This window comes from Rattus norvegicus, chromosome 8 (genome assembly GCF_036323735.1).
Source record: "Rattus norvegicus strain BN/NHsdMcwi chromosome 8, GRCr8, whole genome shotgun sequence".
Lineage (NCBI taxonomy): Eukaryota > Metazoa > Chordata > Mammalia > Rodentia > Muridae > Rattus > Rattus norvegicus.
Genome location: NC_086026.1, coordinates 109109513 through 109233358, shown reverse-complemented (window position 1 = coordinate 109233358; position 123846 = coordinate 109109513). Strand labels below are relative to the sequence as shown.

General features: G+C 44.2%; 1 protein-coding gene, 1 long non-coding RNA gene and 1 other non-coding gene across 10 annotated transcripts; 2 read left to right on the top strand and 1 right to left on the bottom strand.

The window, feature by feature from the left end:
* Nucleotides 1-25061: 25061 nt before the first annotated feature.
* LOC134480090 (uncharacterized) lies at nt 25062-88746 on the bottom strand. 7 transcript variants are annotated; one of them, XR_010054254.1, is made up of 6 exons: nt 88071-88746; nt 78774-78895; nt 76441-76547; nt 50205-50274; nt 44330-44695; nt 33125-33667 (listed from the first exon to the last, which is right to left on the bottom strand). It is a non-coding gene; the product is annotated as an uncharacterized LOC134480090 (long non-coding RNA). The 7 variants fall into 7 exon arrangements; XR_010054253.1 differs by lacking the exons at nt 76441-76547; nt 78774-78895 and adding an exon at nt 25062-26710 and having other exon boundaries at nt 33520-33667; XR_010054257.1 differs by lacking the exon at nt 44330-44695.
* Nucleotides 55357-55488, top strand: LOC120094486 (small nucleolar RNA SNORA17). The gene has a single exon (XR_005488792.1). It is a non-coding gene; the product is annotated as a small nucleolar RNA SNORA17 (small nucleolar RNA).
* Nucleotides 88249-107540, top strand: Cldn18 (claudin 18). 2 transcript variants are annotated; one of them, XM_039081548.2, is made up of 5 exons: nt 88249-88387; nt 99860-100024; nt 100745-100862; nt 102794-102904; nt 105520-107540. In XM_039081548.2, exons 1-5 carry the CDS (start codon nt 88357-88359, stop codon nt 105689-105691), a joined length of 597 nt encoding a protein of 198 aa, XP_038937476.1. In that variant the 5' UTR covers nt 88249-88356; the 3' UTR covers nt 105692-107540.
* The last annotated feature ends 16306 nt before the right edge of the window (nt 107541-123846 follow it).

Sequence of the window (123846 nt, the reverse complement as noted above, 5' to 3'; positions counted from 1 at the left end):
GGGGGGAAACTAGACCTGAATATTCATTTTATCCCGCTCTCTTGATAGCTGGAGACAGACCGATACGGAGTGAAGAAACTTGAGAACTGAAAGGAGCTGGAGAATGCTGGAGGAATGGCTCAGTGGTTAAGAGCAGCAGCTGCTCTTGCAAAGCACCTGAGTCCAGTTCCCAGCACCCATGTGGTGGCTTATAAATCCTATGACTTTGGGTTCACGGAATGCTCTCTAATGACCTCTGAGGTACCACGTAGTGCACAAACATACCACCCAGGCATGCATAAAATAAAATTGAGAGAGAGAGAGAGAGAGAGAGAGAGAGAGAGAGAGAGAAAGAGAGAGAGACAGAGAGAGAGACAGAGAAAGACAGAGAGAGAGACAGAGAGAGAGACAGAGAGAGAGAGGTGGAGTGGTCATTGGGCAGTCTCATCCAACACACACTTCTTAAATACATGGAAAACAATGGACTTACTGTCTTATATTTGAGCCCACAGCTTTGTTAAACACTGTCTTCCCTTGTAGAGTCTGTACCTGTGTGATTTTACTTGGTGTGTGTGTGTGTGTGTGTGTGTGTGTGTGTGTGTGAGAGAGAGAGAGAGAGAGAGAGAGAGAGAGAGAGAGAGAGAGAGAGAGATCTCATATGTTTCCCTTCTGTCAATATTAGAACTCCAGCTGACATGACTATTTTCTTCAGTGATTTTTTTTCCTTGGTACTTCTTGATGGGGTTAATTGTCCAGAGTTTAAACAATGAAGTCTTACCTGTCAGTACCTCAGAATACAACTGTCTTTGGAGGTAAGCCCTTGAAAGGGGTGATCAAGTTAAAATGCAGCCTTTATGGTGGGTATTAATAAAATCTGGCCAGTCTTTTAAATAGGAGAAAATCTGAACACATAAAAAAAGGCAATATGGAGAAAAAGAGATACTGAGGAACCAAGTGAGGACAGGGCAGGGAAGGGAACAACAGCGATAAAGGAGAGGGGCTTCAAAGGGAGCAGCCCCACCAGTGGCGTGGCTGGGTGTCTAGGTCCCAGCACTGTGACAAAGGGGTTCCTGCAGTGTCTTTTCATGAGCTTCATGGAGCCCAGCAAGCGAATACAACTCCATTCAAAAGTCCAGACCAGAAGTTCCACGGCTTTCTTTATTCTTACAGGAGAAATCATTATCACAATTAAATCAGTCAGCCTCCCAATGCAATGAGTTTTTCCATATGAATGCAATTTCTGATAGCCATATGGATGCATTCACGTATTCAACAAATGCACTTCTGTATTTGCTGTAAACAAGGGCCTTCCCTAGACACCAAGGAGACCTCAGTAAGCTGCCATCACACCCCTCTTCCTCTAGGATTAACTATGAATGGGATATTTTTTTACAAATTCTATGTTGAAAAACTATACAGGCAAGTTCTATCTGGAAATGAGTGGTTAACTCCTCAGGGCTGAAGAGAACAAGAAAGTAAATGCACTGAATAACCCACGTGCAGAGTTATGAATGAAAGCTGCCCTCTGAGCCAGAGGCAGAAGAGCGCCTCAGGTGTGTGTGGTGGCAAACGGACCCAAGAAAACCTGATCAGGCTGGGTCATCTGGGACCCTGTGAACTTGCTGAAGACATGAATTTTTCTTCCCAGATGCTAGAAAGCTGGAAAAGGACTTTAAGTTCAGATTACGTGGTCACCAGTTGACACGATTCTCATTTATCCCCCACCCCCACAGGAAGCTGGTACTAGCTCTCAAAACAATATTGTTTCCATTTCCGTCTTTTAACACAATGCCGCCATCATTACAAAAGGGGGCGGGCGGGTAGCGGTTTATAAGATAAAAGTGTCCTCCTGCTGACTCTCGTCACCTGCTACCTGCTTCCTCCCCAGAAGCTTTGAGAGAGAATCCCCCCAATTCCCTTTGTGTACATCTGCGTGCAAATGTGTCAACCCAAACAAGATACACACACACACACACACACACACACACACACACACACACACACACACTTCAATAGAATACTGTGTTCTGGTGTGCTTCTTCATGTAGCTATTCCTGGAGAGTTCTCTTACCAATTCTTAGAAGCATCGCTGTCCTTTGTGGACAGTACAGTGCTGGGCTCTACATCTGTCCCGTAATTAGCCTCTCCATGCCTTAAAGGTGAATATTTAAATTGCCACCAACATCTGCATACCAAGAAGCACGACACAATGAGTAGTTTTGTACAATCTTTATCTTTACCTTGCAGGTGAGGGAATTGAAGCTTAGAGAGCTGAAGTGAACCATGTAAGTCACGTGGGCTTGAAAACTGAAAACTGGAGTTTAAGCCTGAGTTTTCCAAAGCCCAAGGTCTCCCTTGTTGTAGGACTATAGTGACATTTGTAAACAACCCGAGCTGGATTCTTTTTTTGTAGATTCTTTCATATTTAAAAAATTCAGGTGTTATTTGTGTGTGTGTGTGTGTGTGTGTGTGTGTGTGTGTGTGTGTGTAGTAGAGTATTTGTGCGTGTATTACTGTGGTCACCTATGTGTGTATTAGTGTGAGCACCTGTGTACATACTAGTGTGAGTACCTGTGTGTGTATACTGGTGTGAGTACCTGTGAATGTATTAGTGTGGGTACTTGTGTATATATTATTGTGGTCACCTATGTGTGTATTAGTGTGAGCACCTGTGTGTATACTAGTGTGAGTACCTGTGTGTGTATTAGTGTGGGTATTCTGTGTGTGTATTAGTGTGAACACCTGTGTGTGTATTAGTGTGGTCACCTGTGTGTGTATTAGTGTGGGCACCTGTGTATATACTAGTATGAGCACCTGTGAATGTATTAGTGTGGGTACCTGTGTATATACTAGTGTGAGTACCTGTGTGTGTATTAGTGTGGGTATTCTGTGTGTGTATTAGTGTGAACACCTGTGTGTGTATACTAGTGTGAGTACCTGTGTGTGTGTTAGTGTGGGTATTCTGTGTGTGTATTAGTGTGAACACCTATGTGTGTATACTAGTGTAAGCACCTGTGTGTGTGTTAGGGTGGGTACCTGTGTGTGTATTAGTGTGAATACCTATGTGTCTGTGTGTCTCTGTGTATGTGTGTGTGTGTATGTGTGTACTAATGTATTTGTGTGTGTATTAGTGTGGTCACCTGTGTGTGTATTAGTGTGGACACCTGTATATATACTACTATGAGCACCTGTGAATGTATTAGTGTGGGTACCTGTATATATATTACTGTGGTCACCTATGTGTGTATTAGTGTGGGCACCTGTGAATGTATTAGTGTGGTTACCCATGTGTGTATTATGAGCACCTGTGTGTATACTATTGTGAGTACCTGTGTGTGCATTAGTGTGGGTACCTATGTATGTATTAGTGTGAATACCTGTGCGTCTGTGGGTCTTTTTGTGTGTGTGTGTCTGTGTGTCTGTGTGTCTGTGTGTCTGTGTGTGTTAGTGTGAGCACCTGTGTGTCCACTCTTAACAGCGGGCCATGTTCACAGAGGTCAGAGGACAACCTCAGGGGTCAGTCCTCACCAGCCACCTTGTTTGAGCAGGATTTTGTTTGTTCGTTGCTGTGTATGCCAGGCCAGCTGGCCCAAGGGTTTCTGGTGATTCTCCTGTCTCTGTCTCCATCCTGTCTCTGTTACTGCATCTGGATTTTATGTGGGTTCTGGCTATCAAAGCTCAGTTTGTCAGGCTTGCTCAGCAAGTCCTCTGCCCGCTGAGCCATCCCCTCCCATCCAGTTATCCTTAGACCCTCACCACTCATCTTTGCCCCTGAAAAACTATAGATAGATAGATAGATAGATAGATAGATAGATAGATAGATAGATAGATAGATAGATAGATATGGATATGGATATGGATAGAGATAGAGATAGAGATCGTACCACTTGAGTTTTGCCCTAAAAGTCAGTATTCTGTGTCTGAATTTTTTGTGTGTCTGGTGTTTTCACTCTACATGTTGCTATACTTCCTACCGCTATGTCTTCAAGTTCATTAACTTTTTTCCTGTGCCGTCTTGTCTGCTTAGAACCCCATCTCTAGACTTGAGCGGGGCTCTTTATCATGCTCATGGCTGCTGCTGCCTTCTTGGACAAGGGTCGAATCTTAACAACCTCCTTGTCTTTCTGCTGACTCTGTTACCTGTGTAACCCCTGGCTGGTCTCTCTTCCCCTGCAGCTTGTAGATTTCTGCTGCTTCCCGTCCATGCCTACTGCCATTCTAATACGTGACACACCCTGGCGTCTGTGTTGTTAGAGGCAGGAGTTTTAGAAACATGTTTGGTTCTTACTCTTGGCCACAACTGCATTACTCAGAAACTATGTAAGTTGTCCCAGGCTTTTTTGTAAGCTTCATTCGGTGGGCCCTCTCTGTCCCAGGGATAAATTGCTGAAAGGACTCCATACATGAACGCCCACTGTGTTAGGAGGGAAGGCTTGCTCTCCTGTGTGAAGTCAACCACACACGAAGCCCAGGCTGCATGAGCTGAATGTGCTCTGCCCACTCCTTCTCTAAGGCTCTTTCCAGGGCCCTGCTGCTCCTTGGGCAGGTCTGTGGGATCCTGTTCAGCCCCCTGTTGTTCACCCTGCCCTGCTATTTTTCTTTCATCCTCCATCTCCCTGAACTCTTAGCTGTTTTCTGGACTCCTGTAACTACCAGACTCAGGGCTCATCTTCACGCACTCAGAAAGGCTAACCAACAGGCTGGGGCAATTATGGCCATTTGCTGACTAGGGAAAAGACAGCAAAAATACCCAGGATGCTTGCGTTATGCCAAAGTTGCCCATGTCTGTCTTTCTTTGTGTGCACATCTGATGTGACTGTATATACGCCTGGCTGACTGCCTTGGAATGTCTACAGTGCTCACGTCCTGCTGCCCTTCCTGTCCACCCTAGGCTTTTTATTTCATTTTGGCTTGGTTTGCCTTTGGTTTGTTTTTGGGTTTGGTTGTTTTAAAGCATGGTCTCACTGTATATCCCAAGCTTTGCTTAGAACTTTCCACATAGCCCAGGTTAGCCCTGAATTCATGAGCCATCATCCTGCCTCTGCTTCCTACGTGCTGAGATACAGGACTGTGCCGCCGTGCCCTGCCTTCTTGACTTTTTATTAAAAATGTCTGCCCCCTTAGTGCTGTCCCAAGACTTGCTAAACAGAAAGTGGGTGGGAAGTAGCCATTAGATGTGATACCAAAATCCAAACACGGATCCATATATGATATTGGATATAGAGCCCTTCTGTGGGAACAGACTGGGTTAAGCTAGTATATATTTGGGTAGAAAGTTTTACTCAGTATCCAACAAATGACTTTCAACCCCCAAATCACCCCTTGTGCCATCCCCCCTCTCTTCTTTCTCTCCTTCTCCTCCTCTCCCACTTCTTACTCAGATCTGGTTCTCATCCATAAACCTCACACCCACAGGGGTTGGGCATCAAGTGTGGCTTCTCCCCGGGCCCTGGGTATATTAGGCTTCATCCATGGTCACATTCACCCTGATGCTGGTCTAGGAGCAGAAAGCCTAGGCCCCCAAAGAGGCAATTACCCAGTGCCCACAATGGAGAGGATGAGGTTCAAGACAACGCCTCAGAATTACATGTTCAATCCGGAGCTGTCTGATTCAAAGAGTCACCTAAAATAAGCCAAGTCATGGTGATAGCAGCTTGAAGGGCGCCTCCTGCCTCTCAGGTGTCGAATGATCTTGTTCAGCTCTCTCAAAGCCTGTGGGATTAGCTCAGCCACAAACCCGTCACTTCTACCCCTCCTCCATTCCATGGCTTTGTTTGTCTAAATAGTTGTTTTAATGAGTGGGAAGAAAGAATGGGAGGTAATTAGTGCTTCTTGTACTGTTCCATGTTTAGTTTTGTAATCCTTCTGTCAGGTTTATTTTTGTACGAAGCAAAGGGACTCCCGCTGGAATACTATAATCTCTTAGTGTTAGCAGAAAGCTCCGGTATTTAAATTAATAAAGTTTTTTTTTCCCAAGGAGTGTGGAGCTTTTCTTGAGAATGTCATTGAAACAGCATTCCATTTTCCTGAGCTCGTCTTGTTTCCACAAGGTTTGGAGTCATATAGATAAGACCCTTTTTATGAAGTCAGATAGGTAGGTGTTTGAAGTATGAACTGTAAAATCTATACAACATGGCTCGATCTACCCTGGGCCTTCTGCGTCCATGAGGTCTCATACTGCTATACGCTGTGTGCAGCCCCTAGGCCGTCTCGCTGGCCGCTGCTCGCCCTTTTTACCTAGGATCGCTTTCTGAGATCCATGGATCCGCATGCACACAGATTCAGAGACTCGCTTTCAGTGTTCTGTTCGTGTGCCATCATATGACAGCACGTTTCCGTGAGTCATTCTTTATTCTGTTATCTATGTGGAAGGTTTTCTGCCAGTTGGCCTCAGCTAATAAATGCCTAACTGTTCCCTCTACTCTGAAGTCTTTTCTGACCCCATCTCTGACTTTTCTGTCACCAGCCCTTCATTTAACACCACTATGAAGATTTGCGTTCTAGTCTTACCCACTGACACACTGAGGAATGGCTCCTTCCTCAACACCCTCACAGCCAGTGAGCAAGGTCCTGGAAGCTCAGTTTCTACTCCAAGTCTCTCTGTTTCTCTTTGTGTCTCCCTCTGTCTTTCTCTCTGTGTATCTGTCTCTTTTTCTTTCTCTCCTCTCACTTGATGTGTGTCACTCCCTCTCTTCCTCCTTTTCTACTCCCTCTCCTCTGCACTCCAATTCCATAACCATGGAGCTAACTGTTAAAAAAAATAACACACACACACACACACACACACACACACACACACACTCCCTTGCCACCTATGGAAGGCAGAAGAGCTGGCCCAGCCCATCACAGACTTTAGCACTCAGGGGAAAAGCAGGCCTAAACCTCACCTGGGCAGCATGATAGAGCTGGCCCTGCTGGAGTGGGTGCAGGCAACCAGTCCCAAGGGTGTGAGAGCAGGAGAACCAGTACTGCCACTTACTGGTGTGACTGTGGCGTTGTGACAGCCAGCCAGGCAGTGCTACAGAGCCTAACCTTGCTGTGTGAGTGCAGATGAGCTGGTCAGTTGACCACCTTAGTAACTGCCCAGGCCCAAATCAAAGACTTTGAGTTGGCCCACTCCGATATCTACCCCATCTAAGAACTGCTGGAGCACATGAAGGAGCTGGTCCTACAGAACCAGAGCCGCAGGATCTCCATGACACAGGGCAGCAACAGAGAATCAAAGAGAAAGCCTAGTGAGGATCCAGTACTGATAGAATAGCAGGAATCCGAGGCCTCACACCAGACCAAGATCTCATTGCAGTGAACATTTGCAAGTAAAGAAGTGTGGACAAAAGGGTACACCCTGGGACACAGTGTGACACATTACAGCTTCCATGAGATTTTTTTTTTTTTGGATGGAGGTTGCAAGGGTAGAAAGTGGGTACAAAGAGATCCCACGATGTCAAATTCAGAGAACTGATAAAAAGTTAAACTTAAAAAAAAATCACACTCAGCAATTGATATGACCCTTTATTTTCATGCCGGTTTCCTGAAGTTGACCATTCATTAGTGCGTCTTGGGAAGCCAGCATGGCTCCAGACATACTTACATGCATATATACATACATACATGCTGAATCAACCTGTCCGGCATCTCCTACACAATGGATTGCAAGAGTCTAGATTTACATCTGATTCACCTTCTGTGCCCTCAAAGTTCCTCCTTGGGTCATTACCCGTATGTGTTAAATGAATAATGAGACAGTTCAATCCGACCATGTCAGAGAGAGAAAAAAAAAAAAAAAAAAAACAAACACTTCCTTTGGAGAAATGGATAGGAACCGGATTGGAAAATCATTCAATCAGTCTTTGATACAACCAAGCAATTAGTAATATTTCAGAAAGAAGGCAATTCTGAGAGCCCATACTAAGCTTTTAGATGGTGCCAGAAGCCCAAGCCTGTCTTTGGCTCCAAATCCACACACTGTCCCAGGCCTGGCACTGTAGTATTGTGCACCTCTGTCCCTGAGTGGGACCATTTGATCAAGGCCAGTAACGCAGCTTGCAAAGACACTTAAAGGGATTGTTCCTCAACTGCATTTCTGTCTGTCTGTCTGCATGCAGAACCCTCATGGTTGCTATAAAGTGTTCCTTAAACCCTTCTGTCAGCACCCAGGTCTCCCATCCAGGATTCCCAGCAGCCTGCCCTGATCTCCAGGAAGCCTCTTCTAGACTTCAAAGAGGCAAGCATGAACCCCGAGAACATCTGAAGAGGCTCAACTTGGTTTTTAGGAGTCTTGTTATCTCATGATGGTGCATACCTGCTCTCCTAATACTTCCCCTTGTGTCCACCCTCATTCAGAGCCCCCAGTGACTCCCGATGGTAAAGCTCTGGAGAAATCCTTGCCTTTACTCATCTTCCTTCCTGGCTGTCTCTGCTTTGGTAACCCGAGACTCACAAAGTTCCCAGAATGTGTGTTCTTTCTGCCTCTGGGCCTTTGTGCACACAGTTCTTTGAACACATTTCCTCTTCTCTTTTCATAGGCCTCCCCTTGTGCATCTCTTTCAGCCTTGAACGATGCTCCCTCTGCTCTATGAGGTTACCTCGCTATAGGATTCTATGCATTCATCCATCCCCCACTGTAGCCCAGTGAGTGGTTTTACTAGTTTAACTGCACATCATATCCATCTGGATCGCCTCGGTGTCCTGCACCCACCGCATACACTTTAAGTAGAGGAAATGCTTAGCAAGCAAACACTAAGAAACGTAAACAAAAGAGTATCTTGTCCCACGCTATATCCCAGGCCTTCTGTGCCTCTGGCTGGAGTCCTTCCTGAATCCTTTTGTTGGAGTAGAATCCCTGAGAGGGAGATGATTTAGAGTCTTTTCCTCGAGGATGGCATGATGCTTTAAGAAAATACCTATTCCCGGCTGCACAGGTTAAGTACATAAAATTTGCATATTGCAATAAATACTTGGCCCCATGAATTTCCAGCCTGTTAAATAACAGGACTTAAAATGCTAGGTAAGCATGTAAAAGAAGACAGCATCATAGATACCAGAGAATTACAGGTTGGTGATTTTTTTTTCCCTCTCCCTTTGATCTTGCAACTTCCCCCACGTGAAAGGCTGGTGGACTCTAAGAGACTTGGGTTAAGTTTTTCCTGCCTTGATTACTGACGGGCGGTTTGGAACTTGGTGGACACCAACTTGGGTATCTGCCCATGTCACAACTAATCTCCCACCCCTGTGAAGGTCTCCGGGTAACAGGGAAGGCAGTTGGGGACTCTCTTGGCTATGTGTGGGTGATCTGTTGAAAGGTAGAACCTGAATTTTGTTTAAAGTTCTGAAATTTGTCCTTAAACAATCTCTCACAAGCTGGAGGAGGTGAGGGGCATTCGCAGTCTGAAGGCCCTGGGGAAACTTAATCCCTGCTCCCTGCCACTGTTGAGGTCTCTAAAGGACTTTCACTGAATCCTACTCCATCTAAGCTCTGAATTGCCCTTTGTCACTCCTGTGAGCCACCACCCCCTCAGGACATTTTCAGTATATTACCCACTCAGATACACTCATAAACACATCCCTTCTAATTTACCTACTTAGTCCAGGCTAAGGGGATTCATTGCTGAACAACCTCTCATCTTCTGGAGAGAGCAGAGTCTCAGAACGACCTGTATATTTAGGGTGACTGAGCAGGATTGACTGGGCTCTCTAACACCAAGCTTTTCATACCTGAGAGTGGGAAACAGCCATCCACAGCCCCGTGAAAGGACCTGTCCTCCAAAGGAGAGGACACATGACTTACCTCTCTTACAATTATTTTGTTCCCAAAGTAATGAAAACAATGCATAGAAACCGCACTCCTGGTTTGCTAATCAATAGGAGAGACACAGTCACCAGAGATGAGCAAACGTCCCATCCCATCGACCACGGCAACAGAGCAACACCCTGGACCTTAGGAAATTCAAAGCCTGAAGGTTCTAAGGAAATACAGTGGTGGCTCCAGGGCTGTGCCTTGAAAGGAAATATGGCTCAAGAGGCTTTCAAAAATGAAGTTCTGTCAAATCACAAATAACCCCAAAGAGAAAGGAAAAGAAAAGATAACCAGAGAGGCAGCGTGGTTTCACAGGGAACTCCCTGATAAGGCTAGATTTTAAATATGAAAGAACACGGTCCCCACACTCAAGGACATCACCATCTGGTGTAGAAGATAAAACTCAACCTAATGCTTGATATCCAAAGGAGAATGTATTCAGAACCTTGTGAGAAGGACAAACCACCGGCTACTGGGATAGCAAGGGACAGCAGACACATCCAACTAGGAAGATAATATCTTATCCTGGTCACTATTCATTTCATGTAGGCTAGACCGGGCTCCTCGTCACATGATCAGAGCCAATGGGGCTCTTTTTTTTTTTTGTTTCATTCTTTCCTGTCTTTCAGCACATAGTAAGTGCTCAGTTAATAAGCTACTAAGCAGACAGGCCATCCTGGAAGTTGCTGGCGTTAGTGGAGCCAGTAACTCCCGTTAGCTATTGCCTGATAATCGCCAGGCATTTTGTAGCCATTGGCTTGTCCACTTAGATTCTGTCTTTTCTTACATAATGTAAGATATGTTGTAGTCTCACCATTTAAAAAAAATCTTTGGGGTAGGGATTACTATCCAGGATTAGGGTGCAAAGTGGGACTCTGAAGACTTCCCATTCTCTTCTTCCTCTTCTGAGACATTATAGAGTGTCAATCCCAAGATCTCACTTTGCATGCAGACAAGGAAAGGTCCACTAGGAGCATAGACATCCCCAGATGAACACCTATAGTGACCTCCCATAAGAAAAGATGTGTTGCTGAAATAACGGTTTGAAGCCCAGGCTGTGGCTTTGGTGAAATAGGAGCAAGCTAATGCCCACCCCAGCTTCCGGCACCCAGCTAATCTATGCCTCTGGTTCTCTGACTGCTCACTTGACTGACCATTTTTTAATGTCCTCCTCTATTGTCTCTACAACATTTGTCACTTGATTCGTGGTTCATCTACGACTGCTAGTTGTTTTTTCCTTAGGTTTTTTTAAGTCCCTGAGGTCAGTTGATCTAACAGAATAAACACTTAGCTTGTGTTTGTTGAACAGAATTCTTTTTTGTTTCAAAAAGAGTGGTTCAGATACAAAATGCTTTTAAAATCCGGTGCTTTGAAAGGGGGCTAATTTTGTAAAGCTCCCTCTGAACACTGTAAGAAATTTATTAAGGCTTCACTATTTGCTATGATCCCCACCTTGGAATAACCTAGAACCCATTTCTTTCTTAGAGTTTTATTATGCAACCTTCAAGTAGCCCAGGGCATTCTCAAAAAATTTGCCTGCCAACTTGATGTAAGATTCTTCCTACAGAGACAGAAAACGTAAAAACACAGAACAAAACAAAACAAAACAAAATCATCAAGCCGCTGCCACTGAATTCAGACAACGGAAATTTATTTACTCCTCTATGAAAATAGAATGAAGTACAGCTTCATGCTGGATTATGATGAAACCTGAAAACCTCGTTCTAAGTAGTGGAAGCCGGCACGAAAGCCCTCCGCTGTTTTAGTTACATGCAGCACCAGAATTAGAGAATATACACAGACAGAAAGCTGGTGGGTGCCTTGGATGGGGAGGGAGGTGCAGCGCTCCGGGACCATAGCTAAAGAGTACAAGGTTTCCTTCACTGAGATGATCAAAAGATTCTAAAACTTTATCATAAATTGTTAAAACTTTATACATGCATTAAATCACTAAATTGTATGCTTATAAATGAGAGGACGCCGTGGTACAATCGGAAATACAGCTGTTTCCCCAAAAAAGTCTTTATTTATGTTAGATACCACTCTTAATCCATTGATTGTCTCTGTCTCTTTTATTAATTTTGTTCCTCATCCCAAGTTCTGCCAGAAAAAGCAAAACTTGGGCCCCACTCTGCAGTTGTTTTGGGTTTGAGACAGGATTTCGCTATTCTCCGCCCCCTCCCCCTCCCAGTTCTCCAAGGCCAACCTTCTGCAAGAAATACTGCCTTTCATTTACTCCAAGAGTCTTCTCATGCCAATCTGGAAAGTGGGACAGCAAGGTCATTTAAGACACAGCGGCCTCACGGAAGGGTCAGATTTTCAGAGGACAGTGAGAAAAGCCTCTGGGTACATAGACACTTGACGGGACCACAGAAAGCAGCTGGGAGATCAAACCTGCCAACAACCCGCGGGCCCTAGACAGCCAGCCATTCTCCCCGCTGTGGCGTTCCTGTTGCTTGTACACTTAACAGACTTTCTTTCTTGTGGCGTCGGTTAAAACACAGCTAACATAGTAATTGCTGCTACTGTGTTTACCTTTATTTGGTCTTAGACTACAAAAGGACATCGGAGTTTCCCATCATAGTACAGCTCTTGGGCTTGTTTCTGATAAACCACCCTCGGCCTGGGCTTGTTTGTTTTTATTAACACAGCTCACATTTCTGTAATCCTATAGACTTCCCTGGAGCACTCTGTTAAATGGTCTTAACGATCGAGCCAAAGGCTTCCCTGGTCCTCGTTGGACAAGAGCTTTCAAGGCGCCCGGGCGAGCGGGAGAGCGGGCGGGCCGGCAGGCGGGCGAGGTGGCTGGATTCAAGCAATGCGAATGATAAAGGTTCAGAGCTGGGAGGGCGGCATGCGGAAGTGATGCATAATTCATCAGGCAAATTAATCTAGTCTTCTTTCCTATGCCCATTGCAATTATGGGGAACGCGCAGCCAGCGGCTTCCTCTCCCTCCCTCTTTTTCTCCCTCCTCCCCTTCCCTGACATTGTTAACTCCCTGAGAAGCTCTGGGACAGATTCTAGTCACAGGCTGCTCCTGCACCACATGCTGAACAGAGCAGTGGTCCGTCGGTCCCTGGGAGCATGGCCCTCTGCTCCTCAGCTTAGAGGAGGTTTTCTGTGATGGGTGGGGAGCCGACGGGAAGCACTTGCAGTGGGGTTGGTGTGCAGCAGAGCAGGGAGAGGGGGACAATTAGTTTTCTTCATGCTTGGCCGAGCCTTAGTGTAGGGATGGACCAGCTTAGGGGGGAGGCAGATCACAGATAATAAAAGCTTCATTTCCAACTGACCCTCCAAGCGTTCTGTCAGGCCCAAGAAGGAAGAACAATGCCGACCTCCTCAAGAAATGCCTGGTGAAGGCACCAACTGAACGAGGGAAAACAAAGGCGATAGACAAGGCTTTCCCTTGAAATGGTTTCTTTAGTCCCTACTGAAAGGAAAGGAGAAAGCTCCATTGAGGACGGAAAATGAAGTTTGGTAGTGAAACATGTATCTCTCACAATAAGGGTGCGTGTGTGTGTGTGTGTGTGTGTGTGTGTGTGTGTGTGTGTGTGCGCGCGCGCGCGCACGCGCACGCACGAAAGATTACGTGGACAACTCCTTTCTGACCCAAGGATGTACCTCTGAAAGGGAAAAAAAAATCTTTCTTTTTGCGTTACGTAGAAGGCGTTACGTAGAAGAGTCTTCACTCCATGGCTCTCTGGCTACATCAGAGTTACCAAAATGGTCTTGTGCTGTGAATGAAATCAGGTGAACGCTGGCCTAAGTAGAGGGAACAAATGAAAGGTGGAACTGGAGAGGGATCCGCACCACTGACATCTGTGCTCTTGGCACCTATTTCTGCTGAGTGATAAACCTACCTCAGAACTTAGGAGGCGAGAGCATTTGATTGTAATTTGTGGATTTCTTTTTTATTCCGATTTCCTGCAGGGGTCGCTTGGGTGACCTACGGGCTTTGTATGGTAAACCAAAATCAGTGTTTTTAGTATTCGGCTGTCATTGGATGTTGTGGAGAACCCGAGATGGTTCTGTCTGTTTCTCTCGTACCTAGTAAAGGACAGCTAGAAAACTGGGCTCAACCAGGACTGGCTACCTGGTTACCTACATACAGCTTTATCAGTACGGAGCACAGCCTCCAAGGAATGGACATTCAAGTAGATAGAACGTGGTGGCTTGGGATTCATATCTGCTATATTGAATTAGTAAAAGCAGCCATGCAGCCTTCCAGGGGACGCAGATTTCTTCTGTCAGTGGGCAGACTGCTAAGAAAACGTAGTGTGTAATCCACCATGCATTTCTTTATTATGGGAACAGAAAGAGAAAAATCAGGTTACAACGGCTCCTTGTACTGTGGTACCTAGGAATGTTAAATGAAGCAAAGAGAACCATCCTTACGTTTACTGCTTAACAATCCAAGTGAAGTTCCTAGAAAAGGGGCTTCTGAGACTTCAGAGGATACACAGAAGGTATACAAATGTCAAACTTGGAAAATGCCCCCCCCTTTTCTACACATGCCTTAAACTCACAGATATTTCTTCTGTTTTGTATCTTAAGACTTTCAGCACCTTTCAATGGCTGCAGTCCAAATGCATGTATTTCTTTGGGGAATGGATAAATGAACTGATCAAACTAGACATTGCCAAGGGCAGAAATGTATTCCAACCTCCAGTCATCAAGAACTAAGTAGTATATAGAATCTAGACATCTGTCATATTGTTTGTGTTTTTCTTTGGTTAATTTTTTAGTGCTGGGTACAAGCTATATCCATGGTAAACAAGCGTGGGGTCACTGAGCTGCCTCCCCAGCCTTCCTTGGTTGGTCTTGACTTCTCCATTCCAGTATCATTCACTGGAAGGAATTTCATCCCAGGATGCTTTGCCCTTTACTGCATTGTTAATCTGCCCATTCATTCTTGTCTGGGTGTTTTCCTTTGGGCTTCCTGGGATGGTACTCTCTCTCTCTCCTCTCTCTGTTTCGTGCTTTGAGGACGGCATTCAATATCCCCATGTTTACAGACGACTTGGTGTCATGGGAACCCTGGGTGTTTCTAGTGTTCCACTCTGAGGACACAGCGACAAGGGAGCAACTAACAGCAGAGCTGGGAATTCACCTCTTTTGTTAGCGCCTCGCATCTGCCAAATGCCAATTCAGACTTCCATCAGCAGGCATATTTAAAAGGATGCATGTTAGGGAAATTTGTTATCCATGCAATTTCAATGAGAGCCGATTCTATTAACTCCCCGAAGCCCACGCATTCTGACTCGGCTTTCAGGAGCAAGCCTTGAATAAGCTTTTCAGTGATTTCACAACACTTCCACTGTAGCTGTTTCATTATGAAGCAGATGAACATTTCTTGAACAATTAGACGGGGTTGTATAGAATAAAGAGTGAGGTTTGCCCGAGATCATGGAAACCTATCTGCCTAGGTGATTCATTTTCTTCCAACAAGGCAGCCCATAATAAGCTTTTCTTCTGGAGCGCTGTCTTGTTTCCCATTTCAATTAGTGACAATGACTGGAGAAAGGGAAGAACGTCTTCTTTACGTCCTTGTGCCACAAACAAGGCTGGCCAATAAGAATAGCGAAGGAGAGAAGGAGGAAGCGCTGTGGGACACAGGAGCAACTGGAAGCAAAGCCAGCTTTCTCAGAGGCTGTGGCAGTGTGGGCTGGAGTCTGGAGGAATGGGATGCCAGAGCTAAAACCAGGAAGAAAGACTTTCCACCAAATTTAGCAGGGGACCAATGTCCCTGACATTGAGAGTCACAAGCCTCTGGTCTGCTCCTTGTTCCTCGGCCCCTGGTGTTTGCAGTAGAATGAACTCACGGCTTCTATGAATATTTTGCACATCATTGACCATGTTCCTGTTTTATACAGTCAAGAGATTTCATTATTTTTTTCTGTGGAGTAAGGACAGGCTGAGATCATCCTGTGGACCCAAATGCTGGTGTCCTCTGTGTTGAGAATGTGCTTCTGTTCGGCAATCTGTGAGCTTTAATCACACCTTCGGTCCAAACAACAACAACAACAACAAAACAAAACAAAAAAACAAACAAAAAAAACAAAACAAAACAAACAAGCAAAAAAAACCTAGAGACCCAAGAGGGCTTCAGTCTTATCTGAAAAGCAAATTAGGAGAGCACAGAATGGTTCAATCCCCACCAAGGACCTAGATTATGACCCCCCCACCAAGTATGCTTCTTTAAGACTTAGAAATTAGAGACTGACTTTAAGCAAAATTTAAAAAGAAAAAGAAAAACAATCTTTCTATTATCATCAAGTCTCCAAGAATCTCCTTTGATTGAAATGGACTTACTTGATTAGATAAAATTTTCTCCCAATAAGTATGAAATATTGGGGAATTTCTCATTCCTAGTAGGATTCATGACTGGTGATTTGCTACCATAAAACCGAAAGTTTTAACGTGTACTGATTGCTGTCTTTCACTGGTCTCTTTCTTCCCTCTCCCTCTCTCCTGTCTCTTGCCCTCCCTCCCTCCTTCTTTCCTGTCCCTCCTCTCTCCCTCCTCCTCCTCCTTTTCCTCCTCATCTCATCCTCCTTCTCCTCCTGTAGGCTTTTACTGCTCATGTAGTGGGAAAAGGGCTTCCATGTTCCATGGGCCACAGGAAAGGATCCATACTCAATCATAGCCACAACTTCTTCCTCCATGGCGAGATTACCATGCCGTACTCAGCGGGACTGGGGGGCAGGATACTTTGGGCCATTGCCTTTTTTTACAAAACTGAGCCCCTGCAATTTTTTGCTTGGGCAGGAACATGAAGGCAGGAAGCATAGCCCGCAGTCATTTATGAAGTTCTTATCTACGTGAACACAATGCATTCTCTGTCATCGTCATTTAGGTGCTTTCTGTGGCAACACTGACTACCCTGATTGGTTTGTGTCTCCCTCAAATTCAAATTCTGTGTCCAAACTAAGTCTCCAATGTGACAGCATAGGATAGTGGGCAGGCTTTAAGGGTGGGGTGGTCATGCATCAAGTTAGTACCCTTGTAAGAGGTCAAAGAAACCAAAATCCTTCCCTTCTGTCACCTGAACAGTTCACAATGTGTTGTAGCCTGTACACAATGCACACTGTACAGAAGATGTCTGACTACAGAGGACGTGTGTGCACACCCCTCATACTGAATCTTCTTGGCTTCTATAAGAAACAACTTCCCGTTGCTTGACTTACACAGTTTAATGTATATTTTATTATAGCAGTCCCAACAGACTAAGATACTTAGACACTGAAGAACCCTTGTTTTGCAGAAGCCCCCTGCCTTTTCCCTTCTATGTCTTTCAACCTTGTGAGAGAGGTGATTCACCATTGAACTGGCTTGCTTTTTCTTTTTAAATTTTATTGAATATATTATATGTGTGTGGGCACGTGTGTGAGCTAAGGCTTGGGTGAGGTCAAAAGACAACTCATGGGAGCTGGGCCTCAGGGATCAAACTCAGCTCCTCAGGCTTAGTGACAAGAGCCGTTCACTGCCACATCTCAATGGCCCACCACTGAGTTTTCCCGAGTGCTTCTACCCGTCATGGACCCCAGGCCAGTATTTTTTTTTACGGACACTGTGGGAGCATCCCTGCAAGTAGAGAAGTACATTGACCAGTCCCATTTCCTAGCCAATCATCAGACGCTTAAGTTGTCCAAATGTCCCTGCCTCTCTGCAGCTAAGCCCTCACTTACTTACTGAGAGAGAACGTGGAAATCGCTGTCCACTAGACCTCCCATCCAGTTCTGCCCTGAAGCATGCAATTTACTGCTGATAAGTGAGGCACTGTTATCAGTCCACACTCAAAATGCTACTCCATGCTTACTTCTTAAACGTATTCTCAATAGCCCACTTCAGCTCTAAAAACTGCAGATATAAGTGGGTTATCAGACCTCCCTGTCAGAGAGAATGCAGGTTCTCTATGCGGTTTTGCTAGTAGCGTATTCTACCCACAACCACCCACCATCCTTCCGCAACAGAGCGTATGTGACAAGAAAGGCAATTGGGTTCAAGCAAAGCCATGACCGTAGTTGAACAGCCATTCAGCTCTTGTCACCGTGCTGCCCACTTGTCGCACAGGTTAGGGCCCGTCTCCTCTCCTTTAGAGCCCAGGTGTGCCCAAATTCAACTCTGGGTGAGGAATTTGACAAATCTCTCGTCATGCCTACTTAGTTTTCTGGGACAAAATGTAAGGTAAAGGTGCTTGATGAGCTATAGCTCAGGGAATAAGTTAAATAACCAAAGGGTGCCGTTCTTACACCCTGAAGTCTTTACAGCACACCATGTCCTCCAGGGACATAGAGGCTTCCAATGGTTCCTAGCCATCTCCAACCCCAGTGCACTGACCTACTCTGCCTGTATTGCTCCCCTCCACCCCTTCCTGCCCCCCAACACACTCCTGTTTGATCTCTATCTTCACACTTGCCGTTCTCTGCCTGAACTGTTTCCGGTTCTCTCCCATTGCAGCTCCTTCCTTAACCTTCGGGTACCAGACTTCTCAGAGAGTGCTTTATGGCTCTCCTTGCCTACCATAGCCCTTCACCCCCCCACCCCACCCCAACCCAGCTTTGAACTCTTTACCTAGCATTGCCTTCCTATAATCCCTTCCACCTCCTACAACTAAACTTTCCAGAATGTTCTCTGAGCTTTGAGTTCTCCATTGGGTTTCCTTGGCTTTTCGACTTCGGTGGAGCTGTCTAGTGTCTGATAGGCTGACACTGTCCGTTCTTGTTTTCTAGACTGCCCCTGTGATTTTGAGGTAATTTTCTGTCACTCTTTAAAGTTTTAAACAGAGGAAAGAAGATTGCCATGTTTAGTGCGCCACATAGACCCAGTTTTCCTCCATTTTACAAACGCAGAAAATGAGGCTCACAACAGCTAGGTGCCTCTGGAGGTTCCCACAGCTAGAAGCATTGTAGCACAGACGTGTGTCATGATGGTGAGACCCATCCCCCAGGCTTGGCATGAGGGTGATGATCGCACAGAAAGGGCTTAAGATGAGGCACCTCCCCGTCTTCAACTGATAGCCTCTCAGCTTACCATTGGTATATCCTGACAAACGCGCTGGAAGCCAAAAAGATCACAAGTCCTAACTGGACTCAACATACCCAACTTTCACTGCACCTGCTTCCAGCCACCAGACACACCATGAGTATAGAGGGTTGAGGTTTTCTTCCCCTGTGATAACCTGACTGGATGATAGCTCGCTGCTCCTGCCTGTAACCGCAGAAAAAGAAAAAGTCAAAAGTCAAGTAAAGCTAGAAGTAATGACAAATACCTTTAATCCCAGCACTTGAGAGGCAGAGACAGGCTCATGTCTGTGGGCTTGGGGTTAGCCTGGTCTACATAGTGAGTTCCAGAACAGCCAGACACAGTGAGGTCCTGTCTCAAAGCAAAAACAAACAAATAGGTAATTCGAAGTATTGTATCTGTTGAGTGCATATCTCTTTTTATAATCATTCTAAAGTCAAAATAACTATAAGCCTATGCCAAGTTGGCCATTGCATATTGTACACATATTTCAAATGATTGCACTATACTCCCTCAAACATGTATAATTAAAATAGCAAGTCAATAAAACCAAAAAGAAGTCATAAGCAAAACCATTGCAAGTTTGAGACCCTCTGCAGGAGGCCTGCGGCTTTCCTGCGTGGCTCTCACAGCAGGTGCACATTCCAGCACTCCCGTTACGAGCACGATTCTGCATATTTCATTAAAATAGTTCCTCTTACGGTGAGTGCTCAGACAGAAGGGCCAGCTTGGCACATACGTCAGAGCCGAGTGCTGCGTTATGAGGGAGCAGGGTCTAGAGAGATGAGTGACTTGGGATTAAATAGATCCATTCTTTACCAGCTGTCTGGTCGTGGCTTTTGTAAAATGGGGATTTTAATTACCGTTTCCCCTGGTTAGAGGCAATGTGTGGTAGACTGCCATTAATTGGTACTTAATGTAAACAGCGATGGGAGGATCGGGTAATAAAATGACACAGGTGCCTTTGATTTAAGTGTGACTTCAGAGCATCTTGAATTTTGCTTTGGAGCGAGCGATGATCCTTTTGCTTTCAGAATTTTTCCCACAAAACTCCAGTTTCATTTCATCTTGTTGTTGGACCACTCCATGTTTCTGTTATAACCCTTCTCATCTCTCGCCTCTTGGAAACTTAGAATTCCAGTCTCCTGTGCTAGACAAGAGACAAGAGCAGCCAGTTCTCCAATACCCAGTTAATAAACTTTCATTGTTACCGAGCCTAAGGAAGCAGTAGGCAAAATCCTTTCCTCCCCACCCCAAAACAAAACCCACCATAAAAGAAGGCCTGCCTGCATTCCACACAACCATGCATGAGGAGGAATTGAATGCACGGAAGCCAGTAAAGAAAGAGACGCAATGGAGAATGTTTTCCTGAGAAGAAATGGCGAGACTCATAGAGCGTATTGAGAATGCAAGTCCTTGAACTGAGGCAGATTGGAAAGGAAGTATGAAAAGATTGTGTGCAGGAATAATAGAGTAACTAGCGACCTTGAACACAGAAGGAGTGGAGAACAGAAGTGAAACAATGACATCTTTTTAGAACAGAGAATAATACGCATAAGAGGCAATTTTTAAATGAAAGACAGAATGCTCTACAATGGGAATATTGGAGGCCCCAACCACCCTGTAATTCATAGAGAGGGCAGCACCAGTGGCCTTGCCTAGAAACCCCCAGCTAAGAGAAAGGAAAGCAGAAGATTATTAATTTCCTTGGAATGAGGCCAGTATGACATCGCTTTGCTACGTCTGGCCAGAAATCTTACATGATCACTCTGAACAATGAGATCCAATGAATGTGTAAAAACAAAAAACCAAGGCACATCTGGTTACATCGACAAGACACTTGCTCTTTAAAACAAAAACACCCTGTTGTTTTGTCTTCCCTAGACTTTGTGAGCTCTCCCTCCATTAATAAAGAAGTTCCGTCCTGTTGTAGGCAAAAGGAATTGATCATGGTATATTCTGAACTTGTAAGGGAGTGTTGGGAGATGGTTCAGGCAGCCAAAGGTCTTGCCATACAAGAGTAAGGACCTGAGTTCCAATTCACAAGCCACATAGAGCCTGCGTATCTGTAATTATGGTGATCCTACAGAGAGGAGCAAAGTGGAGACAGGAGAATGCCCAGAAGCTCCTGGGCCAGCCAGCTAAGTAAGAGAATTAAGGAGACCCTGCGTCCAAAAGTTAGAAGGTGATGAACGCAGGCACATAGAGACACTAGAGAACAAACAGCGGCTTGTAGCCCTCTCCTTGAAGGAAGTTTAGAAAGCTATGGTACACTTTTATTAGCTCAATCCACCAGCATCCTTGCCTTTCTGTCCCCTGCCCCATCCTGCCTCATCTTTGAGGAACTGTATCTGCTGGAATAGGCAAGCAAAATGGGCACCCACTTGCCTCTCCCACCTCTTAAAAATGATGCCATTTTGGTGTTGCAGACTGGGGACTTAGAGGTGCTTTAGCGAAAATACATAGCAAGACTGCACTCAAGGGAGCTAGACACTAGAGGGAGGCTGACCAGGCAGCCTGTGAGGGATGCCATCTGGCTCCTACTCTGGACCCTGTTGTTCAACTTCACAGTGACCAACACATTAAAAGTAGATATGGTGTAACACGGGAGCCTCTCCTCCTTCTCTTTCTCCTCCTCTTTCTGCTTTGTCAAAGCCTAATTGACATCTATTCATGGTATATGATGAATGTTCTAATATATGTAACGCTGTAATTTGCTTGAATCAAGCGAATTACCATATCGAGCACCTAACGTAACATTTTTTTTGCAGTGAAAACACCTACGATCTGCTCTCTTAGCAGTTTTCAAGCTTGTAATCCATTAGTTTTAATTATAGCCACCATGCTGTGCACTAGACCTCCAGACCTTCTCCACACCTTGTCAAAGTGGACCTTTGCATTCTCTGATCAATATCTCCCCAATGTCACCCCCAATTCTGCAACCACTGTCCTGGTTTTTAGTTCTAAGAGTTTTAACTTCTTAGTAGCCCACATCTAACTTGTCGCCCTGTTCTTGGTTCTATAGGCTCGACAGGATTCCCTCCCTTTGAGTTTACATAGTTCACCCTGGTGTGTACACAGACAGATGCACACACCCCCTTCGTGAGGTCCATCCATTAGTATTTTGTTAAGGTGCCTGTGTTCATAAAGAATGCTGGCCTGTACTTTCCTGTGGAGGGTTCTGTTTTTTTCTGAGATTGGCATAAGAGCATTATTACCTTCCTTAAAACATGCTGAAGAAGTCCTTATATCAGTTTCATCTGAATTGAAATGTTCCCTGCAGGAGGGAGGGGAGGCTTGTGAGACTCCTCTGACATCCAAACATACTTCACATGTCTGGTAAGACTGAAACTTGTAACATTCTGGAGCCTCTTGCCCCGGACTGTAGAGACAGAAAGGTGCAGCTGGAAGGGAACAGGTCCACCAGCCAAGTCCCCTAGAGATCTGCCCACCTGCAGAACTTCGTGCAAGCAAAGGGTTGCATGGCTACAGCTTTGGGGAGGTGCAACCCATGTTGCCAGCTGCAACCTTTTTTGAGCCACTCCTGATGGTAGAAGTAACCCTTCCCCCATACCGCTGTTAGTAACCCCAAGAAACACGAATTGGTTCACTAAGTTAAACTCTGGTGCAATCACTAATTTGATCTTTCACGGGTTCCCATTCTGGAATGAGTAGGGGCGTGTGTGTGTGTGTGTGTGTGTGTGTGTGTGTGTGTGTGTGTGTGTGTGTGTGTGTCTGTGTCTGTGTCTGTGTCTGTGTCTGTGTCTGTGTCTGTGTCTGTGTCTGTGTCTGTGTCTGTGTCCTCAGGAAAAGTCTCTCATACAAGGGATTCCCCCTTAGTTTCTGGATGGTTTTTACGGATTTCGTATTAATTTCCCTTTAGATGTTTGGCAGGAATTTCCAGTAAAAACAACCTGGCTCAGGCAGTTTACTACTTTTGAAAAATTTTAAATTTATATTCCAGAAGAGTTGTCCTACAAGCCACATTGTTTCACTGGGTAAGCAAGCCTGTGACCTTTTGTGATCAAAGTACTGACTCATGTTTATCAAAGTCCTGCGGTTTCAGTGCGTGGAGTCAAGCAAGCATGGCCATCCCACAGGTTCCCTTGATGTCAGGAGACACACGACTATATATTTGTCAGTTCCGGGCGTTGAGAATGATCTCCTTGCTTCATGTTAGGTCCGTCTGCTCTATTATCCTTATGAGAAGTTGGCTTTTGGCTTTGTTGATGATTTCCTGTTTCCTTGATTTCCGAGATTTATTCCTTTCTTCTTGTTTTCAACTCATTCTTCTCTCTCTTTTCTATGACCTTGAGACAGGACCTTAGACCGCTGATTTAAAACATTTGCCATTTGCATATGTTGAACCATCAAGCTGACTCTCAGTTCTGAGATCCCCAAATTTTAATGTTTTATCCAATTCAGGGTAGCTTAAATCTTCTCCTAAGAATCATTCCTTTTCTCCAGGGAATTTTTGGATGTTCAGGAATCTGTATTTTTGGAAAGTTTTCCTATTATCTTCCTGTTACTATGTTCTAGTTTGAGGCCCTAAGAACCCTCTGTGTAAATTCAGTGTATTTTTGACTTGTTGGACTCATTTTATAAGACTGGCTATCTTGGTCAATGTTAGAAAATCAGGTTGCAGGGGTTGGGGATTTAGCTCAGTGGTAGAGCGCTTGCCTGGGTTCGGTCCCCAGCTCCGAAAAAAAGACAAAAAAAAAAAAAAATCAGGTTGCAGAGGCTCAACCTTCTGCTGTTACTGAGTGGGCAGCTCACGGGTATAGGGTAGTCACTGAGATCATAGCACTATTTAGCTCTTCTGTATTTTGCCGATTTTCTGTTCAATTGTTCTGTCAATTACTGAGAGACAGATGCTGAAAGTGGTACTTTGTACATTTGTCTCCCCTGCCCCCGTTCCAGTGGGTTTTGTCTCACAGATTCTAATGCTTGGTTTGATGCGTAAATGTGTAGGACGGCGGCATCTTGGTGAGCTGAATCTTCAGTCATCATATAGTGCTCCATTGTCCCTCCTAAGTTTCTCACTTCTATTTTATTTGATATAAATATAGCTACTTCAGCTTTCTTATGGTTAATGTTGGCTGGTATATCTTGTCCCATACTTTTATTGTTGACTTCTTTGTAGCGTTGTGTTGGAAACGAGATTTACGCGGGTAGCACGTGTAAGTCTTGACTGGCAACTTTATCGGCTTGAGAGTGTGTGTCAGGGGGCTGGAGACGGGGCACAACTGTGTAGAACACTCGTTGGCCTTGGAGAGGACCTGGAGTCAGTTCCCAGCACCCACGAGAGTAACTCAATCACCTATAAAACTAGTTCCAGGAGATCCAGCACTCTCTTCTGGCCTCTGCAGGTACCTTCACACATGTGGCAGGCAAGCAGGCAGGCAGGCAGACGGACGGACGGACGGACGGACGGACAGAGCCCAGGCTAGTAAGGAAACCTACCTCTGTACCTCTGGGGTATCTTTTCCCGAAGGAGGTCAGTTAAGGAAGCAGCCCGAGCCTGAATACGTGTGGTAGCATCCATTATGCTAGGAACCCAATGGAACAGCACACAGGAATCAGCGAGTGCAGGCTCATGTGTTTCCTGAGTACCATGATGTGACTGCTCTGCTCTGTCACGATGCCTTGCCAAGACAGACTAAACCCATGAACCAGAATATGTATTTCCTCTCCTAAGTGATCAGTTAGGTGTTTTATTACAGCCACAGAAGTCTGACTAATCAGTCATACCATCTGTGGCTCCTGACTCAGCCTCCCAATCTCTGAATTTTAATTGACGAATCCATTTATTTACATTTATTATGGTCGTAGATACTTTTAGGTTTTACATCTGTTAGATTTGTTTGCCGTGTGTGTGCGTGCGTGTGTGTGTGTGTGTGTGTGTGTGTGTGTGTGTGTGTGTGTGTGCATTCGCACATGTAGAAGTCAGAGGATAGCTTGCAGGACCCAATTCTCTCTTCATCATGTGAGTTTGGAGAATAAAATTTGTCGTCCAAATGACTTATTTTTGTTCTTCCCAGAATCTAGGGATATTAATTACTCTGAGATCACTGTTAAATCTGTTCTGAGATGGACATATTTTGAACCACTTGGGTCATTTGAATGGAAACCAAATTTGTGGCTACAAATTCTCAAAGAGACATTTTCATTCACTCCATCACATGCCGTGTGATGCTTCAGTCAACAATGGACTGTGCTCCCAAGTAGTATAATGGGGATGAAATTTTTCTATTTCCTGGATTTTTTATTGTTTCATATTGAGAGAAGAGTAATAAATCTACATAAGTATGTTAAAAAATAAAATACAGTAAAATGTCAAAACCAGAAATGCCCCTAGATGACCAACTCCATGTGTAGAGGTGTTCTTACAGGTATATTTATCCAAATACAGGAATATTTCTTTCACAAAACATCTAATTAAAAATTGTATTTGGGGGCTGAAGTGGTGACTCAGTGCTTCAGAAACACTGGCTGTTCTTCCTGAGAACCTGGATTCATTTCCCAGCACCCATGTGGTAGCTTACAGCATCTGGAACTCCAGTTTCAAAGGATTCAGCATAATCTTCTGGCCTCTGTGGCACCAGATACGCACATGGTAAACAGACATTCAGGCAAAGCATCCATTTATATAACATAATAATAATAATAATGATAATGATGGTGATGACGACGATAATAATGGGTTTGGATAGCAAGACGGCTCACACATAAACTTGTCACCCTGTGATGTCACCCTGATTTCTGGAATTCACTTTCTGGAAAGAAATTGGCTCTACAACGTCATTCTCTGACCTCAACACATACACTGTAGAACATATGCTGACACAGGTATCATACACAAGCACACACACTTTAATAATAAAATTAACAATAAATTAAATAAAGACTGTATGAGCCAGGAAAAGGTTCTGGGAAGAAAACTCCCAGCATACTCAGGAAATAGCGATTGTGGCTCTAAGATGCAGGCTCTTAGACAATCCTTTTAAAGTGATGCCATTTTATACAGCTTGGTGTCCTTTGACTTCAGGGACCTGTGGTTAGGTGAAAGCAGGAAGTTGCAAGACTGAATACTCAGAAAACCACAGATCGCATTAATAAGACGAAGAAGGCTTGCTTTTCCCTAACTCTTTCGTGTTCTTAGAATTTGTAATAATGGCCAAATATTATATTTTAATGTGTTTCAAATTATTTTAGAAGTCATAATTACATCATTTCTCCCGTCCCTTCCCTTCCTCCAAACCCTCACATATGCCCCTCCTTGTTCTCTTCCAAACTCATGGCCTCTTTTCTCATTAATTGTCATTACATACATACATGTATAACTACATGGTATACATATATGTGTATGTGCCTATGTATATGTATATGTGTATGGTGTATGTATAATTCCTGAATTGATGTATGTATAATAACCTGTCTGGTCTATATAATGTTACTTTTATGTGTGTGTTCAGGGCTGACAGTTTGGTATTGAATAACCAGTCGGTGTGCTCTTCCCTGGGGAAGGCTATTTCTTCTGCTCTCGGCATTCCTTGGTTGTCTATAGATCTTTATGTAAGATTGAAGCTTCCTGGACTTTCCCCGTCAACACTTTTATGCCTATTGGTGTTGCCTTTGTTCAACCCATGTTTAGGCAGTCATGTTGGTAAGACTTTTGGGTGTAGTTTCTGACATTGCTAGGTGACATGATCTCACAGCAAACCCCCTCATACTCTAACTCTTACAATCCTTTCTGGCCCCTCTTCTGCAATATTCCATGAGCCTTGGGTGTGCCGATGTAGTCATCGGAACTGGGACCACCTCTTCATTTTGATTGGTTGCAGTTTTCTGTAATAGTCTCCTTCTGTTGCAAATGAAGATTTCTTTGATGAAGGGTGAGGACCACTTATCTGCAGGTTTAAAAACAAATATTTAGATTATAGTTAGGGATTATCCTGGTTAGTAGAGTGGTGGTTATAGGTTCTTCTTCAAGGTCAATGACTTTACTAGCCCTGAGTAGTTGGTTAGATTTCTAGTGCTAGGCATGGTTTCTCTCTTTGAGTAAGTCTAAAGTCCAATCACTGCACAACTGGCCACCTTTAAGGCATGCATGCCACTATACCACCCTTGGGTTATTGTGCCAGTTATATCATTGTTGTAGTTTACAGGCATCATAGCTGGGTGGGCCTGGTGATTACTTCTCTCCTTTGGAAGCCTGAATGGCTCCTTCTGGTACTAGGAAATCTAGTCCTAGGGGAGGGAACATTCAGATCAGTTCTACCTCAGGGACCTCTGGGTTTTGCACCTGAAGAACATTGTATCCTCATCAATACATAGTTTCCTTCCTCTGGGGAAGCAAATACTGATCTTAAAGAAAGAAAACAATATAAAAAAAATAGAGTTTTTTTTCTATTCCGTGTGTGCATTTGCATGGGTGTGTGTGTGTGTGTGTGTGTGTGTGTGTGTGTGTGTGTGTGTGTGTGCTTGAGACATTTCTAACTTTGTAACTTTCTTTGGAACTCATTATATAGACCAATCAGACTTGAACTCACAGAGATTCTCCTGCCTCTGTCTCCCAAGTACCAGGATTAAATGTGTGGGCTACCACATTCAGCTTTAAAAAAAAAAAAACTCAGGAATGGACATTGTCTTCTTAAAATTGCTTTATAATACTAAATTATGTTAGTATCCTAAAATTTTACCTGGCCCTTCTTAGGATTTTTATATCTATATACGGAAAAATAAAAATTTAAAGTTAATGTTTGTAGTTCAAAATTATGAACTCATTTTTGTGGTATTTTTAATTTAAATTCTACTTGGAAAAAGAGATTGAAAAAAATTCTAAGTTTTTCCCTGTAGTACAAGATTTTGTTTTAACTTTTTATTGATTATTTGTGAATTTCACATCATGCACCCTAATCCCACTCATCTCCCTGTCCCTTCGTACGAGAAGGGAAAGGGTTTTCCTCTGCCTTTGTAACCTTGCCCCAAAAGAAAAAACACTCACTGTGAAAGTTGCAGTGTGTCCCACAGCACACCCTTTTGTCCACACTTCTTTACTTGCAAATGTGCATTGTAATGAGTCATTGGTCTGATTCTAGGACTCTGACCACTGTTACCCCAACGATACTGGATCCTCACGGGGATGCCTCTTGGCTATCCTGTTGTTGCCCAGTGTTGGAGATCCTGCAACTTTGGATCTATAGGACCAGACCCATCGTGCACTCCAGTAGTTCATAGATGGGATACATGTTGGCGTGGGCCATCTCAACGCCCTGGTTCTGGGCCTGTGTGGTAATTGAGCTGGTCAGCCTGCCAGCTCTCCTGCAATCACAGAATCAGGGTCAGCTAGCACTATCCCAGCTAGCTCACCTAGCAAGAGGCAGGATTAGCTCTCCCACTCTTATGTCTTCCGGGCCAGCTCATCTGCAACCCCTTCCACCAGGGTCAGCCCTACTGGGCTGCCCAGGTGAGATACAGGGCCCAATCTCCTGAATGTTACAGTCGGTGAGGGTCGAGGTCAGCTCTCCCACTCTCATGAACTTGAGCCACCTCTCCTGACTGCCATGGGTGGGAAGGGGAGAGATGAGAGACCTGCTGAGGAGGTGGGGGTGTTAAGAATTTTGAATGTAGGAACTGCCTAAATTTTGAAGATTCTATTCAAACCTAGATAAGAAACAATTATCACTAGATATACGCTTGTAAATCTTGTGTGTATGTGTGTATACATAATAATGTGTGTAATATTTGTGTGTGTGTGTGTGTATGTGTGTATACATAATAACCTTAGCTTATTTTGGCAAATCTTTTTATTTTTCTTTAATTTATATTGTTTGTGTCCTTTCCATATATACTATATTTTCTTAGGCAAATTTTGGCAATTTATATTGTTCTGAAAAACTTTCAGAAATATCCCACAATATTTGTAGTTTTTAGGTGTGCGTATGTATGCATTTTAAGTGTATGGTCCCGTAGCTATTTCTGTAGACACGCGATCATGCAATCTAAACCCATGTGACACATGATGTTTCAATTTTCACTCCAAGACAACTGACAACCTTCCAGCCGGTGCACGGCTCAACCAGTCCCTGATGTACCATGAGGCTCTGGAATTTGTATCGCCACAGGTGCGTTTGAGGGACCCGGCTGTAGCTGTGAGTAGAAGACAAGCAAGCATCCAGCCAGTTGTCACATTTGATTCTCGTCCTTGGAGTAGATGATGAGCCTTCAATGCTTCCCTCCATGTCACCACTGACTCTGGAGAACCACCCATTGAGAAAAGAGCTGCTACCCCCTGCCACCACGACCCCAGGAAGACTGAGTTCTGATGGAAAGCAACCACCCTGTATTCAGGTTTCGGTGCAGTTCTCAAAGATGTCTATCATGGTTCTCTTCCTGAACGTTCTTCTACCTTCTACTAGAGACATCTAAAACACTCCTGGTTCTTAATTAAAGTCACGGAAAGCACAAACAAACAAACAAACAACAAAAAAGGCTGCCCAAGAGTTAAATGGACTCAGGGCCTCTCGCTGCTATGTCGGATACGGTTTGAGGGAATCGTTTTATTGCTATTTGAGCACTTACACCATAGTCCTGTGCCATCATTTTTAGACCAATTTCCAGTGTTCAAATGATTGTTTTGAGGATGTGAGTATTTCATTCTAATTAGCAAGGCTCCTACCAACTGACCCAGGTTTAAAATGTCCAGCCAGCCTGCCTGTCTTTTTGTCTGTGTGTATGAATTTATGATTTCAGCTTGAAGTACAATGAGTTTTCTTAGCAACTTCCTCCAAACCACCACGTCCTGATCTATCTTAAGCTAAATCTATTTTTTTCTTGTATTCCACTGGGAAAAATCTACTGGTCGAGTCCTCCATGGCCAGTGATGATGACAGGTGGACTTTTAAAGCACACAACTGACTTTTCTATAAGTTTCTGTCCAGATTCCTTTAATGCCTCACAAGTTCTTCAGAGTTTGAAGTCTCTTCGTCATGCTCCACACCGGTTCCTAAATCTGTCACAGGCCTTTTTGTCTCCATTGGGTTTAGAATTTCCACACACCTTTAGAATTTTGGTAGAGAAGAGAGGTCACTCAGTTGATTTAGTTTACCAACTCCAGCTGGAAATTTGACATGAATGCATTTGAAGCAACTGAAAGGCTCCCAGAAGAAAATGCCTCATTAGGAGCAATTAGTTTGATGTATTCAAACCATTTCGGAAAGTGCTTAGCTCCTGGTCCTTTTGAATTTAGGACAGAGAATCTAATTGGCTCTCATCTGATCAAAGCAGTTAGACAATTTGTAGAAAAAAAGTATTACCAAATAAGTTTATATTTATCTTACTTTTGAAGCCTTTGAGAACATTCTAGAGGAAGTAGACCTGACTCAGGTATTCATTTTTATCACCTAAAACTTATACCAAATTTTTACTTTGTATCAAGGTTCACGTTGTCCTTGATTTTCACACCACAAAAGATTAAAGATAATACCACCAATTATAATATTTACAAAAAAGCCCTTCCTGAGAATGACCTGCCACCGGTATTGTGTTAGATAAAGACTGGGAAATGGCTTTGCTAATTTACACTCATTAACAGGAGAATGTGGGAGATTAAAGGTAGCAAGGGTGAATAGCCCCTCATTTTTTGTAGAACATGTACAACCTTTTATGCACCTACCAAGGCCATTATTATGTAGTAATAGGAACGGAGGTGTGCTGCCTACAGGATAAAGACACAGGGGCTATTTTCCCTCAAGAGAAATGCAGTGTTGTAGATTAAAGGTGGAAAGGCAGGCATCACTTAAAGCAGCTCACATCTCCAAAGGATATTTATTCACAAATTGATTAGAGTTGGAAATGAAAATGATTTAGTTGGTGGGAACATTACGGCAGCCCTTTAAAGTGTGGTGGAAAAGATGAAAAGAAGCCTCACTTACCCTTCCCTTAGCACGCAGGCAGAGATCAAAAAGACCAGCGTCCCACTGATAGGCCTAATGAGACTTGCTCTTCCATGGGCTTCCGTTATTTCCAGTACTTGGGAGGCATGTTCAGTCTGAAACCCCTGGCTACCACATTGCTTGAGGCAGCGCTCCATCTTATGAATCTTTTGGTGGGGGTGGGTGGGGGGTGCAGCGGGCAGGGGCATACTGAGTTGAGCTTTCCAAAAGTGTAATAGGAACTGGCCATACTTCCCCAGACAAAACCCCCCAACCTAAAGACTCGGTTGTCTTCACTGGTACACATCCTCACACCCTTAGTAGTATCTTCCACTTCTCGCTCTTTCTCTCTTCCCACAGACACTACCAGGAAAGCAGGCTGACTCTGTCATGAGTCTCACCCCCCCCATCCCCCCTCCACTGCTGTCATTAAAGTTGCCATCTCTATCAGAAATGGAGGGCTCTGCACAATACATCCAAGTCAGGCCCACAAAACCATTTGTGGGCCAATGATTGATAGTCAATGAGACTATTGGTTTCTGTATATAACTCTGAAATGGTCAATCCTGGGGGCCGAGGGAAGGAAACATCTTTGAAGACTGAAAACACAACCATATAACATTGGCTTCCTTTTTAGAGCTCGTCCAATGACTCATTTCACCTCAGGTGCCAGCTCACAGTTCAATTACCATGTGACAAGAGCCCCATACACCAGGTGGTTCACTGGAACCCCTCTCTATTCATAAACTTACTCCATGGAAGGAATACAGCGTTAGTTGACTCACTTTTGTGAAATTCTCGAATCCGTGTGTGTGCCCTCTGAGAGCTCCACAATTTCACACACACACACACACACACACACACACACACACACACGAGAGAGAGAGAGAGAGAGAGAGAGAGAGCGAGCGCTCTTCATGACTTTAAAGTATATACCCTCTCCCTTTCTGACTCTTTTTAATCTACCTTTATGGAAGTGGTTGTTGTAATGGCTACTTAGGCAATTGCTTTTCCTTCTTCTTAGGGGGTAATCTAGCTACTTCTATGCAGAAGCTTTCTAGATAAATTTTGGCTGGGATCTTGTTGGCCTCCTATTGGATATTTATATTACATGAGGACAATTGAGGTTTCTGGATTCTTACTGCTTCATGCGCTGAGGTACAGAGAAGATCAGTCATAGCATCTCAGACTTGGAAGAGCTTCCAGTACACTTCCTCTTTTGGACAATAGCATTCTGCATCAGTGCTGTGTCCAAGACCAAGCCTGGTTACTATGTCATTTGTGAACAACTATAACCACACTTTATCTCTACCAATGCAGTGACAGACTATCTACTCTCTACACAGTGAGCTTCTGCATGGCGTAGATGATGGATACTGTGAGGTACAGACTTTTAAAACCAAATTGTTATGTAGTTGTCACAACACCAAGCTCTTTCACTCGTTTTGAGAAGTTGCTTTTTATATCGAATTCTGTACAGTTAAGGTCAACTTCTATATTTCACTGTCTGTTGTCATTTGTCATTTGTCTGGCTGTTTTCATTATCAGTGTTTGGTCCTATGTTCTGAAGTCATTTCCCTTCCTGTTCAGAGGTTTTCTGCCATTTATATAACCATTACAGACAGTGTGGTAGGGTGGGTATTAGTGTCTAGGAGAGGTTCAAATATAAGACTCACTATATGCTGCTGAAGATTGCTGAAGATTGACTGTTAGAAAGACCATAAACATAGACACACACACACACACACACACACACACACACACACACACACACCCTACCCAGACACCATTTACTGTAACTTTTGTGTACACGTGTTTAGGACTGACCACTCAGGACTGGATAACCTATCACAGAACTTGTCTGTGGAGAAAACTGATCCCCTCTCTCTCAGCAGCCATTCCTTAGCCGTAGCTCTTCATCTAGGGGAAGGTCTTGGGAAATTTGCCCCATCCAAACTGCCGTGCCAGCTGGTGATATCATCATGCAGTTCTGCTTAGGTAGCCTTACTGTTGAGATTTCCTGGGTATAGCTTCCCTGTCCCATCCAGAAAAGAGACACTACTAAGTAGACATTTTAGTCTTCTGGGCTCTGACATCTCATTTTAAAACTCACATGTTCTAATTAAACATGTAAAGCGCTGAGTCTCCATAAGACTTCCCAACATCCTTAGTTTTGGTTAGTCCTCCGTCTGCTTCTTCTTCCTCCCTATTCCTTTCCTCACCCATGTCCACTCAGAGCTTTTCATTCCCAAATATCCCTCCTTCTATCTCCTCTTCCTCACCCCTTTGCTTCTCTCCCACCGTATTGTTCACCAGCCTATTTGAACTAATAGTTTAAATTAAAGAAGTTTCCGAGTTTTAAAAACTCAATTGTCTATATGCATGTAATAAGTTGATCCAGTTACCTTTTATTGCTAAATGGTATTCTATGAATAAAATACAGTATATTGGGAGGCTATTTACAAATAAACATAACAGGTAAGAAAGTTCTATCATGGCTGAAGAGATGGCTCAGTGGCTAAGAGGATATGAGGGCCGGCAGAGGGCGCAAGTCCAGTTTCCCACGCTCACATCTAGTAGCTCACAACTCCAGCTTTAGGAGAACCAGAGCCTCCACGGATACCTGTATATTTGTGCACATTTGTACATATAGACACACACATACACTCACACGCAAAATTAAGAATAAAAATAAAAACAAAAGAGGACCAACATGAGAGGCTATGACTACTGCGAGTGTAGGGGTCCGGGGATGTTCACCTCCTCCTACACAGAATACTGACATCCTGAATCTGCCTCCAGCTGCAAATGCCATCAAGCGAAGTAAGTGTCCATGAAATTTCTGTGCTTTCATCAAATGGTCCAGAAAACATCCTCATGCCGCTCGAGCTTTCCCAATATTTAGTCAAATCTTCAGCCATGTTTCTGTGTCTGCGTAAAGTTGACAAAGGGGAGGGAAAAGCATCAATCAGTCACTGCGTGTGATTGCTACTACAAAGTTCGGTTTCACCACAGCAAGGACCCTGCCTTCCCAATCCCCTTCTTCTCTCCGTACCACTCCCAAATAAGGAGTTCACAGAGATTTCTCTGTTATTTCTATTACTAAGTTTAATTTGAAATTTCTAAGCAGTGTACCAAATATCACAAACTCTGAGTGCTTCTGAAATATCACTTTGAACATTTTTTGGAAAAAGTCATAAAGATGCTATCTCTCACTCGTCAATTGTCTGCGTTTTATGAGTCACTAGCTTTTTAAAATTCTGGTTAACATCTCAAGGTCAATGTACAACACGGGTAAAGGGCTTTTCTTTAAGGGCAGCGGGTATGATTCATATCTCTAATAGTCTATAATTTGGAACTTGTGTTTGCTCCTCTTCCCTTCATACTTGATTAGATCTTCATTCTTTTTGCCTCACATGATGACTGATGAAGCACTCATCCAAGAGCGATGGAGAAGGGTGGGCTTGGTGAACTCCACGTTCACTTACACTGCTATTGTTAGCCGCATCTCCAACCATCATTTCCCACTTAATTAAAGTCACGTAACATTTCCTTTACATTTACTTAACTGGGCGCTCATACAATGCAGTGCTCTGTAATGAGTGACAATCCGACATCTCACTTGCTTCCTTCGGGTCAGCTTCCAAATGACACGTGGCAAAAGGCAGATCAAGGAAGGTACCCAGGCCAATAATCGCCCCTTCTGTCGTGCCCACGTCACTACTGGACACAAGTTTAGAGAAGAAGATGGAGCTCGAAGGTAGGAAGAGCTGGCGTGACTCTACCAGAGACACTGGTGTGTGTGTGTAGAGCAGAAGAATAGCACTTGCCTAGCATTCTAAAGGTCTGGTCTCCAACACTGCCACAATTACATAAACGAATGAGCAAAACCACAAAACACAAGACAGCAGTGACTTGAGACTATTAGTGGTTTTGTGGTGGTTAGTTTAAACTGTCCACTTAACTCGGTTGGACTCACCTAGGAAGGGGGTCTCAGAGAGGAACTGTCTAGAATAGCCTGTGGGCACGTTTATAGGGCGTTACCTTGATTGCTTTGGTTGACAAAGGAAGACCTATGCCTAGAGCAAGCCCTAGGAAGGAGCTCTAAGCTGCATCAGAGTGGAGAGAGCAAACTGAGCACACGTTGTTATTGGCCCCTTTTCTCTGACTGCAGACCAAGTGCCTCCATTTCCTGCCTAAAGAGCTTAACCTGCAGCAATGAGCCAAACAAACTCTTTCTCCCATAAGTTTCTCGGTCGGGGAATTCTACCAAAGCCACAGGAACGGGACTAAAATATACACACACACACACACACACACACACACACACACACACACACACACACATTTTGTGTGTATATAGAAGGGAGTGAGAGAATTACTCAGTCTTATAAAGAAATGGAATACATGGAATACATGCTACCACATGAATAAAATGTTAGGATGTTGTGATAAGTGAAATGAACCAGGCACAAAAGAACCAATAGCATTCAGTCCCACTTACACAAGGCACCAACCAGAGTCCACACTGAAAGAAAAACAGAAAGTATAATGGTGAAGGGGGTGTGGGCTTCAGTTAGAGAAATTGTAAACATTCTGGGGATGGACAGTTTTGATTACACAAAAGTATGAATGTACTTAACGCCACTCACTAAAGTGTGTGCTTCTTAAAAGGTGAGTCTTATGCTATGTACAGCGTGTAATAAAAAGCTACTTTACTATTTTAATTACATTTAGTGTGGTGTGTGTGTGTGTGTGTGTGTGTGTGTGTGTGTGTGTGTGTGTGTATGAGAGCCTGTGTTTCTGTGTGTATATACACAAACCATGGTACAACTTTGAAGATCAAAGGACAACTTGTGGCAGCCAGTTCTCTTCTATCTGGGTCAGAAGATGAACTCCAGTCCGCTGGTTGGCTGCAGGAATCTTTACCCGCCGAGCCATCTTGCCCGTTCTAAAAGGTTCTTTTAAGAGAAGCGTGGGAATCCTTGAAAGAGCAGCAAATTAGGGTCACCAAAAAGCTCAAAACACTGACAAGGCTTAATTGCCAGATGTTTAAAGCTACGACATTCTCTCAGAGTTGATGGGCTAAAAGCTGCCTCCGTTTCACCTGGAGGTGACAAAATAAGAAAGAAAGAAGGAGAAACTGGCTCTGCTTCAAAGAGAGAAAGGAAGGAAGAGCTTTAGGATTTCAAGAAAGAAGTAAAAATGAGCCTGGAAATGTGGAGAAAAAGCCAAGTGGCACAGCAGAAAACAAGAACAAGCCAGGCTGAGCACAGCTTCCGCTGTGTCTCTCTGACGCAGGGAGGGAGAGCAGAAGCTGCCCTCCAAAAGGAAGCCAAGTGGAGGCTGGCAGTCCTTCCACCAGGACCAGCCCATAGCTGTCCCAGGCTTCAAATCCAGTTGTAGGTTTTGGTTAGGGAGCGAGTCCATGAGCAGACAGATTCTGTCCTGTTACTGTGATACTTCTTACGGGTTGCCAACTTGACAATCCCCAGAATCCTCCGGTAAAGTCCTCTAAGCCCTCTGAGGGATCTCCTTCATCAGGTTAATCGGGATAGGACCACTCAATAAACCAAAATATTAGGATATGCTTAGAAACTTTTTCAAAACCTGAAAAATCTAGAAGGAAATGGATACTATATTAGCTACTTAATTAAATCAAGAGGGCATAATCTGCCTACTATAAATAGACAGATGGACAGATGAAATTCCAAGAAAGGTCATGCATATGAAATCCCATAATAAAACCCATTCCTTTTTATCTCACCTTTAAAAATTAATAACAATTGGTATCTGCAAAATGTTTCTTCTGAGAGGAAAATCAACTATGGCTTTCGGGTGTCAAGTCCCACAGAGCACAGCATGCATTTGAGGTCAACCTCAGTCAAGCCGAGGCTCTGGATGGGTGAGCTAGACTGACAGAGGGGAGAATTAAGGGTGGGAGAGAGATTCTAGGCCATGGCTTTTGGGAATGGTGCCAGCTAGTGCATCTTGCTGCAGTCATTCTACAGCAGGGAGTGTCTCTGCCATCCTCTGACTCCGATGCTTCTCCTGTGATGGTTACGGGAAGGAGCCCAACATTTGTTCCTGTGGCACCCCCTTTTCTCCATCTTGGTAGCTTAACGCCTGATACATTTTTTTCATCATCCATTTAGTGGAGACAGGAAGTCCAGTCACAGCTAACTCCACTCCTCTCCAGGCTGTCGCCCCTGTGTTAGACTCTGGGCTGAACTCCCCATGGCTAGTATTATTTCCCTTGCTTTTGAAGGCTTTGTGGGGTTTTGTTTGTTTTGCTTGACTTTTTTTTCTTTGTTTTTGAGGGAGAAACCAACCTCAAACCCCAAGCCCACATTCACTTGTTCAAGAAAGTGTCACCAAAGCATGAGTAACCGGAAAAATATCCTCAGAAAAAAGCAGTAGATACGTGATTCATGTTGTCTCCTGAAGACAAAACAGATGAGCAGAAGGAGAAGAAGACAGACGACTCAACCGAGTAACTGATAACCCAAATGGTTGCTAGGATCCTCACTTGCGAGAAATGATCGACAGAGACAGAAACGGGGTCCACGCTCAAATCAGAGGCAGAGATGAAGATGGGCATGGAGAAGTAGAGGTCAGAGAGAGTAGGCACTGCTGTGTTTGGTTTCTTCACGGTACCTGGACCACCACAGCTAGACCCCATAACGGAGGTACTTGCCAATCTAGATCTAAGTTAAAAAGCCACCGAAACCCTACCCTGCCCTGGTTTTCCACATTGTATCAGAACCAACAGACCTGTAACTTTTTTGTTCAAGTGAAAGAAGGAAGGTATTTTTGCCTCCTTGTCAGAGAATTAAACTGTAGCTAAAAGTATTTAATGCTGCTGCAGCCTAAAATGGGGAGAAAAAGAAAAACTACTTTGTCTATATACAAATAGGCAAGACAGAGAGAGACTTCAAGATTTCAGGGCATTAAAAGTGATGCAAAGCCCATTTAATGGACACCACCAGAGCTTTTTTTCCCCCCCAAGCACCGCAATTGATTGCCATGAGATTATGATGCCATTAAAATTCACTCTGCCCATAAACTAATGCTGCGGAAAATGCTGACGTTTATAGCGGCTCCTACAAGGGACATATTTCAGTGTGAAAGTAAGTCCTAATGTGAGAACTTTATCTCAGTAAAGCAACATCTAAGATGGGGGAAAGAGGAGGAGGAAGAGAGGCCGTGCAGGAGTGCTGTGAGGTTTATTTCTCTCAATAATGGGTGTATGGATGCTAAATTCCAAAGACTTTTTAAAATAAATCTATTGGCCTTTGACAAAATCAATCCAAACCCCATAAACCAAGAAGTCATCCACTTGATATTAATGAGCCCACATTTGCATTTATTTGTCTCTTACACTAGACAAACCATTAATTTCATGTTTATGCTTCCTTTGAAGTCTGAATGCTCATAGATAGATGGCCTCATCGAATCTCCTGCTGCTACATTAATATTTCGCTATAAATGATAAATTTTATCATTTTCCACAACACCCCTTTTTACTTTAAGAAAGCTGTGAAAATACAAGCAATAAGTCTTAAGGTCTGAAAGCACAGCACTCCTTTTTTTTTTTTAATGCTCTTCAGCTGAGATCATTAAAATGGTGATATCTTTAGCATCAAGGATACCCTTGATGGCCTCTGGGCTTGAAATCAACATGATGCATAATCAACCTCTCAAGTAAAAAAATGGTTCATGTGGCTGAAGCTGACAGTCAAGCACATTCTTGACCAGCACTCGGTGCCTACATTTATCTGATAATGTTTTAATTTCAAACACGAGCCTAGTCCATTGACTCTAAAGGGGAAATCTTTGAAGTAGAAGTGTTTAGCTCCAGTAAGGTGTTGTCCCTGGATCGTTTGGTAGGGTATTAGAAATGGCAAACTACCAAGCAGGAGGTCCATGAGTTCTAGATGGAATGGGCCACCATTAATCAGTCCACAAGAATATACCAAAGGTGGTCCCCGATGGTACTGCTTCTCTGTTTGATGGTGGTGCTGATGACAGTGATGGTGGTGATTGGTGAGTCCTGCTTGAACCTTTCTACATGTCCAACACTGAGCTTGCCATCCTTCCAACTATCCAGGAGGCAACTGCTGCTATCGTTCTCAGATTACAGATAATGGAACTGAAACCCAAAAGCATAAATCATTTGTCAACTAAGCAACTGATACAGAACGTGAGAGGTCCGTTTGCCTCTTTACATAAATATTGCATGTAGCGCCCCCCAGGAACTCCTAGTGATGCTTTGACCTCCAATTGTGACCCATGCCAACACTTAATTCCATTTCCACAGTAAATGTAAGGAAGAGAACCAAGCTAGGAGTTTCCATGTAATCAACTTTGATGACAGTTACTCCAATTCACCCTGAGTCAGGCACACACAAGTAGGATGTTTTTAATCTAGAACATTCTAGTAACACATTCTTTGCCTTCTCTTATCCTTCAAGTACTCTTGCTTCTGTTACTGACAAATCCATCAATCCAGTCTCCTCCAGAGATGTGCACACAGCTCTCCAGGACCATAGCTATTGCCCTGTCTCAATCCTACCAGCTAAAAGAACTTCATTTTGCTTACCCAAATACAACACTTCAGCCACAATTCATGTTTTATGTTCATGTGTCATTAAAATTAATGTGTAGCTTCTTTATATGCTTATAAATATACATCCATATCTAGTAATTTTTTTAGATTACATTCCTTTTGGAGGATGAGCAGAAAGTCTCTCCTACTGGAGTTCCACATTCAAATTTGATTCTGTCAAAAATACTATTCACATGAAGTAAAAAGAAGCACTACAAGTAAAAAAAATCATTTATAAATTGTTAAAATATCAGATGTTTGACTGTTTGGCTTAGTTTTGCTCTACTTCTAAGACAAAATTGTGATTTAAGACTGAAGGGAAATGTTTTAAATGAAAACAAAAATAAAAATATTTCACTGGCAAGAAATGAGAAAGACAGCTTGGTAGAAAACATCCGAGAAGCCCTCCATTTGGTCAAAAGCATTAATGTCTCAGGTATCTAGACCAGACCTGTCCCGCTTACTTTATCAAAGGGATAGAGAGTGTGAATGAAACAGTAGAGATCAACTTCCTGACCACAGGGCAGGCTACAGACAGAGGCTAGGCCTCCTTTAGTTCAGCTAGCAGTTTGGGTGGAGGAAAATCGGCAGCAGCTCTAGTCTAGAAGAACAAAGCAGCCCTTCATGGGTTTGTTTGGTGGCTGGTTTTTTCGCATGTCTGGGTGTTTTGCCTTCAGGTAAGAATGTGCACCATGTATGTGCCTGGTGCACATGGAGGTAAAAGAGAGCGTTGATTGGACCTGGAGTTACAGCTGCCTGTGAGTTATTGCATGTGTGCTGAAAACCAAACATGAGTCCACTGCAAGAGAAGCCAGGTCTCTTAACCAACATCCATATCTCCAGCCCTTCTTTCATGGACTTTGGATGTTTCCCATTTAATTACGCAACTGCCCTTAAATAAACACTACTATTACCCCTATTTTACACTTGGGAAAAACAAGACCTTGGATGGACACCTAAGTTACATAGAGATAGTCTCACAGGTACTAAGTGATAAAGCTGGAATTAAGATCCAGAATACTCTGCTCCAGACCAAGGCTGTCTGGCTTCTTTAGTTAACCACATGTGAAGCCTGCTTCAGTGCACCCCACACAGTAGCTGTGGTCATCTGCTTCAGTCAATGATCCCCTCTTTAAACTGGAGTGGGCAGTAATTGAAAAGAAAATCATTATAACCTCCCAAGTGATCATGACTATGGACAGAGCCAATCTTTCTAGACTTGGAGTTAGAATAAAGGACCTATCACCCAATGTCCCTGTTTCACAGAAAATAAGAGGCTCTTGAGTGCAAGCATGTTGTCTTAAAAGCGAGCTGTGCCCACAGTGACCAGACACCTTGAAAGGAATTTAACCAACTCAGTCATTGAAAACCTCACCTACATCCCCCTAGGTCACTAGCAGTGGGATCCAGGGATCCAGGACGTCTTTCATTTTCCCCCTCTATCTCTCTCTTATTTTTCATTTTAAGTTTTCTACGGGGTTTCCTGGATCTGAATCCAAGGCTGAAATTTCCTTTAGTCTGTTCACTTCAGAGAGAGAAAGAGGAATAGAATGAGGAAAACAAAATTCTATTTTTTCTGAACCAGTAATGTTTACACACAAGGCTCAGCGGAGACACAGGAGAAAAAGTTCTTTTTGTCTGTATAACAATAACCCCCGAGGATCTGGTGCCATCCTGCTGGGCAAGGTTGCAGCGCTGGCCCCATTGTGTAAGACGTGAGTGAGTGTGTCTATGCTTCTGTCGCCAGAGACTGTTGTGTGCTCAGAACAGCGCCCGTTGTGCCCACGTTGTTAGAAGGACTCGGGCTCACTGAAGGAAAACACTCACTGTCACTGTCCCCTAACCTTCGCTTTGCCATCCAAATCTCATGTTATGGATATAATCCAGACCTCTGTCATTTGAGGTCCTCTTGCCCTGTACTTCTGAAACAAAAGCTATTATACTGCACCATGAAAACATGGACGTAGAGACATAAAGGGGCCTGGAACACCAGCCTCCAAGGGGAAGTGTGAGCTCCATTTAAAGTTTAAAAATCAAGGGAAACAAAACACTTGCGATTAAAAACAAGCTTTCATGCCTTTGTGCACACACACACACACACACACAGGTATATTCATGAGAACATTTCATCAAAATGCTCAGGACAGGAGCGAATGACCTGTCCTTGCTTTAAGAAGCCGAGAGGTGTAGCTGGAGAAGAGGGCCAGACAAGAAGGAAGCCTGAGCTTGCTGAACAAAGCTCATTCCAATTAATGAGTTCCGACATCCAACACAGGCGGAAAGGGCAGAATTTAACTAAGACACGCGGCGGACGGAGAATATAGCCTCTGAACAAATGAAGGAAGCAATCACACTTTTTTAAAAAACAGCTTCTTACACTTTTAAGACAAATGCATCCAAAAGCAGGCTGTGTTTTCTTCCCATTAAGGGAGTCTCAGTGCTCTCCACAAACACCCAGGACACCACCCCTGACCAAGTGCTAGATATACTGGGTTTGTCATTTAGCTCTCTAAGAAGCTCAAGGTATTTTGAAAAGTTAAGGTGTGGGAACTAGGTGCAAGAAGTAATCAGCATGTTCCTCAAGTCCAAAATGACTTTGAGAAGTCATCTGAGGCTCACCCCAGGTTTTAGCACCACATTCTCTGCCTGCAGGATCCAGGTAGAAAAGATGCAGCATTTTCTTAGAGCCACCCAGTGCCAAGCATCACATGTCTTCCCAGCCACCCATTCTTAGACCAAAATATATTTCTGTTGCTTTTCTCTTGCCATCCTACCTAGCTAACCTTCTTGCTTGCATCTTGCTTGCTGCCTTCTTCTCTTGGCCTATCCAGTTTCTATTCCACAGTTGATCTTTAACACACACCCTTCCTTCAAACTCCAACAGTGCATGAGTGAGGAAAGCCCTTTCCTACAGGCATCTGCCTCGGTCTTATTGCACATATTATCAGACGGTATTGAAACCTTTCTCTGTGGCATTGGGAGTTGCCAACAGTATGCCCTTTGGTTAATGAGAGTTCATGCTAATTCTGTGACCTACAACAGGCACAGAAGGGTGGCTCTGCATCTTGGAAATGAAAAACTGGTTTGTGCCGTTCAGTATTGGAATGTGGCTGTTGGGGGTGTTGGTGGTAGTGGTGGTTGTGTGTATGGGGTGTGTGTGTGTGTGTGTGTGTGTGTGTGTGTGTGTGTGTGTGTATGTGTGTGTTCCTGAGGATGAAGTCCAGAGCCTTGCACATTCTGGGCCATATCGCCAAGCCAGCAGTGCCTCGTGAATACTATTCTTATCACAACAATTTCCTAAATAAGAATTTGTCATTCTCTCTGCTGTCTTTGGGGACAAACTATCTCATTCTCCCTTCAGTCTGCCTCCTGCTAGACCAGATGTTGTCCTGGCCTCTGATGGCAGAAAGCCATCTCCGTGTGCCATTGTCAAACCGAATCCTCACTTCAACTTTTTGAATCAGTCAAGCCTGTTGCATAAACAACTTCTCACCCGAGTCTCCTTATTTCTTCTGCTTGGATTGAACCCACAGCTTTTACAAGAAAATGGGGAAATAGTAGGAGAGGCAAGGAAGGAGAGGAAAAAGGGATGGAGAAAGAAGATAGAGCTGCAACGGGGAAAAAAATAGAAATGTGGAAGAGAGAGAATGGGTTGTACCAAGCCACCTAGTCACCTGACTTCCCAGCATGCATTGTGGTCTGGTAAGTTCTGCTTTGGAATTTCTTTGTTTTTTTCAAGATTTATTTATTTATTATATATAAGTACACGGTAGCCGTCCTCAGACACACCAGAAGAGGGCATCAGATCTCATTACAGATGGTTGTGAGCCACCATGTGGTTGTTGGGAATTGAACTCAGGACCTCTGGAAGGACAGTCAGAGCTCTTTACCACTGAGCCATCTCTCCAGCCCCCTGCCTTGGAATTTCTAACATCAGCTGTCCCTTGCTGACAATGGTACTGAGCGAAGACAGAGCCATTTGCAGACACAGACTGCACTGTGCACTGGTGTTTCATTGTTCATCCTTAGTCCTCATGATGATGTCATTTATACACAGAGAGACAGAGACAAGAGACAAACAGAGATGCAGAGGGCTGTGTGTGTGTGTGTGTGTGTGCGCGCGCGCGCGCGCGTAGAAGAGAAAGAGAAGCGAGGAGCATGGTATTGGTGTGATAGAAGCCAGTTCATTCATTTCTTTATCCCTATGCATCTATGTATCCCAAGCTGGCTTTGAACTTACAATCCTCCAAGCTCTGCCCTCAAGGGCTGGGATTACAAATGCAAATTGCCACATGTATTTAAGATGTCTAATAATAAGTCCTATAACCTGAAACAGAAAGGCAATGTGTTGAATTTCAGCAGAGTTATTTTCAAGGCAATTATTTTTAAGGGAACTCACCCTGTATTTATAACATTTTCTTTCCCTTCTTAGATTTGGCATCCAGACCAAAATCCTGCCCCTAAGGCTCCTCTCATGTGTATACAACATGGCAATGTACCAGATGAAACCACAAGTAATTCAACTTAAGGCCAAAGCCAATTCCAAATCATTTGTCTCAACAGAATTACCTGAATTTGCCAAGCACTCTGATGCTCTACAACCATAATTATGATCATAATTTGTTGCTCTGTAGATGCTTCTGTAGAGACAGAAGTGCTGAATTAATTGTAGCATATTTGTGACCTCTAGACTTTCTCCATTAAGACCAAGTTAATTTTCAACATGAGAAGACTCATTTTTTTGAACAGAATAATATCGGTAGTACACACAGCATAAAGTGAGTGGTGTGCACACATGGCCGCTATCCGACAGCTCTGCGATCACAGCCCAGCTCCGCTGAAAAGCCCTTCACGTCAAATGCATTAACAGAGGATGTGATGAGCATTCGATTGCTTTGGGCTTTGTGGACAAGCAGCAGCATCTCCCAAGGATTTGGATATAGGCTTGTGACAAGGTAAAAAAAAAAAAAAGTAGGCATGCTCACCTCCAGGTTCATTTACAGGGTCTGGGGTGGTTTTGAAAAGGAGGAAGACTTCATGGAGACACCTGGAGGAACACTTGTTGGAAGCACTTTCAGATCATCAGAGGTCACGGGCGTGTGCTGTTTTGACTTCTCCCTATCCTTCAGGCTAACTATGTAGATGCCAGTTGAGCAGTTCTTGACATAATCTGAGCCACACGCAGAGGCGTTGCTTTAACTCCGGTGTATGTGTGAAGCAGGCAGGACTGCAGTTTCGCCGTAGCTGACCGAGAAGGGCTTTTCATAGCAGCGTTCTGGTTGGTTAATAAGCTGTCCAGGTTCTGACCAAGCTTCATCCCCTTCTCGGTGAGGACTCTGGGCAGCAGACTCCTGGGCAACATCAATAAGAAGGGGAAATGGACTTAGAACTAACCAAGTGTCCCATATTTAGTGTCCCATGATTTCTGAGGCACTGACTTATTCCACATTAACCAACGTGTTACTTCCAAAAACTAGCACTGATGTGATTTCTTTCCATAAGGTGTTAAGGAGAAGATGCAGAATTTGGAACAATTTGCATCAGTGGCCTCTTCTGAGAGGGTGTGACCAGCTTGTAAAGTCCATCTGCCATTTAGATTGTTTTATCCATTGGTTTTGATTATGAGTGTTAGAAAAGGCGAGGACATTATGTCACAGTAGAATGCATGGTACTTATGCTTGAAAGTGCCACACACTTCTAAACAATAGTTAATTTGTGCCAATAAGCTCGTGCTTAAGGTGACATGAAAATAATAATATGTTTTAAAAGAGATGAACGTATACTATGAAGAAATCGACCATTTAACATTTCCATATCAGATATTTATGAAAAAAACGAGATAGATTAATAGTCTTTATAGCTGGGATTCTTAATTCCCGTAAAGAAAAAAAAATGGGAAAATTAGGCCAAACAGCTGATGCACGGCAAGAACTGATATTTCCACAAGCCCTGTTTTGGAGAACGCCAGGGTAGTATGCGGCTCCTGCAGCCTGGAGGGGTGAGACACATGCAAATGTTCAGAAGCAGGCAGGATGCTGGCAATGTGGGGGCTCTGCACAACCACATATCATTGCATGCCAGGCCTGGAAGACAGCAACTTTTGGCACACTGAGTTCTAATTGCAAATATTATCACTGTTTAAAATTTTCTAAACTGTGCATTCAACGAGAAGAGACGGAATGCACAGCAGGCTCCTCGACTTCCGGCAGCACAGCCCTTCCTGAGATTCTCCAGAGATTGATCCAAAGCTAGGACTCAACCGAGTCCCCTGACACTTGGCCTGTACTCGTTTGTGGGGCAAATTAACGCCGTGGGGAGAAGATTTGGATTGGAAGTTTCCCACTGAAATAAGTTTGTCTTCAGACACATCAGAAACAGCCATTTGCACGAAGGAAATGTCAAGCTGGTGATATTTGTGTAATATTCATCTAGAAGTTAAATGCTTCGAAATAAATTGTGGGTGTCCCAGAATCCGGATACACACATAACTCTAGTTGTCCTGAGAAGCAGCAAGAGCGTGGCTCCAGGTTCCCCAGCAAATATCCAGACCTTATGTAATGATGCAGGGTTTTCCATCTGAGTCAAGCACATCCTTCGATAGACTTTAGGTCACATCTAGGTTATTTATAGAACCCAGTGCCAAGTTTGAAATAAGTCGAAGGTGTGGGTATGTGGAGCAAGGGTGCACCCATCCCACCGTTCAGTCCTCAAATCAAGCCCTACATTCTCTCGGGGCTGCTCACCATGCTTCTGAAAACAGCCTAGAGCTCCCTTGGAGATTATGTGTTTACTTTGTACTCCCCCACAGACTGAGGGCAGTGGCCATATCTTTATTTCTTGGACCAGGCACATTCTCCGGACAGAAAGGGAAGGAGGAGAAAGAAGAACGTGGGAGGTTGGAGAATATGGAGGAGGCTAGGATGAAAGAAAAGGTCGAGCCGCCTTCATGTTGTTAAAGGGAAGCGAAGCGCAATCTAGAAGCACATTTCCCAGCCTCCCTTGCAAGACTCGTTTCTGCGTGGTCAAGTTCTGATCTGTGCAATGTTGACAGAAGTCCCACGAGTGTTTCCGTGAGTACTGTCTCCCTCAGCAGACAGCGTGCACTTACTGTCGTCCTTGCCTTGTGGCCAGAATGCAGATGCAATGTTAGCACCTGTAGCAACCTTCTTGGGGCATGAGGTACTTGTGGGAACCCAGGCACTGTACAAGACCACAAACAGAAATGCCGAGGCTCATGGCATTTTGTGAGGCAGAACTTCGTGCGCCGTGGCTAACCTACCAGTCTCTATGTTTTATTTGTATCGCTGTTAGTGGAGGTCTCTGTCGTTTTGTTTTTATTTGTTTCGTTTTGTTCTGTTCTGTTCTGTTTACAGGGTCTCATGTAGTCCATATTGGCTTCCAACTTGCAGTGTGGAGGATGACCTTGGATTTCTCAGCTTTCGATCTTCCTGTCTCCCCCCAAGTGCCGAGATTATAGGTGTGCACCACTAGGCCTGGGTTATGCAATTTGGGGATTGTGCCCAGGACTCCATGCATGCTAGGCAAGTCTTCTACCAACTGAGCTACACTTCAGACACCAAAAGAGTACATCAGATCTCATTACAGATGGTTGTGAGCCACCATGTAGTTGCTGGGAATTGAACTCAGGACCTCTGGAAGAGCAGTCAGTGCCCTTAACCACTAAGCCATCTCTCCGGCCTGTCTCTCTTTTCTTAATAGCCAAAGTTAGCCCTAACTGATACAGATGCATGCTGGTTAAGCCTGCTCCTGCTTTAAGATGCTCACAAGTAACTGTTGCCCATTTTAGAGAATGCTGGCCATCTTAAGACTTAAGAAATGCCATCTTAAATCCTGTTTAGTTTTTTGATGCTGTGCTAAATACCATGACCAAAATGAATGGGAGAAGAAATACTTTGTTTCAGTTTACAGGACACAGTTCATTACAGGGGAAACCAAGGCAGGAACTCGAAGCAGGAACCTGGAGGCAGGAACTGAAGTAGAGACCATGGAGGAGTGTTGCTTTCTGGCGTGCTTTTGTGTTCCCATGCAGCTGCCCTTCTTCTGCAGCCAAAACTCACCTACCTAGGGACGGCGCTACCCACAGTAGGCAGGGTCTTCCTACATCAAAATCAGCAACTGAGAAAATACCCCATAGACACATCCACAGGCCGTTTGCTGAAGGCAGTCCTTCATCTGAACTCCCCTCTTCCTAGCATCAAGTTGGCAACTATTGCATATCTCTTGCAAGACCACAGAGTACCAGATTCTCATTACAGTCCTTTGATGGTCAGGCCATGCTAACAACCCCGTGGTGACTGCCTGGCATGCAGTGTATGTGTCATTATTCTTGACTGCTCTGGGCCATAATTATCTTTAATACCAGGATGCCTGGCTCTGGACTTGATCTTTCCAATTCTCCAAATTCTTCCTCCCCTTCCTAATGCCCTGGCTTTCTGATGCTACTCTGGTAACAGTCTCTTCTAAGTCCTTACAATTTCCTACCCCTGTAGTGGATGTCCCAGGATACCTTTGAGCACATTCAAGGATAAGTAACACACTGAATCTTATCACTTTTCTTTTCTTATCAATAACCTGGGCTTTTTTTTTTTAACCTACGTGTACTATTTCTGTTCAGATGGCTAAATAGATTGATCTTCTGTGTCACAATGTGTTTTAAATTAGTGATCACAAACCTAAACTTGAACTCAATGCCAAAACGTACCACTCAATCCTGAGTGGACTTCAGAAAATACTTTGTCCTCCATGGGACTCAGTTTCCTCATCAGTTAGCAGACTGTCTCTAATGCTGGCTTTGCTTTCCCCAGGAAGGTGCTCCCTGCACACCATTAGTGAGTCGCTACTGCTCTCTAGTGGCTACAAGACAAGTTGCTGTTCTTAGGGACGAGGGAGGACCATGTTCTCTCAATAGTGAACGGGTAAGCTTTATTTTCACATATTATTAGGATGTCAGAATAAAGTCCAGCAATTGAGACTCGCACCTGGCTAATTTGAAGCAAAGAATAAAATCTCACAGCTGCCATCATGAATTAGACCAGTGACTCTCAACCCTCCTGACGCTGTGACCCTTTAATTCACTTCTTCGTGCTGCGGTAACCCCAAACATAAAATCGGTTTTGTTGCTACTGCATAACTGTACATTTGCTACTGTAATGAACCATAATTGGAAAACCATATCTGTTTTCCAATGGTCCTAGGTAACCCCTGTGAAAGAGTTGTTTGACACCAAAAGGGGGTCTCAATCCACAGTTTGAGAACTCCTGAGTTAGATAATACTTTACATTTAGTTGACATAAGACAAACCAGATAGGTAGGTCTATTGGCTTGTCGAATCGTTGTAAGAATCTAAAACCTTCTCTAGTATGTCTTAACATGAATTGGGACTTGGGACACGAAATGATCTGCAACGTCTCCTTACTTTGCAGGTGGCACCTGTGTCATCGTCCACTTCCATAGTCCTTGCCGCCTGTCACATGCTTTGATACTTCAGAGGCTGCTAGTCCAGCTTATGGAGTGTGCCGGTCAATACAACTGTGCAACCTAGAGTGGTTATTCCATAGAAAGAAAATTGACCTGCAACGTTTAACGAGCACTTGGTCGTGTGTCCAGCACAATTCTAAGCATTCACACGTTCCGTTCTCCTGGCGATCTTATGAAATGGGTGCAGTCGTTATGGCGTTGTAGATAAGAGAACTTGGCCGGGTTGCCAGGAGGAGTGCACACACTCCCCTCTTAAGTTCATGCATGACAGTGTGGCCTGGGCCAGCTGGTGAAATGTGAGTGGACACACTGAGGCTCTCACCTGGAACTAGAGTCGCCCTCCAGTCTCCCAGGGAGTAGAATTAAATCCCCAGTGATTGTAGAATCAAAAACCCCAATGCCATGGTTCAGGGTCCTTTGCATTGCCAAGCCAACCACAGGACATCAAACTCTTCCTGGTTTAAGAGTCTCTCTGACTTCTGCCTCCTCTCTCAGACCCCCTTGCTCATCTCCTCTCTGTCACCAACCAGGGGAAATTCTCTGCATTTAAAGACCATGTGATTACATTAGTAGCCCGCCCTAATGAACCAGGGGAGTTTGCTCTTTTGTAACCCATTGTTAAATTTAACTATATTTCAGGAGAGTGAGTGTGATAACCATTCTCCTTCCAGTGCATTGATGATTATGACTCTAAAGAACCCAAGGATCTGTAGAAAGACTATATTGTATATTGTATGGATGCATCACTTGTCAGTTAAAAAGTCTACAGCCTGTAAGAAAGGGTAGAATAGAAGGTGGGACATCCAGGAGGCAGAAAGAATTCTGGGATAAAGTAAGGCATGAGAGATTCTCACAGGAAGATGTAACCAGCCTCGTGGCAGAATGTAGATCAGAATCAGTGGATTATTTTACATTATGATCTAGGCAGAGAAGAGCCTAGCTATATGGCCAGGGTATTTGTAGATATATTTGAGTGTGAGTTTTATATCTGGGAGGAAGAACTAACTTCTACAACGGCCCCACTACCAGCCTTATTCACTGCCAATCTTCCCCTCTACTACAGTCTCTGTAAGGACAGGACAGAGCCTTCTTTGTGCACACGTCACTGTATTCCCTCACTAGAACGATATTTAAAACAAACAACCACTGTTTGAATGACTGATGCCGTTAACTGTCGTGCCTGTTTGGTGGCCGAGGGGTAAATATTAATAACCAACCTTCATCCATCAGCATTTGCACAGTCTCATTTCCCTACGTCAGGGCAAATAGAGTCGTTCTCTTTTAAAGTAGTTCTCAGGCCCTGGCGAACGGGGATAGGAGTAGCTGGAACAGCCCAATTCTTCCTTCCGCAGATTCACTCACCTGGTTTGCCTTGAAGCTGCTCGCCTCCTGCATCTTCTGCAGATGATGAAATGAGACGGCGGAATAGGTTCTAAAATGACAAGGACCACAACACACGTAAAAAAGATTTAATCATGAAAGTTTAATCGTGAAAGTTATATGAACTTTTTAAAGGCTAACCTAAACTAAAACCGTAAGAAAAAAATGGAAAATAAAGAAATAAAAAAATGCATGTCATATATCATGATATATATATATATACATATGTATGTATATATATCATATATCCCATCCCCCAAAGAATGGGATTCGGGATGTGGCTCAGTAGTTGATCACTTGGAACAGAAAATGTAGGTAAGTGATATAAACTGCATTTTTAAAACGTAAACAGGAAGATGGCATAAAATGATAAAGGACCATCTAAACGTACGTGTATGGTGATAAGTTTGCAGCTAACAATAGGCTCAGAGGAGCATCGCCTTTTCCAGATCTGGCCACAGACTATCTCCCCATCCACTTCTCTTCTGCACTGTGACTGCCATTTCCAGTGAAGAGAAAAAGTCTGATCTCTTTCCTTGGGATTCGGAGTTGACTCTCACATGGTTGAAAACGTAAGATATGATGGCGACAAGGCTATGAGACCTTAGCAGGGCAAAATCAGAGGAAGTCTGCATGTCTTCCTCAGTCTGTGAGATGCTTGCTCTCTAGACACATACTCCGAGATGCTCCCCCAAGAGCCCAGCCGTCACAGCCAAGGCCACACCCATGGAATCACCACAGGCAGTGACCCGGGAATCAGTTCTACCACTCTAGCTCAAGCCTTACACCTAGACCTAGTTTTCAGGTGAGTCGAGCTTCCAGCCACGCCAACCATCTGTGTCTTGTATGCTGGAACAGGAAGGCAGCCATCCTTGATGTTCCCTGCCCAAATTTTTGAGTCAGAGTCCAGGGACATAGTAAGAATGGTGCCTGAGAATGCCATGAGACACACCGCACTTATAGCCAGAACAGGCTCCAACCAGCAAAACGGAGCTACAAAGGATCAAAGTGTGCAAATTAGAAAGCTACAAAACAATAAAGAAAACTAAAGGATCTGTAGCAGGAAAAGTTAACACAGCTGTCAACAACAGAGTGAACTTTTAACATGTATAACTAACCAGCAACACAATGTTGATCTAATAGATACAACTGCAGGCTCACAATTCTGCGTGATGCATAATACACGCCCTTTCCAAATTAAATTTTAACTAATTGTTTAAAATTACTCTTACCATGATTCACCTTGAGCGCGCGTTAAGCTGCAAAAGAAACCCCTAATAGTTCAGAGTTAAACTAGCACAGTGTGAGCAAGGCTTCTTGATGTAACACAGGAAACAAACAAGGGACAGCAGGTGACCTCCAGTAGTAATGTGTGCACGCGGCGTGTCCACAAGTGCATTATTTAAAAATCCATAATTTAAAGAGAAAGCTGAAAAGGAAACTAAAGATGCTTAGAAGTGGCCAATGAAAACGCTGTGTGGGAGAGTTGGCATGGACAGAATCAGCACTTGGAGGCTGAGATAAGCAACTGTTAGCCTTTTCAGAGGGAGGGGCCAGCCTGCTAGGCAAGCTCTGCTACTGAGCTGCCGCCCTAGCCCCACTGGACGCACAATTTTTAGTTACAGGAAAATTCAAAATTAGCAAAACTAAGGAGGACCTTATAATAGACCTCTACCCACTATCCAACTTTAACTCTTACCAATTTGGGGGAATATATATGTATATATGTGTGTGTGTATGTGTGTGTGTGTGTGTGTGTATAGCATAAATCCTTCCATGTTTATCTTTAAAAGATATGCCTTCAATGCCTGGCATTGCTTCATGTAAACAGTTAATAATTGTCTGGTAGTTGTATCATTTGTTTGAATCAGGATTCAGAAAAGAGATTTGGTTCTTATATTGATTTATATGTCTGTAGGTATCTATAAACTCCACACTTCCTTCTCCTTTTTCCCCCCTTGATAATCACTTGTTGAAGAAGTCCACAAGGGGCAGGTGAGATGGCTCAGTGGATGAAGGCGCTTGCTGCCAAACCTGACGACCTAAGTTTGATTCCCCGGGACCATATTCTAAAAGGAAAAAAACCTGACTCCCAAAAATTGTCATAAGACCTCCACATGCATCATAGCACACATGCAAACAGACGATATACACACACGTGATAAATGATAGATAAATGGTACAAATATACATGCATACATAAATACAAACATATATAAATGCACGCATACATATATATATACATTCATACATACATATATTCACTCATTCTTACATGCATACATACGTACATAGTTTTTAATTAAAAGGAGCATAAAAACAGTTTCTCTTCCAAATTTTCTTACATCCTGTGTTTCATTGATTCTAGTCCCCCGGAACCACTGAGAGCATTCGGAGTTTCCTATCCTTCCTAAAAGCAACTGCTTATGGTTTAATTGTGGTTCAAAGCTGCTTTGGACACTTCTCAGGCAGTGGCATGCCCTCCTCCCCTGTACCCAATCAGCAGGCTTTGGTGTCATTAAGGATCATGACCTACATCTGAAAATTCACCAAGGGCTACAAAGGAAGGCTGCCCCATGTATAATTAACTAAAATTCTTCCCAAAAACAGCTTGCCACCACTACTCTTTTCCCTTGGGGACAGCTTGGGTAAGGAATCAAAACAAATGCTACATTTTCCCCGTTGAAAGGGTTTTTAGGATAATGAACTAACATCCTCACATTAAATATCACTGTAAGGAATACTTCTAATATCATTATTAGCTCATGGGATTTAATAAACAAGATCTATTTCAGTCCTGCACCGATTTTATTCTCTCCTGATGGTCATATTGTCTCACTGTTGGCCAGAGAAAATGAAAGCCTTTAATTAGGCACCAGGATCCTATTGTCATGGCCCAGTTCATCTTGGGTAGGGTCTTTGTTGTCTATTGTGACAGATGCTCCAGGATCGTTTTGTATATTTTCGGCCCCAGACCTGGACTCAGCCATTCTTCTGTGAGCACTAGTTCTGTTCAGTGGTGTGGCCGTTGGAGAAACGTGTTTTCTAACGGACAGCTTGGAAATCAGGTGGTTAGTGACCCAGTCATTTCAGGATGCTAGAAACAGAAACTGTTTCAGCAGAGAAGCACAGCAGGGGTGGGGGTGGGAGCAGGGAGGGAAGGGAAAACCTGGAACACCCTTCCTTACAAAACTCTAGTGTGATAATAAGCTTTTAACCAGACTGTGTGAGAAAGAATGTGGAGGGGATGTGCAGGATGAAACTCTCTCTTCACACTCAATACATTGTGCTTCCCGAACATCCGGAAGGGAACAAAAGAGCTCAGTTCCCAGCACCCACATGAGAGGTGGGGCTCACAACACTGTAACTCAAATGCCATGAGACCTAATACCTTTTTCTGGCACCCGTACATGTATATTACATACACACAGAAAGACAAAGAGAGAGAGACTTTTAAAGCCAAAAAGAAAAATAGAATATGTGGACAAAACTAGGAAAGAACTGAATAGTAATCAAAAGATTCTGCCCCTTCCCAAATACCTGGAGGCAAGAGAGTGAGGCCTGTCAAATACATGCTGGTTGGCCATGTGGTCAAATACATGTGTCCTCAGTGACTAAAACAGGATCTGGCACATCCGATGAACATTTGCTAAATAAACAATCTAAATGACCACAGTTCCAAAGACAGGAATTAATTCATGGAGGCAGATCAGTATATTTTCGATATTAAAATGAGAGAAGGAAGAAAAGAAGGGAAGGAAGTGACAAGAGAAAGGGAGAGAGAAAGCAAGGGAGGGGATTATAGATCAATCACTTTGTAAAAGGAGATGAAAAATATCTTAGGTTAAAAAAAAAATCATTAGGGGTTGGAGAGATGACTTTACGGTTAAGAGCACTGACCACTCTTCCAGAGGTCCTGAGTTCAATTCCCAGCAACCACATGGTGGCTCACAACCATCTGTAATGAGATCTGATGCCCTCTTCTGGTGTGTCTGAGGACAGCTACAGTGTACTCATATTCATAAAATGAATAAGTCTTTTTTTAAAAGTCATTCAATTTAATTCTATAATATATTGTTATAATGTAGAGTATATCCCAGGAGGTTGGGGACAGTTTATAACACTAGGTGAGAACAGGTTGAGATCATCTCAATAAACACAGGATAAAGTCTGAAGAAACAGAACCTTTTCCTTTTCAGGAGCAGAGATCATTTATTCCACGAGACAGAGTGTTTATCCATGTCTAAAATAAACAGTATATTAGAGGGTAAGATATCAGAAGAGCGCTCTTTAAGACAAAAACAAGGCAAAGCGCCTTTGTTGCTCCTTCTATCATTGTCTTGAACACCAGCAACTTAATTCCACAGCTTAGAAGAGTTGAGAGGAAGAGACAGCACTCCCTCCCTCCCACGAGAGAATTCAGTGGTCCTCAAGGCATAGCTCGGTGCTCACACCAGGCCCTGGGTATGAATGGCAACACTGCAAATGAAGAGGATTCGGCAGGCTCGCTAGAGACAAAGTGCATATAGAAAAATCAATAGAGAGTCTATGCGGTCATAATTTATTAGGAAACGTAATAGGGCGATAGCTCATCTGCGGTGTCAAAATATAAAAGTCTATACAAAGAGCCTTGGAACAAATAGTATATCCTGTGGAGGAGAATCTGAACTATTATTGAAGCTCATGAAGGCAGACCTGAAGGAGTAGAGACTCTCTACCGTCACGGGAGGGAGGCATCAATCCCATAAAGATGGCAAGTCTTCCCTAAAGTAGCCCATACGTTAGATGTAATTCTAATCACTGCCTAATCAATATCCCGACAGAAGTTTTACTTAGTAGAAAGCAGGAGGTCTTACTTAGCAGGCGGTGACAAAAGCCTCCTTACATTCATAAAGAAGCATAAAGACTGGAGAATAGAGACAGGGCAGGTAGAGGATGGGCCACTGGGGCCCCAGCATAGAGGGAAGTCATTGTCCCATAAGATTTCAGACTTTCTAAATAGCTATCATAACTAGGAACGATGGGTTCTGGTGCCACTATGGAGGAAACACCAGTTAGCATTGTATCCCGAAGCAAATTCCTCAGAACGATCCCCAGTCCCATTTGGAAATTCAACTTTAAAACATTTACATTGTCTGCCCCTAGAGGCACTGCAGGTGTGGCTGCTGTGTCACATGTGTGTCCGTAGGTGGCAGAGAGGAGAGAGGCTATGCCTACACTCTGCCTTCTGACTTACCAACATCTGAATGATTAGTAACCTAACATTCCCTGAAAAGACCAAGCCTAGAATGACCACCAGTCTGTCCCCAGGCAGGTCTCCGGGAACAGACCATATTGGAGATGTCCCCTGCCTGATGCCATAGTGGGGCCTAGCACTCCTGAGACACCGTAGACCCTCAGAGACCCCAGGCACTGCTAAGAGGAGCAAGTCAGTAGAGGAGAAATGGAAGAGAAAGAGAAGCAGAAGGATGTGGGCGCAATGAAGAGAGGCAGAACTGGAGACTTGAGAGTTATTAAGAGCAGCCCAATTTGAGTAGCTAGGGATGCCACAGGGGACCGTGGTGAGACCTATGCTGGCACATCTGGGTCTGTGGCCCTGCAGTAGTAGCAGGGGTCTGTTACCACCAAAGGTCAGGTAGATGTCCCTGGTCTGCGGTGTCACCCAGGGACTTGTTGGTGTCTGAAGGCTGTGAAGAACCGGCCCCAACCCTTACCTGGGCATTCTGGAAGATCTGGCCCTGGATATGAGGGTTCAGGTGAACCAGCCCTGAGGGCATGAGTGTGGGAGAGCTAGCCCTGCCTCTTGTCTGCTGGGCTACAGTGTGGGCAAAGAAGAGATGTCCTTCCCACACCCTTGTCCTTTGCTGCTATGACAGATGGGAGATCTGGCCCCAACAGGGTCACGAGAACAGGAGATCTGGTCCTGCCCCTCACCTGCTGCAACACTTGGGAGAGCAAGCCCTACCCCTTGCCTGAGCAGCACAGTAGAGCTGGCCCTGGATATAACGGCTGTCCCGAGAGCTTGAGTGAAGGAGAACCATCCCTTCCTCTTATCTGCTGGGCAGTGGCATGGATGAGGAAGAAATGCCCTCCTTCCCTCCCTCATCCTTTGCCATATAATGAAAAAGAGCTGGCTTAGGAACATGAGAGTCAGAGACTGGTGCCCTCACCAGCTACAACACTCGGGAGAGTGGACTCTGCACCTCGCCTGGGCCAATGAAGTAAAGCTGGCCCAGACTTGTGGGGGTTGCTGGTGAGCCATCCCCAGGGGTGTGAGAGTAGGCAGGATGACCAGTTCACATACCTCTCAGGCCTACACCCGGGCTTTGAATTGGCTCAGCCAATTCAACATCTACCCCGTCAGTGAACTACTGGAGTGCATGAAGGGACCGGTCCTACAGATCCAAAACTACAGGGTCTCCATGACACAGGGCAACAACATGCTATCCTGGCGAGGATCCAGTGAGTCCCCATGAGGATCCAGTATTGATAGAGTAGCAGAAGCCAGAGGCCTAGCACCAGACCAATGACTCATTACAACATTTGCAAGCAAAGAAATGTGATCCAAAGGGTATACGGTGGGGCACACTGTGACACCCTGCAGCTTCCACGATGAATTTTTGTCCTCTGTTTGGGGGAGGTTGCAAGGGTGGAGGACAGATACAAGGGGAGGGGGGGATGAATGGGATCCCCGGGTGCATAACATGAAATTCACAAAGAACCAATTAAAAGTTTTTTTTTTAATCTACACTGTAGGTATATTATAAAACTACTTTTTTTTTAAAAGAAATGATGCAAAGTAATTGATTCAGAAGGAAATAGTAAGAACATTTTTTAAAAGAGCAGAAATGTATTTGATCTTAGTTACTAAAAATGGTAACGAAAGTCTAATGTGCTTTATTAAAAGTATTAATTAAACCCGGTGGCCCTTGAGCCCGCTCCTTTCTCCCTTCTGTTGCCAATGCTGGCTTGCCTCAAATGTAACTCCTCCTCTGCCTTTGAATCCAGAGGCTGCTATTGCTTTCTTTGCCTGGCCACTCTCTATCTACTTTCCAACACAGAGAGCTAAGTAAAACTGTCGGTTCTTTCCTGTGAGCCTAGCTGCAGCCCACACAGCCAGGAGAATGCACAAGCTTGCTGACCTGTGGCTGTGGGAAAGTCAGATACTGAAGATGTCTAACAAACCTGAAACACCTTCCACAGTTAGAAAGTATTAACATTCTTCAAGCCCACTTATAGATTGGTTAATTTGATTACCCTGCCTAGGTTTATTTCCCGAGTTCTCAGGTCTTCAAAAGTTAAGATGCTGTAGTACAAAGTCTTCCATGTAACCCAGGCTAGCCTTAAACACTCTGCCCTCTGCCTCAGCTTTTCTACCACACCCCTATACCAGGATCAGATATTTTACAGCCACAAAAAAAGTAAAAAAAAAAAAAGCACTTTGGAGACATGGACAGTATTAAATAAATTAAATGGTATATTTTATTGAAATAAATATTAAAAATTATTTTGAGACAGTTTCACTCTGTAGCCCAGGCTGGCCTCAAACTCTCGGCAGTTCTTATGCTTCAGTCACCAAACGCTAGGCTAGATGCATGGACAACCATGCCTGGATCATTTCACTTTTGAAAAGGAGAAATATCTTGCAGAAAGGGCTGTGAGCTTTCACTGAGTTTCTAGGTCAGAGTCTGATCCATGTAGCCAGCTCCATATTTTAATATTGTCATTGCCTCTTCTATCTCGAGGCATAATTTTCTTTGTGAGTGCCACAATTATGCTAGACAAACGATGACTTTGATAGTAAAGGAAGAAGATTAGAAATAATTTCTTTTAATTGTCCAATTTTTAAAACTCATTACATGTGACACAGATGCTTTCAACAGCACAGAACCAAATTCAGATTACTAGCCCCCCCCAAAAGAAAAAACGGCTAAAACAGGAGGCCAAGGGCAGTCAGGAGTAGAATAAACACTAACCACTCTCACTGCTTCTCTGAGCCCAAGTACTTCTTCCCATAGCTCTTGGTCATCACTGAAGCGAGTGACATGGCCTTTTAAACAGTCCTGACTGGAGTGTCTAAACCTCAGAGAATTCCCAACACCACATTACAAGATGCGTGATATGCCCAGGAGGGTCATATCCCAAGAAATGCACTGATTATAGGCCAGGAAGATGAAATGGGCCATGATGTATACATAACTTCTACCTCATCTGCCTCAGACAAGCACAAGATAAAGGGAGTTTTGGGAGGCATATTAGCCCTCTCTGGAGGGGCAGAATCAATACACATAGGTGTAATCATGAGAGAATTTAATAGATTGAGGGGTCTAGGCCAGAGCTCAGTAGAGTGCCAGCCACAGAGGCATGAAGACTTGAATGGATCCCCAGCTCCCACAGAAAATGTCCAGGAGTGGTGGCAGGGGGGATGCATGTGGGGGGATGTGGGGTGTAGAGAGGAGACAGGAGATTCCCTGACGCTCACTGGCCATTCTGCCTACCTTAGTCAATGAGTTCCAGGTTCCATGAAAGAACTTGTCTCAAAAAAAAAAAAAAAGAGCAAAAAACAAAGAAAGACAAGTTGGAAAGCAATCAAGAAACACTTGGTTTTAACTACTGGTCTCTACACATGCACAGCCACACACATAAGCACGTACGTATACTGCATACACACACACACACACACACACACACACACACACACACACACACACACAGCAACATACATACAAATGCAGCCTGGCTCACACAATGAGAGACTGAAGGGCCCCACTGTGGCAGTCTGCAGTATGGAGAGTTAAGAAAACCAAAATCTTTTCAGTCTCAGAAACTGAAAGGCTATAATAATGCGGCCTGGGTCCAAGGCCGAAGGCCTGTAAGCACCCTGGAAAGTTGCTACCAGGAGTCCACATTGAAAGGCGGAAGAACTGGGGTTGGAGAGATGGCTCAGGGGAGTAAGAGCGCTAGCTACTCTTCTACAGGACCTGATTCCATTTCCAGCACCCGCTTGGTGACCCAGAAGCACTTGCAATTCCAGTTCTAAGGGAACTGACTCCCTCTTCTGGCTTCGGTGGGCACCAGGCATGCATGTGGTAGGTAGACATACATGCAGGGAAAAAGACTTGCACTCATAAAATAGTAAAACTATCATAAAGTTTGCAAACAAACAAAAAAGCTGAGGAATCTGGAATCTGGTGTCCATTGGCTGGGGCAGAAAAATGCACCCATTTGAGAATGAGTCAGTCTTGCCTATAGCAAGCTCCCTCCTCCCCCACTTTATGCTCCACCAAGGACCCCAGTTATTTTCTAACACCTCCCACATTTGGGGTGAGTCTTCACTTAGTTCTGCGCTCCACATCTCAGGAAACACCCTCACAGACACACCCTGCTGTCTTAGCATTTCCCAGGTGTCTCTCAACCCAATCTAGTTGACGACCAAGGTTAGGCGTCTCAGAGGGAGTACCCTGAAACGTCTCTAACTGTACTGTCAAATGCACCAAAATGCTCAAAACTTCACATCTCGGGTTAGTAAGATGTGGACAAGGCATTTGCCACTAGGCCTGATGACCTGAGTTGGATCTCTGGGACCCACTTGGGTGGGAACAGGGTACTGTTCCCTTCGTGTTGCTCTCTGAGTTACCGCCTACACGCCACTGTATGGACACACAAAAATAAAAAGTTTTAAAACGGGTTACATTGTTCATACACTCGTGTGTCTCTGTCGTAATGGGGCAGCTGCTCTAAGAGCAGAGCCTCAGGGAGCAGCTCGTCCAGTGGCATCACTGGTCAGTGGTAAGAACCTTGTTCTCGGTGTCACAGTATCTTGGTCCTCTTGAGACAGGGTGGCCGATTCACACAGGCACTTTGACTTTTATTGTTGCTAACTTTCGTCTCAGTGCTTACATTTCATGGACTCCTGAAGTCTGGAAATGAGAGCCCTCAGTGGGTTAAGTTTAAGGCTTCCTGGCAGAAGACGAAGCAGGGATCTTTGGGCTCAGTGGCAATTTTAAAAAGAAGTTTAATTGGAGTCTGAGATGTTGCATAAATGGAAGATATAAGTTTTAATTGAAAAATAATTATAACCACTTAATCATTTTTAAATGAGGGCTGTAATTGCAGTCAGTGCACAATGGCCACATACAGACACCGAGATCCCCGCAATAAAGCCGGGATGGTACAGCTTGATTTGCTAATAGCACTTCCACTTCTCCTCCCTTTTGTCTCAAAGATTAATTCAGGCAAGGGCTATTAGTGCTGTTAATTGGTTCTGCAATTTAGACCTTGTGTCTGTGAATGAATGACTGATGCGGTCGCTCAGCCAATAAATGGGAGCACTTCGTCAATGCTCCCCATTGTCCAGCAGGGCATCATCCTGGCTGCCCAGCCTCCCTCCCACCAGCCATTGGAGACAAAAGGCCCGGTGCCTCTTCTAGGTCACAGCTTCAGAAGGACCCATGGTAGGTCAACAGGATGCCTTTGAAATGAATCTAGCTCATTAGATCTAATGGATACGCAGCCAACGTTCTTTCCTGCTTTCCAGATTCTGGGGGTCGGGGAGGGGGTTGCAAATCCTCCTCTCATCTCATTACGAGGCTATAAAAGAAGAGGAGGTCCAGTTATCATGCAACTTGGCAAAAGAAAGCACCAACTGTGACATTAGCTAGAAGACAAATGTACCCCCAGATCTCGGGGGTGGGGGGGAACCCTCCTTTAGTTTCTACAGTGCCTCCTTGGCATCACACCCAGGGAGGCTTTGGAGACTTATCAGGCCCAGTGGGATAGCACATGGCTCGTATTTCCCTGAAGGCTTTGGAAGATAAGTATGTGCTGAAACATCACCAAAGACTGTCCTGATTGAAGACCCATAGTCACCAGCAGCCATTAGCAAAGCCATGCTGAAATTTCACTACTCAGGGAAGGGGCTGTTGCTCCCCCAAGAAAGCCCCTCCTCTACAACTCCAGAACCCTTAGGACTGTGCCACAGGTGTTCAGGTTGAAGCTTTCCTAAGCCTAACAGCCAACTGCTTGCCTGCCATTTTAGCTCCCGGGAGTAGTCTTAAGCCAGGAAAAGAGAAAGATGATAAGGTATGTCTTGCTCCAAACCAAGGGAGGGAGGTGAGAAGGAAAAAGCCGCCTGAGGCCGGTTGGTGCTGAACTTGGAAACATGAACATCCCTTGAGTGTTTTGCAGTGTACATCCGTGTTGCACGTTTGGGGTTTTACCCATGAGGTGGGAGGTCTGTATTCTGCTTGGTTCTCATTCGCAAAATGATCCTTCTCTTCAAAGTGAGTGCTTAAAAACCTCTTCTATCCCAACAGGAAAAATTACACCATGAGGAAGGTCCACCACTCAGATGAGAGGGAAAGCCACAGAATAGAAGCAGTTTCCACAAGAGCAAATAACTGGGCGCAGGTCCTGATGCACAAGACTTCTATGCAGGAGAAAAAAAACTACATTTAGTAAATAAAGGCGATGTTTACTCTGAGGCTCAGTTTATCACTACGGAACCTGGAGACTGCTGGGTTTTCTTGAAGACTGAAGAAGACAGAGCCATTCCCTGTAGAGAATTTAAAGGCAATCATCATACTCACTTAAGCTCTGGTTTGTATTGTCTTCATGTGGTCTTTCCATTGCTGACATTGATAAATATTCCTCCCTAAAGCATTTTTGAGGTTTTAACATCAAAATAATTTTTTGATAATACATACATAAGTTTAAAATTGGCATGCTTTTACTATCTCTCTCTGAATAAGCATTTTCTACTGAGACGTTAATTAAGAATATTCCCCGTTGACCCCAAGGCACACAGACAGACCTGGGCATGTGTGTTTCAGGCATACATTCTGAAGGGTCTGGATCACATGTGTTTGCTTTAGGCACAGTTGAGCATGTCTGGTTGCCTAGAGCACTGCATGTCCCCACCTGTCAGCCAGAGACTGGGAAGCCCGACCACAGCATTATTGTTAAACGAGGGTGTTACTATAGTCCGGCCATTTTATGAAGCCACATGAAGATTTCCTTCTGTTTGAAATGGAAACAGAATGCAAATATCGTCGTAATAGTTTGCATTAGGAAAAAATATTGGGGCCAGAGAGATGGAGCAGAGGCAAGAGCTCCGGCCGCTCTGCAAAGAATCCATGTGGCAGCTTGAAACCAGCCGCAACTCCACTTGCAGGAAACCCAAGGCCCTCTTCTATCTTCCATAGGTACAAGGGATGCATGTGGTACACAGACATATGTGTGAGCAAAACATTCACCTGCATAACAAGTCCCGCGCCCTTTTCTGGTGTGTCTTAAGAGAGCGACAGTGTACTCACATAAATAAATAAATAAATAAATAAATAAATAAATAAATAAATAAATAAATAAACAAACAAACAAACAAATAAACACAAACACACATACATAATAAATAAATCATTTATATATATTAGATTTTTCAAATAAATGACTTATGATGCACTTTAAAACCTTTAAGAACACAAAAGTAGTAGATAGGAAGAAGTAAGATAAGAAATTCATAAAATAGAAGTGAAATGAAAAAAAGCAATATGAAGAATCAGCGAAAGATTCTCTGAAAAGATAAACAAGACTGACAAACCCTTAGCCAAATTCACAAGAAAATAACAGAGCTAAAACCCGAGTTAACAAAATTAGAGGTGAAATGGAGACATATCAAGAGATACCAGTGAAGGGGCTGGGGATTTAGCTCAGTGGTAGAGCGCTTACCTAGGAAGCGCAAGGCCCTGGGTTCGGTCCCCAGCTCCGAAAAAAAGAACCAAAAAAAAAAAAAAAAAAAAAAAGAGATACCTGCTAAATCTAAATCTAATTTAGAAAGTGTAAAAGAAACAGATGAATTTCTAGAATCTAGATGCCCAAAATTAGATTAAAATGAAATAGGTAACTTAAACAAACCTATAGCAATTATGAGACTTTGAAGAAGAAATGATACCAATATTATTCAAAGTATTCCACAAACATAGAAAAGAAAGAAATGCTTCCAAATTCTTTTAATGACATTAGTATTATCCTGATATTAAACTCAGATAAAAGCATGTATGCAAAAAGAAAATTGTGGAGCAATTTCTCTGATGAACAAAGTTGCAAATGTTTTCATTAAAATATTTATAAACCAAAATCAAGATCGTATCAAAAAGATTATTTACCGTGATTAAATTGACTGCATTCCAGAGATTCAGGAATGGTTTGACACATTGAATCAGTAAAATAAGACCTGACATCTTAGTTAGGGTTTTACTGCTGTGAACAGGCACCATGACCAAGGCAAGTCTTATAAAGGACAACATTTAATTGGGGCTGGTTTACAGGTTCAGAGGTTCAGTCCAGTATCATCAAACTGGGAGCATGGCAGAGTCCAGGCAGGCATGGTGCAGTCAGAGCTGAGAGTTCTACATCTTCATCTAAAAGCTGCTAGTGGAAGACTGGACCTCCAAGAAGCTAGAATGAGGGTCTTACAGCCCATACTCAGTGACACACTTACTCTAACAAGGCCACACCTACTCCAACAAGGCCATGCCTACTCCAACGGGGCCACACCTTCTAATAGTGCCACTCCCTGGGCCAAGCATAAACAAGCCATAACACCTGATATCCAGAAACTGCCAGAGGAAAAAGTAGAACACAGAAAATAAAACCAGCCATCAACAAAGGCATCTCAGTAGAACTAAAATGTTTCTGTACAGCAATGGAAACTAGTAACTGAATGAAAAGGTGGCCCACAGAATGGGAGAAAATAGTTGTCAGATAGATAGCTGATAGAGTGTTCATAACTACGGCATACAAGGAACTCAGAAAACTAAACTCCCAAAAACAATTATAAAGTGACTTATGTAACTAGAGTTCTCAAAAGAAAACACAAACACACACACACACCACACACACACCACACACACCACACACACCACACACACACACAACACACACACACAACACACAACACACACACAACACACAACACACACACAACACACACCACACACACACAACACACACACAACACACACACAACACACACAACACACAACACACACACAACACACAACACACAACACACACACACCACACACCACACACACACACCACACACCACACACACACACCACACACACACGCACAACACACACACACACACCACACCACACCACACCACACCACACCACACCACACCACACCACACCACACACAAATGGCCAGGAAACACTTTAAAAAATGCTTACCATCCTTAACCATCGGTGGATACAGATTCAAACCGCTTTAACCTTCCTGGTATTTGTTCACCATCTCTGGTCCTTATACTCTTTCTGCCTCCTTTTTGATGACGATCCCTGAGCCTTGGGAGGTGGGGGTGAAGTACAGATGATCCCTAAGGTCTGAGCATCCTACAGTCTCCTACTCTCTTGGCCAGTTGTGGGTCTGTGTTAATCGTCATCTACGGCAACAGAGCCTTCTCCGAGGACAGTTGACTGATGCACTAATCTATGGGTATAACAGGAAGTTATTAGGCGTCGGTTTGAAACTATGTTTGAGCAGTTGTGATCCCATGCACAAGACCCATGCAAACCGAGGCAGACCTAACCAATCAGAGCACAGAGAGACAAGCTAGACATAAAGTTCCACCCCTAAGCAAAGAGCTATCGGCAATTGATAACTACTGGGAAGGGGAGTCCGTTTTCTCTAACAACATTGCCACTGGCAGGTCAACCACATTTAGTGGGATGTCTGGGCAGCACAAATTCACGGGTGAAAGAAGAAAGGAGGGTACAAAGTTAAGGAGGAAAGGCGGGGGAGAGATGGATGTGGGAGGAGTTGGGGGAGAGCATAAATATGGTCAAAACTCATCGTATGATATTATTACTCACTAATAAAAAAGATTATAGTATTTAAAATCTGAACTGTAAGAATTCATTTTATGTATAATTCGGGGGTAACTACTTCTGCCAACCTGTTTGATATTAATTTTACTTTTAAAAGATACTAAATACAACCTTGCAGTGGATTTATCATTCTGATTAAAATTTTACTCAGTGACATGAATGCAAAAATCAAAGGAGAAAAATAAAAATGTCTACTCTGGCAGGAAGACATGTTTGTCAGCGAGCAAATCAAAAGCTTCCGGTTGGGGAGGAGGGGCGTGGCCACACCTGCTTGTTCCTGAAACAATAAAAATATTGAAAAGTTTTGGCTTTGAAGTGAATGAAAAATGATCCTTTTAGATCTGAACTTGTTTTATATCCATATCAAATATTCTGCCTCACTGAGTTTACTCTAAGAAAATAATAAAACAGTCTAGAAATAATCAATGTTCTAAGATACATGTATCATTATCATTTACAATAGAGAATATTGGAGACATACATACACTAATACAGCAGTAATTAAATTAAAAAATACACTCAAATGTTGGAATAATATTAAGCTTCTTGAAAGTTTGAGGTTAATCTTTATGTAATAAAATCTTAAAACTATACCATGACTTACTAAGCAAAAAAAGAAAAAAAAGAAAAGGTATAGGATGTATGGTCAACACGTTGAATAGATGCTGTAGTTGACATGCTAAAAATGCAGTCAGAGACTGGGGAAATGTCTCCGTGTATAAAGACCTGAACCTTCAACATCCACACGCAAGGCAGAATCTGGCTGCATGCCTGCAATCCCAGCAATGGGTGGTCAGAGACAGGAGAAATCCTGAGGTTTGCTGCACCAGCCAAATCTATGAGTTCACTTACGGATCAGTAAGAGACAATATCTCCAAAAGTAAGATGGAGACTCTAGCTTCCACATGTACACCCAGAGAAACAAGAACACACACACACACACACACACACACACACACACACACACACACACACACACACACACTCCATTTTAATTTCTGTCTTTGTTGGCATTTTGATTTTTGGACCGAGGGTGTTCATTTCTTCACCAACTAAAAGTGAACACAGCAGCCTCGTGATTTCCTAATTCTCTCAGGCTTTCTAGACAGCCCTGAGATTACTTTACACTACAATTATGACCTCAGTTAGAAACAGACAGAACAGAGCTGGCCAGATGACTTGGCTGGTAAAGGCACTTGTCACAAGACCTGGATTCAATCCCTGGGACCCAAGCAGTGGAAGGAAAAACTGGCCCCATGCAAGTTGTCCTGAGGCGCAAAATAAACAAATAAATAATAAACCAAAGGCTGGAGAGATGGCCCAGCAGCTAAGGTCACTGACTGCTCTTCCAGAAGACCTGAGTTCAATTCCCAGCAAGCAACATGGTGGCTCACAACCATCTGTAACGGAATCCAACGCCCTCTTCTGGTGTGCCCAAAGACAGCAACAGTGTACTCCTATATATAAATAAATAAATCTTTAAGAAAATAATAAAAAATAATAAACTAAAATGTTCCGTGATAGTATTTGAAATTCCAAGTCTGATTGGGCTAATCTGTGGGCCACTTTGACATTTGCCTTTTGTTTTTATTTCTGATGTTTTGCTGAATAGCAAACCAGTTTCATCCAGAATCCTACAACTGAAAATGAGCCAGCGGCTCTCCTCTTTGCTCTCCCTTGCAGGAAATTAGCACCACTACCCCTAACCCCCAACCCCCCCACCCCCCACCCCCCCCCACACACACACCTTTTGCTCCCTGAGCCTCCTTTCCCCTCCATGAATACAGCAGCTGTCTCACTCTGTGTGGGCAGTAAGGAGGCTATGTTTACCACCGTTCTGACAATGGCCTTTGGCTTAGTCAAATGAGCCAGATTTTAGTACAACGCCATAGATAAAGTTTGATCTAAGTCCAAAGACTGCAGGCAGGGTTCCTGGTTATGTGGCCAGCTCTGGTTAATAGACAAAACAAGACACCGCAACTAGCAGGATGACAAATGGATAACAATGGACAAAGAGATGACAATGGATATCAATGGATGGTTGAGAAGTGGAAAGAAAGACCTGTGCCAGAAACAGGAGAATCATACTGTCATTTCTGCCTCTGAGGCAGAGGCCAGAGACATGAGGCCCCTCCTTGGTCGGTCAGCAGCTTTACGCGCATTTGTTCCTCCTGAACCCGTTGTCTGTCTATCTCCTTTACTGAACTCATGGCTCAGAGACATGAATGAAACAGGAAAGCAAGACGCTGAACCCAGGACCAAGGATCCAAGTCCCCTGTGCCTTCCTCCTTCGATTCTCAGGCAACATCCAGAGCACAGGCTGCCACTCAGGATCCTCCACAGAACTTCCTAATCCTACTCCAGTACCCTCAGCTGGAACGGACTCCAGGCCTAGAGGAGCAGTGAGGTTTGGGAATTTGCACCCGAGGCAATCAGTTACCCCCATCGCCTTTGTAGGGAAGGGGAACTGAAGTGTGATTTAGTAGCTGGGCTCAGGGACCTCACCATCTCACTGTGTCACCAGCTGCCCTTCCGGGTCACAGCTGGAAGAAGGAGCCTCATGGTAAGCAAACTTTGGTTTTTTTTTTTCCCTACCTTCCCACTGGGCTGAAGGGAATGGCTATAGGAAGGGGGAGGAGATGATCAAGATACCGACAGAAAGAGCCAACAAATAACAGAGTTCCTCCAGAGTGGCCCAGATTGGAAAACCCTGGCTAGGAAAGCGAGTGTGGCAAACGCAAGCTATGAGATTCTGTAACCCGGAGCTGAGCTGAAGCAGGCTTTACTCCGAACTGCTGGCTCCCTCTCGTGGCGGCTGCCACCACCGGAATGCGTGCCTCCTAGCAGCTTTGGGAGATTGGAGACAAAAGTGAATTGGAATCCCCTAAGGGCTTTTAAAACAAGCCACAGGCCACTGCACTCCACCTAACCGGGAGAGAACTGGATCTCTGTTGTCCACTGCTGCCACCAGCAGCCAGGAACAGCTATCGACGACCATTCGTCCCTAAAGAAAACTGAAGCTTAAAAAATTGCAGGAGGGGCTGGGGATTTAGCTCAGTGGTAGAGCGCTTACCTAGGAAGCGCCAGGCCCTGGGTTCGGTCCCCAGCTCCGAAAAAAAGAACCAAAAAAAAAAAAAAATTGCAGGAATATAGATGGACTTAAAATATATCATCTTAAACATGACATCACACAATCTAGAAAGAAGCTACGTGTTCTCTAACCTATGCAGAACAAGTCGTGTGTGTGTGTGTGTGTGTGTGTGTGTGTGTGTGTGTTATCTATAAGTAATATAGATGTGTAAAAGAAATGCGCATGTGGGTACAGTATAACATGAGAAAAAGACACCAAGAAAAAAAGCTAAATATAAGGTAAAGGACTTAACTTAATGGACACAAGTTTATATCTACAAGACTAATTTTCTAATTCTAATTCTGTCATGAATTTTATTTGTTTTGGTGGTGACTACATGCACAAATTTAACATGAAACTTCACAGATTCCTTTTTAATGTCAATCTTAACCGTATATAATTCATTAAATTGTATAGTTTAAGTCTGGTTAATTTTACTATGTGATGTTTTATTTTATTTTGTTTGTTTTATTTTCAAGTTTTTTTTAAAACATTAAAGCAGGAAAGAATAAACATTCTAATAGAGTGGAAATGCAGAGTTTTTTCTGAATTTCAAAACCTTGGGACTAGAAAAGAATTTCTGTATAGATTATATGTCGAAAGGTTTTTTTAATGGTAGGTTTAATAAATGACGTTCCTTAATTTTCCTCTTCCTTTTTACCTTTTAACATACAGCTATTAGAAACGTATAGTCACAAATGTAGTTCATATCTGAAACTTAAAAGCTACCATGCCTAACAGATAAAATAACTGGGTGCTCTGTTAAATAGGAATTTCCTGTAAACGCATTCCTGTAAGTGAAGAATTGCTTAGTATGTCTAATAAAAATTCTAAATTTCGGATAAATAAATAAAGTCTTAATAAAGTCTTTATTATCTGGTATCCAAGTTTTTGGATTAGCCATTTGTGTTTTTATCTGGCCACCTTCCTATGTCTCCGACAGCACCAATCACACCCTTGCTACTCAGAGTAGGTTTCACCTGGGAGCTTACTTGAAATGCAGGCTCTCCGGTCTTGCCAGCTCTGTTGAACCCGATTCTGCGGGCTAGCAAACTTCCTAGTCTGAAGGCACTGAGCTTGACAGCCGCCAGCTAAGTGAGGTACAAAGGAGAAGAAAGATGGGGCCCCCCAGTGCATTTGGGCAAAGCAGACAACCTCAGATCCCAGGCTCTGAGCCCACTGCCTTCTCATCCCCAAACATAACGGTTGCTCGAGAACCAGAGCCATGTATGGGCGTGTGAGTAAGTGAGGGGATGAAGAACAAATTGAGGGTGGTTGAGAGGAGAGCTTAGCTTTTTTTTTATTAAATTGTGTTTGCTGTCATTGTATGTGTGGACAGGTGCATACATGCCACCATCTCCACACATGTGGAGGTCAGAGGACGTTTTTGGGGAGTCAGTTCTCTCCTGCTGGGATGGAGTTCTGTTCTTAGCAGGTACTTTGACCCGTTGCGTCAGCACACCAGCACACTTTTGAGAGGAGCTAATTCTGAGCTATGTAAACATCAGCAGAAGAGGAGGAGACTTGGAACGAAAGCACGATAAATAAGTCACTTCGAATGAGTGGGATGTATGAATGCCCGTTTGTCTGAACCTCATCCTGTCGTCATAGAGACTCGAGCCCTCGGTGACCCTCCCTCCTGTATCTCTGCTTCTCTTCCGGTTTCCAGTCAGTCATAGTTACACATGTTAACCATGCCTCCGACTCCCTCTCCAGAGTTTCCTCCAACTCCATGTTCTTCCTTGTCATGATCCTATTTCTCATCTGCTCTTTCCTGAACAAATTTATGATTTAAAAAAAGTCTCTACTGTAATTTCTCCCTTCTCTTGTCCTACACATTCCTCTCCTCTAGGTTCCAGCATCCTTCCTACATGGTAAAAGCATCCTTGAAAAAGGTAACAGTGAACGTCCTTGTCAATCAACCCATAAGATACTCTCAGTCCTCCACCTGCTTGGCCTCTTTTTCTTCCTCTTCCTCCTCCTCCTCTTCTTCCCCTTCTTCTTTCCCTTCTTCTTCCTCTTCTTTTTCCTCTTCTTCCTCTTCTTTTTCCTATTCTTTCCTCCTCTTCCTCTTCCTCCTCCTCCTCTTCTTCCCCTTCTTCTTTCCCTTCCTCTTCCTCCTCCTCCTCTTCTTCCCCTTCTTCTTTCCCTTCTTCTTCCTCTTCTTTCTCTTCTTTTTCCTCTTCTCCTCTTCTTCCTCTTCTTTTTCCTCTTCTCCTCTTCTTCCTCTTCTTCCTCTCCCTCTTCCTCCTCCTGTTCTTCCTCCTCCCTTCTCCTCCCTCTCCTCCTTTTTCTGTTCTCCTCTTCCTCTTCTTCCTCTTTTTCTTCTAGCACTCTCCTTTTACCTTCTGTGACTCTACATCCACAGTTTTTTTTCTACCTCTGTGCCCAACCTCCCCAGTCTCCTTGCTGATGCCTCTCACCTTTCCTGCTATCTAAGGGTCGACAGTATTCCAAAGACCAGATCTGGGCCCTCTACAGAACCAATTCTGTACTCTCTTCCTACTCCATCTCATTACTCTGATGATCATCTTGCCTCTCTCATCAGGTCTCATCCACGTGCTGAGAACTCAAACGCCTGTGCCTCCAGATCCCTACTAACTGGGGAACTCCTACACACACACACACACACACACACAAGCTCAAGATATTTCAAAGACAGCCTGTGCCTACCTAAGGCGGTTCCTCCTTCAGCTGCATTTTTAACTTCCATAAAATCTACCACACTCCCCTCAGATACCAATGCCAGATGTTGAGTCTCTATCCTACCAATTTCCTCTCTTGCCTCTCTGTCCTGGTTAGCATTGTCAACTGACACAGAAAAGAATCCCCTGAGGTCAACTGACACAGAGAAAAATCATCTGAAAACGGAGTCTAATTGAGCAATCGTTTTTATCGGGTTGGCTGATGGGCATGTCTGTAAAAGATTGTCTTGATTGTTATCTGACATAGAAGAGCTAATCCCACTGTGGGTGGCACCATTCCCTAGGCGGATGGTCCCGAACTGTATAAGAGCCTAATAGCGCTCCCCATGATTTCTGGTGGACTTCCTTGGCTATGCGTCCCTCAGACAGTGCTGTGTGAAATAGTAAAGCCCGGCTCGCATCTTGAACACTAGCTTTCAACGTCTACCCTTCAAGATTTGAAAGTTCAGACTTTCGAGCTTTTCAAAAACTCATGCTATCCAGAAGAAGCAAACTCAGGACACAACCTAAGCATCCAAGAGTGGAAAACAGCAGCAAACAGACTTGGTGGTGCCACAGGGCATAGTGTTAAAACATGCTCTGGCAATGAGTTCCTAAGAAAGGCAAGGCCTCTATCAAACATAAAGTTAAATTCTAAAAAGCATGATTAAATACCGTATGTGTCATCTCAGTCCTGCTATGTAAAAATGTATGCAATATTTGGGAAAGACTGGAGATAAATGAAGACTAATGGTTGGGAGTGGAAACTCCTAAACGGAGAATTGTACATTGTTTTCTGTACTTTTATGATTTAGAATTTTAAAATATATATTTTTATGTTATATGTATTTATTTTTCTTCTGTTTTTATCTTTACAATAGTTTTAGGTGCATGGTGAAACTGAATGGAAGGAACAGAGGTTTCCTATACATGTCTCATCCCATACCTATCCAGTGCATGACCTTCCCCCATTGTCCCTGGCCCCCACTGAGAGGTGCTTTTCCCACAGCTGATGAGCTTACCTTGACGTATCATCACCCAGAGTCCACAGGATTCAGGCTTAGAGTTGTGCTTTCTGGAGTTTAGACAAATATTTAGCAGGAGGTGTCTCCCACCACAGAACACGACATAAATGAGCTCCATACCCCGAGAGTCCGCTGGGCTCCACCTGGTCATCCTCGTTTGGAAACTAAAAAAACACTTTTATTTTTTTTCTTTGTTTTTCTGTGTTTTGTCTGACCTTTCTGATAAGGAAGAAATAAATATGGCATTTAAAGTAAGTCTGTGTGCGGGGAAAATCAGATTGGAGTCTTAATTTCTCCCATGACTCCAAAACCCCTGTGTACATTTGTAGCTCCCCTAAAGTGAGCATTGTAGTTTGCATCTTGAATATTGGGAGATGGCAGGAAGCCAAGCAGGCCTACAGCTAGTCAAACAGAAACTAGCCTTCCCACCTTGTTTGCTCTCGCCTGATTCTGCTGCTGATTCCTGAGAGCAGGAAGTGAGCCCAAACTTCCTGATACTACCGTTGCTCCGATAAGACGTGCAGTGGGCGCTGGTAGGAAAACTGGGGCATAGATGGTCATCATCCCAACCGCTTCTCACACAGGTGTTCTCCTCTCGTCTGCCTACCGTTACCGAGTTAGTTTTTCCCTATATTAGCTAAAGACGGCTATAGGTTTTATACTTAAAATTTTGCTTCATTCCAATTAATCAAAAGTGGGGCAAAGTCTCTTTCTCAGTTTGTGTCTACAAACAATTTGGGAAGTGTGAAAATGTGATCACTGCATAAGACCTTTCCCCCCGGAGTGTTTAACATATGGAAATCTTCCAAAGAGGACCAGCTATACACCTTCTTAGCTTATCTTCATGCTTCAGAGTGAAGTGTTATTCCAAATTCTTAAGGTTTCTCACAGTCTTAACTTTCTTGACAATATCTTTACACACACACGCGCACGCACGCACACACACACACAGAGTTTGATTTTGTTAAAATCATTTGTGGGTTATACTTTGAGTATCATACCCAGACAACTATCCCCTGTTCTGAGATGAAGATCTGTGTCAATGTTTTCTTCTAAGATGTTTGTAGTTTTAGCTCTGGGGCTTAGTTCTTTGGTCCATTTTGAATTAACTTTCATGTGTGGTGTGAGGCAGGGATATGACTTTATCCTTTTAAATCCAGATATTCTGCTGTCCCACCATTTCATTAAAATTTCATTAAAGGAATTATGCTTCTTCTCCACAGAATTGTCTTACAAAACTCTTTCAAAACTCAGTTGGTCAGAATATGAGGCTTTATTTTGAACTGAGTCCCATTTTTTGAATCATGTGTCTGTTCTTGTTATCTGTGTCATGCTGTCTTGATCACTGTAGATCTGGAATATGTTTTCAAACCAGAAAGGTTAGGTCTTATAATTTTATTCTTCCTTCTCATGGACCATCTTAGATTCCCTGAGGTTTAGAATAACCTTGTCAATTTCGATAAAAACGTCATTGAAGAGGCAGAACCAGGTGGAGCTCTCTGTACATTGAGGCCAGCTTGGTCTACATAGGGAGTTCCAGGCAAGCCAGGTCTACATAGTGAAAAAGAGAGAGGATGAAGGAGGAAGGGAGAAGGGGGAGGGAGGGAGGGAGAAGGGAGGGAGGAGGGAGGGAGGAGAGAAGGGAGAGAGGGGGGGAAGAGAAAACAGAAGGTAGAAGCCTAAAGCTAAACTTTCAATGGATTGTATTGAATCCAATTGGGAGTAATATTAAATCTCCCAATCAGTGGAAGATGTTTCCACTTATTTCTATCTTTTAAATTTTATTTCAATGGTGCTTTGTACTTTAAAGAGTTTAAACAGTCCACGTGGACCTGGAGACATAGCTCGGGTCCTACTGCTCTTCCATAGGACCCAAGCCTCACATAAGCAAAAATAAAAATAATAAAGACAAATCTTTTAAAGTAAGAGTTTTTGTACTTACATTATGAAATTTATCCCAAGATATTTTTTCTTTTTTATTTTGTGTGTATATATGCATATGTGTCCGTATGTGAATGTGTGTGTGTGTGCATGTGTGAGTGTGTGTAAGTTGTATGTGTCTGAGTGTGAATGTAGGCATGTGTGTGTGTATGGAAGTTGTATGTGTCTGTATGTGTATCTATGCATGTGTGTGTATGTGCATGTAACAGTGTGAGAGTCAGAGGGTGAGCTTGTGTGAGTCCTCAATTTACCTGGTTCAAGATCAGTGTCTCTCCTTTTGTTTGCCACTGTGTAAAGCAGGCTAGCTGGCCCATGAAGTTGCAGGGATATTTTACCTTGCTCTCAGAGCACTGGGATTACAGATGTGTACTGCCAGGCCAAACTTTCCCATGGCTTCTGCGAACTTGCATTGAGAATCTCACACTTACAAAGCAGGTGCTTTATACTCTGCACCATCCCCCAGCCCAATAGTTTAATTCTTTTGATTCTGAAAACACTTGAATTGTTTTCTAAATGTTATTTGCTGGGTTTTTTATTGCAAAGTATACAAATATTTTTATATTGGCCTTGAACGCTGCAAGGTGGCTTACCCCATTATTTGGGTTTTTTATGGACTTTTTAAGTTTTCCTTGTATGTAAGGATTATATATATAATACACACATATAAGTATATATGTGAATATACATGCATATATGTGTATATACATATCGTGTGTGTGTGTGTGTGTGTCTGTGTGTCTGTGTGTCTGTGTATGTGTGTGTTTCCTGAGCAAACAAAGATGGTTTATTTCTCCTTCCAGTTTGGATACCTGCCATTTCTTCTGTGTGCCTGATTGGTTTGCTAGAACCTCTGGGAAAACAGACATATCTTAGTCCTAATCTTATGGAGCAAGCATTCTATCTTTTACTTTGCTTCTGATATACGTGATGGGGGGTTATTATTATAATTATTATTATTATTATTATTATCATTATTATTCTCCTTTTAACTTAGAAAGCTTATAAATGTTTTATTGACTTAAAACTTTTTTTCAGAATTTGCTGTGTTACAAGTCTGCTCTTGGAGAACTCACTCCAGTGGTTTGAAAACATTAACTTGTCTCTATTTTGCAAGATTTTGTTTCCCGAATTTAAAATTCTACATGGCTGCTGCCTTTCTTTAACTCTGAGAGTGTGCTGTCCCACAGTGTCTTCCGTCCGCCACTGCTGACAGACTAATTACTGCTAATTACTACTCCCTTGAAGTGAATCTATTTTTCATTAAAATGCCCCTTTATCTTTGATTTTCTGCAATGTCATAATATACACCTAGATAAAACAGGATTTATCTTGTTATGATTGGGAGCTTGGTGAAGATGCAAAACATTGGCACCTTTCTATAATTCCAAAGAGTTCCCAGTGATGTGCTCATACTGCCGTCTGCTGCATTCTGCCCTCTGCCATTTGAGTTGCAGTTAAACACAGGCTCACTCCTTATGGCTTTGTCTCCCAGGTTCCTCCTTTCTACCATCTTCCTCCCTCCTTCCAAGACCCCCTCCCTTCTTGTTTTCTCTAAACATCTATTCTTTGTCTGTATTCGTATTTGCCTGCACGCATATATGCGCATCACATCTGGTGCATACAGAGGTCAGAAGAGGGCACCAGATCACCCAGAACTGGAGTTACAGACAGTTGAGCTGCAACTTAGATTCTGGGAACCAAACACAGGTCCTCTGCAAGAGCACTGATGAGTTCTTCATTGCCGAATCATTTTGCCAACCACTTTGTTTTCTTAATACCCTCAGTACAGCCTGGGGAGGGAGGGTTCATGTCAGGAAATGGAAGGCTGACACTGAAGCAAAGCCCGTGGAGGGATGCTGCTTGCCAGCTTGCCCCACAAGGCTTGCTCAGCCTGCTTTCTTACAACACCCATGGCCAACCCACCCAGTCATGGCGGGGCTCACTGTGAGCTGGGACCCTCCCACATCAACTATCAATTAAAAGAAAAGAAAGTCTTGTCCAAAGCTCATCTGGGGAAAGTATTCTCTTGAGGTTTCCTCTTCCAGATCACACTAGCTTGTGTCAAGTTGACATAAAAATGAGCCATCACATTCATATTTATAATCTGCACATAGTTATGCAATTCTGGGATCAAAGACTACACTGTATTTGTTTCCACACTGCCAATGCTCAGTGGACTGCATAGCCCAACAGCCACCTCTTAGACAAATGCATCCATGAATGGATCAATCATTCACCTAAAATTCTTCAGTCACTCCATGACAGTCCACTCCCTGTCCACAGAACACTACCCGAGTCCGTCTAAGATCATGGCAACCTGATTTGTTCCTTCTTTTCTCGTCTATCTTTGATGAATTAGTTTTCCCCAGATAACACTCTGCCCATCTCTGTCCCTGCCCCTCAGCCATATCATAGAGTCATTAAGTCTGCCTAACCACAAGCTTAACACCTCCCCCACCCCACCCCCAGGGCCACCAAAACTTCCTCTCTTTCCACTCAAGAGTTGCATTCTTGGCCCCCATAGTGTGGCATGGCTACTCGACAAACCTTATCAGTAAATATCTCACTGGCTATAGCCAGAAGCCCAGCAGCTCCAGACTTCGGCACGTACTCTGGTCCCTAGACTACCGTGGCCCGTGATCGTACTACCACATCTGAAAAAAAAAAAAATAATGCAAAATATTAGTACAGTTCTAGCTGTGGATGAAATTCTTTTATTCTGAGATTGTAGTCTTCTATCTTTTGTACTAAAGCATCCACTCATGACTGTGGTAACTGATCTATCCTTTGCTTGGAAAAATGAGTTGGCAATTTTCTTTAGCTCCTTCAACCTTCTACGTAAAAACATACTCATTCATAAAATCATAAAGGCTTGGGACCACCAAATCATCTGCAAACTCAAACTCCTTTACTCCATTTTTTCTTACAGTGGAGAGAGACCTTGAAGTGTTACAAACCAGACTTTCCAGCCGGTCACCACGCTTAGGTGGATTTGGTTCCTGGGACAGTGAGCGCCAGCTGGAGGGAAGGCGTTAGAGAAAGAGCAGGCAGGAAAGAAGCAGAGAGGTGAGGGCTCCCTATGACGACAGCCATCCTTGCCACAGGCTGGCTCTTTATAAGAAGTCTGCCCTCTAAGGCCTGTATCTCAGCGCCTAAGCATATGCTGGCAGCAGAAAAAGCAGCGCCCTGACAACTGTCCATTTTCATGTATTCCATGTTTGCATTTCGACTACAGATATAGTTGAAATTTTACAGATCTTCTTCTTGCTGAACCCAAGAGCATGTATGTTACTTCATTCAAATTCTTTCCCAAAAATTTGCCTGAATTTATGAGCTGATTTTATCCTTGTGTTTTATTGAAAATTCGTATGTTGTCAGTCACTCAACTGCTCCACAAAACAATAACTTAGTAACAAACCTAATGGACACTAGGCAGTATTCCCGCTTCCTAGATTTAAAATTGAATCCTGAACTGGATGAAATAGAGTCAATGAGGGGCATTGTCTCATTACTCCCAGAAGCTAAACAGAGTGAAATGAGTCATTACTTGGAACACCCACATTAGACTGAAACTCAGGTTTGATGGCCGTTTCTGTGAGTCATACCTGAGTTGGCAGTGTGAGCTCATGACAAGAACATGTTCAATTTCTCGTAAGAATCTGTAATGGCTGCTTCACCTAGAGAGAGCAAGTGGGAATTCCCACTCCTGGATGTTTTGATTTACATATCAGGGCCCACACTCGATGCTAAAAACCTCTAAATGTAGAAATGTTTGGGCTTGTTATTTTCCAAGGTGTCTTTATGCTGTGGACAAGACATAGTCTCAACCAGGCATAGTGGTCCTTATCTGTAAGAGGGAAAGTTATATGTTGGCAATAAGACTGGGCAGCATAGCAAGATGATCAGAAGCAAGAAAGAGAGAGGGGAGAAGGAAAATGGAGGGATGGAGGGATAGCGAGAAGGAAGGAAAGAAGAAAGGAAGCAAGGAGAAAAACATCCACGGCAGAGTCAGTCACCAAGACGCAGTCCCTCTTTGAGACCTGAAGACCCTTTAACATATTATACAAGATTCCCCTTGGGAATTCTCCAATCCTGAGACCTAAATGAGACTGGTTTGAATCTTCATTTCATACCCTAGAGAATTCTTCTATCCTCCCCAGAATTCGTCAGAATATCTAGGAATCTTACATTTTAGTAGCCACCTCTAAATGCAATGCCCCGCCCACTACTGATGTTTACCAGACGTGGTAGCACACAACTGTAATCGCAACACTTACAAGGTGGCAATGTGAGGAGCAGGGGATTCAAGGTCATCCTCTGCTATATGGAGAAACAAGATCAGCCTAAGTTACATGAAGGGCTCCCTCAATTTAAAAAAAAACTAAATAAATAGAAATAGAAAACCTGGGTCACAGAAATGTTAACTAATTATGTGAAACAGATCATAGAAGTTCATAGAGGAGCATTGACTTTTGAACCCAGAGCCAAAATAGAAATGGGGCTGCAGAGGTGGCTCTGCAGGCAAGAGCTCCTGCTGTGCTAGCATGACAACTTGAGTTCCTATCCTTAGCACTCACATAAAAAACTATGCGGGGCTGTGTGCATGCATGTAACTCCAGCTCTACAAAGGGACAAGAGGAACAAACAAACGAGTGACAGACTTGCTGCTCTCCAGCCTCGTTCCAAATTCAGTGAGAGGCCCTGTCTCAAGGGGGAACGAGAGTTTACTGAGCACAGTGTTCACACACACTGCATACACATACCAACAAAAAATGTAGAAATAATAAAACTACTCTTTCTGTCAGCAGAGGCATCTTGTGAGAGAAGACTGTGGTTTAACTTGTGAATCACATGAAGAAATAGGGCATGACAGTCCTTACCAGCGGTTAAAGTGTTTGCTGGGGATATCATCAGTGTCTCTTGGATCTTGATGTTAGCCAGTGTCTCTGAGTAGTGTTCTGCGTGTGATGCTCTGCACTGCACATTTATTCTCATGTGTAATCTACAAGACAATCCAGAAAACCCGGCACTATGACTGTCTCGTCTTGCAGAGGGAGGCCATGAGCCTTACAGTCCAAGCGAGCTGCAGTTGTCTACATTTGGATGCTAAGCAATGAGGTAGGCATTGGGACCAGACTTCTGAGCTCCAGGAGATATTTTTGCAACTTAACCTTGCTCTCGTCTCTCTGCCATGCCCTGTCTGTGGATTCGTACAGAATTCACTCTGATGCCACCGAAGCTGCAAATGACTTAGCCACATTAATGAGTCCATTCCATCAAACATTTGCTGGAGTTGATATTCACTATATACACATTCCATGTTTGCAAATTTTGTTAAAATTTATAACTAAATTTAATGCTCATGGCACCTCCACAGCCCTCAGTAGGCCTGTGCAGAAGGAAAGGCTTTGGATCCCCCAAGTTGCATGTTCTCAATTGGGGGAGAAGCAGGCTAACTCATACCTTCTGGTTTTGCTCCCATACTGTGAATAGGCATCCTCTCTGAAGTGTACTTACTGACTCCTTTCTCGTGTTTGCACTCCCTGTTGATTTTGCTGTTTTAAATGGTTCACCATAGAAAGTACTGAAGTTCGTTCTGCTTTTGATAAGCATCAGTAGACTACCCCATTCCCCACGGAGAAAATACATATGTGAGATTGTAGGCATAGGGGTTGGGGATTTAGCTCAGCGGTAGAGCGCTTGCCTAGCGAGCGCAAGGCCCTGGGTTCGGTTCCCAGCTCCGAAAAAAAAAAAAAAAAAAAAAAAAGAAAAAAAAAAAGAGATTGTAGGCATAAATTATATTACCATTGACTATAATTTCAATGCTAATAAATAAAAACTGTATATTAAATTATGTATCATTTAATAGAGGTACACATAAAATACGGTTATCTATTGTTGTTGAAAATTTGACCAGAGATTCATAAGAACCTAGGGGTGTATTTACCCTACAGGCGATGCTTCAGAATTCATGAATTCAGTATTTTGATTCTTTTTAATATAATGACCATAAAGAATGAGAATCAGCCGGTTGTGGTGGCGCACGCCGGTAGGATTTGCTGAAGGAGGCAGAGGCAGGAGGATCACGAGTTCGAGGCCAGCCTGGGCTACACATTTTTGGGCTGGAGAGATGGCTCAGCAGTTAAGAGCACCCGACTGCTCTTCCAGAGGTCATGAGTTCAATTCCCAGCAACCACATGGTGGCTCACAACCATCTGTAAAGAGATCCGATGCCCTCTTCTGGTGTGTCTGAAGACAGCTACAGTGTACTTATATATAATAAATAAATAAATAAATCTTTAAAAAAAAAAAAAGAATGAGAATCAATTTTATTGCAATACATCTTGTCAAGGTTTTTAACTAAGATGGCAGTGTTCTAGAAAGTACTGGAATGAGATTGATGTCTTCCCTTGCAGAGCCACATCGATGAGAACTCTGGATCTTCAAGGTTTTTTGGTTCAGTCCCTGTAATCCCCTCCTAACCAAAATGCCACACCTCCCAAGCAGCACCCCTAGTTGCTCACCCTCTACTGAGGAGAACCTGGTTAATCAGAACAGAAACTCCCTTCAAAGGCAAACAGTGAGTAGAGTGTACATATGGCGGAAAACAAATGGCTCTTGGTACCATGTTGTGGAAATTATCTCGTTCAGGTAGATAAAGAAGTAGGGCAAGCCCAGGCAGCACTGGTAAGTCCCCCCCTCCATTACACGGTCAGTTTGTGACGTGTGCACCAGCCTCTCAGAGAAAACGCCATCCCTATACTTCCGTGTCCTCAGAACCTGCCTGTCTCTTGTCTTCTCCGTTTGTGTGGACACTGTGCTCCAACATGTCGGTGACCGCCTGCCAGGGCCTGGGGTTTGTGGTTTCACTGATCGGGTTTGCCGGCATCATTGCAGCCACTTGTATGGACCAATGGAGCACCCAGGACTTATACAACAACCCAGTGACTGCTGTATTCAACTACCAAGGGCTATGGCGTTCCTGCGTCCGAGAGAGTTCTGGCTTCACCGAGTGCCGAGGCTACTTCACCCTCTTGGGGTTGCCAGGTAAGGACCAGGTATCTGACTCATGCGGTAGCTAGGGGTAGAGACAGCAGCCTGTGCCTGAGATACCTGGAGAGGGACCAAGGAGCAAGAGAAGCAAAGATTCCACAGAAGCAATAGCCACTACCACAATGGTTAGAATAGAAGTGTAAGGAGAGGAACTTTCTAGAGCTGTTGATACTTCTGTTCCTTTAGTCTGTGGTATCTAGTTCTCCCAAGGACACATTTTTTTCTAGTCACTCTTACATGAGAAATGGCATAGTCTCAATCACTCTCAAGAACAGAACTGAGGAAACCCAGATACTCGACACTTTCTCCTTCTAGAGCCAAGAGTCCCCTTGCTGACTCAGAGACCGCATATTTCCTGAACAAATTCTCTGTTGAGGCCTCCTGTGCCTGGTCCCCAATTCCAGAATTTCTGAAGCTAACAGCCAGAATAGAAATGGGCCATGAAAAAGACCTGAAAGAAAGAGGCGTAGTTCTCAAGGGTGCACTGGATGAGCCAGTGCTTGGGGGTCAGGGAGACTCTGACCTTCAGAAAGTATTGGTCTCAAGGAACAAGACTGCAGACCCACACGGTGCAAAACTATCTGCCTGGCATTGAGTTCTGCCATGAGGGGCAGCTATTGTGGGCTACCAAGTCCCTTCCTCAATTGGCATGTTAGCCACATAAGATTGTAGGGTTTGTGCCTACTGCACTGGTCTCTTCAACTCGGAAAGAAGTTCAAGTCAGAAGAGAACGCTGAAAAGGACTGTCACTAATACAGTCAAGGGGGGGGGGGTGTCATCTTAATTTTGCTTATTTGTTCCTCCCACAGATGCACATGGAAGTCTTACTAAGGGAATAGGTCTGAGCTGACTGTTGTAGGAAGGATCAGAAACAGCACAGGGATTTCCCCACGCGGGACTTGCCATTTGACCACAGGGCCAAGACTTAAATACCCAAACAAGGAAGCGAGAGAAGATGGCAATTATATGGAGCTTTGTCCCTTCATAGATTTCCCCGTCCATATAGAACCAGCATCCCAGCAGTTGATACGGAGACCCTATTGGAATAGGTTTGTTCTACCAAATGACTGTGGCCATAAGATGTCCGGAACCTGGTGCTTCCTTGTACTGGACTTGCCCATCTGAGGAAATCCTGCCACGGCATTCCTGAAATATAGCTCCAGTTATTTCTGGAGTTAGAAGGACAGAGCTCTTTACACCATACCCTGTATTTCCGTTGGTAATCGCTGCAATTGGGTCTGTGCAAAAAAAACAGGTTGTGAAGTGAATGTAGACAGCACCGACAGACTGACTGCCAGGCGGCCTTCAGGCAAGCGTAGGCCGGGGTGCCGCAGGGTGACCTTTCCAGGCAAAATGCTCTTTGGGAATCAAAGACAGCAGTTCGCTGACCCCGGTAGAAAGAGATAGAAACAGGAGGGCAGGGTGTCAAAAAAAAAAAAAAAAGAAAGAAAGAAAGAAAGAAACAGAAACTCTCTGTGGCTAGCCGGGACATTACTGTTTCCTTTTCATTGTCCCGGAAACGAAGGCGCCAATGTTTTAAAGTTTCCACTGGGAATGCAAACGTAGTCTCTGGCTCAGTAAAAAGCACTTGAACACAACACAGCCCTCCAGAACAGTGGTTCTCAACCTTCTGCGACCCCTTAATTCCTCGTGTTGCGGTGACCCCCAAACATAAAATTACCTTCACTGCTACTTCATAACTATAATTTTGCTACTGTATGAATCATAATGTGAATATCTGTGTTTTCTGATAGTCTTAGGTGACCCCTATGAAAGGGTCATTTGGCCCCAAGGAGTCGTGACCCCACAGGTTGGGAACCACTACTCTAAAAGAACTCTAGGCATCGGACTGCCGGTTGCCTTCCTAGAAAAGAGCCATTCCACTAGGCTCACAGCCAGAGGTCAACCTGTTCCAAGATGACTGGCTGTAGACAAGATTCCTTCTTGGGGGACACAAGGAAGGAACAGCAAACCCTTGGGTTCCCTCACACAGATAGAAGTCATAGGGGATTAAACAATCCCAGAGGGGTTTGTAGGAAGTGGTGACAGGGATGGAGATGTTGAAAATAAACAGAATACAAATTTGGGGGGAGGATGACGGGTTTTTTTTTTTAAGACAGGCTCTTACTATGTAGCCCTGACTGGCCTGGAACTCCCATGTATACCAGGCTAACCTCAAAGTACAGAGATCTGTCTGCCTCAAATATATGAAAGTGTCAAAGAATAAATTTTGTTAATGAAAAGTAATAATGTTCAATGTACAATATTTCAATAGCCTTTCACTATTTGTATGTCATTGTTCTTTTAAAAGTTTAGATCATATGTGTAATCATGATTTGTGTAATCATGCCTTTAGTGAACTATTTCATGAGGCTATATTAAAGGCAATTCATTTCTGAAAGGAAAAAAGGAAGGAAGGAAAGAAAGAAAGAAAGAAAGAAAGAAAGAAAGAAAGAAAGAAAGAGGGAAAGGAAGGAAGGAAGGAAGGAAGGGAGGAAGGAAGAAAAAAGGAGGGAAGGAGGGAAGGAAGGAAGGAAGGAAGGAAGGGAGGAAGGGAGGAAGGAAGGAAGGAAGGAAGGAAGGAAGGAAGGAAGGAAGGAAGGACAAAAGGCAAAGAGTTTTCCAGGCAGGGAGACTCCTGTCTGAGAAAAGACAGTGAGGTATGAGAGGGTGGAAAAAAACAGGCTCTGCATAATAGGGGTCAGTGGAGGAGGGAGCCACACAATGCAGCCATAGGCCACAACACTTAAGGAGTGACACTTATGAAGAGTTGACAGGAGTCGAATGGGAAAAGTAAAAATGTCTTGCCAAAGTGACATTTCTTAAATTCTTCAGGTTCCTGGTGAGAGTGTTATTTTTTTTTCTTTTCCTTTTTTTGGGGGGGGGCTGGGGACTGAACCCAGTGAGAGTGTTATTAAGACATTTCTTTGTCTTCAACCAACAGCATGCAGCAATGTAGACGTCTCACGCTGTGTGCTGGGTGTTATTTTAAGAAATCGGTATATCTTGGTATATATTTTCCAGTATTGTATATTCATTGAATTAAATAGCCTGTACTTTAATATTTTGAACAATCCTATGAAATAAGAGCTCTTGTTTCCTCCGCTGCACAGTCTGAGGAGGCACAGAGAGGTTAAAGCATTTGCCAAGTGGCCCTGCAGTGTAAATGGCTGGTCATGGTTCCCGGAGCTGCTCTCCGCAGAGCCTGGGCCCCTCTGTGGCAGGACTTCTGAGCAAAGACGAAGGGGCTTCCCTCAGAGAGTCTGGTCGAGCACTTATCAACAGGAAGATGGGAATGAGGACTGTCTAACTGTTTTTGTTTAAGAATAACAAAGTGATGGTCTTCATCGTTCTATACCAGATATCCCACCCAATTTTAATGCTTCCATAATTACAGTTGGGTTTTGCAGCAAGGGTGAACAAACAGGTTAACGGGACAAAACCTAAAAGACACGAATGTGGTTTAACAGAAGGTGCAGGAGGTCTTACAAAACACAGGGGAAAGAGGAGGCTATTAAAAAAAGGCTCAGAAATTATCAAGTGGGTTTTAGGGGAAGAAAATGGAATTATCAACCACCGCATACCAAGATGAGTTCAATATTAGTTAAATGGAAAAATACATTAACCACTCCTTAAATATTTTTAATTATAAAGTAACGTATAATGCTTTTGCCTCCTGCATGGAAAATAAATCTAAGAATAAAAATAACAGGAGAAAGCATGAAGGAGAAATCAATTCATTCAGCAAACACTTAATTGAGCACATTATATGTGCCAGATACTGAAAGACACATAGAATAGAATACATTTTTTTTCCAAAACTGGAAATGAAGGTAAAGAGCCAATGAGCAATGAAAACTGTGTTTGTTGTGCTTCCTGCAGTGCAGTGCGTACAATTAACAAACAGCTCCCGGAAACTCATAGTGAGCGATGATAACATGTTAGTGAGTGAACAAATGAGCAGCGCCGACTGCCAGGTCAAGAAAGAAAAACCTGCTTCATAAGGATTTTGTGGTTGTTGGGAGTTTCTTCAGACAGGGTTTCTCTGTGTGGCCTTGACTGGCCTAGGACTCAATTGATAAACCATAGTGGCCTTGAGTTTAAATCTGTCCAATCCCCACCAAGGGCTGGATTTAAAGGTGAGCTTCGTCTCACTCGGCCCAAAAGATTTTCTAAAAAAATAAAATTAAAAATAAAAAAAAAAAAACCTTCAGGGACTCAGAGCCAGTGGTAAGGGCTCAGGTAGTGGAAGGGCTTAGTATACAAATATGGTCGATCTGAGTTCAACCCATGGGTCTCATGCTGAAGGAGAGAAATGACCACCAGAAATGTATCACGTATGTACACACACACACACACACACACACTCACACACACACTCACTCACTCACTCTCACACACACACACACACACACAGGCACGCACGCACACACACACCATACACACACACACACACTCCAAACCCACAATAATAAAATAAACTTTTAAGTGCTCAAACTCTGGTGGCAAAGAGACACAAATTAAAACAAGTGATCATAAATAACTTACTGACTTCACAATGTTGGTGAAGGTATAGAATTATTTCCCCTTCTGTTTTTATGTTATATATGTGAGTTGTTTGCCTGCATTTATGTCTGTGCTCAGTGTGCTTTCAGTGGTCTCTGAGGCCAGAAGAAGGCATCAGATCCCTGAGACTGAAGTTACAGACAATTGTGAACCAGCCCTAACACTCTGGAAGAACAGTCAGGCTTCTTGACCACAGAACCATCTCTCCCCTAGAACAATCTCTTTAAATACCAATGTTGGGAATAAAATGTATGGGGAAATACCAATCTACATAAAGGAGATATTGTTTTGATACCTCACACTCTCTGGTAATTTAGTTCTCCTAAGAGTCTGTTAAAAGAGTGACCAGAAATGGTGGGGGGAAAGCTATATATTAAGCCATATATTGCTTTTCTATAAAAGAAAGTTAAAGATAAAAATCTAAGTGCAGAGAACAGAAAATCTTTATGTGAATAGCAGTGCGTCTATGTAAAGGACTAGTAAGTTAGACAAAGTATCCTTGTTAGAGCTTTGAAGACAAAGCACAACTAAGTGGGAATAGCAAACTATCAAACATATCCTCTCTTGACCAGGTAAATTGTAATCTCCTTACCAAAATTATTCATCTGGAGAACTGCCAAGAAAGTATATCCAATAGATTATCTGGAGTTTTAAAATGTGAGTTATTTGTTTAAATGACGCCAAACCTTCTATTATAAACACCAAACACTTTTAGTTCAGTATTCCATGTAGTAGTGTTTTGAAATTAATAAGTGTGTTGTTGTTCTTCTAGACAGTTGAACTAATACCTAGCTATAATGTTTTCATTGCTCTCTGGACCACCATTCTTGCCAAATTACTCAGTTGCTGTTATAGCTGGAAAAGTTAAGAAAACTGGGAGAATCATTTCTCCAGTTGGCAAAATGACATCAGAGGCTGGAAAGGCATGGCTGAAGTGGCAAGGAGCTGTGTTTAAGCTGAACACGGGGTGATTTCCCCGAGGACGTCAGCAAAACATCTCACTCCGTTCTAAAGATTACTAAACAAAGTTGTACTGGAGTCATTACTAGAAACAGGATCAGACCCAGGGACTGAACTCAGACAGATACGAGATCCATTTTAACAGCACCTGTTGTCACGGACGGAAACTCAGATTCTCGTCTGTGGACCACCATTCACTCTCTGGCAGAGACGGCTAAAACCGTGGTCACTCGTTCAGAGCACAGAAACTGCTCCCACACACACAGTCAAATGTTCACCTTCCAAGTGTTTTAAACATATCCTCTACAGTGCGTAAGACTCACAATTTCTCTCTTTTCATCCAGATTTCATGTAAGTAGATTTAGCTTTGGTTTATCACTTAAATTTAATTTTTCTTCAAAAACGAAAACAAAATTCACTGCCACGTTTCAAGCAAGAAAGAAAGCATATTACCTAAATAAGGTTCCCTCCCCAACTTCAAAAGTCAGTGTAAAACATCATAGAGAAACTGCTACAAATAAGAGATAAATCAAAAGTAGGGTTTTGTTTGTTTGTTTGTTTGTTTTTTTATGTTTTCAACCTATTTTGGTAGCGTTACAACCAGTGCTCAGGGGGAACAAGTGTGAGAACCAAACACACAGAGCTCTGTGGGAATGACAGCTCTGGCCTCTGGTAGAACCAAGGTTGGCAATGCCTCCAGAAGCAATGCCAAGAGTTAATCGGGAATCCATTCCACCAACACTATTCAACCTCGTTGATCAATCTCAGTCCCCCAGCAGAGGCCAATCTCATCGACAGTTGTCTTGGCCTTGCAGCTCAGTTCAGTAGCACTCAGGGCTCCTCATCTGTCATCTGTCACGACTGACTTATCCCCTCATTCGGATTGTCCTGGGTCATGCTTCTGTCTCTACAAATACCAACCACGGAAAGTAGTGTGCAATCAAGGAAAGGGCTGCCCAGGAAGATCAACCATATTAACTATTTTTTGTGTTTATAAGGATAAAGGTTTGAGAGTAGGGGCTGTGTGCATCCAAGTTGCACCAACATTGAAGTACGGGCTGGCTTCCTGGAGAACTTGCTAGAGAAGTGGGGGTGTGGGGGAGTGTGTGTGTGGGGGGTGTATTTTAAGACCCAGAGACGTTCTAATTAAAATGTCTCTGAATTCAGAAGTCAAACATTCAGGACCCACATCAGGCTACAGGTTGATAAATTCTCCAACAAAACGTAGCTGCAGGGCAAACACTCGGCTCTGACCTCTTCAGTCAGTGTTCTCTCTAGTTGATTGTATAGCTTCCAATAAATTCACCTACTGTAGTGGAGACTATTACACAGTACCTGGAAGTTAGTGAGACCAGAAAGGGCCCTGGAATGTTCTCTTTAGTTCCCTACGAATGAAGAAACTGACCTACAAAGGCCAAATCACCAAACTCAGAGCTGCAGACGCTGTAGGCAGCAACTCCTGTGTCTGCAGCGGCCAGATCGGGAATTCCACCCAGCCCTCCCCTCCTTCCATGTTTACAGCAACAACCCCCTCCCCCCTCTCTGGTATTTGTATAGTTCCATTTTATGAGGGACAGCTCCTTGGGCCACCCCAATACCTGCAGATCGAGGGTGCATCTCTACAACCTGGCATCCCGTTCTCAACTTGCTTGTTCCGGCCTCTCAGTGTGCAGATAGAGCAGGAGCGCTGGTCTGGAAGCGAAGGCTAGGAACCACCGCTATTGCCTCTTACGGTACTTGTGGTTGAAGAGATTTGAACAAATTCTTTTTCTACCTCATTCTTCTCTTTACGAATGAAATACTACCAGCTGCCCTGCCCCTTTGCGATCAGAACAGAAAGCTGACAGAAGTGTGAGGAGAATGTGGGAACTACGATAGAAGCACATGTGTGCGTCCCGGGGAAGATTTGTTATAGGTAAGGTCAGCCTTGGTGGTCTCTCCTCATTCTGTCACGGGAGAGGACAAACTTTGATTTCCCCTAGATGGTGCATTCTGGGCAGAGCCAGAGACGGGAGGGCCTGAAGGAGGGGTAGAGTCCGTCCACTTAGCCTGCTCCACGTTCCAAACACCCGGGCGGCAAAGCTCAGCCAGACAAGTGCCTCTTGGGGCTACTTCTCCAACAAATGAAAACCATGCCCTTGAAGCAGGAGTGAAACCGAACTATCTAAGGAAAACAGTATGAGCAAACACGGAGCTGAGGGGAGCTTCTGATTAAGAGCGCTCCCCAGCGAGGCCTTACACTTTCCCAGCAGGAGGGTGGTGGCTTGCTCCTGGAAGTCTGTGCCCAGCAGCTGAAGCCATGGCCACCACCACGTGCCAGGTGGTAGGGCTCCTCCTGTCCCTCCTGGGTCTGGCCGGCTGCATAGCCGCCACTGGAATGGACATGTGGAGCACTCAGGACCTGTATGATAACCCAGTCACCTCCGTGTTCCAGTATGAAGGGCTCTGGAGGAGTTGCGTGCAACAGAGCTCGGGGTTCACTGAGTGCCGGCCATACTTCACCATCCTGGGCCTTCCAGGTAGGCGAGGTGATCGAGGGACGGGAGAGGCTGAGGGGCTGTGCAGTCTCAAGAACTCCCAGGACTGAGCAATCCAGCTCCGGGTGTGACCCTGGCTCCCAAAAAAAAGGTGTGAATAAAAGAATTTGGCCCTGCATCAAAGGGGGCAGTAGCCACATAGGAGATAGGAGAATTCATACAGCAGCCAAAGAGAAAGTGTCGAATATAAGGACATGCTGGTGAAGGCTAGTTCGAACCTTGTTTAAGGAGAACATAAATGGCTTCCTTCCGTTAGCAGGAGGCTCACTTCTGCCTGAACATAAGTGAGAGTAGGAAGCGGGTGGTGGTATTTTGTTATAGACAGAGAAATTTATCGAGAATGACTTCAATTGTACTTTCAATTTGATTAATTTTCTTGTAAAAGGGGGATCTGTGTGCGGTGTAGAAATATTGCGATTTCCTTTTTCTGCATTTGCAACTAAAAGATCTACTATACTTGCCCTAAAAACACAAGTCGTCAAATTATCATATTATAACAATGTAGAATATAGTAAGTGAGACCATTTCACCTTTGAAGTTGAAGATGAATTTTGCTTCTAATACAGATGGGTATTTCATGCATCATAGGGACTTTGCGTCCTTGATAATATAGAACTCAGTTTGTATTTAACAAAACAGCGAGCAAGGGTATAGGTGTGGCTTTGAGTCTCTGAAACAAGCCCCTTGTAAAGAGATAAAGAAACAAACCTACAGGATGTAAAGGGGCTGTGGGGCCCTCGGAATGGAATTATAAAAAGCAATTCAATGAGTCCATCTTTGTTTTGAGGAGTAGTGGACAAGTGCCAGGGTGGACTCTGCCTTGGAAAGCCACTCAGCGCAGTGTCATGGTCACCGACTGGATGAGAAACCTGAATGGGAAGCAAGAGAAGAAGAAATAGCCGGAGGGAAGGAAAACAGGCTGGGAGAGATCATATTATGTTAAAGGGATAGGCCATGGGGAAGCCATGCAAAACCTGGATTGCTGCATGGCTAGCCATACCCCTGTCAAAAAGGACAGAGATCATATTCACATTTTACCGAGGTGTCTGTCCCATGCTCAGTACTCTCTAGCACCCAACAGACACTGCGGATCATGTGCTTTCTGTCACAATGCCTGCTCTGAACCTTCCAAGCCCTACTCACCCATGTGGCTCAACCCATTGCAGCACCTTTGATCCCGTTCTCCCCATATTGAGAATCCCCTCCCCACCCCCATAGACTTACCACCCATGCTCTGGGGGCTCTTTGTCTTCCTGTCTAGGATCCCGCCCTGCTGAGTCACCCCTCTCTTCACATCCTCCACCTCTCCTGCTAACCTGGGCTCCGGCCCTCCTTTCCTGGAAAATGTCTTCTTGTTTCTAACTATTATTGTCAAGTTCTGTCTCCTTCTAGTCACTGACAACCAAATTAAAAGACTATGTTTTCCCACTACTTCTAGACAAACTCATCCCCTTCCTCAGTCTGGTTCTGATCCTGTGTTCTAACTTATCTGCTTCTTTGACCACAGCACAGGGTTTGGGGTGGTTCTTCCAATCCTTGGCCTCCTACACATCTTAAGCCCCAAGCAATTTCCACGATTATCTGTTTCCTGATTGACTGGTGAGTAGGCATGAGAGTCTAACACAGGAGCCTTTCCACATCCCCCTTCTGCCTTTCTAGGGCTTCTGCTCCATCCCGTTCTCTCTCTCCTCTTAGTGTTCTCTGGCCCAGCTGCCTAGAATCTCCACCCCAACTGCCCTTTCCATAAATCTTGTCTGAATCTTCCCCACATCTTTAAATTTAATAGACTCCACAAGCCAGAGAGCCCAAGAGGATGCTCAGAGCCTAGAACTCTCCTGCCGCTTGACTCTGGTCATGAATCTAAGCAGTAGTTCCCGCATGGAGTACACAATGCAAAACTGGCCTTGTGGCCACCTGTAAATCCTGGTGGAGGGGACATGAGTGTGTAGCTGTCAATGGCTTTGATGGTACTTTGACATGGATGCTAGCAGAAGCAGTAAGAAAATGATTATTCAGTGTTGGGGGAGGGGTCGGAGTCTGAACTTTGGACTATTAACTTCATTAGTTACACATTTGTCTCACTCAGCTGTGTGCTAACACCGCTGTGAACCAGAGCAAGAGCCTCCTCCCAGTTCTTAACCTAGGGCCTGGGAGGGAGGCTATTCAGCAAACGGTTGATAAATTAGATTGAGCTGAATAATAAGAATTTAATTCAATGGTTATGCAAGCCATCTGCACACACAAAACACTTACAGATAAGATGTTTCCTCTCCCCAAAGGCAGAAGATTGACTTTGCCTTTGGACTATGCTTTGGCTGTTGTGTTCCCATGTGTAGAAAATGACCTGGTCCGCCTCCTTCTGAAGCAGACACTTGATCACCCAGTCTCATTATCGACCAACATCTTCTGCATGTTTACTGTCTATTGCAGGGACTAGTTTTAAAAACAGTTAGTAGTAGTTAACGCTAGCTGCTGTAACAACCACACTACACAGTTCAGTAGCTTCTCACAATGTGAATTTGCTGTCTGCCCTCAAAAAGTCCGTGGAAAAAGATTATAGAGATGCCACTCAGCCAAAGCAAGAGAAAGTCGTAAAGGGAGCACAGGAGCTTGTGAACATGGCCTAAAAGTGGCATGTGTCACCTCCACATAGAAAGCATTGACTACAACTAGACACATGGCCCTGGAAGTTGAGAGATGTGGGGGCTTACGGCTATTTGGATAAACATTAATGACCTCCGCCACAGAGGTCCTTTGAGTAGTAATTATCTGGGGTGCAGTCTACCCACCATGCTAACCTCCCAACACCCCCTTCAGCTTTCCAGGACATTGGTTTTGTTGTTGCTGCTGCTGCTGTTGTTGTTGTTTTGTCTTGTTTTTGTTTCCTTTGTTAGCTGATTGTGGTTCTTGCTCTATTGGACATGGAACCCAGGGCCAGGCCTTTGTACTCACTAGGCAGCTGCTCTCCAATGAGCTGCTTTTGAGCCTCACTTCCATACCGATTTCAGCTCCTCAAAACAGGTAATTCCTCGACTGCACAATGGTCAAAAGCTGTAGAAGCGTGCAAGCATACCAAGGATTTCTTTTTTTTTTTTTTTTTTGGAGCTGGGGACCGAACCCAGGGCCTTGCGCTTCCTAGGCAAGCGCTCTACCACTGAGCTAAATCCCCAACCCCATACCAAGGATTTCTACTCATAGTTTCAGCAAATACTGCTGACTTCCTCTGCATGTGATATGTTGTCTGATACAAGAGTATGATTTCAGAGGGCAGACATTTGATGGGAGAGGCCAGGAATCCAGAAGGAGGAAGGGTTCGAGGAGTTTCTGTGAAGAAAAAAAATTCCTTAGGACTTAACATCAGATAAGTATAAATATGACCATGGAGCAAAGACTCGAGCTTCTTGCTCAAAAACTTAGATGGAAGGAAGGGAAACTTGGCAGTACCGTATTCCATGTCAAGTCAGACAGGCAGCTTTAAAGAGGAAGCCCAGTTACCACCATAAATAAAAGCCCTGAGACGTTTCAAACCTGCCGAGGGGAGGAGGTCCTGGGCTATGTTGAGTTCAGGACACAATGAGCAAGGACTGCAAAGACGAATGGAAGGTCCCATAGCAATGCACTTTGTGCTGCTGGATGTTACTGCTCTTCTTCATCGGCTCTGTGTACCTGATACCTGATTTCCTCTTGCTGTGTTCCAGTCTAGGCAGCATGCAGTAGCCAGAAGTAAAGGGAGTGGCCGTGTGCTGGGCTGCACCGAGACTCTCTACAGGGAAACAGGTACAGCTGTATTCTTAAAAGGTAGAAACTGAGAGGAAAGAAATGGAATGTGGCCAAAATCACATGGATGGCCACACAGCCACAAGTCCAAATGACTTTTCTAAACCGTTCCTTCCTCCTGCCTGGCCTGGTTCTAGTTCCAGCTGGGAATGGGCTTTTTGAGACCTGAAGAGAGATGGTCTGCACTTGAGGACACTAAGCATAAAAGATACTTCATAATCCACTCCCCTTTTGTAGCACAATTAACTGTGCACAAAAGAGTGTTGCCTCTATCCAGAGGGTGAGACATGTACTGTTTCCACTACTTTCTGGAGACAGGGCAACAGCAAAGGAAATATCCTTCAGCAAGCGGGAGAGAGAGAGCAACTACTACCAACCCCACGCCACAGCCACCATGAAGATGTGAAGTCAGATACTGCTTGCTTCAGATGTTTGCAAACATTTGGACCATGTTTGGAGCAGTGGCAAGCCTAGGGCTAGAGGCAGGTGTGTTAGGGATACCTTGGTCCCTGACATCTCCTGGCTTAACTTTCCCCAACTCTAAAAATACCACACTGTAAGGTGTGTATGTTAACTAGGCCGCCTATTCACAAAAGCTAGATGTTGGCATTGCTAAATCACCCCTGTGGCTATACCACCCACAATATTCAGAGTAAAGATGACTTAGGGTGCTGATCTTTCTCCCCCATCCCTGTCACATCTGCGTGCTGGCTCCTTCAGTATTTCTCAGCCCGACCACAGCACTAAGAACCTTGGGGTTTTCCATATGAGAAGTTTCAGCTCCCTGCTTCCGCATCACTGCCTAAAAGCAGCCACCACTGGAGAATTAGAGAGTTTCCCATCAACCAGCGGATCACATTTATAGACACAGAATGAGAGGTTTCAACCAACTAACATTGAACCCAAAAACCTACAAGGGCAAAACTATGACCATTCTGAGGAATCTTTCTAAAATTGTCCGTTCGTTTCTTCTTGCCCTTGGCTGAATGTGTCCTTGTGAAGTCTAATGCTCATAGGAAACCAGCCTCTCTATTCCCAGTTGCTAACAGAGAAACATGGTCCTGGGAGATGGGAGATTCCATCAGTCACAAAGTTAAGCTGGGATCTGGGAGTGGAGTGCTTCGTGGTTTTTAAACAAGCCGTTTTCCCTCCCTTCAAAGTAAAAAGAAAAGAAAAAGTAAAAAGCACAGGATGTCTTTTACTAAAAGGACAAGCACTCCAATGTTTACACATCATCGCACAAGTGAATGCCACGGGGAGCTGAGCCCATGTCTACAAAACCCCTGAGGACCTGTAATGTGGGTTAAAATGAGGCCACTTGCCCCCATTTCTCAAGGAGTAAAGCTGAGGCTTAAGGACCAGAATGTATGCTCAGCTTGCTGCCCTGGTGGTCCTGGTCCCCACAGCAGGGCCAGCTATCACAAAGTGGCATGCCTGGGGCCAGCCTTATCAGGGTACAGCATCATTTCTTGGTGGGGAGGCACATCCCTAGAGTTATATAGCTGGGTCTCATCTGAAAGGCTGAGAAAATACTAAGACAGAAGTACTGTAGACTGGGAGATGTAGGAACAACAGCCACTCTGCTTATCTCTTACTGTTCTGGAAACTGGGAAGTCCAAGGTCAAGGTGACAGCAAATCTGCTTCCTCCTGAAAGATGTAACCTTTTGCTGAGTTCTCACACAGTAAAAGGAAGGAGGGGCCGAGTATAACCATGCTTCTTTGAAACCCTTCATACTATTTATACCTACTGTGTTCGGGATTGAGTTCGTTCTGCTCTTCTGTTCACTGCTGGCCAGGTCCTGTGTCCCAGACCCCCACTTTGCCTGTGCTTTTAACCCTCCTTGCTACCATTAGGTCCAGCCTCCCTCTTCTCGGCCGTTGCAATCACACAGTCTTGGCAGTTCTATCACATGTTCCTGTGTAGTTTGTACAAGACAAAGTCATGTTGAGTTGCCAGGGAAAAGGTTCTGTTAGGGAAAGTAAACTGATAGTTATCAAGCCTGGCTTAATTTAATGAAGATACCAAGTGATACCCAGTCCTCATGACAATAAAGATGCAAGAGGCATCTTTATTTCAAACTCCAGAGTCGAGGGACCTGCATCCTTGAGGTCAAATGACTTACCTGGGGACACTCAGCTGGCATCACCGTGCGGCAGAATTTCAGAGACATGAGGGCCTTCCTATTGGTTCCTGGAGCTCTTGGGAGAACCCAGGTCTGCTTTGTTCTGAAGCTTCCCCTCTGAAGTCAGCTACAGACTTCCCTGTGTGGACTCCCCCTCTAGCCCTTCCTGTCTCCAACCAAAGACCCAGCTGCCTGAAATTGTGACTTCTCGCTCTGCTCCTCCAAGTCCCAGCCCGTGGTCTTTGGTTCTCAGTGAACTACTGTCTTCACTGAGGTGTTCTGATGCCAGCTAAGTGTGCACAGCTCTGGGCACTCTCTCTTCTCTGAGCATCCCTCAGGACCATTGTCACGCTTTACTCTAAAAGTCTTACACTGTGGAACAACCCAATGACAGGCTCAGAATGAGGCCAGGCCATTGTCATGTCTCTGAAGGTTCTGAGCATGCCCAGATGCAACCAGCACTGAGACCCACACCTTGGTGCCCCCTCACCCATCAGCCCACAGCTACTCTTCTGAATGAGCTATTTTGCAACAGGGAGGGAACTTGGAGTTCCAACCTTTTTGTTTGCTTTTATCAGCCCAGAGTCTTGCCCGCCCTTCTGGCTGATAAGGCTAATTATTCACTGGGAAGAATGTTGTAGTCACACCTTTGGTGCAGGGGATCAGAGGACAGAGCCTACTGACTCACACGTTATCGTTCCACAAGCCTGTGTCGCTTGATCAAAATATCAAATAAGAGACTCGTTGGAAAAAGAGGAACCTATGGTTCCTGGTAATTTTCCTATTTCTGTATATGGAGAAGGGCTTGGATTCCAGAAGGAAGACTCTTCAGTCTAAAAGGGAAGCTCAGATCACCTTCTTGTCTCTCCAAGATCATTAAAGATGGTGCATCACTTGTCTACCCACTTCCTGGCACCTGCCTCCATCAAACTAGGGGTTTCTAAGCAAAGAGGACTTTGCTCCATCCATTCAAGCCCAGGTTCCTAAACCCCATGTCACAAATCAATGTTGTATCCCTTCAAACGCCATAGAAGAAGAGGGAACAGAAGAAACGAAGAGGTTCTGAAAACCAAGAAGGGGCTCGGGGACATGCTGGAGCTCTTACTCAGAGCAAGTCCTACCCACATCACAGGTCAAGAAAGAGCAAACAAGAAGGAAGAACTTGAAAGCCTGGCACAAAAGCTGATGTGGCTGTCTGCCCAGGGCTCCAATCCCCAGGGTTCCTGGGGCAACTAGCAGTCACTCCCATGGCATTTTTGCCTTCTGTCTGCCAGCCCTGCCCACATTGCTACTCATCCACTAATGGGAGAGAAGCCCCCTGGCACAGCATGCGTGGGGTATGTTCCTGGGAACAGATTATGAAAGCCACTCAATGGAGTCAGGGGCCCCCTCCCTGCTGAGGGTGGAAGGAATGTAACTTTCATCGGACCAGGAAAAGGCCTTCATAGTTGTTTGATCAGTTCATTGGTGCTCAGTTGATTCTGGTTGTTTTATCTCAACCAGATGCTTAGCCAAGTGTTTCTCAATATGAATGAATTATATTGTACTTTTTAGTAGCTTAGGATTTGAAAGATGAAAACCAGAGCATTTTTTAAAACTTTTAGTAGGATCCTGGGTAGACTGAAAACTTCTAAGAGGCCAATGGGAGCAAGACAGAGGTGACGTCTCCAGTCCTTTTTTCCAAACGTCTAGTTTCCTGATGGTAACTTGTAAAAGCAGAACAGCCTGAAGATATTTATTTCCGGAGGGTGTGGGCTATCTCACAAATGTCCTCTGAGTCACAGTTCTGAACCACAAAACTCACTGTGCCATTCACTGTGTGTGCAAAAGACCCATGCCATGGGCTACTATCTCAGCATTCTCTGGCATTTACTCATCTAGAGCATTCCCAAGGTAAGAAAAAATATAAGGCTCAAGACTGTGGAAATAACTAATCTCAGGACGCCAAAGCCTTGAAGACAGGTCATTTCTCTGGAAAGTTCACTTCCTCCACAGTGATTGGGGGAAGTTTTGCAAAGGATTTGAGCTCTAAGTACATGATGATGGCGAGCACACGTAATCCCAATACTCGGCAGGCTGAGGTAGAAGAACTGCTGAGAGTTCGAAGCCAACCTGGGCTACATAGTGAGTTCAGGGCTATCCTTGAATACACAATGAAACTGTAAACAAAAAAAAAAAAAAGCAAAAGAAAAAAATCCCTAAAGCATGATGAGTGAACCAATTCACAGACGAGCATGTCGAGTCGTCATTAATTCATGGCTGTAATAGTTCATCTGTGTGTGTTGCCTCTAGACGCACAAAGACAGAAACAAATACATAAGTAGATAGCACGCATTTACATGTGTTGATAAGGAATACAATGTGTTCGCTCCCAGCACCTTGCAGGGCCAGCAAAACCACTGGGCATGGCTCTGGAATATAGGTACGGCAGAAGAGCAGCATCATATTTTACAAGTACACAGGTCTTAGTGCCCCTCCAACACTCGTGTGTTCTTTGTGTCCCACTGGAGTTGTCGATTGCACTAACACAGAACCCAGCTGCAACCTCAAGATGCCAAACTTCTTAGCTCTCCCGAGAATGATCAGAATGACAGCTCACAGAAACTTGTGCTGGAAATGTACCTGCTAGCGAGACCACAGATAGTGACGGTGACTTATAAAACACTCCACCCAGCAGAGAAGCAAAGTTAAAAAATAAGCCTCGAGTTCCTGAGGGAGAGGAGAATTAGAACAAGGTAGATGGAGGTCTGCACTGTTGAGCTGGGGTTGGTGCGATCTCATCTGAGCCAACCAAGAGCCGTGAAAAGAAGGCCACCAGAGCCATGGCGAGAAGGCCACCAGGAAGCTTTTCTGCTGTTTCTTTTATATTTCCAAATTTGTATTTCACCTCGAAATTATTAATCAACTTCACTGACACTAAGAATAACATCTCTTTCAGGTAACCCCCTCATTATTAGAACATCGTAGGGCCTAGAAGTCTTTATACATCTCTAATTGGCTCCTGATTGGTGCCTTGGGTATAAACAGTAGTGTGACCCTCATTTGGGGCTTTGTTTTTCTTCTCTAAGAAGGAATATTTCCCAGAAAAATGACTCACAGATAGTTATCTTCCCCCTCCCCCAGGAAGTGAGATAAAGACTTTGGGAGGTTCCTAGTAGCTCAGAGATGACCATTTCCTGGTTATATCATTATGAAACAATTTCAGCGGTTTCAAACAAGAGAGAAAAGGTCGATCTGCCCTCTGACATCGCAGTGCAGTGTAGGATGTTGGGCCTGTGCTTGTGATATCCGGTGACGTTACATCCCCTCCCATCAGCAATGATTATGCTTTGGAAACTGTCCAACAATTGGGCTGTAAAGACCTACAGTGATGGAAATACCTCACATACTTTAGAATCTCTTGATTTCAACCAACAGTCTCAACAGAAATGAGCTTCAAAATATGTTTCTTAGCGATGTCAGAATAACTCCTTGATCCCAAGAAAAGAAGGTATTTAGCCCTCTTAAGAAACGGTAACCCATCGCTCAGACTCTGCCAGAACTCTGTACCTCCCTCTTAACTGTCACCCTCTGGTCATTATGTGGCAGCTTCTCCACCTGGTGAAAGCCTGAAATCCCTGGACCACGTATTACACCCCTTGAGAGAGACCAATTTGTGTCCAAAGTATGAACATCGCACGTGAAGGTCTCATCTGCCACGCTCCAGTCACGTGCCCATGCTGGATTAAGTAATTGTGGTGAAGAGACAAGTTATTAGCCTGAAAGATCGGGATTGGTAGATAACGCAAAGTGGGTCAGTGGGTAATGCTGTCCTACAAGCTGTTTGCTTTTTGTCTAAACAGTCCGGCTTCCTAAATTGAGAAGAAGTAGAAAAAAAAAATTCTAAGCTTTTATAGCAATTGGACATTTCCATGACACTCAATCAAGTGATTATTTTCCAGGACATCAACCTAAGGCGTTTAAAATTAAAAGATTTTTTAAAGCACTGGTTGGTATAAGACAGGGCAGCTCATGCTTTGCGTAATAGAGAGAAGAAGGGGCTATACCCAGAGGATAAAGCAATTGTGTCTGGTGTCTTAGATGTACCAAACATATGAAACATATGTACACACGGTACAGAGCTCGGCAGCTGAACTCCACCAGACTGACCCCCTCTAGGGGACTTGCCTACTGGAAGACACCAGGGACTAATCTGTCTTCCTTATAAAATTCCTGCATGGGCAAGCTTGATGCACGTCTCTCGATGTTTCATCAAATGCTCATTCCTGACATCCCATACCCAATGTGACTGTTGAGATGATTCGCCATCTTTCAATGACAAACTGCGTTGGACACGTCTGGAGGTGAGGTCACTATAGCAGGATCCAGTAGGACCTACAGCAACAATCGAGTCCTAGGAAGGGGACACCGTGGATGAACTGTGGTCACGTTGAAAGGCTTAATATAGAGAAAATAAAGCACTGTTGGTATCGTCTTGGTACCTTGATTTCTTCGTGCCAGACTTAGTGCTGAGTCTCTGTACAATTTGCTTTCAGTTCCTATGCAAAGACAAGCAGAATGGTGTTTGGGTTACTTGAGTTTCCTGACAGCTCAATAAATTATTTTTTGGTCGTGTTAGACAAATGTTTTCCCTTTCTGGGCTCAGATTATAAAATTTTGAAATGCTGCTAATAAATACCCAGAGCTCCCTTAACCGCACTCAGCCATCATTCTCTCATTCTATGGGAATCTCTGAGCACATCCTTCATCCCTCAGAGAAGTTACAAGGGATGCCTTCTTGTATTTCCCACAACTCCATATATTTGCACAATGTCAAAGAAAACAGTTTATAGTCTTGAAGTCCTCAAAGGTTCAGCGCTGGTTAATTGGAGTTGCTTGTGTTTTGCCAACCTAAAAAAACCTAATCCGTGTAGTTATGGTCTGCCTGTGTCATGCCCCTTCCCCTACAGCCATGCTGCAAGCAGTGCGAGCCCTGATGATCGTGGGCATTGTTCTGGGGGTCATCGGCATCCTGGTGTCCATCTTCGCCCTGAAGTGCATTCGCATTGGCAGCATGGATGACTCTGCCAAGGCCAAGATGACTCTGACTTCTGGGATTATGTTCATCATCTCAGGTAAGCACACATTCCCCCTCTCATGCACTGCAAATGGTAGGACAAATTATTCAAATATATTTGGACACACCAGAAGAGGGCATCAGATCTCATTACAGATGGTTGTGAGCTACCATATGGTTGTTGGGATTTGAATTCAGGACCTGTGGAAGAGCAGCCAATGCTCTTAACTGCTGAACCATCTCTCCAGCTCAGAACAAATTATTCCAATAGGAGAAACATGGTCTCTCCCCACTGTTGAACAGAACTCAAGGTGTTTCACCCTGGGATTTGAGATCTGGGTGTGTGTAAACCAAATTACACTCTACAGAACTATAACCAGTTCTAAGGTCCCTCTTAGCTGCCACTGACACTATAAGGCAAGTATGGGTCTGGGCCCTTAAAAATAGCATTTTCTGGGTGAGACTCTAGAAAATGGTTTTAAGGGGAAAGCTCTTGCCAGTAACCAAAGATCAGCTCCCAAATACTTGGGTTATTTACCCTTGGTCCCAAGGTGTGTGGAATCATCTCTTTCTGCATGCACACATGGATCCTTCCAGAATTAAATATGAGAGAAGGACCTTGCCCACTGTCTAGCACAAAGTGGGAAGTCAACCATCAGTGGTTGGTTGGCCATTCTGTTACAGGAATGGACTATCCTACGGTCTTCATCTGGTCTCACTTCAGCATAAACTGCCACAGAAACACTGCGATCCCTTAGTTCTTGCTCTTCGCCCGCAGGAGTCTGTGCAATCATTGGTGTGTCTGTGTTTGCCAACATGCTGGTAACCAACTTCTGGATGTCCACGGCCAACATGTACAGCGGCATGGGTGGGATGGTGCAGACCGTTCAGACCAGGTAACTTCCGAGTCCACTTCCCTGTGATCCACCGTGAATATTGTAAGAGGACGAGTAAGTCATGCGCTTAACGTGACTGTCAGTGCCTAGAATAGCAAGCATTTATCAGAGGCAACCACGCCATATCGTAACTCAACAGTGATCTGTAAATTCATAAACTTCATTTCTATAAAATACCCTTGCTGATATGGCTTGAGGTTGATCTGGCATTTGCACTGAAATGCAGCAACGTTCACAGTATTTATCTAGCAGGCTTAGACAGGCTCCATCGTGGTGGCAATACGACAGGCCTGGCTAACCCATGATGTAAATGAGCATCAACTTAGACCCACGGTCTATAATGGCAGCTTGGTGGGAGCGGGGAAAGGAGAAGGGAGCATGGTGCAGTGCAGGTAAAGAAAATGCTATTTCCGGGGCTGGGGATTTAGCTCAGTGGTAGAGCGCTTGCCTAGGAAGCGCAAGGCCCTGGGTTCGGTCCCCAGCTCCGAAAAAAAAAAAAAAAAAGAACCACAAAAAAAAAAAAAAAGAAAGAAAATGCTATTTCCTCCTGTGCTGCTGCCTTGCTCTCTCTCTCATTCATTTGCCCAGCAGATGTATTGAACACCTGCTATGGCCCAGGCAGAGACAAACGCAGTGCAAGGCAGAGTGCAAGAGACAAATGAACTCCACCACTTGTGTGGAGACCTAGGAAAGGGAGCAGGACCTTTTTTAATTGTTGAGATTTTATTTCTTTTTATTCTATGTGTATGAGTGTTTCCCTCTGTGTGTGTCTACATACCACATTGTGCAGTGCCTGAGGAGACCGGAAGAGGGTGTCATGGCCCTTGGGACTGGAGTTACAGATGGTTCAGAGCTGCCATGTGGGTGCTGAGAATTGAACCCAGGTCCACTAGAAAAGCAACCACTGAACCCTCTTTCCAGCCCCAGAAAAATGTTTAATGGAAAAGCAGCATCAATACCAATATTTGGCAACACCAATACCTATATTTGTTTAGCCCAAGTATCAGATTGATGCATCTTATCAGTAAGCACCAGTCAAAACCCAAAGGAGGGTGGCATATATCCCTATGCAAGGAAGTGACTGGTATTTCTCCAGCCACCCAACGAGAGGAAAGGACAGGGTACGGAGAGGATGCAGCCATCATGATCTGACTCTCTGGAACTCCAGGTACCAGTCATATGTCTGCTTTGTTTCAAGACTGAGGAGGAAAATGGTCCCAGAAGCTGCCATTACTCTTCTGCATGTCTCTCCCATAGACTCTTGGTTAGAAGGAACACTCTGGGGCTGGAGGGATGGCTCAGTGGTTAAAGGCACTGACTGCTCTTACAAAGGTCCTGAGTTCAATTCCCAGGAGTCACATGGTGGCTCACAACCATCTGTAATGGGATCCAATGCCCTCTTCTGGTGTGTTTGAAGACAGCTACAGTGTACTCATATTTAGAGAATAAATAAATAAATATTCTTAAAAAGAAAAGGAAGGAAGGAAGGAAGGAAGGAAGGAAGAAAAAAGAACGACCTAGAAGTCGCAGAGCAAGTCATTCCTGATTGCCTGAGACTTTCTCAATTTTAATCCTAAGAGTCTCACATCCTTTGAAAGCATACCCTCAATGACCTAAAGTCCAACTCCTAAAGGTTCCACCATCTCCCAATAGTACTGCCAGTCTTTAATGCCTGAGGCTTTAGGGAAAAGTCTCTATGTAACGCCATCCGAAATAAGGTCCACTATTGGAACTCAAAATGCCAAAACTCCTTCAGAAGCAACTTGAGGGTGATCCCATCACTCTTAAGCACCTCTGGCCAAGTGTTGCAGTCTCTCTCATTGAGCAGCAGAGAGACAACGTGGGGACTAAACAGAAACGAGCGTAACTGGAAACAAGGGGAAGAACCTGACGGGTTTAGTCAACTCTATTCACAACATCTCTCCTCTCAGGTACACTTTTGGTGCAGCTCTGTTTGTGGGCTGGATCGCTGGAGGCCTCACACTAATTGGAGGTGTGATGATGTGCATTGCTTGCCGTGGCCTGACTCCTGATGACCGCAAGTGAGTCCTCCCTTCGTCGCAGCTAAAACTTCATTTGATGCATACTTTGTAGCCAGAATAACTGGTCCACATACACGGAAGATTGATATTGGCCACCGGGATGGTTGAACTTCCCCCTTTATAAGGAACCTAAGAAATAGAACAAGATCCCCCACGGAGTATTTAATGTGGATACTCTTTGAAACTTGGGGTGGAGTAAACTCCTCTAAGGTCCTTCCAGCTCCAAAACCTCCTAATTCCGTAATCCTAACCTGGAAAAGATCTTTGTGTCACTACCACCTGCAGAGATATTTGGCAACATCTAAAAGTATTTGGTTGCTTTGGCAATGGTAGGGAAAAGGAATCTGGTTTCTAGTGGGTGTATATGTCCAGGGTGGACATCCAGCAATGTACAGGAGCAGCCCTTACCACAAAGGATCTGCTCAAAAAATATCAACAGCCCTGCTGCAAAGAAACTCTGCTCTGAACTTTTGTCAAGGACCTGGGATTGGTAGAACCAGATTGGGTAAATGAATTGTTTTAATATAAATGTAATCAGTGAATTAATCCAGTGGCTGTATTTTTTTTAACCTTTGCTAGACGCCAATAACCACACAGAGAAACTAAGATTTCAATACCTGGGCCTTGAATGACTTACCTTAACCCCCTATGCTAATTGGACTACGGCCCAGCCATCCCCAAGACGCTTGCTGTTTAATATTGTTCCAGCTTCCTCTGCTTCAGATGTTTCTTCCCACGGTATCTTCTCAGACTCTCTACTCATGAGGTCCTCATTCCAATCTTTCTTCCCTTCTCCCTGACTGGCAGAAGTTCCTATTCCCTCTTCTGCCCAGCCATTGGGTAATCAGCATTCACACAAACTTGAAACAGGAGATTCTTGACATAGACATCACAATGCCGCGTCCAGATTGAAACAAGATATGAGATAGAGAAATCTTCATTTGAGTAACACAAGGATAACCTTAACACAATGCTCAAAAACATTATACCTACAGGATTGTGTGGTGGTTCTAACTACTCACCAGCCCTGTAACCACAACAGGTGCTTTCTGCTCTCCCACCCTCTGATGGAGAGCATTAGGACTCTTATAGCACAACACCCTACAATAGCTAATTTATAAACAAAATAATGTATTTATTATGGCTCTAGTGATGGGAAGTACAAGACAAAGGCATTGGGATGGATATCTGGCAAGAGCCCAGTCTCTGCTGCTGAGATGGGTCCTTCCTGTATTATCTGCTGGAGAGGAAGACTGCTCACACAGGAGAAGAAACAGAAGGGTTAGGAAAAGACCTCTGGAGCCTTTTACGAAGCACAAATCTCTCATGGCTTGATCACATTTCCAAAGGCCCATTTTTTCCCCTGGTTTTTTGAGACATGGTTTCATTGTGTAGACTTGGCTGTCTTGGAACTTACTCTGTAGACCAGGCTGGCCTCAAACTCAGAGATCTGCCTGCCTCTGCCTTCTGAGCACTGATATTAAAGATGTGTGACACCATCGCCCCAAAGGCCCATTCCTTAACATCATCACTCTGGGGGATTAAATTTTCCCGTAAATTTTGGAGGGCACATATTCACACCACAGTAGACTCTGATAACTTGTCCATAATACAAGCAAATTAGAAGTTACACGTATGCACATTCCAGCCGATATATTCCACGGTCCTTTATCAAAACAAGATCCCACTGGACAGTGTCACCTTCGTTTTAATAACAGAACAACTCCATAGTCAATAACAACCATCTCCTTACAGCTCTAGCATATATGTGTATAAGACAGAGAGACAGGCAGAATTTTTTAATTAGTTTTTTAGTTTAGAACCAAAAACAAACAAAGCCATGGAGGCACACACTTGTAATTCCAGCACTGAGGAAGCCAGGGGAGTCAGGAGTTCAAGGTCATCCTCAGCTAAACAACAAGTTAGAGGCTCAACCTGTCTCGTGTGGGCTACTGTCAGAAAGGAAGGATGGAAGGAAGGAAGGAAGAAAAGAAATAAGAGAAAAGAAAGGAAGGAGGAAAGGAAAAGAGACAAGAAATAAAAGAAAGATAGAGAGGAAGGAAAAGAAAAAAGAAAGATAGAAAGAAAAGGAGGGAAAGAGAAAGAAAAGGAAAGAAGGAGAAAAAAGAACAAGAACAGGCCAATCTCATTTAAGTTTGCACGAAACATAAAATCATGACAGGTTTCATTATGACATTTCCAGACAAGTGTCCAATTTTGCCCTTATTTCTCTAATCACCCCACACGTTTCCCATCTCCCCTCCCTCCTTGCTGATCCCCCCCGTTCCTTCCAATAGTCCTCCCTTGTGCGTTCATGAATGTATCCCACCACCTTCTCAGACACCCTTCTTCTCTTGTTTTAAGTCTCTCTTCCCCCTACCAAGTCTCCTCTCATTTTTGAAGGACCGATGTAAAAGCAAGAAATTTTGCTTCACCACAAAAAGCTTATGTCCCTAAGAACATGGTGACCAACAACCTTAGTCTGACGGAGACTGCCACACCTCTTCAAACACTGAACTGTCCCCTGCTGAGACGGAAGCCATCAGGAGGAAATGGGAAAGTCAATCCTCCTACTAACCGCACCAGTGTTCATGGGCTTTTTCCTTTCGTTTCAGCTTCAAAGCCGTGTCCTACCACGCTTCTGGCCAAAATGTTGCCTACAAGCCTGGAGGCTTTAAGGCCAGCACTGGCTTTGGGTCCAACGCCAGAAACAAGAAGATATATGATGGGGGTGCCCGCACAGAAGACGATGAACAATCTCATCCTACCAAGTACGACTATGTGTAGTGCTCTAAGACCGCCCCCCCAACATGTGTGCAGAAGAAACCCTTCCCCAAGGAAAGCTCACCCCAAAGCAAGGAGATTCTACCTTGTTCCCTTGTTGCTTTTGACTGACGGTTGAAAGTTGGTAAAGTCTTAATTTCATCTGTGGGGAGGCTAGACAGTCTTGGCCACACGTCTCTAAATACTCCATCACAAAACAACCGAGTTACCATTTACAGGTTAAGAGACCACCACACCCACCCTTCCCAATCCTCTGTTTTTTTACCATAGTAAATCTGGTGATGGAATGTAATTCGACTCATGGACTAATACTTTGATAATTTCTAGAAATTTAAGCCTGATGATGATCTATTTCCCAGCTTGACCCCACCCACCCCCCCAGGGAAATTTTAAAAGAAAAAAATAGATTAAAAGGCATTATTTACTACTCAATTTTGCCTTACCAACCTCACTGATAATAATGAACACCGATTAGAGAAAGAATGCTAGAGGAAAGATGGTTGTGGCCTCCCCAGTCTGTCATCTGAACCCTTCATACATGGTGATCTAGAACATTATTAGCCACGGTGATCTTCAAGGAGGCAAACAAGTCCTGTCTGCTTCTCTTGGCATCTGCTGACTCTAACAAGACCGTTTCAGAACTTTCCACTGGAAGTCCTCTTCCTCTCAGAAGTCAGAAATTCTCCCTAGAAGAATAAGAAATAAATTCTTTTGGTAACCTGAGTCCTACGTATAATATTACATAGTGTATTAGAAAAATGGTATGATATCTCAGTGAATTAGTTTCAGCCTTACATATAGAAAAATCCGGGAAAAGAATCACCCCTTGACATTGTCTATAGTGTAAGATCCTACAGAAATCCAAACTTCAACAAAAGCTCAACTGATCCTAATTGTTTTCTTTTGAGGTCTCCACAACCTTAATACCCACAGATGCAGCCTTTGTTTAAAAGGAAAAAAATCAAATCCTAGAAAGTAGCTTAAAACTTGTTCTTAAAAAAAAGTGATCCTGTGTGTCGGACATAGCTACAGTCCCTGCCAGTCGACAGGGCCCTGCGGTCAGTTTTGTGGTTCTGACAGCAGTGCCAGGCATTAATATGCAGACCACACCCTTCTCTGTGCTTGTAGGACTACCCTGTTAAGGAGAAAACATGAACTCCATCTCAGTGTACAGCCTGAAAACTCCCAGGAAATGGAGACAGGGTGCTCTCTAAAACCTACCTGAGCCTGGAACAGCCCTAGTGCTGTAAGAGTCTGGCCATCGGGTTGCTATGGAGAAAAGGAGCAGTCCTTACATTAATAGTGCATATCTAAGTGACCAGGCTGGGAGGGTGTATTGGGGGGGGATACTCAGGGATGGCTCTGGTCTGCACAGACCATCTAAGGAGCTGTGCTAACCAAGAGCTGGGATAATACACAGTCGTACACTGGTGTCCCAGTGGTTTTAGCTTATATTGAAGAAGGCCCTCCTGAAACTCAATATTTGAAATGGCGTAAAGCATGAACAGATCAAACAATTTAAGGGGATGGGGGAGGGGAAAGGAGGTACAATGAGCAATCTAGGCATAAAGATTGTTAGGGTTCATGGGGTCTGAATGGAAGGTCATCCCTTTGAGGCCATGGCCACAGTGTGCCCCCCCCTACGTGCCCACGCACCAGAAAGTCTCTGGTCAAATTAGAGGCAGCGAGAAGCAGCTGTTTTCAGTCAGTGGGTCTCTGTGTGGCACCTGGTTGTTTCAAAGTTTCCCTCTACACCGCGCTTCGCCATCTATCGCCATTGCTGTCTCATTGTATGCGTTGAGTATTAACCTCCATGTTTTGTAACTTAAATATTAAAACACTGTTGACTTCCGTTTGGATAATTGTCCCTTTTCTTCCCCCCTAAGCTTTGAGGTGCAGATGTTAAAAGTTTCACTACTTCAGAGATGAATGCATCCTCCCAGAATTGTAACTGTGTGCTGAATCCGTGTCTGCCAGAGCGGAAGCCTGTGTGCCTAGAGGCCACTTAGGTCTGGGCCCAGCCAGGTTAATGGTTTCTAAGCACTCAGAAGCCCTAAAGAATGTCGGAACAAGCAGAGGGGAAGCGCAGGGCTCTAAGACAGCTTAGCCTGTCTGACCGTGGATGCACCAGCCTTAAGTCTATATCGCTGGCTTGTCTGTAGCCCCATGAAACAAGAGAGCCTGACTTATGGCTGGAATGAAAGCTTGATGAGATGAAGCCACTGAATCTGTATCCGGTGATAGAAACGGAATGAGTTACAAAGTCACGACAGCCGGCCTCCACCTCAGGTCGTGCCACTTCCCAGCTGTTAGTCTAAGTATCTCACCTTCCTGAATCTCCGTTCCCTCACCCGTAAAGTGTGGGTAATTAGGGCGCTGGAATAATGCACATTTGGGTCCCTCATAAAGGACAGGTGCACACTTACACAACTTTAAGACAAACAGGATATTAGCTTATATACGCAGGCTAGCTGACACCAAGGTTGGCTCAGGCATAGCTACCTTGCTCTGCCCCACACCTCAGTTCTCTTTTCTTCTCTGTTTTGTTTCCGGAGAAGACCGTCTAAGGGTGTCGGAGCACTAACCATATGGCAGGCAGAAAGCCCTTGTGGAAAGAAGAAATCCTGACAAAAATCCATTGGACTGTGAATCATTCCCCATTCCAAAGCCACCTCCTTAGCTGGGACATTAGCCTAGTCCGGGGTGCCCAGCCAAAAGGCAGACAGAGTTCTGAGGAAGCTGTTTGTCTCATTTCTCTACATGAATTTGTATAATTAACATATTCCTCAACAATTGTATGAACATATGTGAAACATTCTGGTCACACCCATGCCCCGCCCCACCCCTCTAACTCCCCTCCCTCCTTTCTTACCCCCCACCCCCACCCCCACGGTCCATCTTCTTATGGTTTTTTTTTTGTTTTGTTTGTTTGTTTGTTTTTTGACTCGTTAGTTTTAACTAGGGCCACCAACCTGGGCATGAGTGTAGTTGTCTCGTTTCTCGCTCCTTAGATTGGACCTGAATAGTAAGAAAATTTCCAGAGGTCAAATGTCTGAGTCTCTCTAATTACCAAACAGCATATGGTACAGAAGAGAGGACCTAAGAGATTTTCCCAGTTCTCAAAGAAAACTGACAACGATTTTAATGTAAAATAATTAAAGTTCTTAACGTTTACACCCAATTTTAAGTATGTGAAATTACAAACGTAGTTAAAGAAGACCCTCAAGGTTAAGAGTGTAACTCATTGGTAGAGAGCATACTGCGCATGCATGAGGGCCTTGATTCAGTGCCCAGCCCCAAAAAGAAAACCCGAACGGAAGGGGAAAGGGGAGCCGAGCTTTAAAGAAAGGGAGCAGGGGGAAGGGAACAGAAAGGAGGGGGGGACTCGGGTGTGTCATTTTGTGTTTACAGGATCAATTACAAATATTTATGTTTTTTCATTTTCTTACTTTGTTGACTTCTTGCATAATTTCCAGGCTGTGACCAGCCTGAGAAGCCCAAAGCCTCTAGGCAGTCATCAGGAATCACCCACAACGCTTGTGCACTAAGACGTGGATGCAGCAAGATTTCAGGGTCTTCTTTGGGTATTATCATGTCTTTGATTTTTCTATTCTTAAACATTTGCGTGTCTGCATGCCTCAGGAATGGTTTCGAACTGCTATATTCTCCTAGCTTCGGTCAAGCTGATTTTCAACACCTCACAATCCAGAGGTAAAAAGGGACGAGGTGTTCTATTCATAATGTCCCAAGCAGACTCGAAATGAGCGTATAGGGAGTCAAGAATTAGAGACAACACTTCAGCCAGATGTGCAGTACATGCCTAGAATCCTAACCCTCAGGAGACACGAATGGGAAGAAAAACTGTGAGCTCGACACCAGCCTGGACATAGTCACAGAACAAGACCTCAAAATTCAACAAAAACTCCTAAGGAAAAAAACTGGTAAATTTATTACCAAAAGATTGCTTAAAATAATGTAACTAAGTCAACCTTAAAGTCTAAGACTTAAAATACTGTGTATCTGTACACATATACACATACACACACACACAAACACATGCACACAGGTACCTGAGCACATGTACCCACATATAGGCAGACACACACACACGAACACACACAAACACATGCACACAAACACATGCACCTGAACATAAGCACACACTCACCTGACCACATGCACCCACACACAGGCAGGCACATATACATACACACACGCACATGCATGCCACATATACAACAAGTGAAAAATATTTTTAAATATATTTTTAATTTTTTCTAGTATAAATTATTAAGCAATACATTGAAAAGTGACCTGGAGGGGTTGGGGATTTAGCTCAGTGGTAGAGCGCTTGCCTAGCAAGCGCAAGGCCCTGGGTTCGGTCCCCAGCTCTGAAAAAAAGAAAAAAAAAAAGAAAAGTGACCTGGAAATATAATTCCAAAATATTAATTGGTTGCTTCTAGTTAGAGATACAATTGCCCTCTTTATTTAATAGGAATGAAGTTTCTGACCAGGTGTGGTGGGGAATGACTTCAACGCCAACCCTCTGAAGACAGAAGAAGCAGCAGATCTTTGTGAGTTGGAGACCAGTCTGGTACACTGAGTTCTAGGCCACACAGAGATATATGGCAAGAGCCTGTCTCCAAACAAACGATTCTTTTAAGTACATCTAGACAAAAACTAAAGGCAGAAAGCAGATTTTTTTAGAGACAAAAACTACATTTCAGGCACCATGGAAGAAAAAAGGAAGTAATCCTACCCCTACTCCTAACAGACTTTAACCTTAACCCTAATTTGACCCTAGACCTAAACCTGACCCTATCCTTAGCCCTAAGGACAAACACTAATCCTAGCCCTAATGCTAACACCAGCCCTAACCTTAGCCCTAAGTCTAGCCCTAATCCAGGTCATAGCCCTAACCCTAAACTTAGCCCTAAACCTGCCCTAGCCTTTGCCCTAGCCCTAATACTGACCCTAGCCCTAACCCTGCTACCCCAGCCCTAACCCCAACTGTCACACCATCCCCAACTCTAACCCTCACCCTTATCTTACCCCTGTGAGGTATTGTCATCTTTGTTTCACAGCTAAAGAAACCAGAGCTTTAAATGGTCAATTATTTTGACGAAGTAAAGTCTCCATCATGCCCAGGGATGTGCTGGGCTTAGCACTGAGGTTCTGGAAAAATCTCTCAGCAACGAGGAAACGAGACAGTAATGCCAAGGCTCACAGCCAATAAATAGAAAAGCTTGTGTTCTACCACACTGCACTCTCTCCCACCAATGCACAAAAGAGATACCATGGAATGGGGAAAATACATGTGGCAGCATAAAAGCGATACGAGGGAGAATGAAGGGACGGGGAGAATAAACAAGGGAGGGAGGGAGGGAGGATATGAAGCCATGGAATACAATACTTAAATCAATTTGCTACAGTTTTTTTAAGTTTAATTCTCTGATCTCAGAGACCGCTAAGAAGGTGCAAGTGTATCATAAAGACAGTTGCCCAATGCAGTGAAGGGCATATGGCCAGCTTGTCCCTCCGGAACCAGCACACTCGGTCTCTATAAAGTTCTTACCAAGCTCTGTGGTCTGTGTGCACACCTAAGGGCTGCCAGTCTAGAGACAACTATGGTTTGATGCTGCTCATGAAGACAGAGAAAGCCCCAGGACTACCCCGCACCCCGAGAATGCACTGTGTGTGGAAGAGACACCTGTGTCCCCCACAGAAGGCAGCTGAAAGCTCAGAAGTCCCGATGCTGGCTCTGGAATGGACCCACTTCATCCCTGCAGGCCCCTGGACTTTGAGGTTTCTCCATCGTATCTGGGGGGGGGGGGGAGGTGTTCTGAGTGCTTTTCCATTCCTTTCCTGTCTCAAGTGCAGCTACAAGTGACTGACTCACTCTGGTTCCGAGGTTTTGACCAGTCCCGGCCTTGCCTGTTATCAAAGCAGCCGCCTCTAGCCCTTGTCGACCGCAAAGTCTTATTTATTTTGTTCAGCGGGCCAAAGTGAACTTCCCCTAAAGAATATTTTGAAAGTAAAATACCAAACATATTAAGCATGTAGGACTTGCCTCCCATATTGACCGCTACAGAGGGAGGTTGCCATAGCAACGCCCCTGCGAAGGGGAGGAGCTTGGCTGAAGGGTGACTAAGATACTGTAATGGAGCACAGGCTGCTGAGCCAGCCTGAAAATCTCTGGGACACCAGGAATGTTTGCCCAAGTCTTAGGAGCTAAGTTATCATTAACAGAGAGTGGTGGGGTAGGGGAGCAAAAATGTCCAACTGCAAACAAACATGTCAAAAGGCAGAGGTGTGTCAGAAGGAGCGGAGGTACTCTGAGGAGATGTGACCATGAGTTTTATAAGGACTGTAGGAACACCCAACCTTCCCCACTGCCAGCCCACACCAGTTCAGACCCATCAACCCCTTCACTCATCCACAGAGAGGCATAGCCAATGGTAAAAAGGACCCCACAGAGAGTTACCTGGAGTTCACTGACAGTAAATGACTTTGACAACCTCCTTGGTCCCACACAGCAAAACTGCACCTTCTCTTTGACCCCATGCCCTTGAGGATTTCTTAGGAATCTGTACAAAGGAAATCACCCTCATTTCACAAAGGGCTGTGGCAGTGAACTTCACTGAACTTCGATGTTTTCATTGTGTAAAGCAAGAGAGACAGGCAGAGGAAAGGGGGGCAGCTTGGGGGTGAGAGAGGCGGGGGGGAGATGCTGGGGAGAGAGAGAGAGATATGCAGGAAAGAGAGAGAGAGAGAGAGAGAGAGAGAGAGAGAGAGAGAGTTCTAGCTGCAGAGATGGAATTAAACTATGGTGTGGTAAATGTATATATTAACTAGGTGTGGTGGCACTTGCCATTAATCATAACACTCTCCCAAAGGAGGCAAAGACAGGTAGATGTCTGAGCTTGAGGCCAGCCTGATTGACATAGAGAAATCCTGCCTCAAAAACAAACAAGCAAACAAAACAAAACAAAAATGTATGTACACTTAAAAGCAGAAGGAAGAGGAGACTGAGGAAACCTTAAAGAACATGTAAGAAGAGCACATCCTGCTGTTGTAGAGGACTGAGTTCAGGACATGAGCCCAGCACTCGTACCTACACCTCCAGCTCCAGGAGTTCTAAGGCCTCTCTGGGCATCTACACTCTCATGCGTACAGTCGTACACACACACATGCAAATGAACGTGTTTTTAAAACACATCTAAAAAAAAAAAAACCCTCGGAGTAATAGCACAGTGATCTCAGCACAGCATCAAAGTGGATGCTGGACAAGAGAGGGGCTTCGCACACTCGCTAGTGGGAATACAAACCATTCCGGCCAGTCTGGAAATCCGTAGTAAAACTGGGCTGGGATTGCGGGGAGCTCCTAGCAGCTCCTAGTACAAGCTGACTAAGTTCCTGTAAGACTCAGGCTCATGAACATGTGAAACATAAACTCTACACATGCTCCTAAGACCACTATCAGAACATCTGTTCATGGGCAGGACATAGGCAAATTTTTCTTGAGGTTTTCGATAAGCAGACTTGGAGCCCGTGAACACAGAGAACCAACTGTGTGCGTTTGTCCATACGGGGCAGTGTGAGAGCTCTGAGCCTCCCAGAGCTGCTGTGGTTGCCGAGGGCGACGACTGGGCCATGGGGTGGGAACATATTAAGAAGGGACAGGACATCATGTCAAGACAACAGGAATGAGACCTTCAAGTAAAAGAGGCATTTCCCTTTAAAACCCAAGGAGGGCCTTAAAGTGAAGGAGAGAGAGATATCATGGGCGGGGTTATGGGGGCTGGCAGAGGAGGGGCTTCGGAGAAGGAAGCTTCACACCACATGGTTCTCGCTTGCTCGGTCTGTGTGACAAGGAGCATGGAGGAGCCAGGTATGAGGTAGGGCCATAAATTCGAGGCTGTGAAGTCACAGGCAGTATGGCTTCTCAGGTCTCTGTCCCTGAGAAAAAGCTGTAAAGGGGCATGCGTGGCTTGATGGGTTTCATTCAGGCTGTGGGATCTGACCACCTTTGGGGGACCAGCATCTTAGAGGGGCAGGCCCATAATGCAATGAGTGGATTTGGTAGCCTCCAGAGCATAAGGAATGAGAGAAGAAAAATGACCAAAAAAAAAAAAAAAATTGCATCAAGGATGGGGAGGTCCCATTCTAGACACGATGGAATAGTTGCCGTTATATAATTATTCTCTGTGGTGCACAGGCAGATATCTGAGTTCTAGGACAGGTGAATCGAGAAAAGAACTAAAAGAATATCAACGGTTCTTCACTAAAATTCTCATGGCATTCTCAAAGCGCTCAGCTTAAGCAATGCTGGGCATTAAATAAGCACGAATATTCTTTTTGGAGCCAGGGACAACAAGTAGTTGGACCAGATAGACTCCGACTGATGATCCACGAAAATCTGTCCTGACCAGTAATCGATGTCTGTCAGGGGCATGACTGGGAACCCAAAGGACACTGTGTCACACAAACTCACTCCCGGATCCCTCTGCAGCTGGACCTCCGCCACCACCCCTCCATCACAACGAGGATTCTCTCCCCCCTACCACCCGGTGCGCGTTTAAGTCTCCGTTCTTTTCTCCTCTTTTCTCGAGCAAAGATACACTTACAAAGGTGCACCCTCTCTACGCTAACCAGTGCAGCCCTTGTCAAACAATCCAAGGAGCCCGGGAGCTTGTTCAGGTCTCATTATTGTCCCTGTGCTTCAGGGTCCTTGACAGTCCTTAAGGGCTGCCGCTTCTCTGAGAACGACTCTCCGCCCGGCGGATCTGACTTCAGGAGTTTAGTGCCGCTGTTATCTTTAGCATTCTTCTTGTCCTCGCTTCATCCTAAAGACTGCAACCTGGAGAAGCTTTGACGCCTTCCGAGGCTCTTTTGTTCTCGCCCGGGAGCTTCTGGAGAGGGTCCAGCCTCACGGCGTTCTTATGGAACAAGGCCATGGAGAATCGTTTGAGTATTTCCACAAATATCTCTTGAGTATCTCCTTCCTGGCAGGTGCTACGGCAGGTACAAAATATGAATATGGAAGAAAGGGGGAAGTATCGTTTATTGAAAGTCTGATGTGCTACACAATGGTACCAATATCGTGCTGGGACTTCGAAGTGTTCGGCCCATTCCACCCCCACAATAGGCTCTCGAAGCCTCATTATCACAATTACAGCAGAGAAAACTGAGGCTGGAGAGCTGACTCGCCTGATTTCCCGTCTACCGATTAATGAATGGAAGTGTGACTTGAATCGTGTCTTTCTAATTCAAGGTCCGTGATGTTTCCACTCACCGCGATGTTAATTCATCATATCGTTGGTTCCCAAGAAAGGGCAGGGAAGGGATCTTAGGAAACTGAGGGCCCAGAGGCTTCCTAGAAAGCTGTAGGGATACCATCCAGTTACTCACCTCTGAGCCTGTGGAACCCCGTTACCAGAATCGCAGAACTCCAAGGGGACTAAAGGTTCTTGTCCTGTTCCTCCCTGTGGTGCTTGGTTTTTCAGAATGGCCACTGCTATTTGGAGTAATACAAACTATCATTTCTCAAAGAAATAGACACCATTCACTTACACATGGAACTTGTCATGAGTTCAGATCAAAAGTTCTAGAATCTAAATCAACAAGATTTTTGCCCTGAGGCCTTAAGAAAGTTGTCCTCAAATTCTCAGGAGAGTCTTTTTTTTTTAAAGATTTATTTATTTGTTTTATGTTTATGAATACACTGTAGCTGTCTTCAGACACACCAGAAGAGGGCATCAGATTCCAATATTACAAATGGTTGTGAGTCATGTGGTTGCTGGGAAATGAACTCAGGACCTCTGGAAGAGCAGTCAGTGCTCTTAACCACTGAGCCATCTCTCCAGTCTCCCCCCCCCCACCCCCCGAAGAATCTTTAATAAAAGAAAATCTCACAGTAGACAAAAATTCAAAGGCCTGCTTTCCTCCTTCGAGATCTTCATTTGGCGGTGCTGCTGGCCAGGAATGAGGAGAGGACTCCCCTTTGTGAGCCTGCTTGTGAATTTGTATAAAAAGCAAGAAACAGCATAGGCGGGATATGGACTGCCCTGATAGCCACACTGGGTGGAAGGTTGTGCTGTCTTAGAATCCCACCCCAGATACCTGCAGAAAGACACAAACTCACATCCGATCCAGCTTGTGTTGGTCTCTGGGGAAATGCTGACTTTATTTGTTAAAACCACAACAAATGTGTTCCTGAACAAGGGAACTGACAGGACCCGGAGACCTAATTAAAAGTAAAGCCAGCTGCTTCTACTCTCAGTTCCTAAGCTGTGCAGTCCTTAGTGGTTCTGAGATTTCTACGGCTGGATGCCTCTATCCTTGCTTCTTCTAGTAATAAACCACACAGCATAATGAAGTTTCAAATTCCCAAGAGCAGCTTCCAAAGTAAGGGGGTTAAGGGTGGTGACTAAGGAATGGGATTTGATGGGAGTTGAAGACCCAGAGCCACGTGTCATTCATGGCTACTCTCATTCAGAGCCACATGAGTGACCCTTCTAATAAAAGATTTTACCTGCCTCCTTCACGTGCCGCAATCCTTGTTCCTGAGGCAGCGTGGCAGAGCCAGGCAGCACTTCCAGGATTTTTTAATTAAAAAGACAAACAAAAAACAAACAAACAAAAAAACTTTAAATAAGAGAGTAGTGAAAAGGATGAAATAATATTGTGCAGATAACTGAATTCCACCCTTTAAAGTGATGAGGTTACGTTGTATGAACTGTAGCTTCGTGACAATAATAGGAAACATGGTTTAAATCACAGGGGACATCAGCTATATCCTCAGGAGGCCTTGCAGGCCCAGACTGAGTGAACAGCTCTAAGTATGAACTCCTGCAGGATGCATTCTACCCTGAAAATATATCTTAAATGTGATACTTCTTTCAAGATGACAGGCGCTTGCAAATTAAAATGTCTAAATTGTATCCACATAATCAAAATCGATAACCCAGGAAGATGCATCTTAGCTACTGAAGGATGGTGAAGCCAGTGAAGATAGATCTTCATCTTCTGATGGACAGGGAAAGCCCAGATGGCATCATAGCCCTAACACCCCCCCCCAGCCCACCCCTACCCCACTCCATAATAGGCTTAAGAAACTTAAAGGGGGGGTTGGGGATTTAGCTCAGTGGTAGAGCGTTTGCCTAGCAAGCACAAGGCCCTGGATTTGGTCCCCAGCTCCGAAAAAAAGAAAAGAAAAAAAAAAACTTAAAGGGGGTAGATTTACCAGGTCGAGAGCACAGGATGTGGACACCTTAAATGCTGTAAGATGCCCATCTGGGGTAAGTGACTCCCACTCTGCCTTTTTACATAGTACACTCAGGGATCTGCCCACCATCGCGTGTGAGCCCAAGCATTCACCAGTTCTGCAACATCCAGTGAAATGGGGCACTGTTCACTCTGGGCCTCCTACAACAGACTCCTACTGTACAACCTTCTCACTGTGGTCTCACTTCTATCTTCTCTGAAAGCCTTGGAGACTCAGTGTACTACGCAAACAGTACCTCGCAACCAATGCCATCTTCTTCCTCCAGACGTGGTAACACTGCACTTGTGCACCTGTTATAAGGCCTGGTGGAGAGTGCTAGGGCAGTCCCTGATCAACGGGCACAAGCAGTGCTTCTCATTTCAACACCATGCAGGCAGAAGTGTGAGGAAGGCAAGGGTGCCTCACCAGTGGAAGAGGTCAGTTTGGGGGATGCAACAGTCAGAGCCCAAAAGATTCAGTAGGTGGATGTCTCAGTCTAGGTTTGTATTCCTTAGTTATAAGGTGTAAATGCACTGTCGACATAAAAACCACAGCTCTCGTCGTAAAAGGAATAAGAGATAGTTTATTCTGGAGCCTCTTGCATGACCATGGCCCAGGAACACAGATTTAAGTTACCCAAATTGCATGTTCCAATGTGGAAGCAGTTTCACAAGATTTTTGTAGTTTTACAGAACGTACTGGCTAGTTTTGTGTCAACTTGGCACAAGCTAGAGTTATCACAGAGAAAGGAGCCTTCCTTGAGGAAATGCCTCCTTGAGATCCAGCTGAAAGCATTTTCTCAATTAGTGATCAAGCAGGGAGGGCCCAGCCCATTGTGGGTGGTGCCATCCCTGGGCTGGTGGTCCTGGGTTCTATAAGAAAGCAAGTTGAGCAAGCCAGGGGAAGCAAGCCAGTAAGCAGCACCCCTCCATGGCCTCTGCATCAGCTCCTGCCTCCATGTTCCTGCCCTGTGTGAGTTCCCGTCCTGACTTCCTTTGGTGACAAACAGCAATGTGGAAGTGTAGGCTGAATAGACCCTTCCCTCCCCAACTTGCTTTTTTGTCATGATATTTTGTGCTGGAATACAAACCCTGACTAAGACACAGAACAAAGAAAATCATAACTCAAGGCAAATTTAAAATACATTGGTGAAGGCGCCAGAGAGGCAGGTACAATGAGATGGGGGGGAGGGGATTATTCCGTAGGCCCGAGACACTGTCTGATGACATTGTTAGCTCTTGGATTGGCAGAGGCTAGTGTTCTGCTAAGTTAAGAGGTTTTCGTTTATTATTAGGAGATGTTAGTTGTGACACAGAGTGGGGCAAGGAATGGCTGTTCCGGAAAGCCGAAACAGGCCCACAATAAAGTAATTAGCCTCTGAACCTACAAAATTCCGATCTCTCCACAGTACTGAAATTCCAATCGGTCTATCAATCTCTGCAGACACATACTCCTTCCAAGGAGGTTTTCATTCACAGCCAGGCACAGCTTCCTTTCAGGAGCATTCATTCACAAGACCAGAAGATTACCCCTCACATTTTCCCGCACACACCGGATGAAATTGGTGTTTGTGCTCATCGGTAGTTTCAAGTAATTGGCAGCCAGTATTCCCGGGGTGGGGGGAGCATGACAAAGGATTCAACCCCTAAGGATGTGACCAGCAGGACCTGTGAGAGCCACACTAACCCAGATCCACCCTATTGGTCTTAGATTATAAGGCCCACTGCCTGTATATGACCCTGTGCTACCTGGCTTGCCACCCTCATTGGCCTCCCTGAACACATCCAAGCCTCTCCTTTGGAATCCTGACTACCATTTCCTGGCTTCTTCCTTGCAATTGTTAAACCAACATCTACCCTGAAGCCAATCTGAGATGAATCTTTACCCTGGGTTCCTCTTCTCTGTCTCCCCAGGACAAGGCTGTTGGGGACAGAGCTGCTGGGGACAGGGCCACCTTCCCTTACTGAGACCCAAATTCTGTCCAAGAGCCATATGGACCCTAAACCCATAATTCCCGAAGGACTTTTTTCCAAAATGATTTTGTTTCTGCTGTATGTCGTTAACAAGCAGAGAACTAATTCTAAAGAAGAAAAAGGAAATTGTGAAACACGGCTCAGAACCATGAAATACGCGCTGATTATTAATTTAGGCTTTAGGCTTCGTGAACTGATGCAGCTCTAATTTTTCAAAGAACAAGGAAAAAGCGGGAGAATTGTTTAATATCAAAAGGACTTTCAGGTTACAATTAGTAAATTGACTGACTTTTATAAAGGCGAGAAAAAAAAAAAAGAACTTTCATATGAAGCCAGAGGCTTTCCGGGGATGGTAGTATGCTCTCAGCCTCGGGGAAAGCAGCCTCTTCACCTCAGAGATCTGCAAATCAAAGATTGCATAATTTCCCAAAGGTTTGAGCCTGTCAGGATTCCAGTCTGAACCAGTCTCCCATCCTAGGGCCCTTTCCACTCATTCTACAGTGGGAGTTGCTCTCACGTGTGGACAGTGGTCCCCAGAGACCTTGGATGATGATGCAGCAGTGTGGCCCGTGGGAGGTGATGCTGAGGGTGACCTTTATTATTTGAACTTGTTTTCCCACCTCTACCCACAAAGGTCCATGTGTTAGACGTTTGATCCTCTGTGTGGTAGTGTTGAGGTGATGGACCTTTAAGAGGTGGGGTCCAGTCAGAGACCCTTAGGTCCACTGAAGACCTGCTCTCAACGATGGCAGGACCTATGCCTTTCTCTGAGTCCTCGTCTGACAATGTGACCTTTAATTCTTGCAGACCTTCTGTCCCTAGCTAGAGCGAGAGTTTCCACGAGTTCTTGGAGCCTCAGGCAAATAACTAAAGTAAGTGCAGACAAATGGCAAAACTGCAGAGTTTTACTCAAAACCAAAGCAGATGTGCAGCCCAGAGAATAGTGCTTTGAGAGAATAGTGGGTTACCCACGGTAGAGGGCTCAGGAGCACCCAGTTACTGTGTGAGGCTTTCTTCTGAGGGTCCAAGAGGAGGGGGAGTTGCTAAGGGGCAAGAGATGGGTGGCTTCCTAATTTGGTTGAGAGGTTTGAGTTATGTCCAGGCTGGATATTCCTAAAATCCTAATGTCTATGTCCCAAGGCATGTTTGACCACAAAGGGGAATTTACTAGAGGCTTCCAGGGAGTAATGGGTGTGAGCGACCATAGCTTTTGTTCTGCCCCCACCTACTGGAGGCAGAACTCCAATGAAGCCGCAGGTCTTACAATGCACACTACCGTAAGAGTGACAGGCTGCTCCATGTATTGCTGAGAAAAGAGGTATGTGTGTGTAGCTTAAGTCAACTGGGGTCCCTGGTTGCTAAGCTATTTCTACACCTGCCTTGAATCCTGGCCTTAGCAACCTGACAGAGTGATAGAGCAGAAGAGGAATGACGACAAAGTCTGGAACTGTAGGATGATGTCATTATGCAGCAAGGCAGGTCTAGGAAAAGCCAAAGCTTATCATTGGATGAGAAGGAAGGGTAGGTGGGGTCGGGGGTGGAGTCTAGGAAGGAGAGAAGAGGAGGAGGAGCAGGGAGAAATCAAGATGGAGACAACGGAGCAGGATGATGCAGATCCGGGTAACTAGGTCAATTTTATCTTGTCTAGGTGGGCGGTTTATATCTTTATTATTCGGCAGTGAATTTATTGTGTGGATGTATTGTGGATTGAGAATTTAACATATTGACGGTGCCCATGCGGCCACAGCACCAAGAACTGGGCGTAGGCCAATTTAACAAAAGATAGAGACTCTGGTCATTTGTGCTACGAGAATGCCAAAGCTTTACCGAGGTTCACAGTATATATACACCAAGTGGGTGGAAAGACCCCTGGAAGCACAATGGAAAAACAAGTTTACGTTCTCAGGATAAAAACAGGAACTGACTCAATGGTGTTACACCGCCCATCGGCCGACCAGCGAAGGCCAAGATGTTCTTTTCTTAAAAACAAAAGTTTCCACATGCGTCAGCAAGGCTCAGCAGGGGGCAAACACTGAGGGAGCCCAGGAGGGTCCGACATATATAAATTTGATTGATAAGTTACAAGTTTCTAGAACTTTGATTTACCCGGCTACAGGGGACGTGAGCAAAGTTCCTGTGGGCAGAGAGACAGCCTGGAGAGGGCAGCTATAGAATGCCTGGGGCTAGCATGGCGTGGTGTCAGGCTAGAACCACCCTTGGAATGCGATGTATGTATCAGGCGTGGTAACAACCCACCAAGGGGGACAGTGTGTGAAAGTGGCTGGCAGAGAAACAGCTGGAGCGCACGGCTCCCGCAGACCTGCGCAGAGTGAGAGAGAACGCACAGGAACTGGTAGCCACCATTTTTTATTTTTTACGGCAACGTGGAATAAAGTTTTATTTGGGAGGGGTGAAAAAGTTCTAACACACAGTTGCCTAACGATGTAAATATGCTTAGTGATATCAAACAGAACCCCCAGTTAGAAATGGTTAATACCCAAAGTTATCAATAGTTAAAAACAAATGGTCTTTTGGGGGAGTGGAGTTGTTTTTGTTTGGTCAGTTCATTTGGTTTTTTGAGACAGGGGTTTCTCTGTGTAGCCCTGGCTGTCCCAGAACTTGCTCTGTAGACTGGCCTCAAACTGAGAGAGAGCTGTCTGCCTCTGCCTCCCAAGTGCTGGGATTAAAGGTGTGCACCATGACCACTTAGCTGATGAAACAAGTGTTTTGCACTTGCCCTTTGTTGTGTGAGTGTGAGTGTGAGTACAAGCCCACAGCATCTGCCTGCGCGTGATACCATTGCACTAGAGGAAATAATAAACAGAATGGTGATTTTATTCTTAGCTCTGCAGTTCTTTTCATTAACATATAATGAGTGATATTGCATACTTATGAACTGTAGCATACTCCAATAATGCATACCACAGGTAGTGATTAGATGAGGAATTAGTATTTCCAACGTCACAATCATTTATCATTTCTCCATGTTAGGTCACCAATGAATAGAGTGCGACATATGCACAACATGGTATCTTTTCTTTAATCCTTTTCTTTGCATTTGATTTTATATGTATGTTTTGCCTATATGTATATTTATTTGTATGCCACCTTCTTTTACGTGTATGAGTGTTTTGTCTACACGTATGTTTGTATGCCACTTGCATGCTACTTCTATGCCTGGTATGTGAGGAAGCCAGAAGAGTGTGTCAGATCCATGGAGAACTGAACTGGGATTCTCTGGAATAGCTCTTGCTTGATTCTGAGCAAGTGCTCTTAACTGCTAAGCCATCTCCCCAGCTCCCATAAAATGGAGTATTATTCAGCCTAAAAGGGGGGCAAATTCTTTTATGGGCCCCAATGTAGATAGATATTGAAGAAACTGCGCTAAGTGGAAAATGCTAGTCCCAAAAGCCAAATAACCATATGATCTTATTTCTATGATGCTTCCTAGGGTAATCAAATCCATGGAGACAGAAAGTAAGTGGCTGCCAAGGGTTAAAGAGAGGAGGGAATGGGGGGTGTGAATGCACACTTTCAGTTTAGGATGAGATGAAAGCCTTCTTTGGTGGGGGTGGGGGTGGTGACAACTGCAACACAGTGTGAATGTATTTAGTGTCCAAGAACCATTCCTATCTCTTCAATTGTTCCTATCTCTTCCATCCATGAAGTCCCCTATTGGCACATGTCTTAAGTGTCTGATCCCCAGTTTCGAAGGCTGTGGAGCCTTTAGGAGGTGTGGCCTGGCTTGCAGAAGTAGGTCGCTAAGGGCCAGCTTTACAAGGTTTTAACTCTCCCCGCCTCCAGTCTCTGCTCTCTATTTCCTGGTCAGTTCCCACGTTAGGAATCTCTACTACAGACTCCAGTCTCAAACTCGACTACTCTGCCACACCTTCCCATGTGATGGACTGCAAACCCCCTGAAACTGGGAGCCAAAAGTCTTTCCTCTTATAAATGGTTTCTGTCTGGTATTTTGGTCACCTCGGTATTGAAAACTAATGGATACAACTGTACATTTAAAAGTTGTTAAAGTTGTCGTTTTAATGTATGTTTTTGTGATAGTAAAAATTAGATGGAGGGGACCTAGTATCATACTAGTCCCAGGAAACAAAAATAAAAAAGACATCTGTATAGTAAGACTTGCATTTTTAATTTTCTTTTTTCTCTTTTTTTAAGGTTCTTTTTTTTAATGGATATTTTTTTATTTACATTTGAAATGTTATTCCCTTTCCCGGTTTCTCATCCTTAAACCCCCTATCCCCCATCCCCTTCTTCTATAAGGATGTTCTCCCCTCCCCAACCACCCCTTCCTGCCTCCTAGTCCTGGCATTCCCCTACACTGGGGGATCCAGTCTTGGCAGGACCAAGGACTTCTCCTCCCATTGGTGCCCAACAAGGCCGTACCCCGCCCCCCCAAATCCTGGGAATTGCCTGAGGTTTGCCTCTGTAGCTAGAACTCATCCCTTATGAAAGAGTCCCCATGTTCTCTGCATCCTCCATCAATAAAACCCATCCACGTGCTTATTGCGAAACTTTCCTCTGTCTCCTAGACCTCAGCCCTGAGCTCTGTTTATCAGCTGATAGCACTCATCCTTATTGTAAGGGTCACGGGTGCTTTGCTACTTTGCCAGCGAGTTTCTATGTAGCTGTGCCTAAAGCTTTGTTGGGATAGCTGTCATGTGAAAACCTTTCCCTAAAGTTTTACTGCGCCTAAATGTGTAATTATAAACCACGAGGTCAGACTCTAGAAGTTTCAACCAGCACCTGAAAAGTTGGGGCTGAGTTTCCTTCATTGTCCCAGCTTGTGGGGTCCCTGACAACTACCTGCCCAACTGTGTCCGGTGTCCATGAAGAGTCCTCTGCTCTAATCTCACCAAACTGTTTCCCTTACACCAATATGGCCCCAGCCCTCCCCTACCCAG

Excerpts from the sequence above, each read along its gene's own strand:
- Cldn18 (XM_039081548.2), top strand. The coding sequence starts at position 88,357 with ATGTGTGCGTCCCGGGGAAGATTTGTTATAG. Across the intron at positions 88,388-99,859 it reads CCGGGGAAGATTTGTTATAG|CCATGCTGCAAGCAGTGCGA; the intron begins GTAAGGTCAGCC and ends CTTCCCCTACAG. Across the intron at positions 100,025-100,744 it reads GATTATGTTCATCATCTCAG|GAGTCTGTGCAATCATTGGT; the intron begins GTAAGCACACAT and ends CTTCGCCCGCAG.